Source organism: Rousettus aegyptiacus, unplaced genomic scaffold (genome assembly GCF_014176215.1).
Source record: "Rousettus aegyptiacus isolate mRouAeg1 unplaced genomic scaffold, mRouAeg1.p scaffold_m13_p_13, whole genome shotgun sequence".
Lineage (NCBI taxonomy): Eukaryota > Metazoa > Chordata > Mammalia > Chiroptera > Pteropodidae > Rousettus > Rousettus aegyptiacus.
The window spans coordinates 32,176,905-32,306,863 of record NW_023416288.1 but is presented as its reverse complement, the minus strand read 5'-3'; the positions used below and the strand labels follow the sequence as shown (position 1 = coordinate 32,306,863).

Below are 129,959 nucleotides of genomic sequence, written 5' to 3'. Positions count from 1 at the left end.
CCAATGAAACTAGAAACAAGAAAAATTTTCGCTCACTTTATTAAATGACCTAAGACACTGAAGAAGAAGAGCATATTTAAACAGTTTTTAATTGAAAGGAAGTAGAATCCTGTCTTCTGTGAGGCCTTGTCTTCTGAAACTAAGGATTATGATTCATAGGCAGACATGTAGGTGATGAGATCAGGTGCTGTTCCAGAACAAGGCAAAAGAAACAAGGAACAGGATCCTTTCTACTTCTTGTTGGAACTGTCCTTTCACATGTTGCAGAATATGAAACACCAAAGGTCATGAGTCATGGGAATCAGAGCTTAAAGAGACCACAGAGGTTATATAGGACAGAGTTTAAACCCAAGATCAAGCACCCTTACTCTTTAGCTCAACTTTGGCCAAATTGCTTAACTCAATCTCTTGTGCCTCAGGCTCCTTATCAGTAAGAATAGAACCTACTGCATGGATCTGGTGTAAGGATTACACTAAAGGCTTTGACTGGTACAAACAGGAGACAAACAGTATTACTTTACTGAGTTAATATTAACTAGTATTATTTAATCCAGCATTTCCCAAAATGTGTTCCTCAGAATACCAGTGCAATGAGTCATCCTTCACCTCCCCCTGGAATAAGATCCCTGGAAATATAATTTTGGGAAATAAGTAATATGTCCTTCTTGGAGAAAATTCCAAATACATTTGCATATTAAGTGTTTGGAGAAGACTTGCTGTACCTATTGCTTGAACTTAATCATCTTTGCAGTGGTATATTGCCTTCTGAGGTGTCAAGTCAGCCCATTTTCATTTTCCATGAATTATTCCATTTTCTATCCACTTATAGGATGGGGTCCCAAAGCTGTGCTTGTTCTGTAGGACTTTACTTTTACTTGGTATTAGCTGATTGGGCCAAGGTTGAATACTTGTACCAAAGAAAGCCAATTAATAAACGGGGATACAGAGCATCATATTCTCTCTGTAGACTGGACAAATAAATGTTGGTGAGCTGGCATATGGCAGTCCTATGTATAAGGGGCTCAGACGGCCATCTTTGGACCATGCGCATAGAAAAGCAGAGAGGAACTGACTGCAGAGACTTCAGAGATAAAAAAATAAACAAAAAACAAAAACCCCCGAAACTCAGAGGCAGGTCAGGGGAGAGACCCAGTAGGTTGTGTAGAGGGGGGGAGCGGGGGGGGGGGAGAGAGAGAGAGAGAGAGAGAGAGAGAGAGAGAGAGAGAGAGAGAGATACAGTAAGGTTAACTAAGCTTAAAATGTAGACTCTCTAACTCTAACAGGCTTCTTTCAAGGCTGGGGTTCTAGTAGTATGTTCACATGGTCATTTGGTTTTGTAAAATTTATAAAAGTAAATATTTTAACCACAATAGATTGAGTCTGTTGTCTCATTTAACTCTAATTTTGCCTCTATCATATTTCTTTTTAAAAATTATTTATTTTGATTATTATTTTAATTGTATTTATTTATTTTAATTTTTTTACTTTTTAAAACTTTTTTTTTTTTACAACCTAACATATTTCTTTTACTATCAGGTGGTAGTAGAGTGGCCATGGATACTCTGAGGAACTGACTAAAGACAAATTGAATTGGGGATACATTTTATTGGGGTTGAATATGATATATTTGTGTGGATCATAGTTACTTCCATATAGTTAATTTATGTTTAGCCTTCTGATGTAGGTTTGGCTTCCAGGAATAGTCCCTGTGCCCACTGTACAACTCTGTGCTGTAATGGAAAGATACAGGGCCAGAGATCTTATCACCACATGCCCTAGAGTGCTCAGCACTGAAAGTAGGTAAGGAGTAGAGGAGAAACAAGTTTGAAATGTATAAAGCCAGAAGCTGGTCTGTACAGTATTCTTTCAGTCTTCAGATATGTAAAATTGTAAGCAAAAGATTCAGTACTCATTGAATTCCAGTCAAAAATGGATGGAATATACTTGTCATGAATATGTTTTATAATACAGCATATAAATTATGTGTGACCTCAGGGTAAAGACTTCTGAAAATCCACTCCTCCATAAAATCAACAAGAATACTGGGAAATTGTAAAATCAACGTTTTTCAGAACGCTGAGCATTAACTAAAGGCTTGCAACAATGCAAGGAGTATTTTTCTGTATCTTGCTTTCTTTCCTCAATATTATGTTTATGAAGCCCATGTAATTTTTTGTATCAATATCAATTCTGTATCCATTTTCCTATTAGTAGATATGTAGGTTGTTTAGACTTCTTTCTATTACCAAAAAATAGCTGTGAGCATTCTTTCATATATATATACCTCCTTGTATAATATGTATGAAATTCTGTGTGTGGAATTACTTAGGGAATGTGCATTGTCAGCTTTACTAGATTTTGTTAAATTGCTCTCAAAAGTGGATGTACCAAATTCTGTTCTTGCCAGCAATGGATAAGTGCTCAATAAATTCAGACCCCTGATTCTTTCCACATGGCTCATAATCATAAATGGTAAAGAACTGAGGGATTTAAGCTGACAATTAGTCATAATTATTTGAGCCATTTTTTCCTTCAATAAAATCAACAAAAATGAACATTTACTGAGTACTTATGATGTGCCGATCATTGTGTTACATATTTTCTCTATATTGTCTTCCTTCATCTTCACATGGCCTTCTGAGCTAGGTACTGGTAATTTGGACTTCACAAAATTGAAGACTGAAAAGACAAGCTATAGAATGAGAGAAAATATTTGCAAGACAACTCCTATCAGGGTTCCAATGGTATTTTCCACAGAAATAGAAAAACAATCCTAAAATCTTTATTTTTGTGAACCACGGAAGCCCTTGAGCAACGAAAGCAATCCTGAGAAGATTTATGTTGTAAATTTATGACATTTAAAAAAACCACGTAACTCTAGGGCTCAGGTGTTTAACAACTATGACATATGACTTTCTGTATTATATTTAGTGTTGACATTTTTATATTGTGTGGAAGGTAAACAAGAAATGAACATTTATCTTGCATTTTCTATGTGAGAAATACTGTAGGGAAAGTCAAAGAAATATAATGTGATTCCTGGCTCCCCTCACCTTCCCCCAAAAGCTTAAATCCTAATTAGGATTTCAAGACATTTGAAGGCATCATAAGCATTGAGGTAGCAAATAAAAATCGATGAGTGGTTTGTTAAATTGTCTTTTCATCTATCCTTATCCTATGCTGCTCTCAGGAGTGAGTGAATGAATGAACACTTAATTGGTTGATTTTGCTAGACCCATATCGTTTTCTTAGCTTTTCTAAATATCAGAAGACTTCCATTTGTTCCTTTTGTGATGATAACCAAGATCATTCACCTGGAGGGAAGCGTCCAAAGTGGGCAAAGGAAGGTGGTAACAAGCTAGGAGACACTGGAATCATAGTTTTACAAAGAGCTTTAGATTGGTATTAAGAGAATGGAACCCTACATGTTGGAAATCTTTATTAACGTGACAGGCAAAACGTGATTTTTCAATGTTATTTTTTAAATCTCTAATGAGATTGAACATCTTTCCATATGTTTATTGGCCATTGTTTTTTCTTTCATAACTTGCTTGTTTATGTGCTTTGTTCATTTTTTTGAATTTATTTTTCGCTTATTGATTTGTAAGCATTCTTTGTTGAGGTGGGTTTTAGGCAAATTGAGTTTGAGATAGTGTGTGTGTAAAATGTCCAGTCAGTCACTGAAATACAGGATGAGGTCTCTGAGAAAAGAATACAAATGAGCAAAAGCAGATTACTGATTCTGAGCTCAAGGAGGAAAGGATCCAGCAGAGGCGAAGAAGTATTCAGAGTGACCTAGAAAAACATGTCCTCATATGATCCTTACCAGTCACACTTTCACTATATAATTTAGTGTGGCATGCATGCCTGCAGGAAGTCATCTTTTTGAGTTTTACTCCCCAAATATATTCCAGAAGCCCCAGGGGTTATAATTCATTTCCAAATGTTTATCCCCCTAGCTCTTATTTTTTCTTAGCAAACTCAAAACTCGGTGTGCTCGCTTGAGGCTAGAGGATTCCACAGAGCTGTTCTGATGCTATAACTCCAGAATGTGCTGCTAATGCAGTGTTGACTAAGATGTCTGGTACACCACTTTCTGAAACCTGAGCCGTCTGAAGACAACCTCACGACCAGGCCACATTCTCATTGCCCAGAGACCATCTGCACCATTGCTACTATTGCTGAAACTGAACCTCAGGATTGTTGTCTGCTGACACAGGCCAAGCCAAACAGCCGTGGCTCTAATTATGCCCTTGGAGATATTGCAGGTCCTAGCCCAGGCTGTTACAGTTGCTCCTCATTGTACAGAGGAGAAATGCACAATTCATTGTGAAATGGGATCTACTCAACTATAACCTTGCCTTACCGTCTTCAAACTCCTTCGATTCACATGGGCGCTTCCATGGGGCTCAAGCCTGCCTCTGGATGGCTGTGTTGGGGGCATATCCACTAACGAATCCAGGCCAGGTTTCACTTTTCCCAGCTGATCCCTTCACCTATCTTTTATCATCCTCATGGTAAATTATCTCCTACGGACTTTTTTGTTTTTTCCTTTTGCTTAATTTAAGTTGGGCTGCCCAAATCCTTCAAACAATTTTGATTTATTTGAACTCGAAAGGGAAAGAGCCAAGTTCTCACTTTTATTCCTCCCTAGGGCATTGTCCCGCGTTGAGAGCTCTGACCAACATACCCTCATTCCCAGGAGCATCTAAGTGTTCAACAGCAATGGATATATTTGAGGATGGGACGGCGCTATTAAAATATCCTATTGTATCACAACAGCACCTTCTCTCACTCTCTTACCCAGACAAAGTTACCTTGAAATGTTGAACCCCAACAGAGGTGGACTTTCTATGAGGTTAATGAAGCCAAATTGTCACTTTCATGGCCCCTTCCAAGTGACAGGGAGGGCCCTCAGTTATGGATAATATATAAACTCCAGGCTCTTGGATCCATCCCTGATCTCAAGCAAAACTTTATGAAAGATTTGTTGTTGTAATTTTGTAAATAAAGTTTTATCGTATCTCATCCATAACCCTTTGTTTATTTATTGTCCATAACTGCTCTTACACACCAAGGCAGAATTGAGTAGTTGCAACAAAACTCTAAGACTAGAAAGCCTAAAATATTTACTATCTGGCCCTTTACAGAAGAAGTGTGCTGACCACTGGTTTACTAATGCATTTGTGAAATTTCCATTACAGGAAATCTTCAGGTAGAGGCTGGAGCTGTCCAGGATGCAGAAGGAATATGTTCTTTGAAGTTCCCTGCTCTGGACAGGTCTATGATTATAGCTTGCTTTTCTATGACAAAAATAATTCGTCTTTAACTGACAGCCCTGTAATGGGCAGCATTGCCAGTTGTAGAAAAGGAAATTACAGCCTACATGGTTATGGTTTATGTAATGCACCTGACTTCCTTAATAAAGCTTACCGCCACTCTGAATACTTAAGGAAATAGATTTTTGGCTTCAAGTGTCACCAGGGCACTGTCATTGGAGGAAGCCACAAAAGATTCAAAGGCAGCCAAGGGGACAGTAACCTGACCTACTGCTGACTCGGCATTTCCCAACAGACCTAAAACCAGGCTTTCCCTCTGGACTATAAATATGAATCGGGGGCAGCCTTTACTGTTCTTTTTTCTTTTAAATAATAATAATTTCGTTTATTTTTCAATTACGGTTGGTATGCAATATTATATTAGTTTCAGATGTACAACATAGTGATTAGACATTTGCATATGAAGTGATCACCCCGATAAATCCAGTACCCATCCTACACCATACATAGTTTTTACGATATTATTGACTATATTCCTTATGCTATGCTTTAGGATACCATGACTATTTTGAAACTACTGATTTGTACCTTTTAATCTCTTTTTCTTTTTCACCTTCCCAACATCCATCCCATCTAGCAACCCTCAAAATGTTCTCCGTATCTACAAGTTTGTTTTTGTTTTGTTTGTTTGTTTTTTTGTTCTTTAGATTCCACATGCAAATGAAATCATATGGCATTTGTCTTTCTCCATCTGACTTAATCCATTCTATACAATACCCTTTAGGTCCATTTGTATTGTTGCAGATGGAAAGATTTTATTCTGTTTTATGGCTTAGTAGTATTCTATTGCATATATGTATATGTACCATATCTTTATCCATTCATCCATTGATGGACTCCCAGGTAGCCTCCACATCTTGGCTATTGTAAATAATGCTGCAATGAACATATGGAGTCACATGTCTCTTCGAAGTGTTTTGGGTTTCTTTGGATAAATGCCCAGAAGTGGGATAATTGGGTCCTTCTTTGTTGTTATAGCCTTTGTTTTAAAGTGTATTTGTTTGGTTTAAGTATTGCTATTCTAGCTTTTTGTTTGTTTCCATTTTCACGAAACATCTTTTTTCATCCCTCTACTTTCAGTTTGTATGGTGTTTTGATCTGAAGTGATTCTCTTTTAGGCAGCATATGTAAGGGTCTTGTTTTCTTACCCATTTAGCCATCCTATCTCTTGATTGGACTGTTTAATCTATCTACATTTAAAGTAGTTGATGATAGATATGTAGTTTATGTAGTCATTGACATTTTATTATTCATATTTTAAATCTTTTCTTTCTTCTTCTTCTTCTTGAACAAGTCCCTCTAATATGTCTTATAATACTGGTTTGCTATTGATGAACTCCTTTAGCTTATTCTTGTCCGGGAAGCTCTTTATCTGTTCTTTGATTCTAAATGATAGCTTTGCCGGGCAGAGTGATCTTGGTTGTAGGCCCTTGCTTTTCATTACTTTGAATATTTCATGCTGGTCTCTTTTGGCCTGAGAAGTTTCTTTTGAGAAATCAACTGACTGTCTTATGGGAGCTCCCTTGCAGATAACTGATTGCTTTTCTCTTGCTGCTTTTAAGATTCTCTCGTTGTCTTTAACTTTTGGTATTTTAATTATGTTGTGTCTTTGTGTGGGCCTCTTTGGGTTTACCTTGTTTGGGACTCTCTGTGCTTACTGGGCTTGTATGTTGATTTCCTTCACCAGGTTAGGGAAGTTTTCAGACATTATTTTCTGAAATAGATTTTCAATTCCTTGCTCTCTCTCTTCCCTTTCTGGTACTCTTATGATGAGAATGTTGGTACTCTTGATGCTATCCTAGAGGCCTTTTAAACTATCCTCATTTTTTTTTTTTTTGAATTCTTTTCTCTCGTTGCTGTTCTTTTCTTCTTTTCTTTTCTTTTTCTTTTTTCTTTTTTTTTTTTTATGGTGACATTGGTTAACGAAATCCAGTAAGTTTCAGGTGTACAATTTAACAGTAAGGCACATATATATTGCATTGTGTGTTCACCTCTCATAGTTAAATTTCTTTCTTTCACCACATATTTGACCCCTTTAACCCCATCTACCTTTCTCCTCCTGGAAGATGCCCTGCTGCAGGCCAAGTTCAGCTGTAAGCCTATGCTCTGTTGATAACAGTTATTCTAACAGGTGTGAGATGGTATCTCATTGTGGTTTTGATTTCATTTCGTTAATAGCTAGCAAAGATGAGCATATTTTCATATGTTTGTTAGCCATTGGTATGTCATCTTGGGAGAAGTGTCTGTTCAGGTCCATTTTTTGATTGGATTGTCTTTTTCATTGTTATTATTATATTGTATGAGTTCTTTGTATATTTTGGATATTAGGCCCTTATCAGAGGCATTGCTTGCAAACATATTTTCCCATTTGAATGGTTGTCTCTTTGCCTAGTTGACACTTTTTTTTTGCTGTGCAGAAGCTTTTTAGTTTGATGTCCAAACTAAATTCATTCATTATTAATCTCATTTATTTATTTTTGCTTTTATTCCTCTCACTTTTGAGGTCAAATTTATAAAATCCTCTTTAAGTCCAAGGTCCATGAGTGTAGTTCCTGTTTTCTTCTATGCAATTTATTGTTTCAGGTCTTATATTCAGGTCTTTAATCCATTTTGAGTTAATATGGATGTGTGATGATAAACAACAGTCTAGTTTCATTTTTTTGCAGGTGGCTTTCCAGTTTTCCCAGCACTATTTATTGAAGAGGCTTTCCTTTCTCCACTGTGTGTTTTGGGCTCTTTTGTTGAAAATTATTTCCTCATATATACATGGGTTTATTTCTGGACTCTCCATTTCTTGTTGCTGTTTTTATTGGGTGTTTTCTGCTACCTTATCTTCTAAATTGCTGATTCTTCTTCATCTAATCTACTGTTGATTCCCTCTAATGTATTCTTCATTTCAGTTATTTTATTCTTCACTTATGACTGATTCTTTTTTATGTTATCTATATCTAGTTTTATGCTTTTTGTTTCTTTCTTAAAGTTATTACTGAGTTCATCCACTCTTCCCCTAAGTTCATTGAGCATCCTTATAACCAGTGTTTTGAACTCTGCATTTAGAAGATTGCTCGCCTTCATTTTGTTTAGTTCTTTTTCTGCAGCTTTGTTCTGTTCTTTCACTTGGGACATTTTTTTTTGTCTCCCCGTTTTGGCTGCTTCCCTGTGTTTGTTTCTGGGTATTAGGTAGGACTCCTATGTATCCCAGTCTCAGTAGAGTGGCCTTATGTAGTAGGTGCCCTGTGGGGTCAATGTCACAGTTTTCCCTGGTCACTTGAGCCAGGTGCTCCAGGTGTGTCCCTTGTGTGGGTTATATGTACCCTCTTGTTGTAGTTGAGCCTTGGTTGCTGTTTGCACATCAAGGGGAAGGATTGTCCCTCGGGCTCATTGGTTGTGTGAACTGCCAGTTGACTACAGTTGAGGATCTGTTGTGCAGAAGTTGACCCTACAGAGCAGGATTCCTTTGGCAGGGCTCTGAGGCCTGCCAAATCTTTCCTCTGGCTGTGTCCTCCTTGGATGTGGCCCGGGGTGCTGCTCCAGCTTCTTCAAAAGCTGGTTACTGGGTGTGCTGGCCCCAGGGCCTCCTGGGAGGGGCCTTGCTGCAGGCCAAGTTCAGTTGCAGCCTATGCTCTGCTCTGGGCTACCTAACACGAGCCACCAAGTAATCCATAGATGGCTGTCTCCCAGAGCAGGCCTTGGATGGGCCGCAAGAGGTGAAGCCATGGACTGAGAGCACTGCTGCTAGTGCCAGGCTTAGGACTGTTCAGAAAGAGGTACAGGACATGTGGAAACCACATACTGCTCGTTTGGGGCTTGTGAATCTTTGAGAGATTTTAGGAATGTTCGCAGCATGAACCAAAGACAGGTTGTTTGTATGGAAAAGCCATTGGAAGTGGCTTTGGTGGGCCCACAAATTGGGTGGGGCATGGTCTGAGATTACCAGGGTGGGGCAACAAGTGTTAGCCAGGTTGATGGAGATTCAAATATGGCAGCCGCCTGTGTCTGCATGCTGGGAGTGGAGAGGACTCAACAAACAAGCAATGGATTCTACCAGCACTTTTGTGTGGGAGAAAACTGCCCCTTCAAACCTTTCCCACAAGCCAGACAATTCAGTTTCCCCCTATCTGTCCCTGGTGCCTTTCAAGCTGCTGCCAAGTGCTGGAGCTCAAAGTGAGTAAATCTGTGTGTGGGCCCTTTAAAAGAAATTCCTGTCACTCAGCCACAATCTCTGCTGGTTTTCGTAGTCAGAAGTTGTGGGGACTCCTCTTCCCAGCACTGGAACTCTGGGCTGGGGAGCCTTCATGTCTCCAGGGGTGCCTCCGCAGCTGAGATATTCCTCCTGATTTTTAACTGCCACATGTGGGGGTGGGACTAGCCTGTTTTGCTCTCTTCTCCTACTACCAGTCTCGAGGTGGCTTCTTCTCTATGTCCTTTGTTGCAGGAGTTCTGTTTAGCTCTTAGATTTCAGGTGATTTTCAATGATGGTTGTTCTGTAGTTTAGTTGTAATTTTAATGTGTCATGGGAGGAGACAGGCAGAACTTTCCTTACTCCACCGTCTTGGACTGGAAATTTGTTTTTTTGTTGTTTTAACTTTTAAAAAAGCAAAGTAACATAATAAAATCAAGCTGACCTGATTCCATTCCTGATTCCACTTCTCACTAGATGTGTAATGCTAAGTGTGTTGTTTAACCTCTCTTAACATGAATTTACTCATCTAGAAAATGAAGATAATAATGTCTTGCAGGAATGTTGTGGGAATGAGAGCACCTAGTATGGTGTTTGGCACATAGTAGGTGATCAAAAGGAATGTGTGTTATTATTATTTCTTTGTTAACTTCAAAAAGTTATTTCTTAGAGGAGTGCAAAGTTATTTCTTATGATTCCTACATATCTCTTTCTTTTCACTTTTTACCTAGACCTAATAAAAAAGGGCTTCAAACACAAAGAAGAAGCCAGAAGAATGAATGTCTGCTCTGAACTCTTAATTGAGTAATTCAATTGCCAAGCACTATTTTTTTCTTTCATAGCTCAAATTTGAGGTTTTCTAGGTGGCTAGGCTACTTTGATTTTCCCAATGTTATTTTACAAAAACAATTCCTATCTAGACGAGAAGACTAGAAAATGTCTTTCAAAATTATTCACTTTTGGCCTAAATCTCAAAGGGAAAAATCTGTTACTGAAAATCTAACATAAGGAGTCAACATTCTTTCAAATGCAATGGGAAAGGAACAAGGTAGTGGTCTTCAGCCCGTGTGCCAACATGTCAAGTCAAGTGACCATGCCCAAGAATGTAATGGCTCTCTCTCTTTTTTTTTTTTTTCCAATTAATTGGTCTTCCAAACCCATGTGAGTCTATATGGAGAAAAACGAGTATAATTTAGTCACATCTTCATTTTAAAAGATATAAATTGTATGCATAGCTGTTCTAGTGAAAAAGACTGGAGAATGAAAGACAATATCTCCAAGACCCTCAAAGAATTATTTGGAACACAGGAGAAACCCAAAGAGATTGCAACATCTTTTGTAATTGACTGTTTTGCCCGTGGGTGGTACGCTAATTCACTGCAACCATAGCTTGTAATTAAAATGCTGTTTTAGTTAAGAAGAAAACATGACAATAAATCTTTCTATAAAAGGATTTCAGCCTAAGGCATTTAATTCTGCTTCAGTTCTCAGGTCTAGTTGGCTGGAGGAAGTGCATGCTTTTCCTGAATTCCTTCCCACTGAGCTTTGACATTTTTGTCCCGTTTATCTTGAATATCCATCTGCTGCCTCTTCCCCCTAACCCCTCAACTGGTAAAGACAGTTGTGTTCTCCTATGGTCCTATTTACCTTTGTTCTTCCTCACTGCTCTCGTCTCTATTCCACAAACACACACATCAGCGTGACCCTGTAAAGTCGGTGGGAATTTGACTTCCTTACTCACTTCTCACTGGGGACTTGCAGTCCAGACTTTATAGGTAACCCTTTCCAGCTTCTCTAAGTTTATTTTTTATCCTCTTCCCCTCCACATTTCCACATACCTTTCTCCATACTCCACAAGCATTTTCAACAATAGACAAAACACAGAAAAATTACAAGCAATGATTTTCTAAATCCCTCAAATAGGTTGAAAACAATCTCCAAATATTTCATTACTGTACCAACATTCAAAATTTGTTGGGAAAGTCTATCATAATGTGAGGAAATGGTTCAGAAAGACAGTCTTTTGACATGGAAAGATAGCAGAACATATTGAAAAGACATAGAAAAACTGTCTGGAAACCAAATTACAAACAAAATTGCTAAATGTGCTTATACATTAGGGAATGAGAGATATTTGAACAGAAATTGAAAAAGGAAAAAATGATTCTCATAACCCTTCAACATAGGCTCTTATTTTAAGCTTTACCACTTATTTTAGGGAAACAAAAAAGGAATAACAGAAATAGCAAATCTAAGGAAGTTATAAATATTGCAAAATTCTTTCAGAATAGGCCCTGAGGCCCATTTCCCTTGGCACAAAGCTTTGGTATTTTATTATAGAAAGACTTTGGTATTTTATTACAGTAAGATGGTTATACTGATGTATTTAACAGGTCCAGGTCAGGTCCTTCATGTTCGCCATCAGATGATGAGAGGCCGGGAAGGAAAGCCATGAGCAAAAAATCTCTCTCAGTCACAGCAAAGGCATCGAAACTTAAAGCGATAGATACTCAGGGGTGGATATTAGGATGACTCCTTCTGTAGACAGTGCAATTCAAGTACCTGTGAACTTCTGTCAGTCTTTGAAGGTCAGGTAGATATCTTAGATAATGTGTGGAACAATGCAGAGTTTTCAAAGCAAAATTCTTGAACAAAGTTGTTTGCTGGAATGTATCTAAGTTTTATTCAAAGCGGTGAGGGAATCAGGAATTAGATAATTAGACAAAAGAGTTGATTTCCTTAAATACTTTCACACATTCCTTAAATGCTTTCACACACACACACACACACACACACGCACGCACACGCACACGAAAACATTGCTAATCGAGATAGAAAACTGGTTAACATTCTACAGGACAATAAAACATAATGTCTTTGGGGCTGATTTCTCTAAAGGCTGTAAAATCATTACACCTTATCAAATCCTTCAGGGTAACTTCCAACTTTACAGGGCTCAAGCACCATTTTCCCTTTATCAGGTGTGGTTGTTAGTCAAAGATACTTTGAAAATAAAGTTACCTTGACCCCAGAATCAGAGGAGAGTAAACCACGACTGCATGATTTCACTTGGTCTTTCTAATGGAGAGTCTCTTTCCAGTGTTAACTATGGAAGTTCTCAGGCTGTATCTTTGTACAGGAGGGAAAGAGTTGTTTTCAAGACTGAAATATAACATCAGTTGACAGACCCTATAGTATTTTTACAAAGTGGATAAAAACCATTCAATATATTCTTTACCTGGCAGTCTGTGATATAGTCTCAGTAAGAATCTTATTGTAATGCAGCAGCACTTATTTTGTGTGTGTGTGTGTGTGTGTGTGTGTGTGTGTGTGTGTGTGTGTTCATGGGTCTGTGTGTGTTGTTGGGGAAGGAGAGCTTAAATGTTTAATTTGCTTGTTTTTGTTTGAGAAACAATCTAAGTTTTTACAGTGAGGTTGGGCCCAAATCATGTGAGCTCCGTGTTAAGGCATAACCAATCCATGGGACAGGAGTCATTCTCTTCATTCTTTGGCTGCCTTACAAAAGGACTGGGAGGAGGCCTAATCCCTCTAACTCAGATGTGGCTGTATTTAATGCTTAGATCCAATAATCTGGCATTAGTCATGGTTCCCGTCCTCTGGGTGGGGCAGGATGCTATTGACTCTAATGAAAACTGCAGCTAAGGAGAGGAAACTCAGTGGGGGAATTAGCCAGCAAGAGGAAAACTCTTTAAATCAATTGATATCTGATTTTCATGGACAAAGCGGAAAAACTCCACAGTGGAAAAAACTGTATTTCCTGCTTTAGAGAAAGCTCTAGGGGATCACAAGCCACAGTTACACTGTCTCTGTGTCACTGCCAAGGGGGAGGTTAAAATTAATATTTTACTTCATCCAGTTTGGGAACCTAGTTTAAATTTAGAGGAATGGAGATTATTGATCACAGAATATTTGATTTTTTGCTCGTGGTTTTTATCTTGTTCTCATTCTGTCTCCAAAGCGATTTCCCCAAATTCTGCTTGCTTCCTACAATCTTCCCTTCTCTGGTTATACGTAAATAAATATCCATACAAGATTAGAGCAAGGAAGTAAATTAGAATTAAAATACAATCTTTTGTTTTGCATCTCTCTCCCAAACCCTTCTTTGCATCTCAAAATGGTTGTCTGTGTTTTTCTACAGATCTAGCACCTTTTCCCTAGAAGAAACATGGTAGAAAGTCTCAGAGGTCAGTGAAACCCAGCCTTTAAGAAAAGTAGGATATAGCAACTTAATGTGCTTGAAAAATCAGTATAAACTCAAAACTTTAAAAAGACGTAGTTTTATCAACTCTGCAAATTCTCAAATGGCCCAGCAACAGTAATGCTTGCTCACAACTCTCATGTGTGGTTGTAATGCTTAGATTTGGGGCTTTGATATTTTTCTTCACTAGAAGGAGCCTGGACTCCTTGGACTGTAGCAGTTTCCAAGATGACAGACAGGAGGAAAAATTTAAATAGGCCAGGAAATGTCCTTCTATTGCCAGAAAAGAAGGATCCTTCAAAAATATGTTAAAAGAGTGAAGGGCAAATTAAAGTTGTTCCCGCTTCTGAAAAATTAAGAATCAAATGATTATTTTTATTATTTTAAGTTCATAATGATCCTCAAGAAAAAAAAAACTAAAGCATAAGAAAAAAGGGAGATGCAAGACAAAAGAATGGTGAATAAATTTATTTAATGTTTACTTGTTAATAGAATAACATAGTTCTTTTCTTTTTAATTTATATGGCTAGTGTTAAGGGTGGAAAATTTTCAAGTGAGCCAACTTCTGCTTCTGTAATCTGCTTGCTTGTTTGATGTGGTTCTAGGCTTTATAAGTTGCCTCTTTGGGGAGCTCGGGGCTGATTCTCTGACCTTGCGTGGTGGAGAGTCAGTCTCTGGCCGGCTAATAAAGGCTCATAATTCATCTCAATTGGCTCCGTGGGTCTTAGAATCGATCGCGCCATGACACCAGCTGAAGGATAATTTTAAAGAGAAGGAGTTATATCTATATAACTCTCATGCAGATACTGCTAAAAAACAAAATTCAGCTGAGTACATGTAAAGATCTAGCTGGCTTTATTCAACAATCCATAAATCAGGCAGTATTCCACGTAGCAGATAGAAAGGGGCTCGATGGAGCTGCATAAAACGGAAAACTTATAGGCAGAAGAAGATGGGGCAAGGAAGTTGTTCCAGCAAAGAGGAGACTGTTTCAAGCAAGGTCATCTTCCTTTGCGGGGACTGATGGGGTCTTGCACGTGGATTACCTCATTAGTGCTGACCAGGTGATTCCAGATTGACTGGTTAATGATTACACTTCTGGGAGAGGCTGAAACTGAAATTAGGTTAGTCTTGGTTAGTCTCAATTATTAAGTTTGGTTTGCTGATGTAAGGTTCAGCACAGATGCCCCCATTATGGGCCTGCTGGCTCTCCTTTCACAACATAAAACGAATCCCTGTAAAAGATTATATTTAAGTCATTGGTTATGAGGCAACTAGCCCTATGTTACCACTTGGTCAAAAGAGATTCAAAGAACCACATAGAGAGGCAATACAAAATGCTGAAATGAATTTACAGATAGATTCAGAATGGGTCTAGCCACAGGCAATAATAAACTGTTCATTGCATTTCTATGGACAAGAACCTTTTGTACTATTATTAGTTCACTACAACTCAGAGTTGTAAAATAGTTTGCAGTGAAGGGAAATATCTCCCCCCCCCCTCAAGTTCTTGACTGGGGCTCCCATAACAAAAGATGGATTCACAAGAAAAAAAGCATATAAATTTGTATAATATAAATTCTATGTGACACAGAAGCTTTCAAAAGAAATGAAGACCAGAAGTGGTTCTACCTGTGTGTTTTAATGTGAAGTCTGATGAAAAGTAGAGAGTGGTGGAAAAATGTGATAGGACAAGAAAAGGATATAAGCTGAATGTAATAAATTGGGGAAGGTTAGAAAGTCTTTCAGCTTAAAATATTCAATATGTCAAGGTTCTCTATTTTGGGGTAGCTCATCAAATTCAAAGACAATGAGACCTAGAAACATGTGTCAGACAGGACTGCCAATGCATATTTTATCTCTGTCTCTGTCTCTGTTTCGATCTCTATCTCTATTCTATCTGTATCTGTATCTGTATCTGTATCTGTATCTGTATCTGTATCTGTATCTGTATCTGTATCTGTATCTATCTGTATATTTCAAAGTCTTTCACGATTTTTCCTGGTGTTTATAAAGTATATAAATGTCCTTATTTTTAAGTCTATATAAATGAAAGAATATACACGGAGAACATCAGAAGCAGATATGGTTCCAAGAAAGAGGAAAAACTGATCAACACCAGCAACCACATTAAGTAGCCAGGAGAATGGAGGTTTGACAATTATTCAGCATACACAATAGCTATACAGGAGTAAATTTGCCCTGTCCTGCATCAAGAGGACAATGGATTCCAAGAAAATAAAGAGACAGATATCCCAAAGAAGAGAATTAACCACATTAGATGCAATCCCTCATCATGTGGAGAAGATATCTCTAATCCTTGCTATTCAAAGTTTGGTCAAAGGACCAGTAGCATCACCATCACTTGGGAGCAAACTCTGTAGTTTAACAAGATTCACAGGTGATTCACATGAACATTAAAATTTGCAAAACCCTGATCTGCTGATATATTCTGCTAATTATAATAAAATACAAAACAGAAGCCTCCTATTTTACTTTTAGGCCAGACTATTATATCATAGAGGTAAGACTATGATTTAGATACTGCCAGATCTAGAATATAGGAAAGAATGTATCATTTTGTGTACCATGTATCAGAAAATTAAAATCTATAGGGAAGGCAATTAATGAAAAGTAAAAGTGAGTTTTAACTATAATACAATTTTAATTTAATAACTAGTGGCTTTGGGTAGAATCATTTTGTGTCCCGCCCGCGGGACCGGTTATTTGGTGGGAGAACCGAGGAGAACCCAACCTAAAGAAAAGAGGGGTAACACGGACGAGAGAAAAGAGTGGAGGCAAGACAGTGTTCTGATCAAGCCTCAAATTTTATTTTTGGATAACAAACATATTTATACGGCAAGAACAAAGGGGGGCAGGCAAAGGGTACCTGTTGCAATATGATTGGTCTTCAGCTGGTGGTGTGAGGAGCGGTAAGGACAGGGGGAAGTACGAGGTGGGGGGGAGAGCAGGAGACTATCAGCACCTTTGGTGGTCAGCCAGCTTCTCGGAAAGACTTGTTTATCATGGGTTTGGTTCTCACAGCCTGAGGGCTTGAGAAACCAAGGGCGCAGCTCCCAACAATTTTGGACTGTGATTGGCTTCCAAACCCAACTGAGCAGTGACCATTTAACTATCCAAACCCTGCAACTGGTAATCAGTATAATATTTATAAGAACATGATATTAAATTTGTGTTTTTAGGTAACTATTTAGAGTGTATAATTATATGAGTTTATAATTAGTGTTTGAATATCTGGGGAATTTTAAGTCGTTAAATCTGTGATTAGGTTTATAAGTTGTATGAATAGTGTATGAATGTTTAGGATAATGTTGGCTGTTTAGTATTTAAAGAAATGCTAATTGTTTAATACATCAGTCAGGTTTCTTCTGCAATATTGATATGTAAAATGCAAATGCAACCCCCGAATCATTTATTTCGTATTCATGGCCTATAGTTGGGCTGGGGAGGCTCTCCTTCAGACTGTGAGTTGAGTTCGGTTAAGTTCCACGTGTTCCATTGTGGGACCAGTGACTACTCCGGGCCCCTCTCAAGGCAGATGGCAGAAGTGCAAGAGAGGAAGGGGGACATGTGATTACTTTAATTCCTTGGCTCAAAAGTGACAGGCTCTCTTTTTTTCACCCACATTCCACTGCATAAAGCAAGTCACAAGGCCAAAGCCAACATCAAAGAGGTAGGGAAGAATGCTCTGCTTGCAGTGAACTATGGCAAAAGAGGGGAGAGAAGGAAGAACTGCGAACGGGTAATGTAATCTACCACACTTGGCTAATATTGGATATTAACCAAAGCACAGATAGTAGTGATCATTTTCCATGCACAAAAAAACCCCTCTTATAAATGAAAGACTTTCTATAGCAAAGTTCTGGGTAGTGAACGACTATTTTTGTGGGGTGAAATGCAATAGGATGAGATCTTAACATTATCTGATCTTAGTGTTTTTGTGGCAGGATAGCAAAATTACTCATGATACAGAAATTTAGGAGTTTAGTTCTTTTATTTGGTTTATAGCTGAAATAGTCTTGTGACTTGGTAGGCAGCAGGAAAGAAAAAACCGAGCAAACTCAATGTAATCTGGTTTAAAATGTTTTCTGGTCCAGTAATGTAAACCACCTCATTAGATAATTCTCAGGTTCTCAGGTTTTCTGTATTTTCACTTCTCACTGTCCTTTTACGTGAAAGGACATAGAGAAGGAGTATAGCTTACTGTATTCCTATCATTTTGGAGGCGGGGCTCCTACGTTCTTGTCCTGGCTCTTATTTGTGTACTGGTTAGTTCATCTGATTCTGGCTACAGACTTCAGTAGCTGCTAAAGTTATCCATTTTTTTCTCCTAGTTTCAGGGCCTACTCGCCCTTCCTGGTTGTCTTGGCCCCCCTTCAGCTCTCTCTGGCTGCATATCCTCCCATCTAGCCGTTGGCCAGGATGTTCATCCTGAATACCTCTTCTGTGGGATCATTTCTCTCATTAACACAACAGGTCCCAGGGCAGGCTGCTGGCTCTCGGTTCTGTCTAACTTACCAAGGGAGGCTTTGGAGTACAAATTAGGTACCTACTCACCTTGCCCCGCCCCCCAATCCCTCTCTCAGTCTCTCTTTCTCTCTGGGACCTCAGCACTCCAGTCTCCCAATCAAGCCAGGATGTCTCCTGTTGAGATGAAGCCACTCAGTGAGATGAAGCCACTCAGTGTAGCTGCCCCAGAATCCCACAGGGGCAAGATGACCAACTTGGGTTGTGGATTTCTCACTGCTCGCATTTCCCTTCCTCTGGCTTTTCATTTCCTTCTCACCACTTCTTGGATCACAAGAGGAAAATTTACTTTTACTTCTCCTCTATTACTTTCTCTTTCTACCACAGAGTAGAAAATTTCTTGGCATACTGTTATAGGCAAAGAGAAAACGCTCTATGGTTTGGTTTGCCAAGTCCAGTTATCATAACATGTTCAGTGGGAGTCAAATGATATAGAAAATCTCTTTCACCTTGACAGTGTCTCATTGCAAAATCCTAGTTTCCATGTCAGAAGCTGACTGTTACTTCTTTTATTCCTAAGTACCGCCCACACTCTCAACAAGCACACGGATGATTTTAGCTTTTTAAAGAGAAGGTCATAACACTTTGTATTTGTCAAGGTTCAAGTTGAATATTTCAGAAAATCAGGTTTGTTTGTACTTTTAGGTCTATTATCTTCTTAGGTAGCATTGTGGAGAGCAATCTAGGACATACATAACATGAAGGTTGACATTCACTTGTAAACAGCCATTAACTTTATGTCTGTATATATTTAGGGGATTGGAGGACAGCCAGGAGTGATGAGAATTATCTAAAAATAGAAAAAGAAAAATAAATTAGTCATCTTCCAAATTACCTGTTATTACAGGCTAGGCAATAGGAATCTTTATTATGTTTATCATCCATCCTTAATCTCTGATCAAAGAAGTCTTACTTGCATTGTCACAATTCCTGTGCTCTTTCTGTGGCCAGACTCTGAAGTATTTATCTTTAGGACAATAAGTGGTTGCTCCCTGGCATTCAGTGCCTCAGAAGGAGATACTACCTGTTCTCTTGGTTGACAGCCACCTGGGAAAATTAGGAGCACTATTCTAGTAGGAGCCATAACTCACAGAATTAGTGCTGCTTCTGCTCTTCAGGTCTTTTAAGAAATGGGAACCACCTCATACCTACTGTTCAGTTTGTCAAATCCTGCCAAGAGAGTAGGGTTTTGTAGAATATCCTAGAGGGGATTTCAAAACAATCCCTAACTCCATTGGGACTTGCTACAATCTTGGAGATGGTCTGATTTCTCCAGTGAGAGGGAAACACTGTATCTACCGCTTCTGTTCCGTTGCTGTGCTGGCACCCAGGGCTAGCAGAGATACCTTGATAACAAAACACTGATAGCATCATGCCCTGTGGAATGATACTCTGAGAGTTACAACCTTCTAGGTAGAAGATATTATCTCCCTCATGTATCTCCTTGGGCCTTTAAAATCCTTTTAAAAGTCAGGATCATATTGATATAAACTTTATGGGAAAATCTAGACTGTTAGATTGATTATCTAGTCAAGAAGAAAGCTGCAAATATTTTAGAACCATTCTAGGCAAAAAGAGAAACAGCGTTCTATGGACTGCTACTGGATTACTCACAGTTCTCTGTGATATGAGCTCGGTTAGCATGAGCATGACAGGCCAGTGAGGCTAAAGTTATGTGTTCAGATCTCCAGGGTATAGTTGTCGTGACTCTATTTTATGACCATATATGAGCATCCCAACTATAAGCCGCTCCTGGTTATAAGAATAGCAAACAGTGATTGGAATGATGTCTCAAAGCTCAGGTCTTACTGATGCCCTGAACAGACAGATCCTTTCTATTTCTAAGATCCTAGGGGCCCCTAATTGCAGCATGGATTAAGAGTCTCAGCATTTTCACTTTTTGTTGTAAACTTTGTCAAATTCGACCACCATTTACACCAAAGTTAGATATTTTTTATACCTGGGCAAAGGTCTCTACTGATGCTTGATCTCAGGCACCAAATTCGGGTGGATTCAAAGTTTCCTGGGACCCCAAGAAAACTTAATACATTTACATATAAAAGAGTGATCTTCCTTAACTATGTAGGGGGTGGGCACTGCTCCTGGAAGGGGCATTTAAGATCTCTGAGAGAAGATATTAATTTTAAAAATTTATTTAATATTATACTTGGGGAACTAGATATTAAACGAACTTTTTCTATTCTCTCAAAGTTTAGGCAGAAGCTTCAAAGGCCAAAAATAATACAATAGGTACCAAATACTCTTATATCCTAAAGAAAGGGCTAGGCTACCTCAGGATGGCCTCATTCTGCTGCCATTGGCTTATGACCCATTCCCAGACTATCTCAGAAGATGGGAAGCATTCAAGTTTAAAAAGACTTGGAAAGAGGGCAGCGTGCTATGCATTTCTTTTTTCTGCCTCCAAGAAGGGTGAATGCAGACGTGAGAGACCTAATCTTAATCTGAAGCCAGATGAAATAAGCTTCAACGGAGCCATTTGGAGAACTTGACATATGTCTCTGGAGTTGGAGGGACGTGAAGATTGACATTAGACTCACACCTGCAAAGCTGAGAGGCTGCTCCTGGGTCTGACAGGGTAAAAAGTGCTCTATCGGGCAAGGAAGACAGGCACATTTCTCCTGAGGCAGCAATGGGCCCTGCAGATTAAATCCGGGCATGGATTATTGTCTTGTAATAGGCTGTGCTTAAGAAGGTCCTCCTGATCGGGGTGAGACAACTGCCACTGGAAGAAGCTGCAGGTGAAAATGTAGATGCAGAAGCAGAGGCAGGGCAGCCTGAGGAGGTTTCACCTACAGCCCGGGAAGTGGAGACAACTGATCCCGGAAGTGGGAGCTGCGGAGTGGGTATGAGATGGGGATTCGCCAAAGAACCCAAAATAGTGTCCCAGAGAGAAAGAAGCTGGCATACTCAGATTACAACTGCACTGGTCAAGTAGGACCATCCCTGAGCCGTATGCTTCTTCACCTGGGCCCCTGCTTTCAGCCTGTGAGGGGTTCTAACTCACAGCCAGCAGGTGGCAGAAAGGATAATCTGAGGCAGCACTAAATTCTAATTCTACCCAAGCAGAAAGGAGGGAGGAGAGGCATTTTCAACGGGACGAGAGTTTAGAATTTTAATGTTTCACTGAACTGGGTTATTTAAGAAATGAAAAACAAGGACAATATTCCTTTATTACCTAAGAACTCCTCTCACTTCACACATCAATGATTTCAGTTTAGAACCTAGTGGATTGTGGTTTAAATTAATTAGGAAGCTTTTGGTTGCAAGTAACAGAATATCCGACTAAACCTAGCTAAACAACAGGGGCCTATTATCTTACATGAAAAGAAGTCTAGAGGTGGAAAGTTTCAGAAGGTTTAATAATGCTTGAGCTCTTAGCTATATTCCGGCCTCTTGGCTTCCTCCTCATAGTCACAAAATAGCTGCCATTGCTCTGACCATTATACCCTCCTATGACAACACTAGCAAAAGGAAAGAATTTTCTATTCAGAAGACTATCAGGAAAGAAAATCTTTTTAATAACTCTCAGCTGATTTTCCCTTGTAACTAAGTGACCTCCACCGTGTCACACTTTCATCCTTAAACCAATGTATATTTTGGGGAAAGAGAGTACCATGATTGGCTCAGGCTAATTATGATTCATCATCCCCCCAGGGTAGAATCCAACTTCCCTGAGTGTTTTGCTGCCTAATACTTGGATAAAGTTGACATTTTAGTAGTGAAGGAGGAGGGAAGAAAGGCATTGGATCCACAGTGTCCGCTACAGGATTCTATGCCAAAGGCTCGTACCAGTGGATGTGCGTGGCTGGCCACGGTGCTGAGTCACTGTGCTGCGTGTTGGGGAAGAGCCTCTTTAGTAACCAATCCTTCTCTGTCATCCTTGCCCTGGGGCTTAATGAAAATAGTTGAGTTCAAGTTTCTGACTTAACATTTGTGAGAAATCACTGCCATTCTCTGGTACACGGTGTTTTAACATAAAGCAGATTATTGTTCCAAATTCTGATTGCTTCAAATGTTTTTGAAGAAAGAACCATGAGTCATCTCTCATGTGATTGGAAATGTGAGTATCTTCTTTTGGGGACAGCACACAAATTTATTACTAAAAATGGCAAGCAATCTCATCTTCCTGTTTTGTGTTCCTGGTATAATAGTAATACAATAATGTAATTACAACAGTGATGATGATGATGATGATGATGAAATATTAATAGCAGCTACCATTTATTGAATGGTGCCAGCCACTGGGCTGAAAATATTTATACACACATACATTTTAATACATGAGATTGGGTTGAAAATCCCCCATTTTACAGATGAGAGACATAAGAGAGGTTATAGGACTTGCCTAACTTTATGCACCTGAGTGCTAGGCTTTCAATCCTGTTGACTGGCTGGAATGAGCTTGCTTAAATGACTGTGGTGTTCCACTCTTAGTAAGTTCATGAAGAGCAAGAGTAGGGAAAGGGAGTGGGAAGAGAGATGTTTTCTAATGGCTGAAACTGATCGCCATGGGGGAGGAATTCAAAATTCATCTGTAAAAAGACAAATCTTGAGTTATAGTTTTAAAGAAGTGTTATTGTATTGTCAAGGCCACCTGAAGTCAAATCCAAGCTCTATTACTTACTAGTTGCATGACTTTGGGCGAATTATTTCAGTGGTCACTGTCTTAGTGTCTTCATGTGTAAGTTGGGATAATAATAGAATCTATGTCACAGAGCTACAGGGGAGATTGAATGAGTTAATGGATTTAAAGCACTTAAAATGGGGGCTGAAACCCAACGGGTCATTGAGGAGATATGGAAATAATGTGGGCTTCGAATCAGATGGCTTGGGTCTGAATCCTAACTCTGCTATTAAACATCTGTGTGACTTGGGCCTAAATTAAATGCCAGACTCTGTGCCTAATATAGGGCTGTGTTAACAAATGGGTTTTAAGAATATGACCTGCTTTAGTGTTATGACTACAATATTATCCCTTCCCTATAATCATAATCTTTTATGTTGATAGGTCTGATTGATACCAAATGACTTATTAACATCAGGTTGATAGTGATTTGAGGTTAACACCTCAGACTCCTCTATCTTAAAGATAACTAGATCTCAGTATAGCATCTCATCTGCTAAAGAAGTGCTACAAGCATGTAAAAACATTTAGTGTTTAAAGATGGGGGAAATGTTAGGAAAGGTGATAACAGTTATGCACTAGGTATTTTATCCTCTGAATTCTCAGCAAAGGAATCTGGATTCTGAGAAGGAGGCAAAGATGGGTGATGAGTTGCTTTTGCTGCCTGTAATACATACCTTAAAGCGGAAGTGCTGCTGCTGGCATGCATTTGCTTCCTGCTCCACCCCCCCACCCCCAAAAGTGTCCCAATTCTTTTCCCGAAATTATTCTTCCTCCCTATCCTCAACAGGTATAGCAGACTATCTAATTTCTTTAGGACCCTGTTCTTGGCCAGATGCTATAGAAGAGGTGAATCTGACAAATAAATTCATCCAAAGGTGCTAGGGCCTCTGTAACTGCAATTTATAGCAAGTGACCGGAAAGAACTGCAATTTACAAAGTAAGATAGAGAAATGCATTTCTAACAAGAATTTAGGCTGGTAGAGGTTTTAAAGTAGGAGACGTTCTAAGGCTCCTCACATCTCCAGTGGTCTGCACTCTCCATCAGAAAGGTACTGAAGTCCTGGCAGACTAGACTTTAGTATCTGCACCAGGTTACACCCTGAGCAAGTTAAGTGCAAGGTAAGACTCCAGTGGGGGCAGAGATTCACCTCTTTTGGTTTTGTGTCTTCATCTGGGGCAGGGTCTTTTTCTTAGACACAAACCAAGCTCACTTAATAGCATCGGACCAAAATGTTATCTTTTAACCTGAATAACGTGAACACTTATGGCTATGATCTTATCTTAAAATTAATTTTTTTTCCTGTTAGTTAAAGTTGGGCCTTCTCAGTAGGAAAGGCAGAACGTTATACTTTTGTGAAATTTTTATTAACAGATCCAAACTCCAAATAACTGAAGTCAAAAGATGAATTCCTGCTCTGAAATGGTTTAACCATCGCCCAAATGTCCACTTCCCTTTGAGCTTTAGGAAGATGGCTTAAAAATATTTTCTCTTCTGTAAGTGTCGGGCACCCAGGGCAGCCCATTGTGAGATATCCCACAATAACATTGATTATTTTGAATTAAAATCCCTTGAGAAGCAGCAGGAGCAGAAGGAGCTCCCTAACTCTCTTCTGTCTCTCTAAATGAAGGAAATAAATCTCCAGCATCCTCAGGAATGAGAGCCGATCTTATCCTAAGAGTTATAAAATCCAGACTCAGAAGGCGTGTAGAAAGAAACAAACCTTACGATGCCTTTACTAATTTACTTCTTACGCCTAAACCTTGCTTAGATTTCTTTCTAACAGGCACTTTCTTTGTCCTGTTAATTTCTCACAAATTTATTGTTTCTTTGTCTAAAAAGTTATTTTTTAAATGCCTGGTTCGATCATTTCCTCAAACCTTACTTTATGATCTGAGCATCGTATTGTGATTTTCCCGTCTGCACGTATTAAATTGGTTTTTCTCCTGTTAATCTAGTACTGCGTCAACTTTATTATTTCAATATTAGTACAGCCGTCAGAACTTAAGAAGGATGGAGGGCTGCAAGTCTCTCCTTCTTGGCATAAGCGGTAGGAGTTCAGATGAGGATTTATAGCAATCATGATCTGCCAGGCTGCCATTCTGCTTTCTGGGATAAAATGGCAATCAATTTTTGAAGCCTAAGACTTTTTATAAAGGAACTGAGACCAAAAGCAATTTTCAGTTTTTCACAAGGATCTGGGGAGTAGAACTCCTTACCACACTATTAAATGTGTCTTGGCAGCAGCTCACTGAGAGCTCTTAGCAGAAGCTGTAATGGAACCAACCCTCCTTCTTCCCTCTATCGCCCCAGCAATTCACAGTCGATTTACACTCCTTTCCCAGAAAGACAGTTCTCTGTCCTAAGGGACATCGAAATGAAAAGTACACCAAATGAAGTGTTTAATTTCATCAGCTCAAGGATTAAGTAAAAAGTCTTTCTCTCCTTTGGGCTTACAATAACAAAATAATCTTCTAGAGAGACTTCGATTACATGAACATTAATAAAATAAACTTCTGGCATAGATCATGTGTCATTTAAAATGTAGCAGTGAAAAAAATTGGAATGTAAACCTGTTTAATTCAGTTCTTCTGGGACTGCATGCATTTTTTTTTTTACTGTAACAAATAGATTCTATAATATGTCTCAATATGATAGAAATTTACCTCTTTTTATTTAAAAAGGTTAATAGACTATTTTAAGGGTGGTTGTAGGTTTACAGGAAAATCGAGCAGAAAATACCGAGAGTTTCTATATACCCATTCTCCTCACATTTTCTCCTATATTAACACCTAGACATATTTCTTATAATTGATGAGTCAATATTGATACATCATTATTAACTAAAGTCCATAGTTTACATTAGGATTCATTCTTGGCATTGTACATTCTATGGGTTTGAACAAATGTATAGAGACATGTGTCCACCATTACAGAATCATACAGAATAGCTTCACTATCCTAAAGATCCCCATTCTCTACCTATTCACCACCCGCCCCCTTCCCCACTAACTCCTGGCAACAACTAAACTTTTTGTTTTCAGTTTTGCCTTTTCCAGAAGGTCATATAGTTGAAATTGTATAGCATGTAGCCCTTTCATTTTTTTATTAGGCAAGACAACCCTTGGTTGACCTTATAGATTGCAAGGACTTTGTCAGCTTATAATCCCTTATTTGTTTATCTATCTATCTATCTATCTATCTATCTATCTATCTATCTATCTATTTATTGAATGCCTATAGCACCTGGTCTTCCTAGGTGGTCTCCCATCCAAGTACTAACCAGGCCCAACCCTGCTTAGCTTCAGGCTTGTTCAGGGTGGAATGGCCGTAGAGAGCACATAGCCTTTTCAGACTGGCTTCTTTCACTTAGCAATATGCATTTAAGGTTCATCAATGTCTTTTTGTGACTTAATACTTTAATTATTTTTATTGCTGAATAATATTTTATTACATGAATGTACGATAGTTTGCTTATCAATTCATCTAATAAAGGATGTCTTGGTTGCTTTCAAGTTTTGGTAACTATGAATAAAGATACTGTAAACATTTATATGCAGGTTTTGCGTGGACATAAGTTTTCAACTCATTTGAGTAAACACCAAGAAGCATGATTGCTCTGTAATATGCAAGACATGTTTAGTTTTGTGAGGAACTGCCAAGCTGACTTGCAAAGTGGCTGCAACATTTTACATTCTCACAAATAATGAATGAGAGTTCCGGTTGCTCCACATGCTTGATAGCATTTGTTGTTGTCAGCGTTTCAGATTTTAGCCATTCTAATAGGTATGTAGTAGTATCTCACTGTCTGTTGTCTTAATTTGTCCACATGCATTTTAAAGTGTCTGAAAACACATTGCAACCTCCTGATCTGGGGTTCTTAACTTGGAGTTGAGAGATAAGATTTAGGAACTTCATGAAATGGTATGTAAAATTGTGTGTGATTTTTCTAGAACATAGGGTATTTTTATTATTAGAATTTAAAAGAGGTTCATCACTATGAAAGTGAAGAGCCTCTCTTTTAGAGCAATTATTATTATTATTATTATATTTTTTTACCCTTTTTCCCCTCCCACTTGACTCGTTATTATTATTTTAAAATTTAAATCACTCTATAGTATTGTTCAGGTATCATGCTTTTTAAAAGGTGAGACTACGTTCATGATCATCGAATGCATTTTTGGAGCATCTTTAACACAAGTACAATATTAGGCACTGGAGATACAGAGGTCAAAAACACATGACCTCTGTTCTTAAGAAAGTCAGACTTGTATAACTCGTTTACCAGCCAGTCTCTGGAGAGTAAGACCCAAAGACTGCTTTGCCATTTTTGATCACCTCTGGGTGCTCAGTCCTGCTTGTGCCAGTAGATGTCATTGTAGTGCAGGCCAGCTAACGGGAGTTCAGAAATGTCTTTTTATTTTTTATTTTTTTGCTTGGTTTGTTTTTGTCTTGATGCATGATGTACATATGTACTAAAAAGGCATCATGTAGATTTTTTTTCTCTTACTGATACAGAGTTACAAAATTGTGGTAATTTTGAAAGTCAAAGGAGATTTCAAAGGCTAACTAAAAAATATTTCTACAAAAGGAATATATATATAACCAATAATATTATAACCTTTGATTTATAATGTAGCGGGCAACTTGAGACTATTAAGTTTTCAACATGATCTTGAGGTTTATTAAAGCCTCACTGTAAAGGAAAAAAAACCTAACAATAACCATTACTTATATTTAATAATATCTGACTTTTCTCCTGTAAAACTCAAAAACAAATTGAATACTTCCAGTAGCAGTAAAAGATTTAAATTTTAGCATTATGACATATATGTTGTTTCAGAGATTATTCTATTCTTATGTAAGAAGAATTTTATACAGAAAAAAGCCTTCTTTTAACTTTTAAAGTGCTTATTCACTCATTAAATAAATTATGTTAATGCCCAAGATTTCCTAAGACTTATAAGAGCACTGTGAACACAAAGATGAATATGTTATATGCCCTGTCCATAAGGAGATTATGTTTTAATGTAAGAGAATTTTGTTTTTATTTTTCTTTGGGAAACAAAAATTAAAATAGCAATTACAAAGACCCAAACTCAGTTGGAGTTAACATGTATTTTTTGGCTAGTCCTCAAATAAGATGACCAATAAGGTACACTAATATACAACTTCACCGAGGCTTAGAATCTTTTCTTTAATTCTGTGGGTCTGGGGTTTTGGATCCAGTTACTGAACCAATGAGTATGTCTAGCTTACCGCTTGGCATCTATATCCTAAAGAGGCTTTGTCAACACACACTCTTTTTTGTACTATAATGAAATGCAATAAAACAAGATATACTGTATAGGGAAACGCTTTGAAGAAGCGCTTCTGTTTTTAAATATGTTCATCAAGTAAGTGGGTAAAAATTGAAAAGCTGTGTAGTTTGTACTGGGAAGGTTGACATGGGAAACTCATTTTATGAGGCCAGCATTATCCTGATGCTGAAACCAGACAAAACCTTTATAAGAAATCTACCGACCAATATTCTGCATAAACATAGACCCAGAAATTCCCAGCAAAGTATTAGCAAATCGAATCCAGCAATATATAAAAACGATAATGCATCCTGATCGAGACCTAATTGTAAAACACAAACTATAAAATTTCTACCAGAAAACAGGTGAAAATCTTTGTAACTTGGGTTTGGCAAAGATTTCTTAAATAACATTTAAGTACAAACTTAAAGTACAAACCGGAAAAGAAAAAGCTGGTATGTTAGACATGATCAAAATAAACACCACCTACTCTTTAAGACACTGCTAAAAAAAATAAAAAAGGAAGCCGCAGCCCGAAAAAAATATTTATTACACACACACACACACACACACACACACACGACTAATAGAAGACTGAGTTCCTTAATAAGGAAAGAACTCTGACAATTCAATAATAAGAAAAGACAATCCCATTAAAAATAGACAAAATATTTGAACAAAGGTTTCACAAAACAAGAAATAGAGACAGCAAGTAAATACTGAAAACATCATTAGTCATTAGGGAAATGTAAGTTAAAACCACAGTGAGATATATCACTACAAACCTCTTAGAGCTGTGATGTTGCTGTGCCCTGGAACAATCATGCACTGTGGGTGGGATGTAAAATGGTGCAGCCACAGTGTGGAAAAAGTGTGAAGAAACAGTGTGACAGTTTCTTCTAAAGCTAAACGTATACTGACTACGTGACCCACCTCATCTTCTAGGTTTTTACCCAAAAGAAAGAAAAACATATGTCCACAGAGAGACTTGTTACGTGAATGTTTACAGCAGCTTTATTCATAACCAACAAAAAAACTGCAATCAACTCAAAGTTTATCATCTTGTGAAGGGATAAATAAACTGTGGTATATCCATACTGTGTGCACACAAACTGTGACTCATTTCATACACTGGAATTTCATACGGTGGAACATTACTCAGCAGTAAAGAAGACAAATCTCAAATACATTATGCTAACTGAAAGAAGCCACACTTATAAGGCTAAATGCTATGTTTCAATTTATATGATACTCTGAAAAAGTTGAAACTATAAGGACAGACATAGCCTGGGGATTGGCCAGGAAGTGGCACATAGGAACTTTTTGGGGGCGATAGACAGGTTTTATACCTTAATTATGGTGATGGTTATATTACTGGAGGTGTTTGTCGGAAGTCATAAAGTTATATATGTTAAAAAGGTGAATTTTATTCTCTGTAACCCAATAAAATTGACTTTTTAAAATGGCCATCAAGGACGTGTTCCATAGTGTAGCATCTGGCACGTCTGCTTTACATGCAGAAGGTCCTGGGTTCGTGCCCCAGGGGAGCCACGGCCCATGGTCTATGGCCATGCCACCCTGAACAAGTCTTAATGTCTGATCTCGGACACTAAGCAGGGTTAGGCCTGGTTAGTACTTGAATTGGAGACCACCTAGGAAGACCAGGTGCTGTAGAAATAAATAATAATAATAATAATAATAATAATAATAATAATAATAATGGTAAATAAAATGACCATCAAGTAAGAAAAAGATTTTGAGTAAAATGAAAAAGCTGGCTAATTTGTGCTTAGAAGAAACCCAGGATTCAAGCTAGAAATTTAATTTAGAAAAAATCCTGAAGCCCATATAAACATCTGCATGTTCAAACATTTGGATCTATGTGGGCTCTGGGTATATACCTTGGGAATATCAAGACTCTGTGGCATACATTTTAAAGTGCAGGGGTCTAATTAGAGTCAGTTTTTCACTTAAGAGATTTATGGGCAGCCAAGGGAGGAGGTAGTTAACTGCCTAGAGGATAAGGCAAGCCTAACACAGATAATGTTACTTCTTGAGTAGCTTTTTGAAGGATGAGCTAAAGAAAAAAATGGAAAAGAAAGGCATTCTAGACAAATAAGCTAAGGTACCAAGTACCAAGGCTCATTCTAAGAAAGATAAATATATTTGAAACATTCAAGCACAGTTATTCACTGCATTACATTTTTTAATCTTTGTTATGCTTGATTTGTTCCCTTCATTCACTCCACATACTCCTGAGCACTGACTCTGTGCCAAGTACTGGGTAATGCTTAAGGCACTAAAGATGAATAGGCTACGATTTCTTCTCTCCATGAGCTCATGGACTAGTATACATGTGAGCACATGTGTACATGTGTGTACACACACACACAGACACACGCACATGCACAGATTATTGTTAAAAGATTTTTTAAAAAAGAGTCTTGCATGCATATGCACATTGCTTAGAGTTTAGAGGGTCTAACTAAATATGGTGGCTGTGAGCAACCAGTAGTAAAAGAGTAAACTTGACCAAGAAGTGTCGTTCAAGTTGGGTCTTGAAATATGATCAAGATTGGTCAAATAAATGGGGGACTAAGGTCTTGCGAAGCAGGAGGAATAGCATGTGCAAAAACATATGGCAGCAGAAGAGAACATGGCACTTAGAGAGAATGACAAGTTGTTTAGCATGGCTAGAGGGCAAGGGACAAGCTGCATTCGAATGCGTAGACAAAGAGGAGATGTGGTTAGAAAAGTGGGCTAAGGAATTTAGATAGTTGGGAGCTGCTAAAATATTTTGCCTGAAGTAATGATATAATCAGATTAGAGTGTTAAAATGCCACTTTGCTAGCATTGTGGAGTGCGATTTGAAGAAAGAAGAAACCAGAGATAGGGAAATCAGTCTAATGATTGCTTCAGAAATTTAATGGTGGGATGCTGAGGACCTGGCCAAAGGCAGAGACAGTGACAGTGCAGATTAAGGGACACTTTCAAAAGATATCTGAGCGATGAAACGGATGGACTTGGAAATCAATTGAAAATGCGTAGGGAAGAGGAAAGCTGAGGAAGAAAAGGGATTTGAGTATGTCTCTCAGAATCCTGGTTTGAGTTGCTGGATGGTGAAACCATTAACTGGTTAAGTTATTATAGAAGAAAAAATAATTCTAAACATGATTGCCTAAGAAGAATCCTTTTTGTTTTTTTTTTTTTTGCACGGGAGATCTAAAAATAGTACAAATTTAGAGAAATATATCAATAAAAAAAATTCCGCATCCTATTTCTTCTTCTTCAGTTAAGGACATATTTCTTTGCTCCTTCTCATTCAAATACTGAAGCAGAATGAAATCCAAGACCTTGCAAACCATGTCTAATTTATGCCTGAGCTGTTTCATTACTGATACAGTGGTTACCTTAGAAATGAGATAAATAAAAAGTTATTCCCTTTTGTGTTCCAAATAATTGTTTTGTTGCCTAGGTAGATAAATTCTAACCTCAGGCTCTCTGTGAAAGGATACCACCTCTTCCTCTTCTGCTTTTAGATGATTTCTATTGAAATCTCAAAATATATTCCAAGTTTTTTTGAAATGCCTACTCCCATATCTATACAATTATAACAATAGTTACTGAGTATCTACTGTATATCAGACTCTGTGCTAGACGCTTTAGAGATATTATTTCTTTAATTCTCAATATACCTATAAGGTAAAGTTACTCTCATCATTTTAAAGAGGAAGAAGAAGCTCTATGAGTTTAAAAATCTTGCTCCAATCTTCCTAACTAGTTAGCGAAAAGAACCAGTACCTGTACTCAGGTCTACCTGACTCCAAAGCCCTTGAAATTTCCATTATTTCACACTGATTAGATGTATACAAAGAAAAACAAAACTTTTTAATAAATCATCTTAAACATAAACAAAACAAGAATAGTATAGTAAACCTCCTTGTACCTTTCACCCACCTTCTCCAGTTATTAACTCATAGTTAACCTTGTTTCATTTTAACCTACCTACTTTTCTCCACTCCCTCCTTCTATTACTTAATTATTTTGTAACAAATTCCATACACCAGTATTATTAAATATAGTCACAATTTTGTACATTACACCACCAGGGCTTATCTATTTCATAACTAAAAGTTTTTACCTTTGGACTCCCTTTAGCTATTACTGATATAGACCAGGAAAAACATGCCAGAAGTCAACACCTCTGGTAACCTGTATGAAATAAATCATCACTTTGACACCTCACCCAATGTGCAAAGTTTCACAACATGACCACGTATGACAAATCGGGTTATCTTCCTTTGCTGACTGCTTCACAAACAGAATGAAGGATCAAATGAGTAAGAATCTGAATGTAAATCTTCCCTCAGTTTAAAATGTCACAAAATAAAAAATGTAAGAACTGTATATATTTAGTTCCTATACAGCATCTACTCATGCCCAGGAATCAGAATCTGTTTCATGGTATTCAGGTTTTAGAGTAGGCGATTTTATCTCTAGTGTCCTCCCTCTCCTTGTCCTTCTTCCCCAGCTCCCTTGTGGCTGGGTCCATGTTTCCTGTCTTCCTAGAGACCCTACTGAAGAACTTACTTAGGCCTGGTCTGACGCTAAATTCACCCATCCTTTACTTCATCCTCTAATCAAAATTATGCTTGCCTAAAGGACAAGAAAATGCAGTGGGAATCTCTGCGCTTTAGAGTCAGACAGGTATAGAGTGGAGTTTTATCTCTACTACTCTGTGACCTTTGCCAAGTTTGGTAACTTCTCTAAACATTGGTGATGAAATTAACCATTGAGTTGTTGGCAGGCACAGAACATTTATGCACCCTATTGTTTTCAAGTAGCACCTTTCAACCAAGCTCTCTTTTGTATAATAAATCAAAATGATTATTCCAGGTCTTAAGCCTGGAGAAGGGCTCAGCAGATACAAAGACTAGTGGTAGAGACTCAGAGGTGGCCAGAGATAAGACACGATGTCAACCAGACTTTGTTTTGTTTTGTTTCGTTTTTAACAAAGACCAGGACTCATATGCCACCTGCCCACAACTATTTCCTCAAATCACCAAAGCAAAGTAAGCAAAACTGCCCTCCCTTATTCCACATACCCCTTTCAGGCCATATATTGCCCTTTCATGACTGGCACTCCCTTTTCTATCCCCTTGGGATGGTCCCTGAGACCGGACTTGGAGGCAGGGAGGCAGCAGGGAGAGGAGCACCCACTATGGTTTGGTTCATTCCATGACCCATTAGAAAAGGCCCTGCTTAGAACTAGTCACACCAGGAATTGGAGAACAATTTTCTAAATATCCACAGTTACTGGTGTATCACAGCATGGCTATTGGCAAGCAGAGGTCAATCCACACCTGCCTGGGTAGAGTTGTTTATTGTACAGTTCAGCAGATTGTTCTGGGGTCTTTCCTTTCACATTTGAAATAAGCTTTTATTCTGGCAGCCATTGACACAAGTTCTCTTGTGTCTGAATGGGAGGTTTTAAAATGGCGCTCTGGGAAGCCCTGGGGTTTTGATCATGATGGAGAAGGGAGTAGGAGAGCAGAAGGAGCTTGAAGCTCTCCACTTTCATTTTAGAAGTTTTGTTTTGTTCAGTTTCATTTGTTGAGTCTGAAGGAAATATCATTTGGAAAAAGAACAGAGCTTTGCTACCAAACACACACACACACACACACACAGGTACCCAAACACACACACACACACACACACACACACACACACACACACACACCCTGATAAACCACTGTCTTGGACATTTTGAGGAAATTAAAGAGGTATAAGGGGAGAGAGAGCAGGCAGAGAGCAAACAGCAAGGCCCTTGAACTATGAGACTTTATTTGTAATAGTAGGTGTTCCCAGCAAAGTTAAGAAAATAACATCTGTTCACGTTCACATGTGGCTGGTAGAACCTTCTGGATGAATGGTTTTCGACTCCGCTTGTATGTTATAATCACCTGGGGAGCTTTAATAAAATGCTGGTGTCTGGGTTTCACTCCACAGAGTTTCAAGATCCTTGGTTATTAACATAACTCTAGTGGCTAGTAATTAAGAACATTAATCCATATTGTAACATTAGAACAAATATATATTATATAGATATATGCCTATAGAAAAAAATATTATATATAAAAATTTTATAGGGAAATGGCACAATTCTAGAGTTGAATTATTAAGAATGACTATTAATAATGACATTTTTGGATATTTTCCCAATTCTATATTCTCTTCTGCTCATAAATACATAAGAGAAATGGCCATAGGATTTTTTGGCATTGTGTTAGATAAGGAGAGACCATAAAACAAGCTTTTATCATTTTATAAACCAGAGGAGTAATAACATACATTCACTTTCTTGATCTATTACTGCTTCCTAGTTACAAGAAAGAACATTTTAAAGAGTTATTCTCTGGATGAATTATCTGATGTCAAGCACTTGTTTCAAAATACAGGGTATTGGTCATGGCCTTGGAAAACACAAGGCCATAAATGTCCACTCTGTTTGAATAATATGGCAAGAAAATATAAGCATTAAATAACTTCAGAAGCCATTTATTGTAAATTTATCTAGAAAGTCTGCTGTTCTTCAAGATGACAAAATTAAATGGCCCACAACCAACTATAACATTAAAATTTAAAGCAAACAAAGAATCTTCTTATTTTTCAAGTATTTGAAAGGGCTGTGTTTTCTAATTCTATTACTTTTTGCCATTAAAAATGATGTGATGATAGAGTCATAAAACAATTTGTCCTAAACAAGCCTTTAAATACCATGGGAATGAATCATGAAACATAGCACACACCCTTCTGAGCTCAGAGGGTAAATTCTTCCCTTCTTGATGAAGCTGTTTCACAGAGAACATTCTTTCCTTGGGAACCATGGCTTTTGTTATCATGAGCCAAATAACTTTCCCCAAACTCTGGTGGGTGCCGTTACTTTTACAAAAGGTAAGAGGGGAATCCTTACCCCATAGAGATGTTCCATTTTGAGATTAACACAGGTTGAGAGAAATATGGAGATTGTCTGTCTAATTCAAATGTAGACCTGCATGGCCCACTTGAAAAATCTCTGGGAAGAGATTGCTGAGAGAGCATGGATGGGTAGATGGGAGGGCAGAGGACCTGATGGAAAATCTAGGACTGTCCTTGTCCTAGACAATTTTCTCTCTCTGGGTTCTTACATCTAGAAAAATTTTAGCCCCGAAGTCACAGGTAGAATCTTAATAAAGTTTACTTAATAAGGCCACTTATGAATGGAAAATATTTGGGAAAATAAATAGATAAATGTTCTAAAAAATGTCTCCCTCCTTCGGCAAATAACTTCCCATGAGGCAATTGGCAGGGGACGAAATGAACAGTCTTCGAAAGCCTACTATAGTCCAGGCATTGTGCTAGGCACTTTTATATGTGCTATCTCCTTTTATCTTTCCAAATTCCGTGCAAAATGTTATTTTACAGATTGAAAATTAAAGTTTCAGGGAAGCTAAGTAACTTTCCTAAAGTCATAGATCAGGAGAGTGAAGCCAAGATTCAAATTATAGCCTGAATTCAAAGTCTCCATTCTTTTCATTATATCAAACCATGTCTTTTCTTAAAAAAAAAAAAATAGCCTAAACCATACGAAACCAAAATAAATTACAGAATCATGAAGAATTAGTGTGATGAGGGTGGGAGAGAGTAGGCCAGTGTAGTGGCTTAGCAGATGGACTTCGGAGTCAGATAGACCTGAGTCCTAGATTCTTCAGTCAGCAGCTTACTAAATTTGGACAAATTACATACTTCTTAGGGGCTATTCTAAGTATTAAATGATAGTGTGCTAAATAAAATCCTTGGTAGTGCATGACACATAGTAAGTACTCAATAAATGTTGGCTACAATTGTTTTCATTTTTAGGAATTTAAAGACTCTGTTCCCAATACCCTTACAGAAGTAAAGCTGGGATTCAGAGTGCCTAAGTGAATTTCTCAAGAACAGAGTATTAATCAGTGACAGAACAGAATTGGAACTTAGCTCTTTTGAGTTCCGACATAGTCTCACTGTCTTTCCAAGAGAGTACATTCACAAAGGATTTTGAGAGAGCTTTTGATCTTAACGATGACCATGTTTTGAAAACCCCATGGAATGGAATATTTGAAACTGTACTGTTTTTGAAAAATCCAGGATGTGGACATTGTTAGTATCTCAGGAGGCATTGCTTTTTCTTCTTCCTTTTTAACATAACCCCATTCAGGTGCCTTCCCCTTCCCCATCTCTAGGTGTAGACTGCTTAGTCTAAAGTCGTGGTCCTCAAACTTTACAATACAGGGAAGACTTGTTGAAACTCAGATTCCTAGACCCTACCCCCAGCATTTCTGATTCAGTAGAGCTAGAATGAGGACCAACAATTTGCATTTCTAACATATTTCCAGATTCTCAGAGGGTTAAGCTGCCGATCTGGGGGTTTTACTTTGAGAATCACTGGTTTAGAACAATCGATTTTACTACTCTGTTCTGGGGTTTGGTAAGTGTAGTACATTGGCCTAATCTTACTAAGGACTAGTATTCATATTCTTTGGTTAGAGGATGTACTTTTTCCTGTTACAGATGAATAATGAACAATTATTGGTTGCTGGAAGCCATGTTATCGTTATGAAGAGAGAAACCACCTCAGCAATAAGCCAGTGCTATAGATGGAATTGCAGAAAGAAGGAGAGAGCCCAAGCCTTCGACGACATTACTAGCCACTGAATCAGCCAAACCAGAGCCTTGATTTTCCTCTGCACCTCCTGGTGTGCAAAGCCGTGCAAATTTCCTTGTTTAAGCCACTTTAAATCAGACCTTCTGTTACTTTGGTCACACTTAACTATGAAAAGTCAAATTCCTAAAACTTGATAAGTTAAAAATACACATATTTGAAATAAGTAACATTTTTATTTAATGCCAGCTTTCCCTTTCCCAAATAACTATTTTTTTTATCCTTCATTAATGAGATAATACATGCATAAAAAATCTGTTTCTGTGTTTTAAATCCCAGAAAATGCTTAAGGAAAGCACACGCCTGTTCTTAATGCTTTCACGATATACCGTGGGCATGAAAAACAATTATCTTTCAAAAGATTTGATGTGATTACTTAGTAGTTGTCAGTGAGAAACATACTCTAGTACATGACTAAATTAAGAAACACTTGAAATTCTTAGACACGATAAATTTCTTCTAAAGAAGTTGATCCAAATAATCTTAACAATTGCAGTTTGTTGAAGTCTCCAGTCTGTTGTGTAAGTCCAGACAGGAACAGAAATAATATAAATTGCCTTACCTCCTTCAAGTTTTATATCGTTACTCTAAATAACTGCAACTATGATAAGGATATTAAAATAAAGAAGCAAAACTTTCAAGTAACATATTAGCCCTTCCTTCCTGTATCAGAACTGGAATATATATGTTTACCCAGTTCATTTCTTCCTTGTAGAAACATGCCTTTCATTCTTTATGAACATAAGCAAATGACATTTTTTTCATGATTCTGATAACTTTCTAGAAAGACTTCTCTCTCTGAAAGGTCATTTTATTGTGACATAACCATTTGGTTCTCTCTCATAAAATGTATGTTACCTGAGGACAGAGCCTACCTAAATTTTTACGTTATTTTGAAAGGGGCCATGAATCATGATATTCTAGATGCAAAATGAAAGGGAAATCTTGGAAACTGCCTGCTTAATATGGTCATGTTTCAAATTCAAGTGCAATAATTCTCATTGGAGGAGCTGTGGAAAAGGAAGGGATGGTCTTTGGAACTTGGATATTGTAATTGCGCATTTATGTTAGCCAAATAACTTAACCATTTCCAAACCTGGATTTTTTTGGTGTAAAGTGTGCAGCTCCTTATTGTCACGAGCTGCTGCATCGATAAAATCCAGTTAGAAAACAATAGTGCAAGTAATAATAAAAAGAAACCTCTTAAGTCTGTGTATCTTTCCCTCCTCCAATGCACCCATCAGATCTCATCATTCTTTGGAAATGAAAATAAAAGAGTAATTGTTAGCCTCACATTGGGAGAGAGGGGACTAACAGAGTTCTTAAATCACAGCTTCCTTTTTGAAGAGAAAGTTTTTGATAGGCCCAGGATTCTGGTGGGAAACCTAACTCCCTACTCGAAATAGTTAATAAAAGAAGGGACTATTTACAGAGATGAGGGCATGGGTAAGGGAACCAGCAAGGATGTTGAGGTACCCAGGGATTAGCGGCAGTGGGAATTTATTACCATTAGTAAGTTTGAGGAGGCAAGAAGAGCAAAGGTATGAGCAGCTGGAAGACGGGTTACCCCATAGAAGCCTGACCTGCAGGTGCAGGATGCTCTGGCCACCCAGGGAATGCAGGACGCTTTAGGTTTTAATACCTCAGGTCTGGCCTTAGGAAAAACTGGAAAAAGATTGCCTTTGCCTTAAGTCACCTCATACCCACTCCTTCCTTCCTCCCCTTCATTCTTTGTCACCAAGAGTTAGTTCCTGGCTTAGCCAGAAGCTGGTCTTCCTCCCCACTTCAATGTGGTTCCCTTGAATGTGACCCAACATTTCAGGTGGTCCTTGGCCCTCCGCCCAGTCGAGGCTTAGCTATCCTTTAGGGCTTCCCTTTTGGTGAGATTTCAGCAGGAGATCTGCTAAATGAAGGTGTGTTTAACTGTTCAAGGTTGTTACTTAGCATGTTAATGTGTTACTTTCCCCATATTCTCCTTCCTGGTCACTGTTTCCACATTTACAGTATCTCAAGCTGATAAATAGAGCCTATAATGGAATATTCATACACTCCAGTTGACCTGAGACAGAGACAGCAGGGCGAAGGTCATCTAGCACCACGTCTTGGTTAAGATGCAGAGGAAGGTACTTCGCCAGCTTTGGATAAAACTCTGTCAGGTGGTATTTGAGGCCAAGTCAAATTTTCTTTGGCCTTCAACGAACATCATGCTACCAGTGGTTCTCCCATATTTTCAGAGAACCTGTTCTATGAGTCATTCGAAAATCTTTCGAGGAGATTTTTTTTTCACAAAACTATCCCATACCTGTCAAAGGTCACTGTTCCCCTGTTTATAAGGACTAGTATTATCTGTATCGATATTAATTATCATCTTTTTTTTTATGGCCAGTAGGTTGTTAGTTAGTTGTAGAAATTGTCACTAACTACTTTCAAGCTGTAAAGTTTGAAAACGCAGCTGTTTTTCCTCTTTATACTTAACCCCTTTCCCACCACTCTCTCCACCCAGGTCCCTGATGGCACATTCTTCTCCCAGAAGTGTTCTCTCCACAATGTCAGCGACAATATACTGGAGCTAAACAAGAAGAGCTTATCAGAAATCACCTAGTCTAGAAAAATCTCTCACCATCACCTTTAGTCCATGGACATGAAGGTGACTAACACATATAATCTCAGGCTTATGATGGAGACTTAATAAATGATTGTTGATCTTGCAACTGGAAGACAAATATGTCCTGGAGGTCTGATGTATAGTATAATGAATATAGGCAACAATATTGATCTTAATTATTCCAACCACAAAAAAGAAATGGTAAGTATAAGACGTAATAGAGGTGCTAAGTATAGTTACAATGGTAATCGTATTACAATAGATAAATGTTTCAAGTCAACAATATGCTATACACCTTAAATTTATACAATGTTATGTGTCAAATATATTTCACTTAAAAATGTTGATTCTGAATCAAAATGTGGCTGAGCAGTGGTTTGCAATGAAACACACCTGCAGAGATGCTTTAAAATTGCAGAGCATGGAAAGGTCTGCTTAAGTCATCAGGCAAATGTAAATTAAAACCTCCATAAGATACCATTACATGTATGCCATACACCTGAATAGCTGGAATTTAAAAGGCTGATAATATAAACATTGACAAGGATTTGGAGCAGGTTGAACTTTCATAATCCACTGATTGGTGTGTAAATGATATAATTACTTTGGAAAATGATTTAACAGTATCGTGTAAGAAAGAGCATATGCTGATCTTAAACCTAGCAATTCCACTTGTGGATATATGCCACAAAAGGGCACATACATGTGCACTGAGAGTCATGTACAAGACTGCTCCCAGTGGCACTGTTTGTAATAGTCCTCCACTGAAAACAACTCAAACATCCATCAGCTGTAGAATTGTCAGGTACACTGTGGCATATTCATACAGTAGAATACCATACGGCAATGAAAAAGAATAAACTATAAGTACAATATGATAGATAGACTCCATAAACATAACATGGAAAGGAAAAAGCGACTCAAAAATATATATTCTGTATGATTACATGCATATAAAATTTAATAGGCATAGACACATTAAAGCAGTAGGAATCAAAAACGAGGTTATCTTTGGGATAGGAGCAGGCCCAGGGAGGCTTCTGGATCGTTGTCGATGTACTTTTCTTGACCGGAGTCAGTGGTTGCAGTGTTCACCTGTGAAAATCCACTGTGGTGATCATATTTTTGTTTTTCTAATTTTCTGTATGTGTGCTTCAATTAAAAGAAATTACAATTGCAGAGCTGGCAGAAATGGTCCATGGCAACATAGCCTGTCCCTCCGTGAAGCTTTTAGCATCTATTTCTTTCAACAATGCCCCTTATTTTCCTCAGCTCCTGATAATGTCTTACTGCCCATGGTCTCCGGAGTGAGAAACCTCCCTAGATATTGTCAGGCTCAGATTTGTACATTCTTTCTCTCCACCCTCCCTAGTTTATTCCCCTAAAGCTCTTCTTTGCTCTTTTTTTTAGGGACACGATCAATTAATCTTTGCAAATTTTTATGATCAATGTGACTTCTTCCTGGTGTAATTCAAATTTGAAAAAAAATTCTCAAGAGTGACTTTAGGGATTAGGCTCATCATTCAGACCATAGAGGTAGAGCTTTTTCTGGTATGACATCCTTTAAATGACACAAGGCAGCTGCATGGGGACATGTATCCCATGCCTGTGCTGAGGACACGCCTTAGCTAAGCAGAATGTTCTGGAGAAGGTGTTCGGTTCTTTGCTTGTGCCAGCATAACGGGTATCAAGAAGGACTAGCTTGATGATGTCCTTACTGAACATTGCTGATGATGTTGAATTTGCTCACTGAAACTTTTTATTGGCATAAATAGCAGGGTGTGGTGATGATGACTAAGCATATGAGAGCAAAATTTGAAGAAATGGAAATATTATTCATACGTTGGACTTTTTTAACCCAAGTATTACACATTAGAGTGAATGTGCTGACGAAACTCTTTGGGCGTGTGGCTCTTCCTGCCATTCCTTTTCATCCCTCTCCTTGCAGCTGGGTTTCAAGTTCCCAGACTCATCTACCCTTCAACCATCATTACTTGTGCTCGTTGAACTGCTTGGGGGTACCACTCAGCAAGAAAACCAAAGAAGTGACTGATGAGAGGTTAACACATGGGGAACAATATTGGAAATATTCAGGGTGATACACAATGAAGTGCTACACCGAATACAATGGAAATACTTTGCATCTGATGAATGCAGTGAGTGGTCAGAAAGAGAAGAACTCCTGTTTCCGCTTAACCTATGAACTGGGGATGGATATGCAAACCTGAGGATTCATAAAACAAACCGAGATAATGGAGGAAAACTTCTATCTTTCCATGTTTTCCTTTAATCTGTGTTTCTAAAGTTCTTCTATGGGCCAAGCTAATACTATTACTATTGTGGGGACCCAAAGATGACAAAACACACTTCCACTCCCTTGGGGGGTGGGTGAATGGGGTGCCACTGTTTATCACAGTTATCTACATATATATTTTTCTGTGTTTTCTGTTAGCCAGGCCCCAGTTAGAAGAGAAAATCTGCACATAAATTGATGCTTCTATACTAAATACTCACTTAGTGATCTCTTTTGGTAGTCAGCAACAATAGAGCTTCTCTGTGAGATTTATGAGAGCACTTCGAAGAACTTTGAATAATGAATTGACTGAAGGGAAAAGGAAAAATGTTTAACTGAGATTCACTTGGGCAGAATTAATAATAAGTGATGTGCAGTCTGTCATGTCTTCATTTTAAAAATAATGTACGCTTTATTTTGGTTGTAAAATGAACACTTGCTTATTGTAGAAAAATTTGGCAAATTAAAAATATATATGAAGAAAAAAATATAACTCACCCATGATTTCTCCATGCTTACATGTTGCTGATATATTTGTTGCTGACACTAATATCTGCAAAATTGTGGTCATGTCATACAGGCGGTTTTGTATCCATCTTTTTCATTTTTTTGCCATCTCATAAAGTATTTTTCAAAAACATGCCTTATAAGAGCGTTTAACAAGACTTACTCAACAATAATTCTTCTAGAAGACATTGGTTAACAAATGTCTTAGAAGATATATGTGGATATTTTTCATTTCCAGTCACATGAAAGTAGCAGTTAGTCATTAGGTTTCCCATCCCTATCTGTATGGCTTTCTCATAAATATGGACAAAATCAGCTCCACTATTAAAAGACAATAAAAAAAAGAGTTTTTCCCTTAAAATATTTATTATAAAGATATTAAAATTTTAATTTATAATTTTTTAAAAAAATATATGGAGAATGTTTTCTTCTTTCTTGGTTATTCCTAGAAAAACCTGTAACCAACCTTGAAGCATAAAGTTCTCTTTGCTAAATGCAGTTGGTCCAGCTTCTTTCACTTGGTCCACGATTCTGGAAGTCTTCTTACTGGTTTATACAGGGTGAAAAGTACGATTCATTTAGAATATCTTAGGTGATTCAGATGGGAATCTTATACGACTCTGGCAAGAGCTGTGGCTGGACTTCACAGATATTAAACTGACAACTGGAGTGGTTCCGTGCAGCTGTAAGAAATGAGCTACCTCATTGTCCCATGGACGGCAGGACTTCATTGATCCTCATCTGTGTTACAGTGACTCATTACACTCTTTCTTTAATTCCACTGCTCCTCTGTTACCAATTACTTCACCCTCTACTTTATGTGTCTCTTCTCTGCCTAGTGTCATAACTTGCCCTTCTTAGGGCCTCTCAGGGTTTTTTTCTGCTGCCTTATTTTTTAGCCTCTGCTCCCAGCACGTGATTGATTTTCCCTTTTCATTTCCAGTTCAGTTTCTTGAAAGAGAATGAATGTTGGTAGTCACTACCATCCCTTTTGGGGTAGAGTCACTACCATCCCTTTTGGGGTGTTCACATCAGGTCACCTTTTAGGCCTGGCTGCCCTCGGGTTAAATGGTTCTACGAAAGGCGTTGTATGGTACAGATCATGGCTTTGGCTGCCGCCTCAGCTGGGGGCACTGGTTGGAGTTGCTTTCTTAGAAGGGTAATCTGACACAGCAAGAAAGAATGACCTCTTAGGCACATTCTTTTTGTTTTGATTTTTTAAAAAATATATATTTTAACATATTTACCCTAAAGTAACATTTTTAATTTTTTTTTTCAAGGCAAAATTCTCCTTGCTCTTTCATTTAAAAAAATCGTGTTATATAGAAACGAAGAGTAGATTGGTGGTTGCCAAAGACTGAAGGTTGGAGGAAATGGGGAGGTGTTAGTCAAAGGGTACAAAATTTCAGTTACAAGATAAATATATTTTGGGGATGTGATGTATGGAATGGGGACTCTGGTTAACAATACTGTATTGTATACTTGAAAATTGCTAAGAGAACAAGTCTTAGATGTTCTGACTGCACACACAAAAAAAGAAAAAAGAAAAAAGATAACTATATGAGGTGATGGATGTGTTAACTAACTCTATTATGGTAATCATTTCACAATATATATATATGTATCAAATTATCACATTATATACCTTAAACTTATAAATGTTATATGTCAATTATAGCTCAATAAAGCTGGAAAAAATAGTCATGTTACCTAGCTATTGTCTTCTGATTTTAATGGAAATATATTTGAGCTAAATTTTTCTTAAAGTTCCTAAAGTTGAATATTATAGGGAAAATATCCATAATTTATAATGTTCAACTGACATTTTAATAAACTTATTTGCAAGAAGGTAGATGCATTTTAATAGTTAATGTAGAATTGTGCTATAAATATTAGAGACTAGCAAGATTGGGGAAGGTCTGAAATATGCTGACTTTAATAAAGTAGGTTAAAAGTATTTCTCTTTTACAATAGGATGTTCTCAGGAATTTTCCTGGGTTTTGTTGCTGAAATATTAATAGTTATATTTAATAGTTAACTACAGACTCTTATTGTTGCAAATTGTTTTTATATATACAGATTGTGATGAAAAGGAGAATGGATTACAAACAAATTTTGTTTTGATTTCACTCTGACTTAGAGGAAAGAACTTAAAGTGCCTTCTATATCATTTTACCACTGCAAAATGGGAAGTGAAGTCAGGCAGTAAACTGCTTCCTGTCTTCTTGCAGAAAGGAAACAGATACATAAATATACATGGTAGTCTTCAGTCACTCTCCACTCAATGTTCATCCTATGCACAGTCCTGATTTGGCGATAGTAAAATGTTATTGTATCATTCTCATGTTTTCACACCTGGGTGTATGTTGCAATCACTTGGGAAGCTTTTAAAATAAACCTTACATCCAGGCCCCATCCTGCAATTTTCTGATTTATTTGGTGTGGGTGTGGTTTGGACATTTATATTTTTGAAAGTAATTCTAAGGAGTAGACAGGCGCCAATGCACAAAAGGACAGAATTTGAACATTTGGGTTTTCATTTAAGGTGCTCTATTATTTATCCCCATAGCTTGCCAGGTTCTGGCCAGCCTAGATGGCCTCCCATGTCCTCTGTACATTGCTTGTGCTTCTCCTTTTCCATTTCTTTACCAGGCATTCCAAAAATTTCCTCCTCACGCATTATTTTTTTTTTATTATTCAAATTCCTGCCCATTTTTTAAGACCCAGATCAGTTTTACTTCCTATGTGAAGTCTTCCCTGACTGCCCTTGACTAGTGGGCTTGCTCCCTCTTCTGAACTCACATAGTAATTATTGCCTAGAAAATCGTCTGAACAATGAATCAATCATTTAATGCTTTGTGTCACCTCTTTATTGTGTTAAATGATTAAGCTTTGCTTAACTTTTCATGTGTTTGTTATCCAGCTACTGTACACCATAATCTTCTAGCACTCCTTTGTTTCCTTGACAAGCTGAGTGCCTTGTATAGTGCAGGAAATCAATAAATATTTGACAATCCCCACCATACCTACTTCCACAGGTGTGGTTCAGGCCTTCTTCTCTTCTGGAGTCTTGCCCTGGTCCTAATGGCCCTTCCTGACACGAGACTCTTTGGCGTTTTAAATCAGGTCAACATATGGTGGCTCACATGGCTAAGGGCCAATAAAAACTTTCTCCAGTTTTTACTGTTTGTGTTCTCTATGATGTCAGGCAAAACACTCTGTAGATCTTCCTGTCCCTATTCCTTTAGGTAAACACTTCCCCTGGCCAGGTTCTGGCCCAGGTGACCTGAATTATTCTACCAATCCTCCACTAGTACCCTGGTTTGATCTGTCAAGATTCTACTCAAAGAGAACAGATACCTTCTACACTGGCTTTAGGATTCTTACTCTTTAAAAGAAACCTGATTATGCTGTCCACATGATTAAAACCTTCTGATGGTCCCTCATTACCTGTAGAATAAAGTCTAAGCTTGAGTTGTCCAGTATGGGAGTTATTAAAATTTGAATAAAAAATTGAGTTCCTCATCTATGCCATATTTTAAGTGCTTGATAGTCACATAGGGCTATCATATTAGACAACATTAATATAGGATATTTCATCTTTGCAGAAAGCTCTGTTGGACAGTGTTCATCTAACTACCTCAGTGTAGCTCATGAGAACTCTTATAATCTCATCTCATCCTTTTTCTCTAGGTTAATTTTAGGCCGCTACTCACCTTCCAGCCCTACTTACTTTTTCAATGTTCCCCAAACACTTAGGTGCCGTTTCACAACTCCATGCCTTTGAACATGCTATTTCCTTTGCCTGAAATGCCCTTTGACTTTATTCTCTGGCAAACTCCTATCTACCTTTTAAGTTTCAATTCAAACATATCTTCCTTGTAAAGTTTCCTGACTTTCTTAAACACAACAATTTCTTCCTCTGTGTTCCTATTGCTCTTTGAACCTAGCTCTGTTTCTCTTGTCACTGCATTTTGTTATTATTGCTTATAAATCTGGCTATGCTCTTGGAAGGGGGATTCTGTCTGATTCTTCTGTAGATCTGTCCTAATGATTACCTAAAATTGTTTGCTTGATGCCTTTCTGGTATCAAATAATATATTTTCATATTGATGTGCTTGGCATGTTTGAAAAGATCAGTTGTTGCTTTAGAAGTCTTTCCCCTTTCTAGTATAAATCTAGAATGACTTCCTGTCTTCCAGGTTGAAGGTCCATTTTTCTCCTGATTAATTCCAGTTGGGCTTGAGAGGGAAATAGTAGATGAAGTTGACAAAATCAAAAACAGGGGGACTATATCAGGAGCTGGTTCTGACGTGTTCAGGTTCTAGTTGTTACACAAAATAATATGTGTGTTTGGAAGAAGAGTGGAAGAGTGAGGAGGGAAGATAGACTTTAAAAAAGAAGCCCATGGAAAGTAAATTGGGGAATTGTATTTGACTAAGGAATAGTAGGAGGAGGTTTTGTTACAATTTTGCAAAAATGTAAATTTTTTTTTCCTCCTGGAATTTGATAAGATTTTGATAAATTCTTGTGTCTCAAATTACTGGGAAGTAAATCCTCCTGACCAAGAAATTAAAATATCAATTAGTTTCTCTTCTGTGGTTATGGCTGACATCATTTCGAAAGGCTTATTTTCTTCTGAGGGGACCACAAATTCTAATAACTCAGAGACGAAGAGATCTTCACCGATCACTACTACCGCCTAGCCCTTGCCGCATATCTCAGTCAATCATCTCCCCCTGGGCGTTCCGACCACGCCCACCTTAGTCGCCCTTCCTCCCGCCTCATGGATCCGCCCCGGAGTAGGAGAGAAAGAGCCTCATTGGTGGATAAGTTGTTCTGGTCCCGCCCAGGAGGACGGCGATAGGCCGAACTGGCGTGGGGCGGTGGTGGTTGGCTGTCTGAGGATGGGTCCCTAGTGGTGCCTGTCAGAGTGGCTGGCGGCAGTGGCGGCTCTTGGAGCTGGGTTGTCAGTCAGTGAGCGGAGGGGGAAGATGGCTCGCCGGGACCCGTTTTACTAAGAAGAAGGGGAGGGGGCAGGTGGTGCTGCTACTCGAGAGAAGGCAGAGCAGCCGCTGTCGCTGTCGCCGCGGGCCAGACAAGTCGAGGTTCTGGAGGTGGAGCTTGGGGAGCCGCTCTGGTGAGTCCGGCCGAGCGACCCACGGCGGGCCCCTAACGCGGCCGGCGACCGATAACTTTTTTTGTCAGGGAGGAGCCGGGGCGAGGCGGCGGCTGCGAGGGGACAGGGACTTTGTCCTCCGAGCGGCGGCTTCGTTGGGAGTAACGGCTCCCGCGCGAGGCTTCGGGGCTGGGTGAGTGAGCTGCCGCCGGCCGCTACCCGCTCCAAAGTTGGGCGCAGCCGCTCCTGTCGCTGCCTGGGCGGCGGCAGCTTTGTGCGCGCGGACTCGGGTCTCTCTTCTTGCGGGCGAGGAGCGGTCCAGACTCCGGGCGTGACCCGGGCGCCGCCGCCTCTGCGGGACCGGCCGCCCCTCTGCGGCGTCGGCCTGGGGTGGGAGCTCCTCATCTCCCACGCCGCTGCAGCTGATGCTCCGGCCTGCCCTCTCCCACCCCTCTGTCCCTCTCCTTCTCCTCCCACTCCAGCGAGGCTGCCGCTCTCAGTCCAGTCTAGTGGCCGAAATAAATGGTCACTGTCGACCGCCCACGTCTTTGAAAACAGCGTTCCCTTCTTCGGTCTTTGGTTCCCCGCAGGACGGAGAGATTCAGAAAGCAGCTACGATTCCTTCCTTAGTTATTACACTGGAGGTCTTTTCAGCCTTTGCCTCCTGTTTATTTTTTATTTTTTATTTTTTTTTAATGCGTTATTCCTCTCCCAAGGCTGATTTTAACATACCTGGGATCGTCAGAATTTTGTCTGAAAACTGTTGCTTTTAAAGCCCCCAAGTTTGCATGCTTCAGCAAAACTGAGTATCCACCCTTCAGTGTGCATATGTGTGCTTCGTGCACGCAGAGTTTAGACGTTCTTTAAAGGTTTTGATTTTGCCCTCGTGGTTTCGACTGCACAGAATGGGTTCTCTGATAGAAAACACACGCCCGGCAGCCGCTCCGCTCTTCAGGTAGGGGGAGTTTGTTCCGCTGGTGCTACTTACTACTTATCTCAAGACCATACCGCAGGCGGTAGGGCCAAGCTGTTCTTTTGCAAATTATTTGTCCTTTGAGTCACATGTAGTTTTTGCCACCTCTTTGGTTCATGTAACGCTTTACAGTTTGAGATTTTCAGTCTTCAAAAGCTTATCTGCATAAAGCCGTAAGGATCGGTGTAACCTTGAGTCAATGTGATAGTCCTGTTGGACTTGTTTTCCTTAAGAACGTTCATCTAACATCCACACTCTGTACTCACTCCCGTCGCAATTTCTAAGCATTTTTTTTTCTTTAGGTTAATACATTTTAAGGTTTGCGAGATGACTATTAGTCCAAAGCACCATATTTTTAAAGTGCAGGGAAAGGTAAGAAAGAAAGAAAAAATGTCTTTAGGATCTGCTTGGTGAATCGTAGCTTCAAAGTCAATTATTCAAATAATTAAACAAAGTGATAAGGGAGAAAACTACCCCATATTTAGAAAACAAATTCTGGATTTAGCTTATTTTATCCTTTTTTTGGTTTACTATGATTATTATACAGGGATTGTAAACCCTCTTAGTTATCAGCACCTGGATATTGTTATCCAAATGAGGCATTGGCTGGGTCAGTATGTTATTCCTGCTATGCTTCCTTTCTTTGTTGTATTTCTATTTTTCGAAATCTTATTTTGGTTGTATTTTTCAGAGTGGTGTCATTTTGACAGAATTTAAAAATATCTTGTAGCCAACTGTTTTATTCAGGATCCTGTTTCTTATAATTTATTTCGCAATGAATATTAAGAAATCTTTAAATAATGTTAGAATCAAGACCATTTTTGGAGTGTCAAGTTTACATTTTGTAAATAATTGAAATGTCAAACAAATTTATTTTGTACTGCCACCGGCTAAATAGGTAGTAGAGATAGAGAAATGAATGTCAGAGCTCTTGTCATCAAGGAATTTACTGTTTAATGTGTGAGTCAGGTCAGTAAAGTAACAATTATAATACCTGTGATAAATATGATTAGAAATATGCCTAGGGTAGTAAGGAAGCAGGGTAGGAGGTGGCTAACTCAGCTTGGATGTAGGTAGAGTCAGGAGAGCTTTGAGGTATGATATAATTTTGCCAAGTGCAGGAGGTAAGTGAATAACTTCCCAAGAGGAGAATATAATTAGTGAGAAGTCAAGGAGGCATGAGAAACTAGGACAGTTTAGAGAAGTCAGTGTCAGTGACATGTCCAAAGTCAATAACATGGACATTGACATGACTTGAATGCAAGAGCTAGATAGGGAAATGTTTGAAGATGAGAATAGTGAGTGGTGGAGGGCCAGACCAGGCATTGTATCCTTGGCTAAGGTGAATTGGATTGAAGGTGATGAATAAGAAGCCATTTAATGGAGTTGTGTTTTAGACCCTCACTCTGGCAGAATGAGGTAAATCTGATAGGTCCTGTCACCTTTGGGAAGAAAGAAGGAGGGATCAGGATGCTGAGGAATTGACTTGGTTCCACTGATTGGAAATGAGAAACATTCTATTTTGGATTTTTTGAATTTGAGGAAGCTGTGGAGTATTCAGGTGAATATGTAAATGTGTGGGTCTACAGATGTGGAATTTATAAAGGAAATCAGGATTAGAAGGAAGATAGAGGGTTAACTGAAGCTTATTGATTTGGTTATGTCGAAGTGACTCAGGAAAAGCTTTAGGCATGATAAAAGAAGCAGTTAGAGAACAGACTCTGATAAAAAGTAGAAATAGGTGGAATAGTGTGGTAGAGATACAAGAGTATTTTAGTATTTAGTGAGGTAGGAAGATCATCAGGAGAGATGCTAAGACTGGAGAGATTTTCAAATTGAGGGGAATTGGGTCAACAATTTTGAATGTTGTAAAGAGGTGACAAGTAAGGAGAAGACTTCAGGAACTAGTGAATTTGTCAATAGCTCATAGATGACTTTAACAAGTACAGTTTTAATCTATGACAAAGGAGGCAAGAATATACAATGGGGTAAAGATAGCCTCTTCAACAAATGGTGTTGGGAAAACTGTACAGATACATGCAAAAAAGTGAAACGGGACCACCTTCTTAAACCATATACAAGAATAAACTCAAAATGAATTAAAGACTTAAATGTAAGACCTGGAAGCATAAAACTTCTAGAAGGAAAAACAGGCAGTAAACTCTCTGATATTGGTACTAGTAATTTTTTCTCTCTCATATATTGCTTCAAACAAGGGAAACAAAAGAAAAAATAAACAAATGGGGCTATATCAAACTAAAAAGTTTTTGCACAGCAAAGGAAACCATCAACAAATGAAAAGACAACCTACTTAATGGGAGAAGATATTTGTCTATGATACATCTGACAAGGAGTTAATATATAAAATTTATAAAGAACTCATACAACTCAGCACTAAAAAACAAACAACCCAAATTAAAAAATGGGCAGAAGACTTGAATAGGTATTTCTCCAAAGAGGAAATACAGATGGCCAATAGACATATGAAAAGATGCTCAAGGTTACTCATCGGAGAAATGCAAATTAAAACCACAATGAAATATCATCTCGCACCTGTCAGATTGGCTATTATCAATAAATCAAAAAACAAAGTGTTGATGAGGATGTGGAGAAAAGGGAACCCTCGCACACTTTTGGTGGGATTGCAAATTGGTACAGCCACAATGAAAAACAATTTGGAGGTTCCTCAAAAAATTAAAAATAGAACTTTCTTTTGACCCAGCAATTGCACTTCTGGGTATTTTTCTAAAGAAAACCAAAACAATAGTTCATAAAGATCTATGTACCTCTGCATTCATGGCAGCACTATTTACAGTAGTCAAGATATAGAAGCAGCCTAAGTGCCCATCAGTAGATGATTGGATAAAGAAGGTATGGTACATATATACAATGGAATATTACTCAGCTATTAAAAAAGTGAAATGTTACCATTTTCAATGACATGTATGGACCTAGAGGGTATTATGGTGAGTGCAATAAGACAGAGAAAGATGATTACCACACGATTTCACTTACATGTGGAATCTAAGTAACAAAAGAAATGAACAAAGAAAACAGACTTACAGAGAACAAACTGGTGATTGCCAGAAGGGAGTGGGGCTGGGGACCTTGGTGAAAAGGTGAAGGGATGAAGAAGTACAAATTAGTAGTTACAAAACAGTCATAGGGATTTAGAGTTTAGCATAGGGGATATAGTCAATATAATTGTAATGGTTGTGTGTAGTGCCAGATGAATGCTAGAATAATTGGGGCGATCACATCATGTATTGTATAAATGTCTAATTTTTTAAAATAAAAAATATAGTTTTAGCTGAGTGGTGGTTCAAAAACCAGTCTTCAGAAGATTGAGAAGGAATGGGCTATGATAAAGTAGACATGCTTGAGTGAGGCATGTCAAGAAAACTGAAGTAAGGAAGGGAGAGAGGAGAGAATGATAGCTGTAGAATAGTGGTTCTCAAGCTTAGCTGCACATTTACAATCATATGGGGAGCTTTTACGAATCCCAATTTCCAGAGGGAAACCACATACCAATTTGTGGAGTGAGATGGGTCCCAGACATCGGTATTTATTTCAACAGTTTTATCGAAGTGTAATTGGCATATAATAAGCTACACCTATTTAAAGTGTGCAGTTTGACATATGTTTACAGTCATAAAACCATCACCACAATCAAAATAATGGATATATTCATCACCTCCAAAAGTTTTCTCCTGTCCCTTTGTAATCTCTCCCTTTCATCCCCTGGAAACTACTGACCCTACTTTCTGTTACTATTGATTAGTTACTTTCTGTAACTATTGATTAGTTGCATAGGTATTTAAAGTTCTCTGGGTAATTCCACTGTGCAGGCATGTTGAAAACTATTACAGAGGGTTACAGGTAGAAGGAATAAAGAATGTTATGTTTTTTCTTTAAGTGCATAAGGAAAGCAAGAAGTAAGATATTTAGAAAAGAGGAGATATTTGTTGGAACTAAGTCCCTGAGACAATAAAAGTGTTTGGAATTTGGAACTTTGACCAGTAAGAAAGGAAGACAATTCTGAAAGCAATATCTATAACCAAAAAATATGTTAAAGATAGTGTATTTTCTTGTTATCAGCATCAGAGTTGTGATATAGTATCAAGATTAGTTCTCTGAAGTACTGAAAAATTTAGCATTTTAATATTATGACAATAGATGTTCTTTGGAAAACTCCTTAAATGAAGCCTGAGACCCCTGGCACCACCATGTGATGTCAGGAGGGGAGCAGATGAAATTAACAGTTTGATGATTGCTTGTTGTTGAGAGTCAGAGAACTGCCAGACTCTTTTTGGCCCTTTCAGAGTTAGGCTGCATATTTGCACTGAGGAAAGAGAACATTTAACATTTGAAAATCTGTTTACAGCATCTTTGCTCAGAAGAAATCCTGCTTGCTTGCCCTTTGGGCCTATGCCTTTAAAATACATTGGGGGAGAAAATCATTCCTCTGTCTCCCAAATGAGACAGAGAAGAGTTGTGATTAGAAGTGGTCAGAAGCCCACACTTATACTGAGAGAGATAATACCTTTATTTCCCCCATCCACTGTTTAGAAAAAACTGGCTCAGAATTTGGATGTAGGTTAAAGCTGAGTCCTATTGGTTCTGAGGTCCAGAACTTGTTCCTCACTCTTGATTCTTACCTTTGGCAGGAGTCTAAAAGTAGAATGGCTAATATCTAAATATTTTTTGACAGTGTACTTGATCATAAATAAAGATGGAATTAAAACTTGTCATCTGATTGTTTCCTAAAGTCTGAAAATTCATTGTGATTAAAATATCAAAGTACGTTCTGACCTAGAGAGGGTAGTAGGCTCCCTAATTTTGACGCAGCCTAAATAGAGTGGGAATACCAATGTTGGCATGATTTGAGATACTATTGTTACTATAGTCACAGCAATATTATAAACATTCTGTATTTTCTTGCTTACTAATAAAATAATAATTGTAGGAAATTTGGAAAATTTAAGAAAGCATAAATGATAAGTAACATTTATAATGCCTCTACCCAGAGATGATCATTATTAATACTTTGGTGAATATTCTTATTGATTTTTAAAGAGGTATTTACTTTTTTTTTTTTTTTTTAACAAAGAGAAACCATATTGGATGTAAGGTTTTTTTCTTTTTTTTTTTTTGATACATGCATATTTTCACTTGATTGAATAAATGCTTACTTGAGTCAATAAAATATTCTTTTGCAACATAACATCATTTTAAATGTGTGTCTAATACTTCAGCAAATGGATTTACCATCATTTAACCACCATTTCAATTGCTGAACATTTAAGCTTTTTCAAGTAATTTTGGGTGAATAGCATAGCAGTTAGTTTCTTGATTAATCAGTAATCATTGACCATGTCTTTATTTCCTTAAGATAAATTCTGAAGTCAAAAGTTATGCATATTTAAATTATTTTTAATAATAAATGCCTTCTAGAAATGTTTAATTAATACTCTTTTTTATTGTGTTTGAGAATCCTAGTAACCTCTCCGAATTCAGCACTTGCAATTAAAAAACTGCCATTTTGATATGAAGGGTTATATCTTCTATAAATTTTATTTTGTTGATTCTATTGACATTAAATATTTGTATTTCTTTTTCGAATTATCTATTAGTGTCCTTTGTTTACTTAGTGGAGATTTTTAGAAGCTGAGTTATGAGAGCTCTTTGTGTATAAAACTATTAGACCTTTGTCAAATTACATTGCAAATAGTTTCTCCAGCTTGTCATTTGCATCCTAATTTTGTTTTTGGTGTGGGTTTTTCTCTTTAAACAGATTTTTAACATTTTTAGTGTAGTCGAGTCTATCAAATTTTTCTTTTATTATATCTGCTTGGTTAGGAAAGCCTTCTTGCATTCCCAAATTGTATAACTACTCACTTCTGTTTCCTTATATTACTTTCACAGTTTTAAAAAACATTTACATCTTTATTTGGGATGTAATTTAATGTAGAGTGACAAATCTATTATTTTAATACTTTTTATTGAACAATCGTCTTTCCTCAAAAGTTTTAAATCATATATGTATATAATTTTTTCTAGGTTTTTTTATTCTGCTTTATTGGGCTCTTAATTTTTTTCTTCAGTAATTTTAAGCAGTCCTAATTATTGTAACTTTTAATAACTATTAATGTACCTTATTACATGATTGCGTGAATGCCTTTTATCTTTTTTAAAACATTTTCAGCATTTCTCATATATTTCTTTTCCCAGATAACCTTTAATTCAATTTACTAAGATCCCAAAAGAACCCCACTGGAATTTCTAGATTAACTTTTTAGAGATAGTCGTGATAGCTTTAGAATGTTTTCATCATTTCTCCAAGTCATCTTTTACGTTGTTTTCTTCATGTGATTCCTTCTATTTTTAAAGTTAACATTTGGTATTTTAAAATTTATTATTGCTGTTGTGAGTAGAATATTTTTTCATCATATTTTAAAGAGGATTACGTCTTCCTGATGGAACATAGAAAAGTTGGTGATTTGTGTACACTGTTTTCTTACTGATCATCTTATAAAACTCTTAATTCTAATAGTTTTTATTGGATTTTGTAATAAGGCAGTTATAGCATTTGTAAATGATGATAACTTTGTCTTCTTGCAATATTTAATCATTTTTTAAAATTGGTCAGAATGTCTAGAATAATGTCAAATTATAGTAGTGAATAGTGAGCATTTTTGGCTTGTTTCTTTTTTGAATGCTAATGACTAGATTTTCGCAGTTGTGTATTCTTTTTGACAATTTTTTTTAGCATGTTAAGGAAATAGTTTTCTATTTTCTTTTTTCTTGGAATTGAGGTTAAATTGGAAAAAAATTACATACATTGAGATGATCATATGGCTTTTCTTCTTTTATCTGTTGGTTGATGAATTATATTACATTTCCCAGTAGATTTCACCAAAAATTGCTCTCTTCAGGATGAAGGCAACTTCATAATAGCATACCTCTTTAAAGTAGTGCTAGCTTTGATTGCTACGTAAGATTGATCTCTAGTGTTCCTTTCGTATTACTTCTTTCAGGTTTTGGGTTCCAAACATGCTAGCTTTATAAAATAGAGAGAGAAAGAGTGGAGGAGAGAGAGGAAGGGAAGGAGAGAAAGAAGCTTTCCATCTTTTTATGCGCTCTGGCAATTAATCTCGTTCTTGAAGTTTAGCTATTAAAAATGTCTAGGTCCCTTTGGATTAAATACAGTTTATTGAGATTTTAATATGTGCTATTTTCTAATTACATTTCATACTTAATTTCATTTAATCTGTACATATCTTTATGAGATAAGTATTATTATCCTTATTGTAAAGATAAAGAGACTCAAAGAAGTTAAGCTACTTGTTTAAGATCAACAACTAGTTAGTGGTAGAAAGAATTTATAAATTCCATTTTATCTGATGCCATAACCCATGTTGTTTAATTAGTGCCCTAAATTTTTCCTGATCAGGACTCTTCCCTTCGTTATTCTCTAACACCAAAAAGTAAATTTAATCATTTTATTCGAATGTCTTATTGTTTTCCTCTTTGCCCAATTAGTTTCAGTTTTTGGTAACCCTATCATAATTATTACTGGTCTGTTCTGTGTTGATACCATATCTTCTGCTATTTTAACAAATACAGCCCAGTATGGTTAAGATAGAAGATCCCAGAATGGAAATGAGGTGATATTTGTATAATGCATTTTATATAATTCACATTTTAATTTATTGGGTGTTCAACATCAGTTTACACTCCTGAATCCTGTTTGTGCCTTGTAAAGAATGTTAAGTGCAATGCATATAAGGGATGAAGGAGTTTTGGAAACAGTATTTTTCCATTGTCATTTAAATATTTGTCATTGTTGAGGCTTGTATCAGGGTAGCCTTTTAGTAGTAAATGTTAAGTGATATTTCTATGGTGTGTGTTTTCTTGAACAAAGAGTCTTTTGATGAGCTGGTGAACATTAGTTGCTTTCTCATATAATGTATAAGGATTCATTCAGTCATTTGCACTCGACTTAATGAAAACATTGTATGTGAGTCCTTAAACTGTATTATGAAAATTATTTGAGGTTTCATGGGGCTTACTGAAGAATGGCTTATGTGCTATCTTGAGCTAAGGAGAAGGATGAGGGGATTTGTGGATTGGACTTCAAAGAGAAGGAAGGCAATTCGCATGGAGATGGAAAAGCAAATGTTTGGTAAATAAATGTTTGCAGGGCCATCTTTAACAGTGGGACACAGAGGAGACTTTGCTCAAATAGACCTTGCTAGGTTCATCCTCATCTTCATACTTAGTTTATGTTAAACTAGTTATCTATGATGATATCTCCCTTCCTAGAGCAGATCCTCTATCTGAATTCTTGTAGTTAGTTAGAATTGAGATAGAGGCTCTGCCTTCCTATCTGAATTCTTGTAGGTAGTTAGGTCAAAGTTTTTTCCTGGGTGTCTGTTTCTTAAAAATAACCAGCTTAATCACTATCCCAAAAGGCATATTTTAGGGTGGCAAACTGTGCTTCCCCTCACTTTCATTATTATGGCTCTATTAATACACTTTACCACTATTAACTGTGTTTACTTGCATTTTCTCATTGCACCCTCTCTTTGCCCCCACCATATTCTAATTGAACATCTGAGCCTCTTACCAGTCATTAAAGGTTGAGAGTCTCATTCCAATTTACTAAAGGGTAGTGACTCACCCTAAGACATCAACCCAACCCATAAATCAATTGGAATTTGGTTCTCTTAACATTTCTCTCTTCCTTTGTCCCCAACATTAGAGCAGGGGAAATTGCCACTTAGAATGCAAACAGTGTGGGGAAGAGAAAAATTCCCCCTTCTCTCCTCTGGTTCTTTTGGCTGGTTGAATAATCAAAATGACATGAGACAGATTAATAAGAAAAAAATAAAATTTAACTTCATTTGCATGGGAATCCCATGTACATGAGACAGTCAGAGATCTCACATACATGAGAGGTTCAGAGACAGAAAGAGAAAATGAGGTCTGTATGGCATTCTGAGCTAAGGATGAGGTAAGGTGCCTAGGGGCTTTCTTTTACATTCCTCCTCATAGCATTTTTTAAAATTTTATTTTATTTGCTTATACCCTGATCTGCCTTGATTTGTTTTAAAACAAATTAAAGGACAGTGACTTCTGTTATGTTTTAGGTTTACTTGTTTCTCCTTAATAGACTGAATCCCTCAAGTCAGGGACAATGTCATGTTCACTTTTGAAAACCTAGCAACTAGGATATAGACATTTGATAATTTATGAATAAATGGATGATATTTAAGCATCTCTTGGGACAAGAAAAGAGAGTCAGATTAGTTACTGCAATCTGAATTGTGTCCCTACCCCGCAATTCATATGTTGAAGTCCTAATCCCCAGTATCTCAGAATGTACCCATACTTGGAGATAGTCTTTACACAGGTAATTAAGTGAAAGCGAGGTAAATAGGATGGGCCTAATCCAAGTTGACTGGTGTCCTTATAAGAAGAGGAAATTTGGACAGGACTTGTACAGATGGAAGGCGATGAAACAGGGAAAAGGTGGTGTGAGCAAAGGAGAAAGGCATAGGACAGATTCTTTCCTTACAGCTCTCTACAGGAGCCAACCCTGCTGACATCTTGATTTTGAAACCCCAGCATCCAGAACTGGGAGAAAATAAATTGGTTGTTTAAGCTATCCAGTCTGTGGTACTTTTTACACTAACAACTAATACAAGTGACTTGTATTCTTGATGTAGCAAAATCCCAAATACCTTTAATTTGCCTGTCCCCAAAGAATAGTTTGCTAAACTCAATGGCAAAACCTTAAAACTTTTTATCTCTCCTCGGGCAAGACATGGGAGAGAGAAATTTGGCTGGCTTAATGGAGAAATTAATATTCATCTCTTTCTGCTTCCCCCCACACTGTACAGTCAATGGCAACTGCTGACTAATTCTTTAGTTCAATTGAATTTATTTGGTTTGGCAAAGAGCAAGTGTTTATGGGGTATTTGTGTTCTTAATTGTTGAAGAGCCTCTGCCAATAGACCTGGTTGCTTTTTCAAAGTAGAAAGTGGGAGAGAAAGATTGAATAAAATACTTTTTAATATGATGTTAATTTGAACTAATTGCTTGTGCATAATCTTAGCAACATTACTTTGCCTGTGTTGTAATCTACAGGAGCAGAGCAAAGTGTCTTTTGGCTCATGCCTATTGCTTTGATAGTTGCCATGCCTCTAATCTGCTACCAGTCATATTTAGTTGCCACAACCATTTTCAGCATTTTTTTCATTACATGCTTTAGCTCTAAGCTAAATATATATGCAATTTTTACTATTTATTTCTTCCTTTCATTTTAAAACTAGGTCATATATCAAATAGTACTTTATTTAGTCAACTCTTTTATAGTGTTTTCAGGTACTTTTATAGTGTTTTCGAGATACTGAAAGAGAAAAAATGTGAACATATATAAAAATAGGACACTTACTCTTTCATTAGTTGAAAGCAGTTTGCCAGCATTCTGAGAATAGGGTGAACTAACTAACAAACTGAATAAAGATCTCAGTCCTATAGTTAAAAAAAATTGTGTTTGCCATAAAACAAAACAAAACAATATAAACCTCCGGCTTATGGGTGAAAAAGAATTTTAATCTAATGTTCGAAATGTGAAATATGATATGCCAACCAAATGGCAAAATTCTTATGAGTTCAAGATTAAGTTGGAGATCAACACTGAGGTAGAAAAATAAAATATTTAGCTGTCAGTTGGGACAGTTATTATAATTAACATGATTGTCTAGAAAATTCAAGCTAAGACCAAAGAATTATTGAAGTCTGGATAGTAATTCAGTAAGATTGATAGAAATGAAATAATCAGAATACATAAGAAAATGATCTCTTAACTACTTGAAATAAACGGTTATAAAGAACAAATTATAAAGTTTAAAAGAAGAGCTTCTAATAGCAACATAATAAACTAAGCCCTATCAGATAACAAAATGCACTTGTAGCAGAGACTGTTGTTCATTCACAAATACATTTTTCGCTTCTTTCTTAGGAATAGAACCCAAATTTTTAACTGTGTGTCACCTGCTAAAGATGATTTTGCTTAGCCTCCCATAATGCTATGTATGGCCATTAATATTAAACTCTGGCTAATGAATGAACTATAAGTGTAAGTTTATAAAAAGCTCAGGGAAGGAAGTCTCCTTTGAAGGAAGGGTGAAGGCATTCTTTTTCATCCTCATCATCTTTCCTGGAATGTGGACCAGATGGCTACAGTAGCCATCTTGAAATGCGATGTAACCTTGAGGATGGAAACCACTTTGCTAGGATAGTGAACCAGATAGATAGCTGCCACCATACTAGCCTTGGACTGCCAACCTGTTCTCATTCATTTTTAATGAGAAGGAAATAAACTTTATCTTGTTTAAGTCATCACTACTTTGAACTTTGCAATAATGTACACTTAAAGCACTTAAATTGTAGTGATTAAAATAGTGTGGTACAGATGCAGGAATAATAAAAAAGTTCATTGAAATAGAATAGAGTTCAGAAATAGACCCAAGTACATGACCATTTAGTATATAGTGATAAAGGTACCGATTCTTACCAGTGGAAAATGATACGATAAATGCTGTTAGTATACTTGATTATTCATTTGGGGAGAATCAGTTAGATTCATACTGTATGTGTATAAAAAAAAAAAGCCAGAAGAATTAAAAATCTATCACATTAAAAAAAAAGTGTAATAACTCTAGAAGAAAAAACTGGAGAAAAATTTTATGAAACAAAACTTAGTATTAATAGAGGAAAAGATTGTCAGCCTTAATTATATAAAAATTTAAAACTACTACACAGTGAAAAGTACCAGAAACTAAACCAAAAGACAGATTAAAAAACTGGAAAAATATTTGCAACATTTAAAAAAGATAGTATGCGATAAGCTCTACGAATACATTTAGAAGTAGAAAAACAGTAGGCAAAGATTATGAATAGGCAATTCACAGAATAAGAAATGAAATAAACATTTGAAGAGATTTTCAACAAAATGCGAATGGGAGCTTGCATTGTGGCTTTTTTGGCCCATAAAAATGGCAGTAATTAAGAAGATTAATCATATCTACTGTCAATTAGGTTATAGGAAAATGGGTACTTTCATTTACTCTTAATGGAGGTATAACATGATATAATCTTTTTGGAGGGCAATATAATAGTATTTATTGAAATTTCAATTACAAGTAACCTTTGACCCAGCAATGCTGTTTCTGTGAGTCTATTTTATAGAAAAGTACTTGTAAAAATACAAGGAAGTTTGACGCAGCATTGTTCAAATAGCAGAAATTGGGAACAATGAATTTTAAAAAGCTGGAAAATTTTCAATCTGGAAATACCCATAACTTAATAGATTTAGCGAAAATTGTAATATTCAGAAGGTTTTTGTTTTTTAATAAAGACTAATTTCCCTGCATGTGTTCTATGGTGTTTTAGGCCCTCTGTTGCCGTGTAATAAGTTACCCCAAAATTTAGTGGCCTGAAAAATAACAAAGATTTATTATTCTCATAATTTTATGGGATGACTGGGTTCGGCTGGGCAGTTCTGTCTTCGGATAGCTAAAATAAGTCTAACTGAAATCACTTGTGCAACTGCGTTCTTAGGGGCACTTGGCTGAACCTGAAATTCCAAAGATGGCCTCTCATCCTCAAAGGTCTTTCTCCATATGGCTTCTCGTCCAGATGTCTGTCTCTGAGCTTTTATAGTGTGGGGGAGGAAGAAACTTTTCTCTATTCTCCCAGGTCAAGACTATTTATAATTTGAATTTTGAGAAGTTTGTCAAAATGTATCAAAAGGTTTGGACATTTGATTAAATAGGATTGTAAGTCACAACACTTAGTTCTTACTCTTGAGGATGTTTGAATTTCTTAAGTAATTAAGGACCTGATTAAGAAAACATAAAACACAGAGCATTATTTTGATAAAACACTGAATCTTCGCTTTCTAGACAGAAAACTTTTTCACAAAACTCAGTAGCGGACCAGTCATCCAAGAAAACTTTGTTCTTTTAACAGATAAAAGAGTATTTAGTACACAATTGATATTAAAGTTTAAAGAACTTCTAATAAATCCATGCAGTCTTATCCAGCTTGATCACACATAAAATTTCCTTTCCGAAAATTCCTTTTTCATAAAATTTCTACAATATTTTGTGTTCCTTTTAGTTTGTCGCATGTTCTCTTTCTCATTCAGAAATAATGAGGACAGAACTACTTCATTTCCCTTTATGAAAACACATCTCCTTATACCTTGTTTTTAAAAGCCATAACATATCCTATTTTTCTTATATACACAGTTGTTTTCCCTGTTATTAATCTTTGCAGCTTTAATTACATGTATTAGTATTCTTAACCTTTAAAAACCTTAATTTCTAGTGAAAACTGGGAAGTAAGCAATTGTGAAGTGTTATACCAGTATTCTTTAGATTGACAAATTTATGAACACATTTTGTAATTTCTAGAAATGTATATTTCCTCAAAACAAAAAAAAATTAATGTGGCACAGGACTTGTTTACTAATAGACCCAAATATCTTTAGTTCTTTTATAATCAGGAGCAAAAAATAGATAAACCTATGTTCAGTAGTTAATGTTTTATTATTTTATTTGGAAATGATCTAGACTTTCAGTGACTTTAACTTACCATTTGGCTTAACAAAATTCTAAGGTTTCAAGTTACCAAAAAGATTAAAGAAACTATTTTTAAGTACACAAACTATTTAATTATTGCTAAAGAGTTCATCTAAAGAAAAACCTTTTTATTCTATTTACATTTATTTAATTTACTTGCTCTTAACAATTATGTTTAGATTACTTATGAAAATTTCATCATACTGAGTTATTTTTCTTGCTGACAGATTTTGCAAATTAATATGAATTTATTTGACTAGTAAACCCAGATAGAATAAAGTTATTTATCTACATTATATTCAATGTTGATAACTCTAAAGACATGTCTATTTTAATTAAACTAACAAACTTAAACTAGCTTTTAAGTTTACATTAAAAATTTTCTTAAATCACATGAACATAAAAAAATATTTGGGTTAGTTTCTATCTTTTTGTAAGTTTAGAATGTCTAATCCTTATAAACACTTGCCTTCAAATAATTAATTTTAATTTATTAAATTAATTTTAACGATATCATTTGAAGGTAGAATTTATAATACGTATAGACACCTAGACAGACACAGAAAGCTTTTAGCCATGATACTGGTACAATAATACTGCAAAACTCACTAGTTTATAAAAGAACAGTTGGCTCCAAACTATTTCTGACAGATGAAATAAATTAAGGTTACCTGCCTAGATGGCTAAAGCTTTTTCTTATCCATATTTATAGAGAAGAGTCTTTTGGAAGCTATGGCTAGATTTTGAGCAAGGATGCTTCTGTGCGTAGCCTTTTGTACTTAAAAATTTCTTTACCTTTTTATTCAGTCTTAAGAATTGAGAATGATAAAAGATAGGTGGGCTTTGAATCAGTTCTAGAGCTGCATTTCTGGTTTTGCAAAGATTTGTAAGATAAGGACAGTTTCTCAATTTCTCAAATGATATCATGGGTTGACCCCTATAGTGACTTCATCCCTAATTTGCTTACTTTAGCTTAGGAGAAGACATTGTTTTGAAAAATATTTCCAGGCTCTTGAATCTTCAGCTTCAAATTTTGCCAAAATTCTGATAAAAAAGTTGTTAAATCTTTTCAAATATCTTTTCAGGTTTCAGCTGTGACAAACAGTAAATATTTCTGGCAGTATTAAACAATTCCATGGGCTCAAGAGGGTGCAAAGGTCATACCTTCCAGATCATTCCCTTTGATAGCCAAAAGAAAGAACTGACAGCCTTCATATTCTCAGCAGACAGGGGAATGCTTCCCAGTGAGACACAATGTCTATTTCCACAATACAATCAGATAAAAGAGTTTCATTCACTTCACATAAACATATTCAAAATACACCAACTCACCTATTAACTTTTACCTTAACTCCATCAACTCTTACATTCTTAACTATAGCCTCCATTAGGACTTTATCTCCAGGTGTTGATTTTACAAGCCTGGGTAGAAGAATAGTTCCCTGCCAGACATAATATCCATTCTCATAAAACATTCAGGTAAAGTTGATATATCTCTTTTTACCATAAAGCCTGTTTAAAAATTTCAGTTTTCATAATCTTATAAATGTCTACATTTATATATATATTTAATCTAATTGTAGCCTGAGTCAGGGCTTAACCAATGGGTTTTGGTGCCCGCAGTTCATGGAATTCTGGAAATTTCTTTTTGTTTCACCCCTATCAATATTTTAAAAATTGAATATCATTTTGTTTATTTGATTTGGAAGCTCTTGCTTTTACATGCACTTTTAAATGATCTAACCTATTTAGAACATTACTTATAATAGCCATTGTAATTTTAGGTTATAATTTCCTTGAGGGCTGGCAGCAGTTTGATAGGACTCTAGCATCAATGGACTTTATCCCACGTTTCTGTCTGGCCATACTTTGGAGCTTACAACCTGACAGTTCCCAAGCTGAGTTCTTAAGACGTAAATTTTTAGGTAGTTTTTAGTAATATTAACTATTTTTTTTTCTACTTAAGTCCAGGACAATTGTATTCCTAATATCCCAATTTTTTCTTCTTTTTCAATATCTGCCAATTTCTGAAGGCAAATAGGAAGGGGTCTGAGTGGACTTTGATTTTTGTTCTAATTTGTCCCTCCATCTTATTAAGAGAATTTTAATGACCATTATAACAATATGAGAGCTGTCTAAAAATTTTTTCATTCTTTTTAATTTAGAAAATTTTCCAACTCAAAGGATTCATCACCTGACCTTGATGCGTAGGATCTTAATAGCAACTCAGACCAATACTGTGGATGCAAGAGGCATCCCCCAAGGAGAGTGCAGAAAAGACGCAACCCTCACAAGATAAAGTTAACTCCCAGAGTTAGAAAGAGCTATTCTCAGAAACAGGGAATCATGTACCATCCTCCTTACTACTTTGAAGGGAGTGTTTATATTCCCTAAGCTCAAATCCACAGCCTACTTGGCTGCCTGACAGATGCATATACATCCCCCAACTGGCAGAAAACAAGAATGAGAGGCCCAGTTTTTACCATCTCTGGGAGGAAAAGGATAGACACAGAAAACTGCCTTGAGAGCTTGATATGACTGGACAGAAAGCAAGGTGCAGCTTCTAGATAGTGGAGGCCAGAGAGAAAATATTCTCACTGGTTATAAGGCCAAGCTCTCTGGACATACAATAAGACAAAAGGAGAGACACCAGATGCAGAGAAAGAAATAGAATTAACAAAGCCTATAAGTACTCATACCAAATAATCAAATGTTGCTAGCCCAATAAATTAGTTTCACAAATATTTTTTCCTTCTAATCTAAATTTAGAAAAGGAAAAAAAGGACACTCTTCTTCAACTCGACTCTGCCAGTAGATTTGGGTGTCCGATTTGGCAAGAACTCTTACCTTTATGGGCATGCTAGAGGCCCTGGGATCTTTCTGCTGCAGCAGCTTCAGGATGAGCAGTGCCAGGCCAACGAGGTATCTTAATAGGGTATGTTCAAAGCTCCAGCTGTGTGGGAGGAAGACATTTTCCTCTACCCTCCTAATATGTTCTTTTGGCTGAAACAGATTAACAAAAAATAAAAAAATAACCAAATTTAATTATATATGTATGCATGAGAATCTCACATACATGAGAGAGTCACAGACTACATGCATGAGAGGTTCAGGGACAAAAAGTTAAAATGAGATACATAAATTTGTCATTCTGAACTAAGGATAAGGTAAGGTGCCTTGGGGCTTCAAAGGGTCATTACAGGACAATAAGAAGAGCAGATGTTCAATAATTAGTTTGTCCTGCTGTATATATATATATATCAAAAAAGTTTACCTCTGATAATTCTTGTTACAGGCAAGGTCCCTGATTCAAATTCTCCTGGATAGTTCAAGAGGTGGGAGGGGGCAGAAATTTCTATTGAACCTGTAGCTCAAAATAATCTGCATACCACAGAAGCACATCTTGGTGTGACTTGTTCTGCACCCCTGCAATAGCATGGTGGCTACCTTCTAAGAGGCAGTATTTCAAGAAGACATGTTGCAGGTGCAAAGCTCTTATTAAGCTTCTGCTGGCATCATGCTTGCTAAAGTCCACTGGCCCAAACAGGTCATAGTGCCAAGCCCGGTGTGAGAATAGACTACACAAACATGTAAGTAATAGGAGAGGTTGCTTGTTGAAGGCCATGAATGTTATAGTAATAGTTTACTACACATAAAAAAGAGAAAGTTTCAGGATATATTGGGTAGAAAAAGATCGAGTCTCAGTGGAGTATGATTTATTTACTTTTGTTTTTTTGGTAAAAAAACAAACTATCATGTATCAGTTTGAATGCAGGAGTTATAAGGATGCAACTGTGTTCTGTTAAACTAAGACATTAAAGAAGTGTGTAAAAATGTGAAACAAAGCCATTCTTGTCAATAACTTTTTTTGTTTAGGAATATTTATTATAAAGACTATCCTTTCCCCTACTGAATTAAAGTGTCACTTTTTTTTTTTAAAGGAAGAATTCCTATAACATCTATATCTGGAGATTAACGTGTTTGCTTTAAATATTTAAATATGAAAGAACATAGGGTTACTTGTGTCATAAACCTGGTGACCATATATGTGTGGATCTGTTTCTGGCCACTCTATTCTGTTCCATTGTTTGTTTGTTTGTTTGTTTTTTCTGACCCTTATAACAACACCACATTGGCTTATTTACTGTGTTTTTTTTTTGGTAAACTTTACAATAAACCTTGATATTTAAAATTCCCAGTCCTCCAGCTCTTGTTCTTTAAGATTGCTTTGACCATTCTTGATCCTTTGCATATCTCTCTTGATTCTTTCTAACTTTTTAATAATTGGTCTTAATTTTAACTAGAGAGTTATTTTGAATATTTATAAAAATTTTACCTCCCCAATTCTCTGTAACTTGACTGTAGCATGGTTCTATTTGTAATAACTTTCTTTCCTAATTTACTAGATAAGAAATAGATAAATGTAAAATAAAAGTCCTGTGCATTTATATTTACTTCATTTTGTTTCACAAATACTTATAATATAATAGGATAAAAATAAGCAGATCCAGGCAAATAGAAAATAAGTGGATGAGTGTACTATAAAACAATAGAAAAGAGTAGTTCAGGCCTGCTATTTTTTGGACAGTTAGAGCAGAAACTTTGATTCCCATTTTATTAGAATCAAAACAAAAAGAATCAGTTATGAGGTTCACAGTACCCCTAATGCAAAAGCAAACCAATTACTCTAAAGGAGTTTTTCCTGGTCCTGAATTTGAAGATGTGACTTTTTTTCCTCTGTTAGATTTAAAAGGGGGTATAATGTGATCTAGCAATGTTTTCAGTAACATTTTGAACATATTTCCAAAGTGCAGTTTATCTGAATGCAGAACTCTATGAAATCAGTAATATGCTACAAATACGTGGTTTTCTGATAGTCTGATTTGATCTAAGGATAACATAATAAAAATAAATGAGCTATTTTTATTTTAAAAATAAAATGCATATCTCAAGTAATTCTTCAAGAATATATTTTAAGAATGTATAATTCTTCATGAATATATATATCTATATATTTTTAACCATGTTTTTCATGGGAATTAGGCAACAGAAACTTTAAATGTATTCTTTGGCACGAACCTTGTGTTGCCTATTAAGGCATATCTGTATACTTTGATAACTGAATGGAGGCTATACAAGTTGATATTCTTCAACAATAATATTGCATAATGATAATGCTTTGTTGCCGGGTACTGTAATAAGTTTTTTTATTTGCATTTTTTTCATTGAATCCTACTTCACAGATAAGAAAAGTAAAGCAAATAACTTGCCCAAGGTTATATTTCAAGTAAATAACAGAATCAGGATTCAGTTTCTGGCAATTCTACTTCAGTTTCTACCACTTGATAATGCTGATGAAAATTAAGAAGCCTAATGTGGGATTTGTTCCTGGATTAGGAGGTTAGGAAGATAGAGCTAAGGTTTTCCTTCAAGAAACAGTTTCTAAGTCTACTCTCATAGATGGATGGGTAAAGAAAACTGCATTTTTCTTTGACAAGTTTTGCTTGAGATAAATTTGGTTTTCATTTCCTTTAACTTCCTTTTTTCTTATTTATACCTAAGTAATTTCAGTCTTCTGAGAAACTATTGTTGAATATGGTCATTATCGTGGATATTATCACTTTTACTTTTGTTTTATAAATGTTAAGCTTTCAGGGAATGAAGTGGCTTGCCTAGATAGATAGTTATTCTTGTAAAGAATTGAAATATAAGCAAATTACTTTAATGCCTTCTGTAAAGTCAATTTTGGATGCATGTCTTTTTATAGTTTTACAGTTTAAAAATATTTTCTGCAATTTTCTTAAGATGCATGATCTATTTGAAATTATATGATTGAAACCAGGAAAAAATGTCCAGTGTGTCTTGCAGCTGGCATTCCTGAAAGCTGAATGGAAATTGCATAGCCAATAAATATCATCGTGTTATGATATTTATACTTTTACCAAAATTATTGCATTTTAATGCTTGTTTGTGCACGTTGGTTTTGAAATGAACTCAGTCATTTACATTTGAAATTGCTTTAATTTCACAAATAAGAAGTACCTAAATTATATAGGTTTATTTCTATCCATAGTAATCTGACTATAAAGAAGATGTATTCAAAATTTTAACAATTTTCTATGTTAATTTTCAGATTGAAGGTTTATAACAAATGTGGAAGGATGTTCACTTCAGAGAAAGGAGTTGTGGAGGAATGGTTGTCAGAATTTAAGGTAATATTTACTATTTTAATATAATAATTATATTCCAAAGAGGTTTTGTCTGGAGTTTAAATTCCAGTTTCCTTTTTTTATATGACTGAAAAGCTAAATATCTGTGGAAGCAAAAGTTATGTTTCAACAAATCTTAATAGGGAATTATTTACACATAGTAATCCTTTCTAGGAGATCAATTCCTTTTTTCTTCAAGTGGTTCAAAGAGTTTGTTTTCTCCCTTTCATGACAACACAAAGAATGGTGAAAGTCTCTGAATGTTGATGTAACTCTCTCCAACCACCATCAAAGATTCAGTGTTGAAATGTTTCTCTCAATTTGTGAAGTGGAAGTAGGCATGATCAACAACGCAGAGGAGATGAGAAGATATTTACCCAATTTTCTCCCAGTATGTCTTTCTCTAGTTAGCTAACCCAGTGGCAATATATAAGGCATATATAACTTTTGGTTAGTTGACAGAAATAAAACTTCTGTTTTCCTGTTTCATGAACTCTTCTATGATAGCTAAAATTGTGTTGCTTGAACCAGTTCTCCTTATCCTTTGGGTATCATTGTTACACGTAATCATGTGAGCTTCATGATCATGGAATGAAAGGTTTGGGCTGCAATTGTCACCATTTTGTTCAGCCCAGTCAGAGACAAACATACAGTCTGACAAAGTCAGACTTTTTGACTTGTTTCAGTGAGGGAGACTATACAGAGGGTACCATACAGGCATCTCACCAAAGAAAAAGATAAAATTGTTATACAATTTTGAACAAGGGTGAAGTTTAGATGAAATTTAAATGAATCAGTATTTTGATGGGCTCAGAATAAAGCAGAACTGAATGTGCATAGGGTCAAGATCTGGTCTCATTGCAAAGTAGACCCAGAGTCTGTTGTCTTGGAAACTACAAAGTTAGCGTCTATGTGGAACATTGTGTTCAGAAACCCCTTCTCTGAAACTCTGCACCTAGGCTGGAAATCAAGCTTGTTTGTCTGTGTCAAGGTGACTTAGATCCTCCAGGCAAGAGTGGGTGTTTCATTTTACGAGTACATTTTAAAACAGCAAAGTTTTTGATGTCTATGATTTTAGATAACAAGAATTCAGTAAGAATACAGTAGTCACACACACAAAAGCAGATTGTTATGACACATTTCAGTTGCAGTGTGTCCTTGAGAGAAGCAATGCTTCCCATTAATTTTGCAGCTGGTCTTATCTGTCACTGTTATCTCATCCTGATGAAGGAATGTCTGGGCATATTTTTACTTTGTCTGCTTTTATAGTCATAAAGTGAGTGTCCTTTGGAACTCCTAAGTCATCCTAAAGTGATGTAGAATATTGTAAAAGTGCTCTATATAAAGTACCTTCTATATATTGTAATAGTTTGATTAAATCTTCTATGTGCTTTTTTCCCCACACATATTGTCTTTGTGAATGGGTATTCAAGATATTTTTAAATCTTTTTCTGTTTCAAGAGTGTTTAGCTTTGTTCATTATATCATGATTTTTTTTTTTTTTTTTTTTTTTTTTTTTTTGGCAAGCTGATGCAAATTGTCAAGTTTAACAATTGAGTACCACTTCTACGGCATTCTTATGTTTAATGGTGAAATCAAATTTGCAAAGCCAAATATACCCAGTTAGTTATTCTTTAATATGGGAGTTGTAGAAAAAGAGCATGTTAAAGGATGGGGTATAGGGGAGGGGTCAACTGTTAAGGCAAATAATTGAAAACCATGACTTTCTCTTCTCATCTGTTTGTTTATTCCCTTCCCCTCCTGGCTTGGATATATAGATACTCTAGGAAGTGTAGCATCAAGGGGGAAGCAGGGAGCAGCAAGGGGCAGTACAGCAGTAAGGACAGCAGTATGCCTTGTGTTTAAGGAAGTGGGTGGTTGGGGGCGAGGGTTGCATAGATGGCGTAGAGAAGAGAGAGCCAGAGGGGTTACAGTGGTGAGCTGGTTACTTTGAGAAAAGAAGTAAATTTAAGGAAGATAATGGGAGTTAGATTTCTCTGTGTCTAAGAAAGGAATTAGAAACATAGAATGGGGAAAGGGGAGAAAGAACCCTAAAGTGTTAGATTGGAATTAGAAGCATAGTATGAACTTATGGGTCTAAATATGTAAGTGGTATATTTGCATATGTATATCCATATATGTACGCATACACGTATTTCCTAGCTTTGTTCACTGAGTGGACCAAGAAGCAATGGTACCCCAGTAGCAATGAGTACACCAAGCACACAGATCTTGTTTTCTAAATACCATCTTCCACTTAAGGAAACTAAGATGCGAATAAACCAAGTATTATCTAAGTAACATTTTATCAATAAAACATATATTATGTGAGTAGTGATATTGTATTGAAATTTTTATAAATTTAATTCAAGGGTAAGGAAACTTTTCCATTGGGAGGAGGGGTGTGAAATCCTGTACCCCATGAAATAAAAAGTAATTTAATTTAATTTAATTTTTTCCTAACCATGCAAGATTAAAATTACCTAATTTTCAATCAATTTGGTATAACAAATGTTTTAAATTATTGTCAAGTCTACATCATAGTCATTTAAAAAGGGAAGCTATTTCCTAATCTTTGGTTAATTTGGGAAGCATTCCTGAAAATTATTTGCTCTGTTATTTTGAATCGTATTAACATATGTTGAATTTAGCTGTTTCTGTTTGATAAAGATATTAAGGTTATCAGGTAAACAGCAATATCTAAAGGTAATAGAAGATGGAAAAGTGAGAACAAACCTCTTAAGTAATTTTTAAATTAGAGTATCTTGTCTTTTAAAATTTATTTGTGATGTTAATTACATACATACTTTGGTTAAAATATTTAAGAAAGGAACTTTGGGGATATATCTATATATATTTAGAAAAAACCTTTGCTTAGTTGTTTTATGTAATAATCGTGGTACTAATAAGGCCAAGGTCATCATGATTGGTAAAGTGGTACAAAGTACATTGGGCTGAGAAGTGAGAAACCCTTTAATATAGTCATAATTTTTCTGTTAGATGGTTTTATGATATTGTACAAATTACATAACTTCATTGGGTCACAGTATTCTTGTAAGAAAATTGAAGTAGGTGGTCTGGGAAGATGACTTTAGCTCTACACTGTTCTGTGGTCACTGTCTGAACTCCCAGCCTCATAACCTCACCCAACATTCTCTCAAATGCACAAAGACAATACAATTTGCTTTGTACAAATCTTCCCTCCCCCCCCACCCCCACATTTGGAAGAACTATTCAATATATACTCTGGCTTTGGGCTCTTATTGTTAGTACTCTATATACCAACAAAATGATTAGACTGGGACTTCTTTATTTTAGGATTTCATAAATAGTTTGATTTCTAGCTTTTCAAAGATTTCTAACATTCGTAACAATGCTATGTGTGGATTTATCTAGCATATTTCCAGACTCCTAATTTTTTTGATTTTCTGGTAGTCACTGAATTTCAATATGTGATTCAAAATCCAATCTGATGTATAATATTGTTGAACAGAGTTTTTTTTTTATTGGTTCTCCACCCATCTGTCCATCTTCATTAATTCTCTTCCACCCAACCCATATCACATCCTTACATTTTTAAAAAAACCATCTGTCAAATGATACTTTAGTACAAAGCATCTGTCTTCAAATTTTGCCAAGACAACTTTCCAACATAATTTCCCATTATTACTTTTTTCTTTTTTGTCTCCAGTTCTGCCTTCTGAAAAGTGAGACAGCTTACCTAGTATTTAAGAAGGCCAGTACCTTCCAACTAGTACAGTGCGGGAAAATTTAAAGATTTCCTCTAACACTATTTAAATCATTACGTTCTTTTACATCTTAAGTTTTTCAAAGCACTGATCATAAACACAGCAGTTATATTTTCTCCACTTCTATAAAGAAAGTGACTTTTCCCATTCACAAAATGAAATAATTACAGAATTATGATAAAATGTAGTAGTTCACTACACTAATTTTTTAGGAGATCTTTTCTTTCATTTAGCAGTAGTAGCCTAGGTCCAGGGCATTTTCTAGAGCTTGCTTTTCAGAAAATAGCTAGTTGCCCTTTTGTCTTTATTTCACAGAAAATATTATATCTCATGAGAGTTAATTGGTACATAAACTAAAAATTGTAGTTCGCATTTTAATCAATGTTCCATTTTTAGACTAGATAGTATACATAATATTATAATAATCTTTCTACTCACTAATAATTTTTTAAAGGTTTATATTTCAATTCACTTAGTTTAAAGTTTTATAGTTAGACACATATGTATATATATAATATTTTACATGTGTAATTCAGGTTCATTTTCATTCAGGGGATTAGAAATCTGCTGTTTTTTTGGCTATTATTTCCTTTTATATAAATTCCCCTAGTATTAGGTTACTGTTGATCAAATAACGGAAATGCAATGTTGCCTGGAGATCTTTTGTTACATGCTTTTGAAATATTGAAGAATGCCCTAATCTCCTTTTTATATAAGCAGTTGCAGTGAAACTACTCCCCCATTCCAGCCCCAAGCAGGGTAGAAGGTTCCCAGATAGTTCACCTTTACTTACCACTGTTAAACAAAAGTATCTTATTAAATTGGAAAAAGAATCTATTTGCTTATATATCCTAAGGTGAAATGTGACCTAATTTTAAAGAATCTATTGAAGTGTAAACAGTGACAGTGTTTATTTCTTATTCTGTTCATCTATAATATACTCCTTCAGCAAAAGTTTGAGTATGAGGCCTTGTGCTGAGTGATGTGGATGGAGAAACAATAAGATAGTTCTTGTTCTCAAGGAACTCAACAATAAAGTTAAAATGAATCAGATATCCTTATAAAAATGCATGCTGCTTAATTTTCTGCATATATTTATGTACACATATATCTGTGTACACTAACCATAACCCACTTTAAATCATGAAATGCTAGGATATGGAACATGTAAGAAATAGTGTATATCTTGGAATGACTGTTACCAATGTCTTGAGACATACCTACTTCTACAAAATTAACATCTGTTGATTGATTAACTGAAGGAAGTAATTTGCATAAGAAAGAATAATGACTTGGGAGACAGATGTTAAGGAAGGGGTATATTCTTGAAGGATAGGTTTTTATTATTTGTCATAATAAAATGTTTCATTTTTGTTTTTGTCTTTTTTCAGATTTCCCTACTACTTTTACCCAAAACCGTCTGACTTACTACTGGAGTTTTATCTCCTCCCATTCTCTTCTGGTCATGGTGTCCTTTCTGAATGAGTGGTGCTGGCAAGCTGTGATAGTTTTCTATATATTTTCAATTGCATTAGAAAAACAAATTCATTGGTAGTGTGGCTAGCTTTTTCTTCATTTCTAAGGAGTCTAAAATTTTCCCCTAGTTCTGTAAAGAACAGCCTTACCTAAGAGTCACAATACATCACTCAGAAGTTACTTTGATAATGATCTGTGGTGTTAAGGTTTGAAACATTATTAGATCTCTACATAATAATGTTCATTAATATAATATTTATTAAGAAGCAGGGTAAATAGGCTAATGAGATTTATAACTTATATAATGCTACAGAAAATGTATTTCTGGCTTTATACATGGTTTATATTCTCATTTCTTTCCCCAAACTGTGATCAATGATGAAGTTGATGTTAATTTATGTCCCTTTTGATGATAAGAGGATTAAATATATTTTTTGTTTTATTTTTGCAATTATTTTGTTGAGGTATAATTCATATAACATAAAATTCATCATTTTAAGATGAAAATACAGTAGTTTTTAGTATAGTCATGATGTTGTACAAGCAATACCAGCATCTAATTCTAGGACATTTTATTACCCCCAAAGAAAACTCTATGCCTATTAGTTGCTCCTGACTCTCCTTTCCCCCAATCTCTGGCAACAACTAATCTACTTTCTGTTTATGGATTTGCCTATTCTGGACATTTCATAAAAATAAAATGTATTCTTTTAAATTTGTCTAGACACTACCAGAAACATCTTTAAAAAGTTATGCCACAAATTTGAAAGACAAGAGTTCTTTAGTTTCATCTCTCTATAAAGTTATCCAGGAGCCACAAAGCGAGGTAAGTACTTTTAAAATTTATTATACTAGTACAGTATTTTAATGTTTTATTGTGAAATATATATATATATAGTGGTGAGAAAAATTCTATGTTTAAAGAACTATATGTTACAGAGTGTTTAACTGATTACTTTTGAGAAGTGGGGTAGAGAGGATAAGAGAAGACTACTTTATGTTCAAAAAAAGGCAGAGTAAAAACAAAACTGTAATAAAATCAACTCCAGCGTACCATCCCCCAGGCCAAGAAATAGAATTATTAGCATAGTCCAAAGCCATCTCTGAACATGTTTCTATCTGTCTATCTATTATCTATCTATCTATCTATCTATCTATCCATCCATCCATCCATCCATCCATCCATCCATCCATCCATCCATCCATCCATCCATGCTGCTGGAGATAGCTTAGAAAAGTCTGGGTCACTACATTCATTTATTCATTCAGCAAATATATGCATGCCCATTGTGAGCCAGCTGCAAGCCAAGGTAATAGAAAATCAAAGATGAATAACACATGGTCTTTATCCCCCCCAAAATAAAGGGTCGTAGGAAATAAGTAAACACATGCTTTCAAGGCAATGCTTAACTGAGTCTAGATGGCTATGCATGAGTTTACCAGGTGTGCAAGATAAAAAGAACATTCGGACCTTAAGGATAGTATATGGCAGCCTGAAAAAAAGCAAGGCATTTGAAGAATGGTGAGTAGTTTTGTCCAGCTGGGTGCTTTCCCAGTCCTCCTTTTTTTCTCATGCCCCATCTCCTTTTCTATTTTTTTTAGACACAAATTTAGTGTGAAGTAATAAAATCATCTATATTCCAGATTCTGGTGCTTACAAATCCCACCATTCATATGGAAATAGAAAAGCTTTGGAAGTGGCATGGAAAATAAAGAGGCATGGCACTTGGAACAAAGCAAGTAGGCTAACGCAGTAGTTAACAAGAGAGGATAAGACTGTGATAAGAACTGAAGCTGGAAAGATGGGTTTAGGTTGTGACTGTAGTGGGTCATGAAATCTATCACAAGCAGTTTAGACTTTTTTTGCACTGAAGGGATGACTTGATCGGGTTTTTCTTTTAGGAAGGTGGCTACGTGAAGCATAGATTGGAGAATGGAAAAATTTGAAAACAAGATTAGTAGGAAGGAGGTTATGAAAATAGCCTAGGAAGGAGCTGTTGAGAACCTGAACTAGAGGAGTGTCAGTTGGAATGGGAAGAGGTAGAGTAGAGGTGAGAAATATGATGGTAGACTCTAACACAGGGGTAAAATAATTTACAGTCTGGAGTCCAGTCCTATATAGACCTATGTGCCTTTGAGATGAAACTATCATAACTAGAGTCTTTTGTTATTTGAGTAGTTAACTTCTTTTAAGGGAGCCTTTTAAGCTTCTGCTGTAGATGCTATAAAGTACATCATGAATTTTAGGTGCTGAAGAAAAGATTAGGGAGTATACTGACAAGCCAAAAATGTTAACTGGAATAACTAAATAGAACAATCACATTTTTCTTGTCTTTCCTTCCTCCCTCCAAAGCTTCTTAACTTGTACAGTATGTATAGGTACATTGTTTCCTTGAAGGGTTTTTAGTTTTTTTGTGTTTGGGTAGAAGCTATTTTAAAGTTTTCTATCTTTAAGTGAGAATTACTTCACCAAAAGAGTAAATAGCTCTGTGCTTTAAAGAAATCTTTTCTTTTCTTTCTTTTCTTTTTCTTTCTTTCTTTTTTTTTTTTTTATCATTTCATGGTTAGTATTTTTGAAAGACTTAAAAATTCTTCCTCTAATGAAGTGTACTTTAACCAGGCTACTTTGAATAGAGTCTGTGAGGTAAATTTTTAATGGGCTAGTTTGGTTCATAGCATTTCTTTTATTCAGATTTATAGTGAATACAGCTCTAATGGTTCATGGCAGTATTTCTCAAACACAAATTTCTCCAACAAATTTAATAACCCCTAAATGAACTATTTCCTGTTCAGAACATGCTGATCTCCCACTTGGGTGTTGCAGCCGTATCAAGTTACTATAAAAGTTACTAAATGCTTCCTTTCAGTTTCCGTATTTATACTGTTGGGGACTGGTAACAGTTTGTGGATGGTCTTCAGTCCGTGGACCACACATTTAGAAGCACTGGTTTAGGACGTTTTGCACATGAGTTTGTTTTATGTTTTTTGCCTGATTCATTTAGTGAAGACAATGTATATTCTGTATTCTTAAGACAACTCAATCTTTAAAAATCCATTGAGAAGTACTTCTAAAATATAACAGTATAATTTACTTTTACGTCACAACCTTTTTATTCTTTAGAATATTTTGTTTCTTAATTGGGAGATATTCTAAAAGAGTTGTTGTTGTCTTTTGGCATTTTTGAAATCTGAGACGTTGGTTCTGGTATTACCTGAAGTCTGGCAAATTTGGTATTTGGATTCTACTAATAGTACTTTTTCATTATTCAGTTTAATTCACTTCATAAATATTTGTTGAACCCATATATCATACCCCAAATCACTTAGAAATATAACAGTGGACAAAAGAGACTAAATTCTTGATCTCATGGATTAGAATTTTTATGCTGGTAGGTGAGATAGATAGATATTAAACAAATATCTAAATATAAAATGCAATGTCATTTAGGGATAAAGCTATGAAGAGAAATGAAGTGTAGTAGGGGGAGTTTGTGTTGGGACTGAGGAGGTGGTGGTTGAATCAAGGTCTGAATGAATCGGAGGGAGAATTAGAGGGCAAGAACATTCCAGGAGAAGGAATAGAAAGTACAAAAGCCCTGAGATAGGTATGTGTGGTGTGTTCAAGAGACTTTAAAGAGGCAGTTTTTGGTACAATGCGGTTTTCTCGACTGGTGTTTTAACTGACTTTAACTTTACGATAGGTATATAATTAGAGGCTAACAGTGCTTAAGTCTGCCAGGAATACAGCTGTCTTTTCAAAGAGCCACATGAAGTCTCTTTGGTGTCTTAGTCATAGGGAGCCAAGAGTGATGGGAGGGTCAGTTTAATGGCATCTGGCGCTTGAATAGTAGTGTCCTTCCAATTTTTAAAATCTTTATCCTACCTGTATTCCTCAGTAACCATTCAATGCAAAAATAAATAAATAAATCCAAATTAAAATTAAAGTAAAAAAAAATTTGTAAGATTTTCTTTTAATTTACCCAAACTTAACTGTTTCCCATCTTTTATTCCTGCTTTAGTCATTCAAAGGCATTTTAAAGTCACATTTCTATTACTATTACAAATCTCTCTTAGGATACAGAAGTCTTATGAATGGATTGTTGTAAAAGTTGAGTTGTAACTTAGTTGCTTTAGAATGCAGAATGTATTTTAAAACAGAAAGAAGGTACATGTTGATTAGGGTCTCATTGACACATAAAAAAACCCGTTTAACACATGTAAATATACTTGAGGTACAGTTCTCTCTCAATAGTATTATAAAACCTACTTTCCAAGCATAACAATGTATCCATGAGAAAATATATTCAAAAATTCAAACCAGACACCAGTAATACAGCATATCTTAATGCTCCATTGCTGGTCTCAAATATAGTCAAGTTAGATAAGTGAGACACCACTTGTATTTTCCACATTATATATCATTTTATTCTTTGACATTTTTCATGTGTGCTTATAATTGAGTCAGAAGTCTTGGTTCAAGTTCTGACCTTTGTGAGCTGTGTGATTTTGGTCAAAGTAGTTAGCCTCTTTGTCTCAATTTTCTTATGTAGAAAGTATGCATAATGATATTCTACACTACAATGTTGTAAAAATTGAATGGGTTCACTGGTGTGAAAACATTTTGCAAGCTTTAAAACACTGCACAGATATTAGTGTTTACCTCTGTTGGTTCGATATGCATAATTAATCTAATCTTATTATAACATATAAGTTCTACATCCCCTTTGAATCCGTCTTCATTTGGCTCTGCTTTCATAAAGCAAAAACCCTTTTAATTTTGGATTTTAAACCCGTTATAAGGCCTTTCGATCATTGATTATGTGTTTATGCATACTATTGAATAAATTTTCAACATAAGGTTTCATAATTTTGCAGATACTCATTAGACTACATCAATGGGTTTAATCAAAGCTTTCCCAGGTATTTAGAGAGGTATCTCACAGTATGAGATTATTGATACTGTTCCAAAAAGAAATTTTAAAAACTCTACCTGTAAGCTAAATATCCCCCTACCATTTTTTCTTTATTCCTACCACCCTAATCCCATTCTTTCAGATTCTACCCTAAAAACTTTTCTTGCTCTCTGTGAATGGGGTTACCTCTGGCCCTCCAGTTTCCTGTTACCTTTGTCATGCCAAAGTGAATACCTGTTGCCCTCTAATGATCATTTTGAGAAACAAAAAGGTAATTCCTTAACTGTCAGAAAGTAGATAATTTTTCAATAAAAAAGACTAATTTGACTTAGTCAATGTTTATCGAAGTGTAATTTTTGCTATACCTTTTGTAAATGACTTTAATTACATCCAGTTTACTTTATATACCTATTTGAAACCGAAACATCCACTGTAAATTAGTTGCTGTTCATTATAATTATTGGTAGTAGAAAATCTTTTTAGTAAGTTGATTTAAATCTGTTGCCTAAATTATAAAAGTGAATGAACTGTATAATTCATTGAAAATACAGTAGCCTGATAGTTTAAATCTCCTGACAGTTGTATATGATTTATATATGATCAATGCATATACTTTAAGATAATACTTACCTGTAAGGGTCCCTTATCTTGAGTTTCTAATTTAAAAAAAGGTGTCTGTTATAAAGATAGTCAGCTTTATTAACTGGATAATGCTGGGAGTGTGGTGGGAGAGGAAAGGTTATAGATAACTCCAAATCATGTCTAAAACAAAATGACAGCAATGTTTAGATTATGCAGTTACAATAGGGATCTAGATCTAAGGGCTCTATAATTATTCAGCTACTCCACACAACAGTCATTGCTGTCAGATGCAGGAGGTGACAGAAGCTCCAGATGCGACAGTAACTACCTAGAATTCCTATTTCAATTTCTCCAGCCCTGTAGCCAATCACTTAATATTGGCATCTTATATCAGAAAGAAAGGATATTAAGGAAGAAATATCTTAGAGCTTAGGTGTTTTAAGAAGTCAAAAAGATACGGTTTTAATAATAATACTACTGTCGAATTATAGAATATTTTAAAGTTTACAAAGTGCTTTCGAATATGCTTGTTTTGCACTGTTTGCCCTTCCACTAGAGTTTGAAGTTTTACTCAATAGCTAAACAGTAAATAGTTTTGCTTCCAAAAAATGGAAACATTTATATATTTCAGTAATTAGAAATCAGGGAAAACTTTTGTATATCATATATTAGTGTCATTCAAATACAGTCCAGTCTTTGAATTAACATTTGTCTTTCTTCCAGTTGTTGGAACCTGTCTGTCACCAGCTCTTTGAATTCTATCGCAGTGGAGAGGAGCAATTACTTCGATTTACACTGCAGTTTCTTCCAGAACTAATTTGGTGCTACCTTGCAGTCTCAGCCAGCAGAAATGTGCACAGCAGTGGATGCATTGAAGCTCTTCTTCTAGGGGTTTACAATTTGGTTTGTATTTAACGTAGTTAACAAAATGTTTCCTGGCAAAAGCAAATATGTAACCTTTTCAGTAAAAGCAAATACATAATAGCAACTACTTTTCATTTTAGTAAGGCTAGTATTTGTTTTTTATACATCAAGTGACTCATAGCTCTTTCTCCTAAAAATAATTTTATGGAGGTTGAGGGCTATAAGGGCATACATATAATTATGTAAACAAACTTTTTTGGATTGATTGAAGACTGGAAATCAGATCATTTCAATTCTTTTATACATGTATCTGAAAATACCATTGTTGAATTTAAAATTTTTTAAACTTAGAATCCATTGTCTATAAATTGTTTGTGAACTTCACAAAAATTTAGAAGGATTTAGTTTAACATCTACCATTAATAATTCTATAAAATCTGGACTGTCTCCAGGACTCACACCATTGATTTAACATATAGTTTGCATTACTAATAGTATGATATCCTATATACTTAAGGTTTGTACTTTTTAAAATGGAAAAGAAGTTTAAGGGCCTTTTCTTGACATTTTATAACTGTGTTAATTGATTAAGAAAATGTAACTTTTTATGTGAGAGAAATTAATGATTTTTAAGACATTACATCTATTTTTCAGCTATCCTTTAAAACTATATGTTACTGATATTTAAAAAATGGAAGGTAAACTCTGGCTGTTTATGAATAACCAACAATGGATTATCATAATTTAAGATTTTAATTGTCTTTAAAATTTTTTTCAGGTCTTTTTTTAGAGTAACAACTTAAATTAAGCTTTTAAATTTGTGTGTAAAAAATAAATATTTTAAGATTTTTTTTTCACTTTTATAGGAAATAGTTGACAAACAGGGACATAGCAAAGTATTGAGTTTTACGATTCCATCTTTATCCAAACCATCTGTATATCATGAAGTAAGTGACATTGTATCAAAATAAATTTATTGTCTCTAAGATTTGAAGTTGCTATAAGTTAATGTCTGGTTATTGAGACAAATTTTTTTTTATCAGTTTATTAGTATTTTAAAAAGTATAAAACACTCCACAAAGTATTTGCTATTCTCAAAGTGAAATAAGAAATCAAAATCATTAAACTTTAAACCAAAATCTAATGGTAAAAGATCTATTGAAAGTATTCATTTTGAAGTATTTTTCTCTCCTTCTGATGGATAAGACTAGTCTATTTTTTCGTAGCATTTATGTATTTTCATGGTAGAATTTTTGAAGTTAAGCGATTTTATATTTGTGGTTTATAATTTATATCTTTGAACAGAAAATTTAGTAGGTAGTATGAATATTTTTAAGATATATGATGTTCATGGCAATCATTCTTAGTGATGTATGTATTCTAAATATCACATTTTCAACAGAATGTTTTCTTTCCTTCTTTATTCAAATGTCTTCTCTTTAGCCTTCCAGCATTGGGTCCATGGCTCTGACCGAGAGTGCACTATCCCAGCATGGTTTGTCAAAAGTAGTGTACAGTGGACCACACCCCCAAAGGGAGATGCTGACAGCACAGAATAGGTATATTGTGGAGACATAATTTACTACCCTACCGTACTGATTTTAAAAAAAAAATTATTTCAGTAGATTTATAAGTAGTATTTAATGAGTTGTATGTAACAAGTTTTAAAAATATTGAGTCATTTATGCAAGAGAAAAACACATCTTCCTATTTTGACTTTAGATGTCATCTGGAACATTGAATTTTTAAGATAATTTTCATATGACTTGGAAAGTCTCTTTCCTTTTAGCTTTGTATTGTTATTGTTGTGATTATTTTGTATAGGTCTGTTCTATAACATAATATTTCTTTCCAATGCCTGCTTAATCTAATTATTATTGACTTCTTAAAATTCTAAAGAATTAAAAATATTCTTTTGGTTTATCTTTAGGTTTGAAGTGTTGACATTCCTTTTGTTGTGCTATAATGCTACCTTAACCTATATGCCCAGTGTTTCTCTTCAATCACTGTGTCAAATTTGTTCAAGGTAAATTAAAATTTAAATGTTTTTAATTTCAAAAAATATGCATCTAGGATTGCTAATTTGTTACATATCTAAGGTTATCTTTGTATGTTTAATGATTTGTTTACATTAAATAAGTTAATATGAAGCTGAGCTTATCAATACATAGGAAGCTCTCTGTACATGACAGTTACAAAAAACAATGAAGAGGGTCAAGCTGAATAGCATTTCAATAGAATATTGAAGTAGACAAGGATCATACTATATAATTCAAAGGATGGAACTGTTATGACCTTTCAGTTTTAAGTATGTGGTTAGTTGCTGTATTGTTTGCTTTTTAAAAAATTATTATTCATTTTTATTGTGTTCTAATTTGGCACCAAGAAATAGAGACACTGATTTTTAAACTTGTTACAAAAAAATTGAGCCAGGATGTTGGTTAAATAAATTATGATAGTCCTAAGGTATACTATGCAAACATTTAAAATGTGTCATTTAAAAGAGTATTTAATGATAGAATATATGTAGTGTGATTCCAGCATTGACTGAATATGACCAGCATATTTATGTATAATTAATAGGATTATGGTTTATTTAAATTTTTTCCTGTGTGATTTTCTCTCCTGTAAATTTACTGTGATGGTCATGTTACCTTTTTAAAAAACAAAAACAAAAGAAAACAAAAAAAGACGCAGAAAAAGCCTTTGATAAGTCAGGTAAATAATGGAAAATATAGAATTAAGGAACTTATAGAATAATTTAGATTTGGGGAAGTTATTTAGAAAATGTAACTTCAAAAAGTTAGTAAGAGGGAGTGTGTGTAGAGCAATATGTAGAAATCAAATCAAATCAAAACTAAAAAGCGGAAATTGATTCTGAATAGGATAGAAAACCATGCAGGACCAGAGGGAGAAGGGAGGTAATGAGGCAAGGAGCTTGTTAGAGAAGATAGAGAAGTGGAGAGTCTTGCAGATGATTCCTGTATTAGAGCATAATTTTTTAAAAAGGAGACTATTTTAACATCAAAAAAAGAGGAATGGAAGAGAAAGAATAATTTATAAATTAAAAATGCTTTCTTTGTTTCTCATTTCACTATGGTCCAGTGAAAACTTTGTTATGGACTAAAATGAGAATAAGGACTAACATTTCAGAAACATAGGTTTAAGCTATCACCTGTTGAATCTAAAACACACTACAAAAGCCCAGGTCCTACTCTGAAGCAGTGTCTTAGACAGAGGACCCAGAAATGCGTGTGTGTGTGTGTGTGTGTGTGTGTGTGTGTGTGGTTCTAATACATTCAGATATTCTAACACAACCTCCTAAATAAGAGCCATTTTTGATGTTTTCCTGAAACTGCTGTTGGAAAACTTAGGAAAGAACATGTGTCACTGGCTTCTGTCCTGTGTAATTCCAATACACTGACTGCCCTCTAATAGAATTACTTTTACTTTCTGGGTAGAAAATTGCTAATATACCAATTTTGCCTAACCAGAGAACTGTATAATCTTTTAAGAACGCAAGTAAATGCTAGAGCTAGTTTTAAAAACAAAGAGAAACATACATTATTTAAAAACTAGCTGTGGGTATTTTGACCAAGGAAGATTTTAGTAGAAACATATTAGATTAATTTGATACCACAAGAAAAACTGATTCTTTATAAATGTTCACCATCTCTAAGAAAACAAGGGAGGAAAGAGATCTAATAGTTCAAAAGACGTAAGCTTTAAGTAATGCTAACCCTTAAGCCACAGAACATAAGACGAACTCCATCAAATTTGTCATTCCCATCTTTTATAGTTTTTTTTTTTTTTTGGATTCCCTATTACGATATTCTCAATGGTTTAAAAGCTAGTTACTTATTTTTCTTAACTTGTGGTTCCCTTGTTTATCAAATAGTCTAATTAAAATTTTCTGTACCTTTTTAAGACGAATGGAAAAGAATTAGAAAGCACTTGTATCTAATCAAGCAAAGCCTTGTCCATATCTATGGAAAGAAACTGGTTATAGAACTGAACTGTGGCGATAAGTCTGTGATAAATGGTTCTGATAGTTAAGGTATATGACTTCCTAATGACCTTAGTCCTAGTGCAGAATTTCCTGAAGAATAAAGTAATCTCACTGTGTTATGACTAATTCCATCCTTTTGGCCATGTAGTTTTAGTTTTCGATTGCAGCTCAACTTGGTTGTTGATGTTATGCCAAAACGATTGCCTGGGTCTTCTAGGAGGAAGGGCATGGAAATATAACCAGAAAAAATTTATGGAATATCTGAGCTAGATCCAGTGACAAATGTGTCCCATTCTTTTTTTAACTTTGAGATTATAATGAATTGTGGAAGTTATTAAAACAATTTTGGACACTTCCTACTCTCTACCCCTACATACAATCCATTCTACTGAGCAAAAATCTGTTCAGTTACCATGAGCTTTGCTTTCCTGATTCAGACTGAGAGCCAACTTGATAGCCTGTGTTTTCCTCCTACAGAGTGTGCGTGGCCCACTTGGAGAGGAGGTCTGAAAGGAGGCAAGAGCTAGACTCAATGAATTTTAGTCAAGAAGTTTATCTGCTAGTACTAAACATTGTATATGGCCTTCCTAAAAGGAATATACCCACCAATACTACAAATAAGTTTTGCTAGTATATATTAAAGCCCTTTAAATTTGGAGAAGTATTTTAATGTGGAATATATTAAAGATGAAACTGTACTAAGCTAGTATGTTAAATTATCTCCCATTGTGTAAGAGACTCCTGATTTGTTCACCTGGTGAGTCACTCAGCTGACTGACTTGGATATGTACTGCTATGGATTCTAGCTCAGGGTATTTCTTCCTGTGTATCGATAATGAAACCTTACCTCTCTCCTAATTCTTAAATCAGTCGTCCTGACTACCTAAACAGATTTCTCCTTGTTCTTTTTTTTTTTTTTTTTTGGGGGGGGTGTCCATTAAGGGCACCTTTGTGCAAATAAACCATTCTATGGATTCATTCTCATGACCGATAAAATTATATATATATATCTCACATATATAACTTAACACAGTGTATGCCACTTTATTATCATTCAATAAATAACAGGTATTATGAATTGTACTCCAGTGATGAACCCATGTTAACTATGAATGTATAGCATCTCTTTCTTTTTTCTTCCCTGTATACTGTTACCAACAGTTATAGAAACATATCTTATATAGATCATTCTTTGTTGGAGGAGACTATAGTTGACTTTTCATCACTTATTATTTTATTTGCAAACTTCTTTTGCCTATATAAATCTTCTTCGTCCTTTACAATCCAATTAAAATAATCTTTTTTCCAACAACTTGAGCACTGTGTTTGCATGTAGAAAGTGATAGAAAAGACAGCCTTTATTAGGCTCCCAATTTCAAAGAACAGAAGCATGAGAACAGAAAAGTGCTCATTACTGTATAAGCAATTTTTCCATTTTCTCTTTTCTCCTTTTTCTCTTTTACTTCCACTTTTTATGTTCTCCTGGCCTTCTCCTCACTACTTAAAAAACAGAGCAGAAAAAGGTCTTGAAATTGGTTAGTTTTGTTTCCTAATCTGTATCTTTTATACAGTTTGATAGAAAGTAGAACTGGGCTAAATTTTAAGTATTTCTCAAATTAAAAATTAGGACAGTTGTTTCCCTTTTTCTGACTAGTTTCTATTAACTGATCTGATGATCTTAAGAGAGTAGTTAATCTACTTTCTTTTCTACTTTGGGTTTCGGTATATGCATGAATAAATATTCTTTCCAGTGAGTCTCACTGGAATTGGGCCTTCTAATTATATTGTGGTGTAAACGCAGAGTATATTGACAACAGTCTGAAAAGTTTACTTTCAGTCTAAGAATGAGACATAGTTTCTCAGTAGAGAATGAGAATCATGGCAAGAGTTTTCCTCACTTACAAATTGATACTTAGAACCTCTCCCAGAAATGTATTAACAAAATATACTTTCCAAAGAGATTTCTCTGTTAACATGGTTTATGATTTGGGGAGAGATCTATGTGACCATAAAGCAAATTTAAAATAGAAATAAGTGTTATGCTACTCAGCTGCTCTTTTGTAAGGTTAGGTCCTTTTGTTTTGGATTTGTGAAAGGAAATCAGTTAACTTCAGAGTGTTCCTGTGATGAACGGAAGAATCAGGCATTCATGTGATAGGTAGCTTTATTGATTGTTTTTGTTTTGTTCTGCATTTTATTTAAATTCAGTGAAGGATCTATGAGAAAAGAATGTCCTTGAATGGAGTGATCAGAGAACTGAGGAGTGAATCAGAGAATTCTTAATTATTAAAAGAAAAGAATGGAGAAAAGAGGGTAAAGAGATACCATTATTAGTTAATAATGCAGCTGGATAGGACTAGATTATTTTGGGTCTCAGCTCACACATGACCTCCTTGGAGAGGCCTTCCAATACCATCTTTTCTAAAGTAGCAGCTTCTCATCCTAGTTTATTACCTTTTAGCACTTACAACACTGTTATTACTTTGTTCATCTAGTATAAGTCTGTCAACTGCTAGAACTTCATGAAGTGAGAACTTGGATGTTTTGTTTACTACTGTATCTTCAGAGTTTAGAGAAGTACCTGGCATACAGTAGAAACTATTTGTTGAATGAATGAGTGATAGGTGATCTCGTTCACTTCAGATTTATGATACATTAAATACAAGTATGATTAAAGGAAATAATTTGGTTTTTACTTTTAAAATATTTTTCAGTAATGAATGCAAAATTCCTACATTCTATTGCTACAGTTTGGGTAAAGTTTTAGGAGTTACAAAAAACTAACTTCTATGGTCTGAATGTTTGTGTCTCCCCAAAACTCATATGTTGAAATCCTAATGCCCAATGCGATGGTATTAGGAGGTGTGGGGCCTTTGAGTGGTGCGTAGGTCCTGAGGTGGGGCTCTCATGAATGGGATCAGTGTGTTCTTAGCCAGGAGGTGCCACAGAGCTCTCTTGCCCCTTCTGCCATGTGAAGATATAGCAAGAAGTCTGCAGCCCTGAAGGGGGAGGGCCCTCGTCTGACCAGAATGGCACCCCGATCTTGTGCTTCCAACCTCCAGAACTGTGAGAAATAAGTATTTGTTGTTTTGAAGCTACCCAATCTGTCGTATTTTGTTACAGCAGCCTGAACAGACTAAGACACTAATCCTTTGCATTTCTGAATAAAGGTTCAGCCTCGTATAGAAGACTGCTTATTTCCTTGTGGGTAGCTAGTAGAGAAAATGAGAGAATCTGGAATCTTATTTCCCTTGTGAATCTTTCAACTGCGTTGGTGTTTGCTAGAATTGTTTCTCTAGTTCTCACCTAAAGTAAATTTAGAAGTTGGATTGACCATGTTAGACCATTCATTTACTGTCACTACCATCTACACAGCTATCCAAACTAATGTAGGAATAATTATGTGCTCCTCTTAGTCCTTATGGTCCCCCACCCCCTGCTGATTTTACTTAAATGTGATTCCAGTCCCACCCTTCTTCATTCTCCCCACAATTCCTTCTTTAGTTTGGCCCCCTTCATCTCACTCATGGGATATTTTGACATTCTCCAGTTTCAATGAACTCTTCCAGTATGGCCTGAGTGATATAACCTAAAGACCAATCCAATCATGTCATTCCCTTGCTTAAAACGACAAAACAAAAAACTTTAGCTGCTTCTCATGGCCTACGTGCTGAAGCTTAGCAGATTGAAAGATGCTCCATGATCTGACTCCTAGCTGGCTTCTCTGTTCTTTTCTAGTGTCCTAGCATTCTGTCCTACTCAAATTTCCCCAGTCTCTTCCATGTTACGCTGTTTCATCCCTCTCTGCTTTTGCCCTTTCCAATATTTTCACTTTTTCTTCAAGGCTCAGTTCAAAGGAATTTCTTTCTGGAAAGCCTTCTCTGACCCTCTACTTCTTCCATTAGAGTTTACCACTCTCCTTTTATTAATTCTATAACTCATTCATTGCACATTTTAGTTTACGAGACAGTCTCCATGATTAGATTGTGAGTCTCTTTGGGAACCACATCTTCCATCTATGTCCCTAGTGTCTCACACAATACAAATCTTTACTAAGTATTTATTGAATGAATAAATAAATTGAAAAGTCCTAGCCTTCATAGATTAGTTCTCTATCATTTCTATAATAAGGGTGTAAGGTGTAAGAAAATTAAATGGTTCTAAATTTGCTTTAGATAATAAGGGTAAGAGGAGTCTCTGTTCTAGTTTGTATATAAGTTTTTATAATAGCAAACAAAATTTGAGTTGATTTTATTTCATGTACAGCTAATTTTGTGGTTTCTGTCTTAGTCATCTCAGGCTGCTATAACAAAGTACTGTAGACCAGGTGGCTCAAATGATAGACATTCGTTTCTTACAGTTGCGTCATCTGAGAAATCCAAGGTGCCAGCAGATTCAGCTCCTGATGAAGCCTGATGAAGGCTATCTTCTTGGCTTATAGGCTACTGCCTTCTCACTGTGCCTTCACATGGCGGAGATTAACCTCTGGTCTCTATTCCTCTTATAAGAACACTAATCCCAGTGCGAGGGCCACTCTCATGACCTCATCAAAGTGTAGTTACTTCCAAGGGCCCCACATCCAAATATTATCATATTGAGGGATTAGGGCTTCAACACGAATTAGAGGGGGCATGAATATTCAATCCCTAAGTATCCCTGTTCCCTTTTATTTTTGGTTCTAAAGAGTTCTAAGATCCTCTCAATATCAAATAAATTTATATTTACTCTTTAAAGTTGCCTTGAATTAATGATATCTTCAGAAGGATATTTTCGGAATGGTCTGTGGTACACTTGGGCATGTCTAAGTAAAAGCTTAGATTCCCTGAGTAGGGGAAATATTAAGTTCTAGATGGTAATTGCATGAGGGGGGGCGGGGAGGAGGCAAATAATTACAGTTTATTGACTAGTATTATATTAAATAAAGGTTAAATAAAGGTTGTATTTTTATCAGCCACAACATATTATAAGAAAATAGCTATTTTCCTGTTTTATTAAAAATAGAAACTTACTGTTTATTTTAAAAGCACTGCATGTTGATCATAGAAAATTTAGAAAACACAAATAAATATAAAGAAAATAAGTTTATAATCCTACAGCTCAGAGATAATCTATGACTTTGTCTATGATCTTTTTACAGTGACTCATGCTGTTCACCTGTTTGTTTATTATAAAATGGAATTAGGCTGCATGTGTTATGTTGTACAGTTTTCCCCCCTGTCATTTAAATAGGCTTTCAAAACATTATGTTTACTTGTTTTATAGTATTCTCTGAATAGTTTATATAATTGGTCCCCTGTGTTGTACTTTAGGTGGCTTCCTGTTCATTATAATAAATATTCCTTAACTTTAGCACTCCTTAAATATCTTCACTATAATAACTACTTCTTTATATTTCAGTTTTTATGGCTTATTTTTAAAAATTTGGTAAAAATATTGATCTTTTTTGGGGGGATTCTACCTTTGTGTCATGTTTAGGCATTCAAAGAATATATAATGATTTGCTTACATTTTATTTCTCATGGTTTTTTAACATGTCAAATTTCAATCTATCTGAAGTTCATTAAACTGTACTGCATAATGTTTGGGTCTTATTTAAGAGTAATTTTTTTTGAGCCTGTAGTTTGTGTCAAGGTCTTTGTCAGGAATAGAGGATCATACCACAGGCCTGTTTATGACAAATAGTGCTAAGTTCCATGTAATAGATTTTATGGTGACCAAAAATTATTAATAATTGATAAAATTAGTGAATCAACTCTGAGAATCTGGTTCACTTACTATATATTAACATACCTCTCGCTTTATACATTTTTTTTTTTTTTCTGGTTAAACTTGCTAAGAAAAATGTTACAGACAAATGTTCTGTTTGGAAAGATTCTTTGTTTCATAGCTATTGGTTTGTTGTGAGAACATTCCTGGTACACTGTTGGCTTATGAATGTTAAAAAACGAATTACTTAAATTTTGACCAATCTTAAAAATATATTTATTTTGGTCTTTCTAGAATCTCTGTTTGTGGATATCCTCGACAACATGTAAGAAAATACAAAGGTGTAAGTAGCAGGATACCAGTTTCTTCAGGATTCATGGTGCAGATGTTAACAGGGATTTATTTTGCCTTGTAAGTTTATTTCATATACAAAGTCAACCTTTGATCTGTTTGGAACATTATAGTCTGTTATTTTATTGTTACTAAATTATAATCTCAGTAGATACACAATTAACATATTTTTGTGAAAGAATATCCATCAAGATCTTGATAACAGTTTTATTATTTCCAACATATCTTTTAATGTTCTAAAGAATTTGTATCCAAGTAAACCACTTCATCATTTTTTAAAATTTAAAGACAGAATGAAAATTCTCAACATCTAAATATATTCACAGTTTCTTTCTTAATTACTCATTTTTTTTGGCTGTAATTTCCAAATAGTTTTTTCCCCCTCAATGAATATCTTTTTCCATTTCCAGAAATTTTAACTCTTGAAAAACATCTTAGAGCCTCTTTGATCATAAATAATTTATTTTTAAGTTACTATAAATTGCTAATATTGGTGCTGGTCTTAATGCCTTAGATACTAGTATTTTCTTTTGAACCTTGTTTTTTACTGTAATTCTCTTATTATACATATCTTACTATACTTTGCATTGTATTCAGTCGATACTTTTAATTTTTCCTAGTAAATTATAAACTTCTTCACTGAAGGTAGGATTTGTGATCTTTGGACCAAATCAGGCCTGCTGTTTGTTTTTTAGAAATATTTATTGAAACATAGTCACATCCACTTGTTTATATATTGTTTACAGATGCTTTTGTGCTATAGCGACAAAATTGAGTAGTTGCAATAGAGACTCTATGACCCACAAGCCAAAAATATTTTTTATCTAGCCCTTTAAGAAAAAGTTTGTTGACTTCTGTGTTAGACCATTAATATTGTCCCACAGTCTTGGATCCTGTGTTCTATTTTATTTTCTCTTTTTTGCGTTGTATTTCAGATTGAGTAATTTCTGTTGATCTGCCTTCACATTCATTGATTCTTTCCTTCACTAGGTTGAGTCTAATAATGAGCCTACTGAAAGGATTCTTCATCTCCATTAGAATGTTTTATATCCAGCCTTTTCATCTGACTCTTTCTTATAGTTCCCATCTCTCTGCTGAAATCTCTATCTGTTCATGTTGTCCATGTTTTCCACTAGAGCCTTTAATATATTATTGTAGTTATTCATGGTTTAATATATTAATTTACTAGATAACTACAGCCTCTGAGCTATCTCTGAGTTTGATTCTGTTGTTCTTTGTCTCTTGACAGTGAACTGTTTTCTTCTTGCTTTTTGTGCGCCTCGTAACATTTAATTATCATTTTTTTTATGGGTAGGACAGTAGAGACTGAGGTAAATATTATATATGCCTGGAAATGGGCATGCCTCTTTTCTTCTAGGCTGTTAGTGGAGTTATTATAGGCAGGAGTGAGCTGGGGTTGGATTTTGTTGTTGCTATGGTTACCTTCATGTCATCATCTACTTCAAATTCCTCTCATGTTACCTGTACTTAGAGTGGGAGGAGCTGGATTGCTGGAGTGTTTTCCTCTATATTCTCGTTCAATCCTCAGCTGATTTCAGCTTTGCGTGTGTGTGTGTCTGCACCTCAGAGAGGGTCTCGCTCCATGTTCTTGCCCCTTCTCCAGTAGTGGAGCTCCGTTGCTTGTTAGTAGATGTGTACTAGCCTGGTTGGGTGGAGGGCATGGTGTTCTCTGTTATCCTGGTCCAGCCTCTAAGTAGGCCCTTTGTCTCTGATCTGGGGGAAAGGGCCTGGGTGGGGGAATCGTTCCCCATTCCTTGGTGGTCCTGCCCCTTCTCCAGTGATGAGACCTCTAGTGGTATCAGAATGGGGCGATTTCTTTATCCTTCCCCACAGTTAGAGGGTTTTTTTAAATCTTTTTTCTTTTTCTCTCAGCTGCAGTCAGTTTTTACCTTTGCCGTTAGGGTGAAAGGGTTTTCTGTTCTTTCCCCAAAGGCTTTAAAATTTTTGTTCCATGTGAGAAAAAGGTCTGGCCGAATCTTCATGCCTTTCCTGCTCCGGTGGCCACCCTTCTCCTTCAAGCCTGCACTGCCGAGGGCAGCATACTCTGGTCTCCCATCTTGCCCCCAGTTTTTCTTGTGAATGTCTCTAAGAGGTTTGCAGAGAAGAGCTTGCGAGCTCGCCTTACACCTGCTCCCAGGCATATATACTTTCATGCTGACTCATACTTGGCTTTCAGTAATTTGTTAAAAGTTTAGCTGCATTCTTATTATCTACTTGCATTGTGACCTGTCTCTCCTTAGGTTTCCTTTAGGTTTCAGGAAGAGTTTGGCCATGTCTTTGAAAATTATACACACACAATTTTGTCTCAATATATTTCAAATATTTGCAGCATACATCATGTACACTTTTAAATGACTATCATAATGTAAAGAAAGAAGTAACTACTTAGGATATTGCAAGCCACAGTAGTTGTAGATTCTCATTAAATCTGTGGGAGTTAAAGAATAATTTGACCATTAAGTGTTCCGAACATTATTCTAAGGTATGTAATTTACTATACTCTGACTTACTTTGAAAGTTTAAAATGCTTTGATTTTGACTAGCTTTTTTGATATGTTCCATAAATAGAAATGTTCTTTAGAGAGGAAATGTACATCTATAAAATTTTCTTTGCCACTAATAGGCTTTCAGATACAATTTGAAAGGAATTTAAAGATTTAAAAATATGTTTTTAAGGTGGGTGGAATGCTAAGCAATGTACTAACATGACCTATTATTTTCTTCAGTAAAGATAAATAGTTTCTCATTGTATTTTGTTCAATTATATAGAATTTAAAATAATTATACTTTCTTCACTTTATTCATTTAATTTTATAGTTACAATGGAGAATGGGATCTAGCTCAAAAAGCATTGGATGATATTATATACAGAGCCCAGTTAGAATTATATCCAGAGCCATTGCTGGTAGGTGCCTTATTTATGTAAATTTTTTCATTTAAAATTTCTCAGTTTAGAAGTATAAGTTGTGAAATAGCCATTTATAGTGCATTAATGTATCATTAATAGTCAGTGATTCATGCTTCTATAATACTAGGAAAATTTAATACTTGAAAAGATAAATATAATAAATTTGAAAATATTGTTAGACTAACTTCTTAGATACCTGATAGTTTTTTTTTTTAACTTGTAGGAATGTTCTCCTTAACTTGCTAGAGCTACATTTATTAATTAACATTAGGCATTTGGAAATATAATTCAATATTTTCAAATTTTGAATTTCATCACTTAGATATTATTTTTAACTAAAAGTTTCCTTCTTAGCTCTTACTCGTTATTTTGAAGGATTTATATATCATCTTACAAAATACCTTGGAAAAAGTATTATTTTTTAAAAACCTGTTAAAATTTAATATCTTGTTTTATCTAAGAGTATAATAATACATTCATTAATACCAATCTTAAACTGTATTTCCTCCTTAGGTTGCTAATGCAATAAAGGCTTCATTGCCTCATGGCCCCATGAAATCTAGTAAGGAGGGTACAAGGTGTATTCAAGTTGAAATCACACCAACTTCCTCTAGAATATCAAGAAATGCAGTAACCAGCATGTCAATTAGAGGTCATAGGTGGAAAAGACATGGTAAGAAATAAAAAACTCTGCACATTAGAGAATGTTGATTCTATCACCTTTTTCTCTGGACTTACAATGCTATAACTTCTAGCTTTAGTAAATAGTATCATAGTGGCATGAAAGAAAGAGCTCTTGGATCATATTTAACTTCTAATTTGTTATCTATGAGTGTCAGGCAATAAGGAAATTAGAGCCCCTTATGTTACATATATGAATGAAATTTATTTAAACATTGTACTGGCTTTTTAATTATATTTCAATAGAGTAAGAGAGTAGGAAAATGCATCTTAAAATTATTCATATATTTTGGGTTTCTATGCACAACTATTTGCAAATATTCCTTAATGGTTCTGATTTCTCAACTAGCTTTTTAGCAGATAAACTTGCATGTTGAAATAAGACAACTAATAGGGACTTTAACAATTTTCTTCTGGATTTCCTATAAAGAATGCCATAGTTTGATACAACTCTAGGCATTTGTGTTTTCTGGAAATTAATTTTCTTCCAAGGTTGTTACTTTGTTTTAATATTCCTTCTTGATTGCTTCATTTTATTATTCAAAAATTCTACTGGAAGTCAATTTTATTCACCAGGGCCTTCTTGATGCTTGCTTATTTTTCTCCCTTCTCTTATAATTATTTTTTATTTAATTTCTTATTTATTTATTTTTTTTATAACTCCCCTTCTACCTAGAAGTTATTGTAGTGGCAAGAATCAGTGTAAGAAGGCTACTATCTCCTTTCTCAGAAGCTAACCATAGTATGGGAAGCAAAAAGCCTCTTCTTTGCCCTAAGCAAACATATGTATTAGGGGTAAAGCAAAATCCATTCTGTTTTCTTCTTCCTATAAACTGTGATGAAAATGGTAGTTCCTTTGATATAGTTGGTTCCATTCATCCCTGTGGTCTCTACAGAGGAATGCAAAACTGAGAATGAGATTATACATGGTGAAATAGAAAGTCGATGATGAGAATAGTAGCCATTGTTCTTTCTCAGTGAATCTAGGAGATATTACGTCAAACAAAAGAATGATGATGAAATTTACCAGCTTAATCAATGATCATTTTGAGTCTTTTTCTTTTTTAAAGTCATATGACAATTCTTGAAAATTCTTTATGAAAGTATAAAAGAGTGGTAATGTTTGTCATTAGCAAGGCAAATTATGCTATTTAAAACATACAGTCAAATTCTTCAGTTTCTTTAATGAAAGTTATGCTACTGAACAGGACTGGGTTCCAGGTAGAGAATCATTTAATTAGCTCTTGTGGTTCCCTAGAGGTCATGTTTTCTGTTTTGGCATTAAAGGTGAAAATAGGCACAGAGGCTATGTACCAGACCATAGGGTTCATTGTGGCCATGAGAGCTCCCAAACTACTGCTACAGGAAATGCAAAAATGAATTTTAATTTATTTTCCACTTTTCTTTCTTGATATTCATGTGGACATATTGGGAATTAGGGGGGGAAATATAGGTCCTGCAGTTAAAAATGTGAAATATTGAAGTTCAGTTGTATTTGTGCATATGTGTGTGAGAAACAGGTGTGTGTGTGTGTGTGTGTGTGTGTGTGTGTGTGTGTGGCCGTGCATGCATTTAACAGAATAAGATGCGTACCCTGCAATAAAATAGAAGTTATTTTCCAGAATAAAGGAATTGTTACCAAAAGAGAAAGGACTACCTGAGATATATTGTATCTATTAGATACTTACATATTTTCCAGATTACATTTGGCCACCATTTAAGGAGCTGACACTATGTCGTAGGTCTACAGCATCATTAAAGTATCTTTCCTTATCATTTATCCCCCTACACTTAATTCAGCTTTCATAACTCTAACACTTGGGCAACTCCTGTATATAACAAAAAAGTCACAAATGAGGATTTAGAAGAAAATGAGCTATAGCAAGCAAGCCAAGTGCATGGAGCAGATAGACAATATAGCTTAGTCTTGTTTACCACTTTTCTGTAATGTGGATTCCCAATGAACTCCAAAATGTTCCTAGTTAAGTTCTTCCTTTACCTCTACATGTAGGTTGTCCCTTTGAAGGGTAGTCTTGGCTTTCCTTCCTAGAGCAGTATTTTTCATTGTTACCCTGTTCTGCTGAATTAAACTTTTCTGTTTTCCATCTTTGTGGTTCTCATTCTTACTTGAAGACCTTATTACTGTTCTGGGCCCTCTAGCTGACACTGGCTTCTCATGGGGAAGATAGGTGTCTTTGCTATAGTTCTTACATACATAAGCAATTCTTAAGTTATAAATTGAGTTTTTAATTAATTTACATATAAATTATATCTATTATATTCATATATAAATTACATATATGAATTACAACAAAATTTAATGTATTTATGTATTAAATTTTTGCAGAAACAGTGCTAAAAGGCTTGTAGATTCCAACGCACCAAAGCCTTTTCATCCCATAATGTTTCTGGAGCAGAGTACTGTAGATTGTAAATTTAGCTTATGACTGTGTGAAAACACATTTAGAATTTCTTTGTTTGTTTTGTCATTCATTCCCCATTATGCCTATATCCCTACCACTTCCTTAACCACACTAGCCTTCCTGGGAGCAGGGATTTCTTCCCAGACCCTAAAGTGTATCACAGAGTAGGAACATGGAATATGCAACTTTAATAAGCCAGTGATGATGAGGTCTGGGGAAGGAGAAGGGACAAGAAACATGAACTTTAAGGAATATTCTTTTTATTTTTCTCTTGCTTCCTTCTTTGTAACTGCCAGTGCTGAGAAAGAAGAAAGAAATTGGGCTCTTTTTGTTGTTGTTGTAGTTACTTTTTTTCCTATTTTTTCTTTTATTTATGTCTTTTTTCTTAAAAAGGAGATATAATTGACATGTACAATTATATTAGTTCTAGGTATACAACATAATGATTCAATCTATGTGTATATTGTGAAATGATCACAATAAGTCTAGTTAACATCCATAGTTCCACGTAGTTACAAATTTTCTTTTCTTGTGATGAGAACTTTAAGATTTACATTCTTAGCAACTTTCAAATATAAAGTAGTTTTAAAAACACACACACAAAAGTAGTTTTATTAACTATAGTCACCATGCTGTACATTTATATTACATTGCCAGCACTTACTTATTTTATAAGTGGAAGTTTGTACCTGTTGACCATTTTCACCCATCTCCCTCCTCCAGTCCTGCCCTCTACCCTACACGGCAACCACCAGTCTGTTCTCTATATCAGAAATTTTTGTTTGTTTGTTTAGATTCCACACATAAGTGAGAGCTTACAGTATTTGTCTTTTGTTATCTGACGTATTTCATTTAGCATCATTCCCTCAAGGTCCATCCATGTTGCCACAAATGATAGAAATTACTTCTTTTTTATGATGAAATAATATTTCATTGTATATACACTACATTTTCTTTAACCATTCATCCATTGATGGACATTTAGGTTGCTTCTGTATTTGTTGCCTCTCTCCTTTTTTCTTTTTCCAGCCTATTTGGGGAGAAGAGGGAGAGGAGTAAAAGGTTTTCCCATAGAAGTAACCAAACAGAACTTTCTATTCTTACTTTTTTTCTTTTCATAGCCTTTTATCATTAAGGAATATAAATATTTAAGCTATGTGAACACATTGATGTGTTTGCATGTCTGAATGACCAAATATTATACATGTAAATAAATACATTAAATTGGAACAATAAATCACATTTATTCTTTTCTCTTATTTGTAATAGAAAAATCTCTTTATCTTCACAGCCAAAACTATTTTAAAAATTAATTTGAGATAGTTTTAATTACTTACATTAAAATTTTTTTTGAGCTCTATGGAATGTATTTCAGGATTCTCTGAAGCTTCACAGATCTACCATCCTTTTTTAAAGTTAAGAACACAGCTTATATGCTAATGCAAAGTATTCTTTTGGAAGATAAAAAATTACTTTAGCTTTGACATTTCTACATGTCAGAACATATATCCCTTGTTGTGGTCTTATTATTGAATAACAACCCAAATTTCTAGAATTGTATTTTGACCAGTTCTATTATTTGCTTGCCCCTAATTTAGTAGACTTTATATTTTTAGAGAAGTTTTTAGTTCACAGCAAAACTGAGTGGGAAGTAGAGAGAGTTCCCATGTATCCCCCGGATGCTCTCCTACCCCAGCACCCCTCGCCCCACTCCCAGCGCTGTACACCGGAGAGTTTATAAGGCCCTGTAATTTTGATTTAGGCCTGACAGTGCATTCTCGTGTTGGCTAAATAGGGTGATTATCAAAGAAAGGCTGGTTTCAACTGACGTATTATTTTGGAGAGACATGTTTGACAACTAGTATATTTGCCTGATTTCCCCCCCTTTTCACTTAATTTATTGACTTTATAATTCTATGTTAATATATATGTTTGGAGAGTAAAATTACAATGTAGATTTACTGCTTTTAACTTTTAAGAGTCATAATTTCAGAATTAATAGCTTTTTAATATATTATTAATTCGTTTAAGCATATCGTTTCACTTAGTGTGTAATTTTTAAACCTAGGTTTTCAAGCAATGTACAGATTGAGGTCTATTTAGAACTCATAATTTGAAAGTAAAATACAATGAGAGAAGGATAACAGCATAAACATTAAAAATTATTAAATAAGGTAGGAGAAGAATGAGTAGATTATGACCATACCAAGAATCAAAATGGAAATTCCAATAAGAAAAATAAGAAAAAATAGTGAAATAGTTTTTTTAATAAGTTAAAATGCAGTTTTATTTTTTAAAATATTTCCTTAAAAAAATAAATAGCTCAAAGGAAAACAAAGTATTTTTTAGAATTATGCTTCAGTTCTCTAGTCATTCTTAAGTGTTGCTTCTAAAGCTACCTTCATTACCTACCCTATAAGCTACAAGAGCCCTTTTTTCTTAAATTCCTGTATAATTCTTACCATTTTGATTCTTTCATATATCTGTACTTATTTTCCATTCCTTCTTTCCTTCCAGAACAAATTTAATTGCTACTTTTTTGTCTGTTTCCCTACCCCTACTAGCACCATGACTCGCGCTTCCACTTTTAAAAAATTATATGTACTTGGAATAATGTAACTTTTCTCTTTCCTTTTAAAAGTTGTTGAAATACCACTCCTTCATATATAAAAATCCCCTAAATTAAGTTATGGTTTCAAATAAAGTACGCTTATAATTTTTACCGACTACTTATCTAATAAAAAGGCATATTTAGTGAAATTCCAATTCTGTGTTACTACCGCCCAACATTCTTTCCACTGTGCATTTGTGAGATAATAAGTAAGTGAAAAGCATTTGGTATGCTTTAAAGCACTACATAAAATCTGATTATTAATTAAAAACGATTTAATTTGTTTTATTAGCTACATAATTATGTTTTTGTTAAGTTTTTATTAGCTAGCTACTGTTCAGATGGTCCTGTGATTGATTAGCCCTTTCATAAAATGATAAGTCTTTCAAACTTATCATTCAGATTTTCTCAATTTGAAATAAACATGTTTAGTTTGAGTGTAATATCAAACACAAAAGTATACATATGTTATAAATAGTAACAATCAGTTTAATGATTTTTTGTTTGGTAATTTTAGTAGCCCTGCAGTACAGTACTCTGTTATCAGACATATCACCATGGCAGTCAGAATTCTTTAGAATGTTGTTTTAATACCCATTTTCTCACTTAATCTCAAATTAACATGAAAATAGAGTAGACTGAATTTGTATTTCTCTTTTATGTATGGCTACAACTGTTTGCAATGGGTACTTATTAATAATAAAAGCAGTATTTTTAAACTAGATCCTTTCCATTTTGCTCTACTTTTGGTCCTGGCATAGTGTTAAACGGTTTATTTTTATAACATCGCATTTGATTATTTTGACTTAGGGGATCCAAGAGTACGAAGTTTTAAGTAGTGAAAAATAATTGAAAGAAGAACTGTATATATTTTTAAGTCTTCCAACTTAGTAGTGCAAAATAAATGCCCTGAGAATTTTAGAGTATTTAATTAATTATATGGCATGTTTAAGTGGAAAATCAAACAAAATACAGTTTACATAGATTGACTATAAAGAAAGTGAAAGTGGTGTTATCGCAGTTTTATTGCATTTTCAATATTGTTTCTATTTAAAGGATGCCAAGATATTTAAATAAATTTAAATGGTTATAACAAAATTCAGAGACCTGTGATTATGTTTTTAAAAAACGACAAAAAAATTATTTGTTTTAGTTTGCTCAGTGGTTTAGTACCAACTTATTAGATGAGAAAAGAAAAAGGACAATAAAAGATGCAATTCATGTTGGAAAAATCATTTTTAAAAACTGGTTGTTGATGTAGAAAATGTTAAATTTCTATTGTATTATAACATATTGATGAAACAGGACATTACTAACTTTCTAACTATAGACAAAACCTGAATAATTATAAGAAATGTATTTCACTTAAATATTTTAAAAATTATTTATAAATATTTTTAAACATAAAGTAGTCTTCTTTCTAGATACTGCCATGTCTCTCTAGATACTCATAAGTCTTGAAATTGTACACTTATTTTGTGAATCTCATTTTATGACTTTATGAGAAAAGCATTTAGTTGAAACAAAGTTGCTCATAGTTACAAAAACATTGTGAGAAACGTAGAAATGATCATTTTAAACTCAAAACGTAGCAAACTCTAAAGAATTGGTATTGGAATTTTACATCTGCAGTTAGAAATGTATAATACTTATGTTTTTATTTTAAAAGTTGTCTATCCTTATTAAGGAAATTTAGGGGAAAAAACTAGCAGTTATGTAGAAAGATTTAAATGTTTTTAGTATCATTTTCTGAAGCGTCATTATTTTCAGATTCTACGATGCTATTTGAGAAACAAATTTTCCTTTCCCAATATAGTTGATAAAACATTTTGACCAAAAAGCATTTCCTTCTGGCCAAAGTTAGCATTGCAAAATATCATGTTGGTTCAATGGAACATTAATGAACATTAGGTTTAAAGAGGAAAAAGTAGTCTCAAATTCTTGGCTTAACCAACTTTAAAAGAAAACAAACAAAAATCTTAGTCTATTTCTAGGTAAAATAAACTAAAATAATTATATACAGAGAAGTAAGATATTTCAAAATTATTGGTCTTATGAAGCAAAAACACTTGTTTATAAATCATGTTCTACATTTTTTACTATATAGGCCTTTTATAATTCTTGCTGTGATTACTAAAGTTATTATTTATTGTTACTTAGTATTGAGCACTACCCGTCTGCTCTCCCAATCTCTTTTTTAGGGACATTCGTTGCCCACTGCTTTTATAGATAGTTTTGTAATAAATGCTGCTTACCTGTTTTTAGTCCGCCTGGTCAAGAGGATCTTTAATCACAATGAAAGATTCACTTGGTCCAGTAGCAGCCACATGTTGCAATTCTCAAAGGGATTTTTTTTTTCAACTTGAGACACAATAAAGATGACAAAAGAAATTATTGAGAGTGACTAAATCCACCTCAATAAGGAGAATTATTCTTTACGTAAGGAAACTGGAATAGCTCCTAACCAGTGTGTCTATAAATGAGTCATTCTGGTCCTGGCGGCATTTTTCTGTGCCCCAGGTGTTTTTTTTCTTATCTGGAAAGTCTACCTCTGGCTTCTGGAGCCAGATTTCTTAGTCTTTGTTTATGTCCTTGCTCAGAGTGTAGCTCTTTAAATGCCAGGACTTGCATTCTGTGTTTCTATAGCAGCTTCCCTTTTCTCTAATCTGCCTTGCAAATTACTGGCCCAGGCTGTGAATTGTTACAGTGTTATTTTTTCTAAATACTTCATGCCCAATATTTTTTGTTATACAAATGTGACTTCTACTGATAAGAAATGCCAAGAAAGTATGCAACTACTTTATCTGTGTACCTGTCAATGACTGCCCATTACAATCAGAACGAAATCTAAGTTCTGTGCTGTGGCATAGGCGGCCCTAGTGATGTGACCTCGTGTGTACTGCGTTATCCTCATTTGAAGACCCCTTTTGCCCTTCCTTCTAACCCTTCAACGTACTACGCCATTTCTGCCTTTTGGACTTTTTACTAACCATTTGGGGTATTTGAGCTGAGATTTCAGTGATGAAAAAGTGCCAGCTTGAGCTCTTCCTCCACATCATTTTGTGGCAGTGCCTTTTCATCATTCAGATCTCAGCTCAGCTATGTCTCCCTCAAAGAGCTGCCCCCAGATACCCATCTACAGCAGACTTCCCCCCTCCCATCTGCTTACGCTCTCCCATTATTATTTTCTTCATTGCATTTTCCACTATCTAAAATTCTCTTGTTTACTTAACTCCCATATTAGAGTATAAATTCTGTGAGGGCAGGGTCTTTGTCTGTCTGGTTGACTGTTGAGCCTAAAACTCCACAGCCTAAAACAATGTCTGGCACAAAGTAGGTGCTCAATAAATAATAGTTAAATGTATGAATGAGTGAATGAATGATAAATATATAATATAGACTGAGCAATTTGTTCCTTCTTTTCTTGTTATATTGAAAAATAGTGTAACAACATGATAGTAAACTGGGTAGGTTATTTACTTAATAATCCCAATACTTAAAGAGTTATGATTTTTACAAATTTCTTCGTATATGTATATATTTTTTATAGTTGTGTTCTATTTAAGTTGAATTTTTAAAAATTAATTTTTTTGGTATTTTGCTTTTGTTCATTTAACATTGTTGAACATTTTCCTAAATTCTCCTAGTAAGTCTAAATATTTTAATGGCTACATAATACCACATTGAATTGGTATTCCATCATTTACTTAATCATTTCTTTAATATATTAAAAAATTTGTTTCTAACTTTTTGCTGTTATAGATAACACTGCAATGAATAGCTTAATGAATATAGATAGCATTTTTCTTCCATTGAATAGAATAAATTATAAACATAAGCTGACTGGATTAAAGGATATAAAGTTGTTCAGGTATTTTTTGACATTTTAAATATATCTTATAACTTTTAAAGAAATATATATATATATGACTTTCTTTTAGGTTTACTCTAAAATACTTAATAATTAATGTCAAAATCGTATGATGTAGACATTTAAGACAGATTAATTTTTTTAAAAGCTTCAGCTTATTTTATTGTTTTTACAAATAAATTTGTAAATGCATTGGGTCATAACCACCCTCCTTTAGACTCATAAAGCAGTCTGAGTAAAAAGCTATGTAAATTCTGTGAATAAATAAATTGTTCCTTAATTTAAATTGTCACTTTTAGTAAATAAGGCAGCTTTGAAAATATAAAAGCTAAAGTTAGGATAGAGAGTTTCCTGAGTGCCATTGATGAAGTAGATATTTGGGATTAAAATTACATATGGAAGAAAGCACAGCTTTTCATGATCAGTTTTAATGATATTTACAATTTGTTTCACTTTTTCTTTTTTTCCTCAAAGCCAGAGAAATTTTGTAGGGAGAAATGACTTGAGTGCCTTTGAGAACCAATTTGGAAATGTCTATTAAAAGTATTCTTTAACTCTCCTCATTTCTGTATATGGAGAGAAGGTTACCTATTTATAGAGGTTATACAAATAAAATATTTTCTGAGAAGTTTCTGTTTGGATCTTTTTTGAACTTTTCGAGTTATTTGAAGTCAAATGTAAGTATTATTTTTATAGGTATAGAACAATCATGAAACTTTTTGCATAGATTTTTAAGTTCCGAGCTTTTAAACAGATTCTGTTTTCTTATGCATTTATATTCCCTTAAAACATCTCTATAATTTAACTTCCTCTTCTTAGCTCTATATGTTAGCCTATGTATAGCATAATAAAAGAACTACAGATTTAAAATCATCTTTTTGATGTTATTAAGCATTTTACTAAACTTACATTTAGGGGTAGCTGATTCACTTTTCCAAAACAAAGCAGCCTTTGCTTTTCTCTGCCATCTAAAAATTTTAATTACCAAAAGCTGTATATTATTTATAAATTCAAGTAACACATTTCTAGCCTACCTTTCTCAGGTCTTCTACACTTTTTTCACCTTCATTTATTCTAATAATAAATTCACCTCATAATAGGAAATTTTTCAGTCCATCAAATAAGTATTTATTGGGCACCTACTGTATGCAAACTGCTTTCCCGGGTACTAGGTATATAGCAGTGACCAGACAAAAAACCCTCCCCTCATGGAACTTACATCTAGTATACAAGATAGAGGAATAATTGCGAGTGAGTGTAGAGCGATTAAGTGCTAAGAAGCAGCAAAGTAGGGAAGACGGTATATGAAATATGGGAGATATTGATGGGATAATCAGGGAGGGCTTCACTGAGAAGAAAGTTTTTGAGAAAAAAACCTTGAAGTGAAGAGGTGAGCCGTATAGCTATATGGGAAAGAGCATTCCAGACCTAGAGAACAGTAAGACCAGTAAGACGATGTATGAAGGGGGATCGGGTCACAGAGTTGTATAGGAGAAGGTGGAGAGATAATGGAGAGCAAGGTCATGTCACAAATATTTGTTTGAGTTACAGAATTATCTTTCTTTATTCTGTAATTTTCCTGAAAATTATATTTTTGTTCTTTTGAACTATGTACAGAATTTCATGCTTTTCTTTTTATGAATTTTCTTTAAGGAGAAGTTAAAAATGTTGCCATTTTTGAGTAACATGCATATATTAATTAGTCAGAGATTTGTACTGGAGGAAAACCACATGATTTTATTTTTCTACTTTTAAATTTCATGTTTAAAAATGATTAATATCATTGTTTATTGGGCTATAGATCTTTACCACTATCCCAGTAAATGTGATTTACAGTCTAATTGCCTAGTACTGCTTTATATTATTATTCTTGATATTTTCTAGTTTTTCTTGCAGAATTCTAAATTTTCATCATTGTAGCACCATTTTAAATTAATAATTTTCATTGGTATCTTTTTAAAAATAAATGCAATTAAAAAAACTACTTTTGAGAGTTATGACTTATTTAGGTTTTCTTAGAGACTTTTATTTGCTCTTGCTCTCTTCAGCCAAAGTAAATTATTTGCTTTCTTTGAAATGACCAGGAATCTAAGCAAGTAAGTTAAATCTAATCGAAGGATGTCAGAGGACTTCTAACTCATACTAACTTTAAAAAATTGAGGAGTTAGAATTTATAGATGTTAGAATGAACATTTGAAGTCAAAAGATTGTACCATTTAGCTCCCCACTGAATAGTTGTCTAGCTCTTTCTGAACCTCAGTTTCCTTGCCTGTAAATGGGAGTCAAATTGCCTGTTTTGAGAATATGATTGAGTAATATATGTGAACACTCTTAAAAAAAAAAAAACTACTTAGTGCCATTCACTTTAAGTAATAGTATTTTCTATTCTGTTAGGCCACCTATGTTTACCTTTTAAAATTTTGTTAAGTCCTAATATTCATTGACTTTGTTACGTCTGAATAATTTCTACAGTTTATCATTTTTTGTGGACTGCTGGTCCCTTTAATATATTTGTGAAACTGATTTTACAATATAAATGGACAGCTGTTGGTTGTCACCCAACAGTGCCATGGTGATTTTACTTTCAGTTGCAGTGGCCTCTAGTGTTTACCTCACTAAGAGATTTTACTTGCTTTCTCTTTGAAGACAGCTGTTAGCAATGGGGGATAGGCTTGCTTGGAACTTTCTAGTCTCATTAAACCTCTGTTTGAGGGGCACTCAGAAGTTGCAGTGTGTTACTACATTACCAACATGCTTTGGCCTGCCTAGGAAAGAGAAATTTCATTTAGAGAGCCTTTAGTCCAATTTTTCTGAAGCACTAAATAAATGGGAAATTATTATACCAAAACAGTGGCCCACCACCCCAGGGAAACATGATGGTTTGAGGACCTCCAGAAGTGCATATTGCTGCTGGGTATGGGGTAACCAGGGCATCCATAAAAACTTTTGTTTTAAGTTTCGAAAATTTGAAAGAATCAGAATAGAGCAATGGTTCCCAAACTTCACTGCATATTAGTTACCTGGGAGCTTTTAAAAATCTCAGTGCTCAAGTTATATCTCATTATAATTAAATCAGAACGTCTAGGGTCTAGAATGAGAGCCAGGCATCAGTAGTTCTTAAAGATGCCCAAATGATACCAATGTGCTGCAAAGTTTGGAACCCACAAGAATATGTAGCTTTGGCCTCCATTCTTTCATTACCTGTTACTGTTTCACGTGCTTTAGCACCATTAATGAGAGCTTGATAATCCTATCATGAAAAAAATTTGAAAGTAATAAGGTAATGTCCTCAAGCAGATTTGTGGTCTACATTTTTTAAGAATGTATACTGTTTTGCATTGTCTTATGTTGTTTTGAACGTTAGCTTTCATTACTGGCCCATAGTCATGTTATTTTTTCCCATTTATTATAGGTGTTTCCTTGATAGCTTTAAATAAAAGCCTTTGTGATTTAAGATACAGAAAAGATTGTTTCCAAGTATTAACTAATCAGAAGGTTCATTCTTTCATTTTGATTACCTGGCCCTTTTCAGAATAAGGGACCAACAGATAATTTATTTTTCCAAATCTATTTTCATTTTTCTCCAGTTTAGTAATGAATTGTTACAATCTAGCCTAAATTTAGGGAATTAGTATGAGTCCAAAGGAGTAGGCTAGTTAATTATATACATTAATATTTTCTAATATACAAGATGGTGTGTGAGACAAAATCTACACTAATAGCATTATTAACCATGATATCAAAAATGAATAAGCATTTTTCAATATTGTGGTTTATTAAGTCAGCCTCAATGTAATCTAATAAAAAAGTAGAATTTAAATGTACAGCGAGGAATTCCAGAGTGGCTTAGTTCCTCGACACAAGCTAGAATTTTAGCTATACATCTTTGAACATGTGCCTGAGGCTTTACATGAGTTCAAGTGGTCACAATATTATCTTAAAAACAATAGAAATCCTATTTTGATTTATAAAAAAATTTGTTTCATAGTCCATGTCAATTATGTGTGTGAAAAAATGCAGAACATGAGTTGATGCTCTGTGAGTTTTTTCATTGTCATTTAAAACTAAAGAATATGACCCTGTTGTGTCCAGTGCTGTCAGTATTCTAAATGATGAAAATTTCTACAGTGTAAATATTAGACTTAATCCATAACATTCGGCCATCCAATTTTTGTTTCAGATCTTTTGTTTTTGTTGTTTTGCATATTTATTTTGTTTTGTTTTCAGCCATCCTTTTGTCTTATCATCTTCAATTCTAGAGCAACCTGACAACAATAATGATACTACTGAATTGGGCATCCTTGTCATTCCTGAGATTAGTGTCACAAATGTGGCCGGAGAGAGAACCGGGAATGGGGAAAAAGGCAGAACAGTAGGAGAGATTGATGCTCAGCATTTACAGGGTGTGCAGGAAACAGCCACAGATCCTAGAACTGAAAGCAAAGGCTTGCCAGAGATCAGGAGGCAAAAATCTGTAAGAAAAATGATGGAGGATGGAATAAACTCACCTGGCAGAGTGCAGTTTTAGCACAGCACTTTATAGCTGCACTCCAAGGTATCTCATGGCAGAGGGCCACTGCTGCATGTTTTAAGCAACAGTTGCACAGTCACAGAAATTTTGCATGTCATCTAATAATCAAAATGCATGAATTATGCACCATAATTTCTCGATGACTCTTAATGCTCTTTGGAATGGTCAAACCTATATTGTCTCTGAGTAAATTATGAAAATTGAGGCAGAAAATTGCTTCCAAAATTTCTGCTAATGTTTTGAGATCAAAAATTATTTTTTCATCTTCATATATTTGTCATCTTTTATATGAAGGATAACGTACATAGAATTTTAACAAATTTGAGCTTGTGATACTTGTGGTGTATTTTTTTCATCTTTGTAAAATAATTTAGAACGTAGAATACAACCTTTAAAAAATCTTTAAAATATTTTAATACCATTTTTTTAAAAAGTTCATTGGTAAGAGCTTCGATTTTCTACTGCTTTTTTGCTGGGGGAGAGTTTGCCCCTGGTTTTACTGTGTGGTGTTTTCCCTAATTGTTTCTGATCTTTTGCATGAATAGTAAGAGAACTCTTTCTAAAAACACAGTGGGCTGTGGTTTATGGCATGCTTTTTGTGTAATACACTCTAAATTACTGTTATTTAATACAATGAACTTTTTTGACATTTAATAAATGTTTTGATTTATCCTTAGATTTTGGTCTGTAATCTGTCGCTTTACCTAATTATGCTAAAGTTTAATTTATTTAAAGTATAATCGACTTGTTATTAATCGTGAAAAAAGAATTACCGAAAGTACTTAATGTTAATTAATCTTTGTTATTTCTTTGTTTAGGAAATGCAGAATTAACAGGTCAAGAAGAACTGATGGACATATCTGAAGTTGACGAGGGATTTTATTCCAGGGCTGCATCTAGTACCAGCCAGTCAGGTTTATCTAATAGTAGTCACAATTCTAGTAACAAGACAAGTGTAGGAAAGACTCAGAGACGATCAGGAGGAAGCAAAACTGGAGGAAAAGAAAAAGAAACTACAGGGGAGTCTTGCAAAGATCACTTTGCTCGAAAACAAACTCAGAGAGCCCAAAGTGAGAATCTTGAGCTTCTCTCCTTGAAGAGACTTACGCTGACGACCAGCCAGTCTCTGCCCAAGCCTAGTAGCCATGGTTTGGCTAAGACTGCTGCAACCGTATTTAGCAAATCCTTTGAACAAGTCAGTGGTGTCACAGTCCCACATAACCCAGCATCTGCTGTTGGCTGTGGGACTGGAACAGATGCCAACAGGTTTTCCGCTTGCAGTCTCCAAGAAGAAAAGCTTATTTACGTCTCTGAAAGGACTGAACTTTCAGTGAAGCATCAATCGGGTCAGCAGAGACCTCCTAGTATTAGCATTACTTTGTCCACAGATTAATTTATAAGCATTTTTTCACATAACCAGTGAATCTGGAAATATGACTGCTTCTTTATGAAAGTGCCCAGGGTCTTTCATCCCTGTTCCTGACAGGAGCCCCGATGTCTTAAATTCTGAAGGCTATCTTGACTTTATGAAGGGAATAAGGTTTAGGTTGCGGTAAGCTGAAATATGGTTTTGTTATTACTTGGTTGTGTTTTTTTCCCCCTCGATTTGAGTCTTTTTTTTTCTTTGTTTCTGTTGACCTAAGATGGTTAATGTGAAAACACATTTTAGCAGGTTGTCTAGTCAGATTGGTTACCTCTCATGTGAGATGGTTTTATCTTCCCCCAATGACTCCTATTTTGGTAGCTCTGTGCTTGGCCTTCAGAGTAAAAAGGAAATCTCCATGTATGGGAACTGTTTTTAGAGGATGAGGGAGAGAGGTACAACTCCAGGAATTCTACAGCTGGCCATTTGGCAAGCCAGTTTGAAAACCAGGCGTGTGAAAAAACAGAAATGATCTGTATGAAAAATGCCTGATAAGAATGTTTGTAACCGGACCATCTTTAAGATTATAAAACACTGGAAAATGCCTGGTAACTCAGAACTTAGACTATTATGTGATTCCAGGGATGGGCAGAAGGATTTCTGTTCCTGTCTTTGGAACATTTTTATATCAAAAATCAAATTGCTGGAGGATGTGTTGTTTTGAGGTGTTGGATCTGGATGTAGCAGGTGAAAATTTCTTTTAATTTCTAAGACATAATGGACCATAAAGCTGACTTACCCTGCTGCTTGGCTTGGAAGTCCTAGCTAGTTTGAGTTTCTGTAATTCCGAGTGCACATCACTGAAGATTCCCAGAAACTGTAATCTGCAACAGCTCTCAAGATGCCAGTGTCAATCATATTATTTGTCTTCACATGAAGGATATTAGGTAAATTTTTCATCTATAGAATATCATGAAAAAATTAAGCGTGAAATATGGACAAAGGACATTTACATATTAACTTAATTTAGGGTTATTTATGTTGTGTTCTTAAATTTAAAATGATGAAATATGAAAAAAATTAAATGTGTTTCTTATTTTGTGAACAGGCCTATTTTAAATGCTCTTGTTATGATAGAAAGAATAATCAATGTAGTTACTCCCAACCAAAAAATAAAAATAAAAAAGGCAGTATGGGGAAGCTAAACAAACTTGTATGTAACTATAGAAAACTGTATGACCTCTAGATGGACATAAATGTTTGGTATTTGCTGGTTCAGCTATGGTTGAGGTTCCCTGTAAATCAGGAATACTTCAGTAATAATTCAGAGCAAGAGAGAGGAAGTATGGCTGAGGATGAGAGTAAGATGACCGGGAAAGAAGGCTTAGGGAGTGGTCCACTGGGTCTCTTTTACTGTTATTACACAGTAGTTTCCTTATTCATGGTCCCTAGCTGTGGTCACACAGAGAAAATGCTAGTTTTTTTCATGTACCTGCTTATGCAGAGCTCAAGTATGTGAAAAATGTGTGTGTCTTAAAGAGTGTTAACACATTTACAGTATGAATGCAGTTCTGACTACAGCTGGTTTGGCTACCATTTTTCAATCTAATTATTCAAAAGGCATGGATTTATTTTCATTCATTAACCCTTAATAGATATGATTTTTAGCATAAGTAAATGTTGTTTTTGTAGTTCTAGTAACATAATAAGATGTATTGGCATAAATTATAATAACAAAAAAAGTAAGGCAACTAGACAGTGAAAGTTGATATAGTATTAATTTAATAAGAATCCTGTATACAATTTATAATGTTTGTAAAATGCCACTGTGAATTTCCTATTGTCTGTTTGTAATTCTTTAACAAAGAATTTTCCCTAGCTACTAACAGTATTAATAGTCTTAAGAACTAATTTTAAAAGGTTGACATTTAAAGCAAGTTAAGGTGCTTAGGAAACGTAGAATAAGTTTAAGGAAACATTAGCTGGCACAAATGAGAGATCAGATTTTAATTTTCAACGGCTCTAATGGAAACTGAGTTTGATATTATTCTAGGTCGTTGCCAGTCGTGGGGTCTGAGGACTGGTCAATAGCATTGCCATTGCCTGGCGTCTTGTCAGTCACCCCAGACCTGCCGAGTCAAAATCTGCATTTTGACGAAATCCTCAAGTGATTTTTCTGTACATTAAAGTTTGAGAAGACAGTGTCACAGTGCAAACAAATCACTTTTCTCAGTGGTCTCACAACCCTAGATCAGATATGTTAGATACTAGGTCATTATAATCTTCATTGTTTTTAATGGTGAATTAATTTTAATAGCGTCAATGACACTTGATTTCTTAAGTCCTCTAATTCTAAATTTTAATGATTCTCATTTATTTTTACAATAAAAATGTAACATTTTATATTTTTCTTGTTAACCATAAATTGAATCAGAGCTGTAGGTGTTTACAATTTTAAGTATGAAAGGGATATTACATTTTTATAGAATGAACAACAAATTTGCATGTGTACATTCTTTAAAAAACTGAAGGCTTATTCAATGGTGTGGTTATGAATTTCTGCTCCAATTAATTTCCACCAGATAATTTTCTGGAGTATGGAGTTATATTAACAGTAGAATTCTTTTATAGTATGTTTGGTACTATTTATACCTTTGAAACTTTGTATAGCTATTATAAATATTGGATAATGCTAAATATGGTAATAATCGTAAGTATCCCTACTATTCTCTTCCCACTAACCTTTTCAAATTTGGAAGTTGGAGTGGCTTTTGTAGGTTATTTTCTCATGAAGATGCTGATACGACCATTTGGTCACAGACTTCCTCTGTATCCAGAATAATACCTTTTTATCATGAGAAGTATCCTCCACAAAACTGGGGCCTTGCACCCCATCACTCAGAGGATCTGGGCAGAAATTGTAGCTCCATTCCACATTTTAAACTTCTAAAGATTCTTGAAATTATCTAACTTCCCACTGTTCAAATACTGAAATACCTGAGGTATTCTAGTGAAGCTGGGTCCCAGCATTTGCCTTTTGGAATCCAAGCGAGGAGAGAGAGAAAGTAGACTTTTCCCGGAGGGCCCAGGACAAGTGAGCACCCTGGGATCCCTTGTACATCACCAATTATGTTTTTAAGGCAGCCCTATAGACTTGCAGAGTAGAAATTCTCAGTCCTTAAATGACAGAGTTCATTTTGAAAAAGCAATATTTTATTGCCCTTTTCAATTTTGATGCAACTGCTTAGCAGACATTACTCATTTAAAAACAAAATATTGAATTAAAGGGAAATATATTTTTTAAACAAAAATAGATAAAAATGATCCCAGTTTTAAGGGATTTTGCCTATTTTGAAAGAATAAAATTTAAGTGTTAAACCTTTAAATTTAAATTGTAGAAAAAATGTGCGCTGAGGCATACTTTTAAACCAATATTTAAAATAGGCTGTTTAACATTTGAGTCTATAGGCACAATACGTCTATACTTTATTAAAAGGAAGCACATCAAGGAAATATGTAGTTAAAAAATGTGACTGAAAAATATTTTTGAAAAGCCATTTAAACAAAAGAAATAATTTGATGGGTACTTAAACTAAGCATTATAGATAGAAATGATTGTATAATGTCTTCCCAATCTTTGGATGAAAAAATAGAAACTCTAGTCCTTTAATTAGCATGAATTTGTACTTTTAGCTTTGTTGCTTAGTAAAATTATACTCAAAAATTTGAATTATTCACATTTATGTTTAATATTGTTAAACTCTTCATTAGAGAACATGAATATGTTGTCTTTTGTACTTTGTAACTTGTGCATATCTAAAGAGACTAGCAGTGAATATTTTTGGAAGATGTTTTTGTTTTTGTAGAGTTCCTACCTGTGTCTTGATATGAAGTTTCTACTAGTAAACTCAAGATCTTATTTCACATACTGTTGCTTTCTCTTAAGTGGAATTTATTGGATACTTCTTATCTTTACTTCTAATCATATAGTGATACTAACTTTTTCCTAGTAAGTATACATGTTTCTAATTGTATTCCTAGAGTTTACATTCCTAAAGAATAAACTATGACTTTGGATATTTTTATGTACTCTCGACCTTTTCAAGGTTATGGAAATAAACTACAGTTTAGTTTTTTGAAGTTTTGTATATTTGTGTAAATGTTCTCCATATGCAATACTTTATACAGCAGTGTTGCCTCTTGTTTCACTGAAATAAAAACTGAAAAAAATTTTTTCCAGATCATTTTACTCATTAAAAAATTCTCATAAAAATTACAAAAGTCGTGATGTGTGGAGGAAGAAAATAAAGGAGGAAAACTTAGGTGAGTTGAGCCATTGAGAGCTTTTGAGAGTAAGCCATAGGACAGTGACATCTCATTCCTGGCTTTATGTTTTACATGGCTGAGGGATGAAAAGTGTGAGAGGTCCCTTAGTGTCCATCCAAAGAAAGATGAGCTCCATGGGTCATGAACCGTTGGCTGACTATTTGTCATACCAGAAGCACAGGTAAATTTAGATAACGCTTTGCCCGTTTATTTTTAATATGAGTCTTTATCTCTTGAGTGCAGATTATATGCCCCTAGTACCTAGCATAGGACTTGTGTACATGGTAGGTATTGAGACATTTAATGAATGAATGAGGTTGATGTTCGTTTGGGGAAAGAATGAAGGCTAAAGGTCTCTAATGTATTACATTACAGTAAAATTTTAGAATTTCATTTATTGGCTCTAAGAAATCTCCATGGAATTAATTACTTGAATTGCATTACTGTATGTGCTTAGAAACAAGACCCTCTTATAAACTTGAATTTAAAATCTTGGTGTGTAGTCGATTATATATTTGGGTAATTCCATTTCATCAAAGGAGCTAAGTAATTTAGGAAGTATTTTCTGAACTACTATTAGAAGAGTATTTGTAGAGAATCAGAGCAGTGATTTTGTAAGCAGTTCATTGGCCCTATGGAATATGGACTCTCTTCTAGTGGCTTCAGTAATCACAGTCAATAGTTGACTCACCTAATAGAATCTGACTTTGGTAATACTAACATAATTATTTTATAATTATTAAGAAAGACTTTTACAAACAATTCTAGTCATATGGTAATTTTCTTTGCTTTGTTATTGTGGTAGTAATAGCTAATATTTATCATTAAAATTTTAATCTCATTTAATCTTCAAAACAATCATATAAATTGAGTTTAATTCCCATTTTACAAGAGAGGAAACTGAAGCTCTCAGCAGGACAGGTGACTTGTCCAAGGTCACCTAGCCACTAGGTGGCAAAGCTAGGGCTTACACACAGGTATTATGATGCCTCTTTCCTTTTATATCACTTGGTAAAAGAGGATACTAAGTAGATTCTACATAATGGATTAAAAAGATTGTGACTAGTATTTATATAGGTGTGGGGAAATCATTTGTCTCAGATCATTGGTAGGACTGCAAATTGGTACAACTAAATTGATGAGCAATTCAACAGGATCTATCAAACTTTGAAGTGCACATTCGCTCTGACCTAGCAATTCTATTCTTCTATACTTTTCCATTCTCTATATTCTACAGAAACATTAGCACAGATATCTTTAAAGTTATTCATTGCAGCATTGTTTGTAGTAGCAAAAAAAAAAAAAAATCTACATGACCATTAATAGAGGACTAGATAAAATATGGTACATGCCTATAGTGGAATATAATGTAGCCGTTAAAAACAACACAGATCTGTACGTGATTATTCATAAAGATTATATAATGTTCCTTGAAAAGCTTATCATAGAACAATATATAGAGAGTGTGATCCCATTATTATAAGATGCGGAACATTTAATACAGGTGTGTATATATTTGTAATTATATATATTTCTCTAAGTGTGATCTAGAAACAGCTTGGATTAGGAAAAACTAGTGCTTTTTAAAAGAGATATTCCTGAGCCTTGTACTAATCTACCTGAATCAGAATCACTGTGAGTGAAGCATGGAACCTGAATTTCTAAGTTCCTCCATTGGTTCTTACATTTGGCTTAGTGATTGACAACAATAAATTGGTTATCTTTGTGTCTGTGGTAGTGGTTTGTAGTTAGAAAGGATACATTCTTTTTACAATTAATTAATGATGGAGATAATTAACATAATAACAGTATATTAATTTCAGGTGTACAACATAATGATTCGATATTTGTATATATTGTGAAATGATCACCACAGTGAGTCTAGTTAATATCCATTACCCTGCATAGATACCATGTTTTTTTTTTCCTCTCATGAGAACTTTACATCCCCATGATGTATTTATTTTATAACTGGAAGTATGTACATTTTGAACCCTTACTCAATTTGTCCACATACCCTCCCCCGCCTCTGACTTACTTTACATTGCATAATGCCCTCAAGGTCTGTACATGTTGCCACAAATGTCAAATTTTCCTTCTTTTTCTTCCTTTTATACCACATTTTCATTATCCATTCATCCATCAATGGACAGTAAGTTGTTACAGAAAGAACAAACTTCTCGAAGAAATTTTGTATTCTAAATGAGGCCTCCCTAAGAAAAAGCCAATTAACATCGATTAACATCAGCAACATAGATCTGTTGGTGAAGGATGAATTGGTCTGATGTAGAAAAATGACTTACTGTATGGTACACGGCAATTAAATGAACAATCCTTTAGGGGGGAAAAAACTTCGTTAATTTTGAATTCTTCCCAATATCATCAGATAACCTGTTAATAAAGCAAGTAAGAACTAAAACGGCAATAAAAGAGTAAACCACTTTGAAACACCTAGCTGTGCCTCATAACCAGAAAATTGGGTTTTCGTAGCACTTTGGCATCCTTGTTCACATAGTTTAAGGCAGGTCTGTGAAGACAGGGAACTGCCTGGGTTTGGCAAAGTTAGTTAAATGGCGTGGGAAGGGTAGAGACAGCAAGTGCGGGCCTGGCAGAGCCTTGGCAAGTGAACTGCTGTTTGACTAGCTGGCTGTTTGCCCCAGTAAGCAGGTTACTGTCTCCATCCTGTACATCCTGTAGGATCTTCCTCATGCAAGAAAAAAATTAGAGATTTTTTGTTTGTTTGTTTGTTTGTTTTGCTTTTTGTTTTGTTCACAATCTTATCTTTTCTGGGCAAAGGTTTTCTGGAACTAAACCAAGTCATGTTGACATAGATGGGCTACATACAGTCTTATCTAAGCCATATTGACACTGATGGTTTCAGCTCTGTTTGTCTCTCCCTGTTCAAAGATCGTAAGACAACATTACAAATACAGCGTATTGATATGTCATTTGTGACTTCTTAGGGTTCTACTGATAATCTCAAAGGTTTTTTTTCTGAAGCTTCTTGATCTCTGTCACACTCGGTTCACACTTGTTAAGTGCTTTCATATAATCCTCATCACATTGTACTGCGATTATCTTTTCACATATCTGTCTCCCTCACTGGACCATTGCACCGTGGAGGTTACGATGATACCTAATACATGACAGTGAATAAAGACTTGTTTGACTAGATAGAATACGAATCCAATCCAAGAAATAGGTGACAGCATACGAGATACCAATCCTCTTCCATTCAAGAGATGCCTTTGAGATTTCTTTGATTCTCTAATATACATCTACACGGAGATGAAAATGGAGGATGTAAAACTTGACTACTTTGGTTCTTTAAAATGTATGCACATAAAAGTTTTTTGAGAAGTATATTATGATACATCATTTTTTTTTAACTTAAATGAATAGCATGAAAATTTTTCTGGGCTAGCGTTTGAGATTTATTTTTATTTTCTTTCGTATTCTCTTCTGTGTATGCGTGATGCACATTAGCGATATATAGACTCATCGGAACATAAAGTAGGAAAGACTTGACTTCAACACTACACATTCCGCTTCATGCTTCACTTGCTTACTTTTATAGAAACTACAAGTACATTTAACTTTCTCATCCCAGGTCCACCACTACCTAAAATTTTTACTCTGCTTAGCCAAGATGCTTCTACAACTGTCTTGCCTCCTGTGCTTTACAAGTTTTACTAACATTTTCTTCTACAAATCTCTTGAAATGTAACCCTATGGAACAATACTTCCTCTTCTGTTCTAATTCTACAGACTAGTGTAGAATCTTGTTTCAATATTCATTTATATCCCACCAAGTTAAATTTAATGAGGCAGGCTATATTTGAAAGAAGGAGAAAACAAACAAGCAAGCAAACAAACCCATGAGCTATTATAATAGGAGAGGATATTTTTCCCCCAGTCACTTCAGAGGAAAAAAAAATGAGTCTGGGTACACAAGCAGTATAACACAATATGCTAGTAATAGCCAGAAGTTGACTGTGGCACTATAACCTCACTCAACAGTGGTTGTGGAGAACAGTAAGGAAAAAAAAACTCTACAGTGAGAATAAATCAGAGCAGCATTTCTTGTCTGCTCTGCACAGAAAGTGAGATGTTCCAAGATACAGATCAAATGACACATGGTTGGCCAGGTTGTGGAGGACATGGATATAATAAGCTTGGAGAATAAGTGAAAAAAGTTGGGAGCTAAATGTGTGGTTGGACTTCGCAAAATGAGCTCAGATGATAAGAATAATTATTTCCCCACGTAAATACTGCACAAATACTGCACATGGTAAAAGAGATGCTAGATAATCAGATGGTCAAGATGATTCTAAGGATGGCAGAAGATCTCTTTTTTGATATCCCAGTTCTTGTTCAATCAGCTTATGACCAGAGTGGCTCTGCAGTACAGTATGGCCCTCCTTTCATCGCGGCTACCCTGATTACTGCCACTGCTAGCGGGAGGGACCGCCCCGAAGATACCATGCCCTAGGGTGCCCAAAGAGTTGCTTAGTAGCAGATTTATTATTTCAAATCTCTTTTAATGGAGAGGCAGCGATTTGTCCTCATAGAATAGATAGTTACTGTGAATCTGGATTCAAATTTACCTTCCTTGTGTGTCGTGCTTCTGTGTGCAATGTGAAGCACCCTATTCACCATCAGGATTTTCTTCAAAATATTGCATCTAAGGAACTTATGATGTAAGAAAATAAAGTAGAGGGGGAATGCCACTTCCAGCAATGGCAGACTTGGTAATTAATATCCAAACTTACATGGACAAGTAGATAATCTGAAAACAATTTTTTTTTTTTAATATGACAATCTAGAGAAGCAAGCTCAACATGAGCTATTTTTTATAGAGGTATTGACTGATTCTAGGAGAAACACTTAAGGGCATAAGCAGTGCATTTTACTGAGAGGCTAGGAGGACAAAAATTAGATACTAACTAGTGTCTGCCAAGTCATGGCATAAGTCTTGAAAACTCCCATGCTTTGATTTAAGGCCCCTAACATTTTCACCAAAGTAGTAAGAGTTAATTGAAGGCACACACTAAATTCAGCATAGCCTGAAATCATTCCAATTCCTGATTAGAGAAAAGTAATGCCCTGTGTGCCTGGTAATAAAGAAATATTCCATGGAGGGGGAAAAAAAAGCGCCATCTTAAGCCTCAAGTTCTACGGTTTTTTAAATTAAATGTGCAGCAGAGAAGGAAAAAATAACCAGACACTTCTACAGCAAAACTCACTGAGAACAACTAGCAACAATGGCTAAAAAATTTTAAAACTCTGAAACCACTGAAGAACCTTTAGGCAAATAGGATGCTGAGAGCCAAAATCCCAGAAAGAAGGTGTACAGAAAAGAGTTAATGGCAGTCCTGAGACACTATCCTTAGAAAGCCCTGCTGACAAGGTTGACCTTTGGCAGGCAAATGGGAATTTGGATTACAGGAATGTTCCCACCATTTCCTAGCTGAAAAGATAGTTTACTATGTGTAAAAGGTTTATACAAACAACATAGTTTATGCTGAACCCCTGCTTTCTCTCTGGAGTCTGCAATTATAATATGTGCTATACAGAAGGTGCCTATAGGACCTGCTCCCAATACAAACCCTGAGCATTAAGTCTCTAAAGAATGTCCTTGGCAAACCACATTTCACATACATTGTCACAATTCAGTAATGGAGAAATTAAGCACATCCTGTGTGATTCCACAGGGAAAGGATTCTTGAAAGCTTGTGCCTGGTTTCTGGAGGATTTCATCTCATGCATTTTTTCCCTCTGCTGATTTTGCTTTGTATTGTGTTGATGTAATAAATCAAATCCATGAGTAGGACTGTATTCTGAGTCCTCTGAGTACTTCTACTGAATCACTGAACTTGAGAGGTGTGGGGACTCTGAGCACAGAAGGTAACCACAGAAGTAAGCAACTTTTTTCTTTATGTAACTTGCCAGTTTTTGACACAAATCTGAGTAGAAGACCCAGGAAGAGAGTGACTGCCAAGAAACAAATTATAGCAAGCACACAGGACTGGAGAGACAAAAATTTAGGGTCACCGAACCAACCAGCACTTGAGAGAACTAATCCCAATAAAGCAGGGAGGTTAAGAGAAGTGAACCTGACAGTCGGCTGGATCCCTCCTCGAGTGCTGGCTGAACTCTTGGACTGCTCAGAGCAGAAAAGTTTAAAGGAGGGGGCAGGGCAGAAACCTGCTGAAAGCCAAAGCAAAGGTATTTTTAAAAAAATATTTATGGCATCATGGCACCAAAGAAGCAAAAAACTGGATTTCAGGACCTATCAAGGGAGAGGCCTTGGTACATACCTCAGAATCTCATTTAAGAACTCTGAGAGAGCTATACCTTAGGAACAGCAGAGAATCAGTAAATTAAATGTTATATAAATTACAACTTGTTTTATATTCACTGAATTATATATTGGATTAATGTGATCTGCTTGTCACCACTCTATATTCCTACCAGGGAATAGGGTTTTTTCCCTCTCTGTCTAAAGATGACATCCAGACTGTACAGTGTATAATATACAATATCTAGCATTAAGTAAAAAATTACAAGGAATGTCAAAGAGCAGAACTGTGAACAAAAAGGCAATAAAACCAGATCCACTGATGACCCAGTTATTGGTGTTATCAGAGGTGGACTTAAAAATAGCTTTAATTAATAAGTCAGGGTGGAAAATTTCATGAGAACCAAAATATTTTTTTTAAATTAATTCAAAATTCTAGAATTGAAAAATGCAAAACCTAAAATTGAGAACTCAATATATATATGTTTAAGCAGAGCAGAGAATGGATTAAACAATCAAGAGAGCAATTGTTAGACTGGATAAAAAAAATCGAACTATATAATGACTACAGAAGATATTCTTTAGATTCAAAGACACACATAGGTTAAAAATAAAAGGATTAGAAAATATATACCACACAAATAGCAACCGTAAGAGAGCCAGATTGGTTATGCTAATATAAAACCATTAGACTTCAAACAAAAAATGTTTAACTAGAGATAAAGAGGGGCATTTTATAATGATAAAAAGGTCAATCCAACATGAAAATATAATAATTATAAACATACATGCACTAACAAAGCCCCAAAATACATGAAGCAAAAATTGACAGAATCGAAGGGAGAAATTGACAATTCAATAATAGTTGAAACTTCCTTCAATACCCCACTTTCAATAATGGATATAACAAGGAGGCAGAAGATAACAAGAATATATCCTAATAATTCCAGGTTGGTGTATTAACTTCCTAGAGATATTATTATAACCACCAATTCTGTGATTTAAAACAACAGAAATGTATTCTCTCACAGTTTTAGAAGTTAAAAGTCTGAAATCAAGGTGTCAGGAGGATTGTGTCCCATTTGAAGATTCTAGGGAAAGATCTTTCCATGGTGCTTCCTAAATTCTGGTGGCTCCCTGAGGTTTTGGCTTATAGCTGCATCACATGGTCTTATAGGAATACCACTTACTGGATTTAAGGTTCGCACTAATCTAATATGACTTCAACTTGACTGTATCTCTAACGATCCTATTTCCAAATAAGATTACATTCTGAGATTCCAGGTGGGCACGAATTGGGAGGTGGGGAGTCATTATTCAACCCCATATTCATACTCATTTTTTCTCATACAGTTCTTTTTAGCTATTTTTTTTTCACTATAACCTTTTGAATTTTTATTAGTGGCTGTTCTAGAGCTCACCATATTCATATTAACTGATCAGAATTAGCTTCAGGCTTATACTAAGCTAATTCTAGTGAGATTTAAAAATGTTACTCCATTATCTCTTCCTCCTTTTTGTATAATTATTATCATACATACTAAATCTTTATATGTTATAACAATATTTATAACAATACTTATTATAAATGTTAACTGATGTAACTTTATTTCTATTAAAGAAGCTGAGGAAAGAAGGACGGAAAGTATATACCATTTGTTATATTTAACTTCCTATTTACCATTTTGGTACTCTTCATCAGTTCTTGGTTTAATAGTAACCTTTTTGGAATTATTTTCGGAGTTAATGTATTGGCACCATTATAGCCATATAGCAGAGTTTGTATCTCTGCATTTATCCTACTTGGAGTTTATTATGCTTCTTGGATGTATAGATTTTTTTTTTCAACATATTTGGGACATTTTTAGCCATTATTACTTCTGATTTTTTCACTTTTTTTGGTCTCATTCAGGTACTCTCATTACTTAAAAGTATACTTAAATGTGTTTATATTTCTGTGAGACTATTTTTCTTCATCCTTTTTTTTGTCTTCTGATTGTGTAATCTCTGTGAATGTATCTTCAAATCTGATGATTCTTCCATCAATTCAAATCAATCATTGAGCCCCTCTAATAAATCTTCATTTCAGTTATTGTACTTTTCAACTCTAGAATTTCGTTTTAGTTCTTTTTTTATCATTTCTCTCTTTATTGATATTCTCTATTTTTAAAAAATGTTTATTTTAATTAGTTTCAAGTATACAGTACATTGGTTAGATATCTATATAGTTCGTAAAACGATCCCCTCCAATTGCTCCCTCCCTCCCCTGACTCTCCACATAGCCAATGTATTGATGCTAACTACATTCCCTATACTGTACTCCCCATCCCCCTAACCATCCATCAGCTACTAATTTCTACTTCTTTAGCCCTTCGCCCCATTCTCCCAGCTCCCCAACACCTCCTCCCCTCTGTCTGTCACCAAATTGTCCACTATATTTATAAGTCTGTTTTTGATTAGTTTGTTCTTTTTATTCCTTAGATTCCACATATAAGTGGAATCATATAGTGTTTATCTTTCTCTGTCTGATTTAAATACCCTCTAGGTGCATCAAAGCAATATCTTTTTTCATCCCCTTCCTTTTGGTCTGTGTGTGTCTTTTAATCTGAAGTGAGTCCCTTGTAGGTAGCATGTATAGGGGTCTTGTTTTCTTATCCATTTGGCCACTCTATCTTTTGGTTGGAACATTTAACTCTTACCCATTTGAGGTACTTACTGATAGGAATGTAATTGTTACCATTCTTTATTCCTGTTTTTGATACATGTTTTCTCTTCTTAAAGAAGTTCCTCCAACATTTCCTATAATACTGCCTTGGTGGTGATAAATTTCTTTAGCTTATTTTTGTCTGGGAAACTATCTGTCCTTCAACTCTAAATGATAGGTTTGTTGGATAAAGTATTCTTATTTGTAGATCCTGGGTCTTCATCATGTCGAATATTTTGTGTCAAGCCCTTTTGTCCTACATAGTTTCTTTTGAGAAATCAGCTGCCAATCTTACGGGTATTCCCTTATAGGTAACTGTTTTTCTCTTGCTGCTTTTAATATTCTGTCTTTGCATTTAACCTTTGGCATTTTAATTATGATGTATCTTGGTGTGGGCCTCTTTGAATCCCTGGTTTTTGAGATTCTCTGAGCTTCCTGGGGTTTTTTTTGTCCATTTCCTTCAGGTTAGGGAAGTTTTCCATCATTATTTCTTCAAACGGCTGTTCAACATCTTGGTTTTCTTCAGATACACCGAACAGACAAATATTTGGACCCTTAATAGTGTCCCATATGCTCTTTAAACTACATTTATAGTCTTGAGATCTTTTTGTCTTACCACTGTGATTGAGTGTCCTTGGCTTTCCTGTCCTCTAGATAGGTCATTTGATCTTTTTCTTTATTCACTTTGTTTATTGCATTTAATATACTTCTCATCTCAAATAATGTGTTCTTCATTTCAAACTGGTTCCCTTTTATAATTTCCATTTCCATTTTTATGGGTTTTTTTTTTAAAATCTCTTTGTTAAAGTTCCACTGAATTTATCTACACTTCCCAAAACTTTATTGAGCATCTTTATAACCAGTGTTTTGAACTCTGTATCTGTTAGATTACTTGACTCCATTATATCTGGATCTCTGTTCTGTTCTCTCATATGGTTTCTGCTTCTTTGTCTTCCCATTTTGGCTGCTTTTCCGTGTCTGTTTCTATGTACTAAGCAAAGCTCCTAAGTCTCCTGGTCTTATTAGTATGGATTAGTGAAGTAGGTGTCCAATGGCACAGTCCTGAGAGGGGTTCAGCTGCAGGCCAAACTTAGACCAAGCCTCTACCCCTCCGGGGCCACCTGTTAAGATTCAGCAAGCAATCCACAGGTGCTGTGCTTATAGTTGCCTCAAAAGGCCACATCAGAAACGGAGGCCAGCTGCCTCCAGTGTGAGTCTAGGTGCTGCTTAGCAAGGAGCACCTGACTCACTAATGTGGCTTGGGCGGGGCTGTGAGTTGGGGGAGGCGGGGTTTCAGGGAAATCCCTGGCTGAGCGACCTCTCATCCAGTCTGATGACGTCCTGGCTATGGCTAAGCTGTGTCCACACACTGGGAGAGGGGAGGGCACAGGAAACAATGGATACAGCCGGCTCTTCTGTACAGGGTGAGTCTCGCCTAAGCCCTCACTCTGACAATGTCTCCCTGTGAGTCCCCGGTGCCCCCTGCATGCTGTTGAATTGGCACCAGTGCTCAGAGCAAACAGGTCCTTTACCGCAAAAGTCTGCTTGTGGACGCAGCCCCTTTGAAGAGGTGTCTGCCGGTGCCGCAGCCTTCATCTCACTCAGCTGCTCGAGCTGGGGGGGGCGGGCAGCCCCGTGTCCTTGCCCCGTCCTACCTTCTGCCACTGTAGTGTGATTTCTTGGATTTCTTCGTAGTTGTATGGTTTGTTCATCCCAGGCAATTTTTCCTTGCTGCTGCTCCTTATTCCTGTCACAGCTTTGATTTGGTCGCCAAAGGGATGAACAGAGCCTCTGTCATCTACACCATTCTTTTTTGCCTCCCCCAATATTCTCTATTTGATAGGACATTGTCATCATAAATTCCTTTAGTTCTTTATGCATGATTTCCTTGAGTCCTTTCAATAGATTTATAATGGATACTTTGAAGTCTTTGTCTGTTAATCTGACATCTGAGTCCTCTCACGGGCAGTTTATTTTGTCCTATATATGGCCCACACTTTTCCGTTTCTTTGCATGTCTCATAATGTTTTTTGTTGTTAAAAACTGGATTTTAGGCAATATATTGTGACTATGGATACTGATTTCCCATCTTTCCTCTGAGGCTAATTTTTATTATTGTTATTGTTGTTTGTAGTGGTGGTGGTGATGTGTGTGTGCACGCATATGTGTGTGAGAGAAAGAAACGGACAGAGAAGTTGGATTTTAATGTAGATATGAGAACAATAAATGATTTCTATCTAGGAACTATTTTAGGAGTAAATTATCTTGCTGCCAAAGACATTGCTAAAATTTTCTTTTAAAACATCAAGACTAACGATTAAAGATTATCTCGTATAAAAATAAAACCAAACAGAACTCTTATTACCAGAGCGATCGGTTGTGACTAAAATTAGCAAATGAGACAAAGACAGAAAAACAAATTAACCTACATATAGCTGCTCCCATTTACAAGGACCCTGGTTACCTGATATCTTCTAGGGTTAAAAGTCTCTAAATAGCCACCAAATTGATGGCAACCACTAAGATCCAATTTCAGTAATTGTTCACAGATGCTATCACACAAAGCCCAAAAGTCATGAAATTCTTCTCTGTTCCTGAAGCCAAAACCCATATAATTGAGCACTTTGCAAGGTTATCACTTTAGCCTTTTCATGAATTGTTATCTGCTGCTGGCTTTGATTAAACTAAAACCTAGGTACTCAAAATGTAGAAGTCCAAACAGATAAACTCTAATTGGGTTGCTACATTAGCATAATAAAACAAACATTAACATGAATTAATGAGAGCAACATCATTTATGTGAATTTTTGCAGGGTTTTTTTATTAAACATACTTCAGAAAGAATAAATACTTTCTTACTAGAAGTTAACTAAAATTAGTTGGCCAGAAAAATAGCATAGAAATGTAATGATTTCTTTTATTTCCCAAAGTAATTGGATTGCTAAAACAAATCTGCTTATGAGTTTAAAATATGAAAATTTTTCCATTTTAGTAACGTTTTACACACTCTATTTTAAAGCTCCTAATCCTGTAATTATACAGATGCTTCTTTGGCAAATAATTCTTATTGTACCAGTCCTACTCTCATTTTGCCTATTAAAAGAAAACTGGCCTTTTCAGGTTAATAAAGATAATATTAAATAGTAAATAGGCATTGCTTGATATTCTTTGTTGATGCCTAATAATGGCCTTACATATTTTTCGCTGAATTATACTTCATTTGTGCATATTTTCTACTCTGGTTTATTTCCCCTTTATTTTAGTTATTTGTGTCCATACATAGTTCATTCGATCCATACACTTGTACTAGACATCTGCTACATGCTGGGCACTATGCTGGGTACTGGGAATGCACATAAACTTTTATCAATAGTTTATAACTTATTTCTCTCTTTGATCGTTTTTGTTACATACGCTTATGAAAGTTTTATTTTTTACGTGTATCTGAAAATGATCTTCATTTTGTCATGTATCATTCTCCCATAGCTAGAAAAATATGCCAGTTATTATTATTATTTTAGCTTTTAAAATAGTTTTTCACATTTAATAGTAACCTATTTGGAATTACTTTCAGAGTTAATACATCAACTTTTGATGTATTAAAAAAAAAAATTCCCTCATCTCTTCCCGAGTTATTCCTACCCCACCACTGCTTCTTGTTTACACTGATGTGAATTTTCTCTTCTTCATTGACGAGTCGCTGGAGATGAAAACGTTAATTGATCAGAGTCAGTGAGTATCTGTCATTCTGGGAGAAAGGGTTCCAGCATTAAGATTATGATGGTGACATTGCTGTTACTACTATGACTATTCATCATCGTCATTGCCATCATCATCAAATAACGGCACCATCTGGGTCTTGAAAATAATTGTTCCAGATAAATTTCACTATTACTTTGTCAAGAGAGTGGGCTGGGAACTAACTGGTATTTGATTTAACTTCATAAACGTGTTACTATTTTACTGAATCTTCTCAGGTAGGAACAAGGTATACGTCTTAATGAATTTATCTTTTTTCCTATTAAAGTTTTGTATTTTCCTATAAATAAATCCCTTCTATTAGATGGTAAAATTATTAATCATGTTACAGAAATCATCGATAACTAATATATTTCATTTGTATTAAATAATATATGGAAATGAAACATATTTGATGTCCTATGTGAAAAACCAGAATACATAATGCCATGTAAAAATATGTAAGCCTTTGGGAAAAGACTAGAAAGAATTATATAAAATAAAGACTTAAGAGATTATAGTATCTTTTTACTTTTTGGAAGATTTTCTTTAATGATATTATTTAAGATGTGATTTATATTTTCTTCCTCTTGAAAGCATGATGAATTGTGCTCTGTTTTACTTTGCATTCCAGCAATAAGCACTATGGGGTCCCAAAGACAAATTCTTCTACAGTTTTAATTACTAAATTTTCTTTAGGATTTGATACTTTTTACATTTTCTATTTTATTGGTTTTGCTGTTACTTAATTTCTTGTTATCATTTTATCAACTTTAACATTTTTTTTTAGAATTTTAGTAGCTATCTACTTCTAGGTAGTAATAGCATTTGTTAGAATATAAGGAAGTTATATTCTCCTAATTTTTTCCCAATATAACAAAAAGCTTTAGATATTACAGAAATGTTGATTTCTAGAATCAACAATTAGTAACATTTGACTATATTTGCTTTACATATATTACACATATAAATTATATTTCTACTATTTTTACTCTCATATCTGTAATCTTTTCTCTTTCATTTATCCTTCAATAAATATTTATTATACAGTAATTAATTCTACTAATTGCTATTTTCTTTTTCCTTTTATTATTTGAACTAATAGTTTCCTTATTAATATATTTTTGTAGAATCAGCTATTGGTGTTATTAATTTTTTGCTCCTTAATATATGTTCATTCTTAGTTTTATTATTTCCCCTTTTCTACTTTCTCTTGGCTTGCTATTTAGTTTGCTTTTTCACAGACTAAACTAGTAACCCGGCAAATGTTTCTTTTTTTCCTCTTAGAACTAGAAACCTCTAAAACAGTACAATTTTCTATAAATGTAAATTTCGACATAATGTATTTGTATATTGTGTTATTTCATAATTTAGCTAAATATTAGAAAAGCATATAGAAATATGCTTCTGTGTGGACACTTCTAAGTTCTACTCTTGTCAATATGTACATTTGTTGTGACCTAATTACACGGTGTGTAGAATTTCTGCTTTGTGCATTTCCCAGTCATATTGTTTCCCAAAATATGGTTACTTTTTAATAAATCTTACGCAATCATATAAGAAGCTTGTTTACTTCATACTCCTTCTGCCAAGAAATCTACTCACTATCATGATAGTAATCCTTACTTTTCTTGTATCAAAGAAATTTGTATTGATTATAATTTAGATGATCCTAATTTTTAGCTCCTTAATATATTTTGTTTTTCAAGATGACCTTTCAAAACATCTGTATTGTTGGATTTCTTTTTAATTCAGATATTTATCTTAAAAAGGAAGTTTAGTCAAATCACATTTCTTATTTTGATCAATTTCTCTGCATTCGCTTTATTCCATCTCTACATAATCTTAAATATTGCTTTGTTGCTATGTTGTTCTACTTCATTTTTTTTTCCTTTAAACAAAAACTAACAAGTTTTCTTATGCCTTTTTAGAATCTGTCCTATCCTCTAATTCTATCCCTAGGTAATCACTCATCTGTTTACTGCAACTGAAAATTAGTTTACATTTTCTAGAATTATATAAATGGAAACATAAAGTACATACTTTTTTTGGTCTGGCATATTTCATTTAGCATACTTTTTTAGAGAGTCATTCATATTATTGTGGAAATCGATAGTTTGTCGTTTTTGTAGATATTTTGTAGCTACAATAACTAAATAGTATTTCAGTGTAAGGATATACTACAATTTGTTTACCCATTTACCTACCGGTGGACATTTGAGTTGTTTTCAGTTTATGGATATTACAAATAAAACTGATATGAACATGTATATAGTTTTTATGTGGACTTATGTTTTAATTTCTCTTGGATATATACCTAGGAGTGTATTTTAGTCTGTTTGGGTTGCTATACCAAAACGCCTTTGATACCAGGGTTCCAGCATGGTTAGGTAAGGGTCCCTCTTCAGAGTCACAGGCTTCTCATTGTGTCCTCACGTGGCAGAAGAGACAAGAGAGCTCTGTGGCATCTGTTTTATAATAACACTAATCTCATTCAAGAGAGTAGAGCCTCCTCCCAAAGGCCCCATCTCCTAAGACCACCACCTTGAGCATTAAGATTTCGACATATTAATTTGGGAGACAGAGATATAGCATTCAGACTATAGCAGAGTGGTCTATGTAATAACTGAGCTATGTAATAACTCTATATTTAACCTTTTGAGGAATCACCGAATTTCTACAGTGGCTGCACCATTTTACACACTCTCCAGTAGTCTATGAGGGTTGCAATTTCTTCATCTCCTTACCAACACTAGTTATTGTCTTTTTTTTTAAATTATAGCCATTCTAGTATGTGTGAAGTGGTATGTTATGATTTTGATTTGCATTTCTCCAGTGACTAATGATAGTGAGCATCTTTTTGCTTGCTTTTTAGCCATTTATATATATTTGGTTGTTAAAGTACAATCTATCATTTTTTTTATAATCCATATTTTAGTGTTTTTACCTAAGAAACTCTTTAACCCGTGATCCATAAAGATCCATAAAGAAAAACCCATAAAGATTTTTCTCCTTTGTTTTCTTTTAGAAACTTGATAGTTTTAGGTTATACATTTATGTCTAACATAATATGATACAGTTTGACTTAATTTTTTAAAGAAAGAGTTGATATTTATTTTCCCCTGTATAGATATACAATTGGTCCAGCATCATTTGTTGAAAAGATTTTTTTTTTTTCCCATTGAATCACCTTGGCACTATTCAAATCAGTTAACCATATATATATGAATCTATTTCTGGACTGTATTTTGTTCTGTTGGTCTATACATCTATCAGTTTGACAGTAGCAAACTATCTTGATTACTGTAGTTCAGGATTTCTCATCCTTAGTACCTCTTAAATTTTTGCTCCAATAATTCTTTGTTGAAGAGGTGAGAGCTGTCTTGTGCATTGTGGGGTGTTTAGCAACATTCCTAGTCTTTATCCCGTGGTTTGTACCAGCTATAGACAGAATATAGTTGGGTCATGTTCTTTTATCCACTCTGCAAGTCTGTCTTCTAATTGGTGTGTTTACATTATTTACATTTAATGTAATTATTGATATGTTGAGGCTTAAATCTGTTGTTCTATTTTTTTTCTATTAGTTCCCTCTGTTTTTGTCCGTTTTCTTTTTTCCTGATTTCATCTGGGTTGCTTAAACATTGTTTTAGAATTCATGGAATTTTTAAAATTCCATTTCTTTCAAACCTGTTTGTATCCTTTTTGCTTAAAGTATGCCTTTTGTAGGGAGTATATAGCTGGTCTTGTTTTTTTATCTACTCCAATAGTATTTGCATTTTAAATGATTTTTTTGATCATTAATCTGATATAATTGGTATAGCTGAATTTAGATTTATCATCTCATCATCTCATCATTTGTACCTTCTGTTTTTTATTCTTCTGTTCCCTCTTTTTTTCTGAAATTTTGTTTCTCTTAGCATTCCATTTTCATTTATCCATTGGCGTTTTAGCTATACCTCTTTGTGTTATTATTTTTTTTAGTGGTCACTCCAGGAATTAAAATATATAATATATCCCTAAGCAGAGGCTGTCTTTTTAATATAGTAGGTCAAAAGCTATCCTGGAGACCCACCTAGCAGATGTCTATTTACATCTCTTTGGGTAAAACTGAGTTTTACCACTACCTTTATAGAAATCATTGTCTGCAGGTAGTGGCTGGGTTAGACAAATTAAGATTAATATTCGGGAAATGTAGGGAAAAAATCCATCTACACTGAGATAGAAGGGTCTCTACCTACTCACTGAATAAATTGATTTTGTTAGTTAAGAAGGAGAGTGAAAATAAACAGTCAGTGTCTGCCTCAGTAATTAGTCTTATCTAATATACTTAGTTTGCCAAATTTTTCACCTTAGAACATTTTAACACAATTCTCTTTTTGTTACTTCAATGTTATCAATAATTTATTTTACTAACTAAAGAAACCTATCCCTTTCAAAGAATGACACTAAGTCTAGCTTTTAGTGTTTGTTGCCCCTGTACCTCCCCTCCTTATTTTGT

The 129,959-nt window shown here is 35.3% G+C and overlaps 1 protein-coding gene across 2 annotated transcripts; it reads left to right on the top strand.

Annotated features, from left to right (window-relative positions):
* Window positions 1-47,313: 47,313 nt before the first annotated feature.
* On the top strand, window positions 47,314-112,631 carry FAM126A (family with sequence similarity 126 member A). 2 transcript variants are annotated; one of them, XM_016159556.2, is made up of 12 exons: window positions 47,315-47,517; window positions 68,258-68,336; window positions 74,283-74,384; window positions 79,777-79,956; window positions 80,784-80,864; window positions 81,361-81,476; window positions 81,848-81,943; window positions 89,927-90,043; window positions 92,822-92,909; window positions 93,426-93,585; window positions 106,758-107,053; window positions 107,848-108,419. In XM_016159556.2, the coding sequence occupies exons 2-11, from the start codon at window positions 68,286-68,288 to the stop codon at window positions 107,024-107,026; spliced, it is 1,260 nt and encodes a 419-aa protein (XP_016015042.1). In that variant the 5' UTR covers window positions 47,315-47,517; window positions 68,258-68,285; the 3' UTR covers window positions 107,027-107,053; window positions 107,848-108,419. The 2 variants fall into 2 exon arrangements, with proteins under 2 accessions (XP_016015039.1, XP_016015042.1); XM_016159553.2 differs by lacking the exon at window positions 106,758-107,053 and having other exon boundaries at window positions 47,314-47,517; window positions 107,848-112,631.
* Window positions 112,632-129,959: the final 17,328 nt, after the last annotated feature.

Coding starts and splice junctions, on each gene's coding strand:
- FAM126A (XM_016159553.2), top strand. CDS start 68,286: ATGTTCACTTCAGAGAAAGGAGTTGTGGAGGAATGGTTGTCAGAATTT. Junction 80,865..81,360: donor AACCATCTGTATATCATGAA/GTAAGTGACATT, acceptor TCTTCTCTTTAG/CCTTCCAGCATTGGGTCCAT. Junction 90,044..92,821: donor ACAGGGATTTATTTTGCCTT/GTAAGTTTATTT, acceptor TTAATTTTATAG/TTACAATGGAGAATGGGATC.